The 144,179-nt window shown below is 40.3% G+C and overlaps 2 protein-coding genes across 11 annotated transcripts; one reads left to right on the top strand and one right to left on the bottom strand.

The window, feature by feature from the left end:
- Positions 1-66,482: 66,482 nt before the first annotated feature.
- Positions 66,483-98,369, bottom strand: Ints13 (integrator complex subunit 13). 7 transcript variants are annotated; one of them, XM_048367370.1, is made up of 19 exons: positions 98,219-98,369; positions 97,834-98,012; positions 96,157-96,388; positions 92,978-93,052; positions 90,610-90,812; positions 90,132-90,212; positions 87,183-87,285; positions 86,518-86,646; positions 86,371-86,394; positions 84,284-84,368; positions 77,356-77,445; positions 75,701-75,790; positions 74,769-74,947; positions 72,340-72,510; positions 71,896-72,050; positions 70,505-70,735; positions 69,505-69,644; positions 68,343-68,478; positions 66,483-66,838 (listed from the first exon to the last, which is right to left on the bottom strand). In XM_048367370.1, exons 3-19 carry the CDS (start codon positions 96,379-96,381, stop codon positions 66,799-66,801), a joined length of 2,157 nt encoding a protein of 718 aa, XP_048223327.1. In that variant the 5' UTR covers positions 96,382-96,388; positions 97,834-98,012; positions 98,219-98,369; the 3' UTR covers positions 66,483-66,798. The 7 variants fall into 7 exon arrangements, with proteins under 7 accessions (XP_048223327.1, XP_048223326.1, XP_048223328.1 ...); XM_048367369.1 differs by having other exon boundaries at positions 97,834-98,369; XM_048367371.1 differs by lacking the exon at positions 97,834-98,012.
- Positions 98,370-98,870: 501 nt separating this feature from the next.
- On the top strand, positions 98,871-119,334 carry Fgfr1op2 (FGFR1 oncogene partner 2). Of its 4 annotated transcripts, none has more exons than XM_048367310.1 (7): positions 98,871-99,082; positions 106,137-106,285; positions 108,562-108,679; positions 109,392-109,534; positions 112,649-112,762; positions 115,810-115,923; positions 118,839-119,334. In XM_048367310.1, the coding sequence occupies exons 2-7, from the start codon at positions 106,151-106,153 to the stop codon at positions 118,974-118,976; spliced, it is 762 nt and encodes a 253-aa protein (XP_048223267.1). In that variant the 5' UTR covers positions 98,871-99,082; positions 106,137-106,150; the 3' UTR covers positions 118,977-119,334. The 4 variants fall into 4 exon arrangements, with proteins under 4 accessions (XP_048223267.1, XP_048223258.1, XP_048223285.1 ...); XM_048367301.1 differs by having other exon boundaries at positions 98,871-99,345; XM_048367320.1 differs by lacking the exon at positions 112,649-112,762 and having other exon boundaries at positions 98,872-99,345.
- The last annotated feature ends 24,845 nt before the right edge of the window (positions 119,335-144,179 follow it).

Below are 144,179 nucleotides of genomic sequence, written 5' to 3'. Positions count from 1 at the left end.
ATTGTGTTGCAACATACACATTTGAACAGTAATTAAAACTTCAATAGTGTGACATCCTACAAATGGTGACTACAAAGCTAAGCAAAACGAATACGGAGTGTCAATCTTTCCAAGAGAAACAGACAACTGGTCATTGTTGTTGAAGTCAAAGGCAAAGCTGTGTATCTAGTTTTTGACCCTGCTTTAGCAGTAATAAAAACAGGTAATTTGGAACATCATCACAGCTCATAACATGCTAAATGCAATGACTTTGGATGTTCCATGCATGTGGATAAAATAAATGCTTTTCAGTGGAATTTGGAATAACAAGTAGCTTTTACTAGGTCTCACTGGGACAGAGTCAATGTTATTCTAAAGAGTTGCATAGTGAAGGAAGTTATTACAAAGAAACTGAGGCCCAAAGTGCAACTCTAAAGGAACCCCATGGTTCATTTCTCCCCTAGGGGAGAACAAAAGCCTATGACACTTGAGTATTTTGGTGATTATGCAAAAAAATTGAAAGTTTGTGAAATAGTCTTTATTTATTTATTTATTATTTTTGCCAGTCCTGGGCCTTGGACTCAGGGCCTGAGCACTGTCCCTGGCTTGTTTTTTGCTCAAGGCTAGCACTCTGCCACTTGAGCCACAGCGCCAGAATCGAACCCAGGGCTTCATGTATATGAGGCAAGCGCTCTTGCCACTAGGCTATATCCCCAGCCCCAGTGAAATAGTCTTTAAAAAGCTTGTGCATGGTGCATCGTGGCTGCTGCAGAGTTGTTAACACCAGAAAAAATTGTTTCAGAGTGTTAATTTTTCTCAGAGAACTGTCTCAGATGAGATTATTTACTTAGCAAAAGATGTTGAAAAACATTGAAGTAGAATGCTACTGAAGATTCCCATGTTTCACTTTGGCTTGTGAACAAATGAGACAACAGACAACAAACACTGCCCAACTGGTCATTTTCATTCATGAGATGACTGCATTTGACACACAGGAACTGCTGTCACTGGAAGCCATTCATAACATAGCCTGGCACCAGTGGCTCACACCTGTAATCCTCACTACTCAGGAGACTGAGATCTGAGAATCATGGGTTTGAACCCGGGAAGGAAAGTCTTTGAGATTCTTATCCTCTAATCACCAAAAAACTAGAAGGAAAGCTGTGGCTCAAGTGGGTAGAGTGCTAGCTTTAAGCAAACAACAAAACAAAACAAAACAAAACAAAACCTCAACAACAGTGCCCAGGCCATGAGGTCAAGTTCAAGATCCTCAGTTCTCAGGAACAGCACAAATAGCAACGACAATGATACTGTGCCTCGTGAGCAAAAGAAACTATTTTTGTTTTACCTTCTTCTTTAGTCAAGGTGATGTACAGAGGGGCTATAGTTACATATGTAAGGTGAGTGCATTTCTTATAAAACTTGTTACCCCTCCCTCATTTTTCTCCCGCTTTCTCTTCCCTACACTCCCCTTCCCCCAAATTGTGCAATTGTCGTGTATTACTGTTGCATTGGTTTGCCCCTTGTCCAACCATCTTCTTTAAGAGAAGTTCTCAAAAGAAATTAGTAAATATTATTTCTAATGGTCAAATCCTGCAGATCTTACATTTCCACTGCTTGTTCTGTACATTTTTCACAATAACCATTCTCTTTTATTACCATCTTTAATAGCCAAATAAATCATAAAATATAGAAATCATGCCTGGGTCTAGAGCCTCTCAAGGGTGAAACACCTTTTATACGTTGGTGTTTTCATCTGTTACCTCTTATAAGGTCTCTGGGCAGAACAGTCTGTGATGCAAGGTCAGCACCAGAGGGATTGATCTAAAGATGGGCACAAAGCGCTCTGAATGGCACACTTGTCCTGACTCTAGCCCTGACTCCAACCTTGTCAGTTAAGGATTACAGTAACTTACAGATATTTGTCAGCCCCCAGTACCTTCATTCAGCTTTCCTCACCAAGTCCTGAGTTCCTGCACTCTTGTTTTTGTATTTTTTTTATCAATTGTACAATGAATATATTTTATCATGATATTTCTGTACATGTATACATATTCCACCCTTCTACTCTCCCTTCTTATCCTCATTCCTGTTCCCTTTTCCTTTGCACTCATTTCATAATGTAAGTTAATGGAAAATTTGTGAATTCGGGAGAAAGAAATCAGAACAGTTATCATGAATTGTTGTTTGAGAAAAAGGAACATATTCTAAAAGAAATGGGACAGGCTCACCCCTTCCATTCCATAAAGCGTCTGAGGCAAAACAAACTAGACAGCATTGTTTGACTTGAGGTGCAGAAAAATGCTTATTCTTTCAAAACAGAAAATCAACTCCCTGATATATGCATATAATACAATATCATCCAATCTTAAAAAGAAACAACCATTGATATTTGATATTTAATGGTCATAGAATATGACAACTGGAATGAACATCACACGTTATATAAAATGAAAGAAGCCCAACGTAGGTCACCAATTATAACCTTTTCTATGCTATGTTCAGAATAAGCAAATTCATAGAAACAGGAAGTAGGTTCATGATGATGAATACATTTTGGAGCAAATTAGAAGTGATGGTTGTACAACACTATGAATACACAAAATTCCAATGAGTTGTGCATTTCAAAACAGTTTTGTGTGTGTGTGTGTGTGTGTGTGTGTGTGTGTGTGTGTGTGTGTGTGTGTGTGTGTACCAGTTCAGGGGTTTGAACTCAGGGCCTGGGCATTGTACCTGAGCTTTTATGCTTATAGCTAGAGCTTTGAGACATAGCTCCACTTCTAGCTTTTTGGTAGTTAATTAGAGATAAGTATCATAGAATTTCTTGCGTTGCTGACTTTGAACTGTGATCTTTGGATCTCAGGAGGTAGCTAGAATTACAGTTTGAGTCACCAGCACCTGACATAAAATAGTTAATTTTATGTTATATGAACTTCATCTGTTCTCAGAAAGAAAGAGGAAGAAAAAGGAAAGAGGAGGTGAGGGAAATGGGGAAAAGAAATAAGCCCTCCTTGTTTACTGACTTATACATATAATTTGGTCAAGCATGATCCAAAAATTTAAAAATTTTAAAATCCAAAGAAATTTCAAATAAACACATTTCTGTGCATGCAAACAGCTCAGTTGATGTAGAGAAGCTCTCAGTCCTATGTTATCTTCAGTTGTGTTTATATTATTGTGTGATCTGCTGTTTCCCTGCCCAAGGTTTGTGAAACTCTGCCTCCCAAAAGCAATTGGTATACCAAAAGCAGGGTGCAAGGTAATGTGTTTAAGTGATAAAGTAAAATTTTGACATTTGATTTAAGATCATATCTTCAGCAGAAGTTGGATGGTATTGTGTGTGTGTGTGTGTGTGTGTGTGTGTGTGTGTGTGTGTGTGAAATAAATGAGGTATCTTCAGTAGAGTACTGAGATCATGTTCTGAGCATTCACAGTCCTTCCTCCACAGCATTATCTTTGGAAGCATATCCCAGAAGATACCAAAGGTCGACTCTATCTGCCTGATGACATATTGTAGGGCTATCATTATGGGTTCCCTCCTTACATAGGCTCCCTAAATCAGGCTGAGACACATTGAGTCCACATTTGAGAGTGGAGAGATTTTGCTGAATTGTCACTTCATGCGCATAAGAAGCAGTGACTGCCAGCATCATCCCCAGGCACAATAAAAACCCCAATATTCCTCCCCCCACCCATACACATTTTCTAGTGCAGGCACATTTCACTGGGGCAACCAGAGCCAGAGTGGGAAGTCTGCATACAGAATATCCTCTTTGAAGCTTGTCTCTTCTACACATCTCCTGGTGACTTACAGTGAGTTAATCAATACATGCATGCTTCCATTTCTTTATCTGGAGAGCTGGTAAAATGATAGCACCAAATCCTTAGGGTTGCTTTAAAAATAGTTAATACACTAAGAAGAATGTCTGGCACAGAGTTCATGTTCAATACAGTTTTAACTGACAAATAAGAATTGTAAGTTTTCTTGATAGTGGACATTCTAACTCAGGAGGTAGAACCTCAGTCTTGTTTTGATTTGCATTTCCTTTTTGGTGAGAAATATTGAACATTTCTTCAAGTGTGTATTAGTCATTATACTTCTTCTTCCAAGAAGTCTCTCTATAAGTCATTAGCCCACTTAGAAACTGGGTAGTTGTTTCTTTCAGGGTTTATTTTTTGAGAGTTTAATTGCTTGAGCTGTAAGTATATTTTGGATATTAGGCCCTTGTCTAATATATATATATATAGCTGGTAAAAATCTCCCATTCTGTGGAGAGGGTATGGGGCTAAAGGGAGAAGAGTAGATGAATGAAGGGGAGAAAAGGGGAAAATGGAGTTAAGAATTCATTGTCTATGACACAAAATTAAGAAAAATAAGAAAGGGTGGATTGGAGCAGGATGAAAATGTTGAAGAGATGACACAGATCAAAATGCACTGCATATATAGACTGATTTGTTAAGTAGCAAAAAAAAATCAGTACATATCCTAAAAAAATAGGAAAAGTGAAGGGAGGAGTGGGTGCAAAGAAGTAGGTGAGGATGCTCAAAGAGGTGACATTGATCAAGATACATTGTATGTTTGTTTGTTTTTGTTTTTGTTGCCAGTCCTGGGGCTTGAACTCAGGGCCTGAGCACTGTCCCTGGCTTCTTTTTGCTCAAGGCTAGCACTCTGCCACTTGAGCCACAGCGCCACTTTTTTCTATATATATGTGGTGCTGAGGAATAGAATCCAGGGCTTTGTGTATATGAGGCAAGCATTCTTGCCACTAGGCCATATTCCCAGCCCCTCAAGATACATTGTATTCATTAACTGAACTGCTTTGTTAAATGACAACACCATTGTACAACTCCTGAAAAATAATAAAAATATCCAAAAAAGAATAGTGTGTATTTATAGTATATAATATGTTTTGATATATGTCCCCCCATCATGAAATGACTAAATAAAGCTAACGAATACATCATATACTTAACTTTTTGTGTTGAGAACATTTAAATTCTGCTCTCTGCAATATTTATCAATAAAACACATTGCTATTGCCTGCAGTTGCCATTTTGTACAGTAGATATTCTGAATCTTTTCCTCTTATCTGAAATTTTGTATCCCAGGACCAACATCTTGCTGTTTTAAGTGTGTGTGTGTGTATGTGTGTGTGTGTTTAGGTTTCCTATATAAGTGAGCTCATGAGATACTTGTTTTTTCTGTGTCTGGCTTATTCCAATAGCTTAATGTCCTCCAAGTTCATCTACATTGTTACAAATAGCAGAATTTCCTTCTTCCTAAGCACGGAATGGGGGAAATGCATCATCTTTTTTTTTTCCCATTCACTCATTTCTTTTGTTCAGTTTTATTTTTTTTGCCAGTCCTGGGGCTTGAACTCAGGGCCTGAGCACTGTCCCTGGCTTCTTTTTTTTCCTCAAGGATAGCACTCTACCACTTGAGCCACAACACCACTTCTGGCTTTTTCTATACATGAAGTGCTGAGGAATCAAACCCAGGACTTCATGTATACGAGGCGAGCACTTTACCACTAAGCCATATTCCCAGTCCCAATTCATCCATTTCTGAACACTTAGATCCTACATTTTAGCTATTAAAAGAATGCTGCAATCAACACAGAAATGCAGGCATCTCATCAATAAACAAATTTCATTTTCTTTGTATTTATACAGTAGTTCTATTTTTACTTTTTGAGAAATTGCCACACTGTTTTCAGTAATGTCTGTACTAGCTTACATTCTCACTAAGAATGTTAAAGAATTCCCTTCTTCCATATCTTCATCAGTTCCATTTCTTCTCCGTGTGTGTGTGTGTGTGCGTGCGCATGTAGGTGTGCTAGTCCTAGTGCTTGAACTCTGTGCCTGGGTGCTGTACCTGAGCTTTTGTGCTTAAGGCTCGAGCTCTACCACTTGTGCCACAGCTCCACTTCCAGTGTTTTTGGTGGCTAATTAGAGGTAAGTGTCTCACAGACTTTCTTGCCCAGGCAAGCTTTAAATTGTGGTCCTCAGATTTCAGCCTCCTGAGTAGCTAGGATGACAGGCCTGAGCCACCAGCACCAGATTCTTCTCATTTTTGTAATAGCCATTCTAATGGGACTGCAGTGAGGTTTCATTGTGACTTTCATTTGCATTTGTGTGATGATTAATGATTGTGAGCTTTTCTCATGATTTAATTGGCCACTTGTTTTCTTCTTTTGAGAAATGTCAGTTCTGAAGCTTGTCTCCTTTTGAATTGGATTGTTTTCTTATTTTTGAGAGTCTTCTACATTTTGGATATTAACTCATTACCAGATGTTATATTTGTTACCTTCTTTAACACAAAATATCTGTTTTACTCATTAATATTTTCTCCCATTCTAGTTTTCTTCCAGTCATCTGACTTTCTTTTGATGTACAGAAGCTTTTCAGTTTGGTGCAATCATACCTGTTATTTTGCTTTGTTTTAATTCTTGTGCTTGTCACATCTCTTAAAAAGACATTATTCATTGTGTATGCCACAGAATTGAGAAATATAAGGGAGGGAGGGAGTTGAAGAGGGGTGAAAATGCTGATGTGATAATGCAGATTAAGACTCCTTGTACACACAACCTGCTCTGTTAAAAGGCAAAAAATTAAATACATAACCAAAATGAAGATAACCAAGAGAAGGGGTGGGTTGGGAGTAGTGGGTGAGAATGTTGGACGGGGTGACACTGATCAAGAGGTCTTCATAAATTGCTTTGGTGAATGGCAAGTCTTTTGTATAACTACTTAAGATAATAAAAATAGTCAAGAATAAAAATCTTTACTCAAATCAATGTGGAGAGCTTTTTCCTTATGTTTTCTTCTAGTAGAGTTACAATTTGAGGATATATGTTTAAGTCTTTCATCAGTTTTGAGTTGCTCTTTGTATATGCTTGATAGCATGGGAAAGCCCCCCCAAATCAGTGCAGTACAAAAGAAAACTGGGAACATTCACAAAACATCTGCCTTCCCTCCTTTACTTTCACTACCTATGTTCTACAAGTGGCCTGGGAACTCAAAAAATGACATAAGAAAGGGCCCCCAAGAGCTCTGCCAGGAATATCAAGACCCAATCAAGGGCACAACATTTTTCTCTGTACCCAGGAAAGCAAGATATTCTAATACATCACTCAAGAACTTCTTACCAAGGAAGAGAGGAAAAGAAAGGAAGGTTTTCTATGTGCATATTCAGCAGTGTTTTTTCTAGTGCATACTTTTTTAGGTTGATAATGATGATCTAAGATGATGACTGTTGGGATCCATCTTTCCCCTTGATGGAAGGGGCTTGATGAACCTCCCCCAGCCCTGGGGAATGCGGCCCTGCTACCCCCTTTGGATCGGAATCCAGAGGAACCGGTTGGGCAAACAGCCCCCAACCCAACCCACGCTAGCCAGCCTGGCGCCTACCAACCCCGCCCTGGTTCGGCGCGCTCGAGTGACGTTAGCCCTTGGGGGTCAGGTGATACCTTTCAGCCTATCGACATCCTGGCCAAACCCCTCCCTCAGAATCAGCTCCCCTTGTCCTTGTCTCAATAAAGTTAGTTTGCTCTAAGAAGCCAGCCCCATTGCATATGTACGCCAGACTTCTAGCGTAAGGAGGCGAGCACATATCTGCGGCAGATCACGTGCGCGCCAGGTCGGAGCTATCTCCCCCTTTCCACTCTAGCTTATTTGCAGGTTGAATGACTAGGGGAGAGGGCGTGAAAAGGAGAGTGGAAAGGAAGAAGTAAGAGTCCGAGCCGGGAGGGGCAAAAAACCCCAACAGATGACAATGCCCTTTAGCAAAGTCACATGAGGAATGTAGCAACAGGCAGTCCTAGAAACTGTGTGGTTGCCTGTACTTGTGAAGAGAGGCTTTCCAAATATTTAAAGAGGTTTTTATAGAGTTGTCCATATAAAAAATATTCTTTAAGCCAAACACCAATGACACATGTCTGTAATCCTAGCTATTCAGAAACACAGATGTGAGGGTTGCAGTTCAAAGCCAACCTGGGCAATAAAGTCTGTGAGACTAAGACTCCTATCTCCAAGTAATCATTAAAAAATAACCAACAGAAGTGGAGCTGAGGCTCAAGTGGTAGAGGAACAGCCTTGAGTAAAATGAACTAACGAACAGAGACCATGCCCTGATTTCAAGCTCTAGTAGGAGTGTGTGTGTGTGTGTGTGAACTGTTCTTTGTTCTTGAATTTTTATTTTGTACCATCATGATTTAACTGCTAGATACACACAAGAGAAGTTAGCAGCAGTTGTCCCCATCCTTTCCTCTGTGATACATTTTCTTTGAGTATTAAAAGCCCTGCCAAATAGCTGTTACACAGATAGGAGTCACAAAGACCTTGAAAAAGTATCTTCTATGCACACTTGAGAGAGAAAAACATTAATAAGAAAATATATACAAATATCTCTGACTCTATCCTCATCTACCCCTGGTGGCAAATAATTAGCACTCCACCAACCCAACACTCTCTCATCAGCAAAACCCAAGATATCAAAAAGACATTTGTACTTCCATGTTTATCGCGGTACAATTCACAATAGCCAAAATATGGAAACAACCCAGATGCCCCTCCACAGACGAATGGATCCAAAAAATATGGTACTTATACACAATGAAATACTACATAGCGATTAGGAATGGTGAAATATTGTTATTCGCAGGGAAATGGTCAGAACTCGAACAAATAATGTTGAGTGAGACAAGCCTAGAACACAGAAAACAAAGGGGCATGATCTCCCTGATATATGACTGTTAACAAAGGGAGACGGAGAGACAGTAGAGACCAAGTCTGTGAACACTGTATATGTGCTTGATACATTGTATATTGCATATGGGTCTACCTGACCTAGACAAGGGATGGAAAAACAGGTTGTAAGATATCAAAAGAAATGTACACACTGCCCTACTATGTAACTGCACCCTCTTTGCACAACACCTTGTAAAAAAATTTATGTTCAATTAATAATAAAAAATATATAAAAAAACTGAATATAAAATTAAAACCCAAACCAAACTTGAACCCTAACCTGCAAACGAACCCCACCCCAAGCCTTAATACAAGCCCGAACCAGCTCCCAAACCCAAGCCCAAACCCAAGTCTGAAGCAAACCACCAGCCTCAGCTTGACCCTGAACCCCAACCCGAAAATGAGTATTCAACCTCAAACAGGGAGCCAAATCTGAAATTGAAATGGAAACCAGAATTTGAAACCGAAACTAAACCTGAACCCTTACTGGAACAAAAGTGTGAATACAAGCCTGAACAGGAGCCTGAACCCAAATCCAAACCCGAACCTCAACCTGAGCCCTAAAACAAACCCCAGCCTAAATCCTAGTCAGAACCCAAAACCCAACTGGAAGCTGAAACCAAAACCAAACCCGAAACCAAAACCAAACTCAAAACTGGAAATGGAAACCAAAATCGAAACTCAAACTGAAACCAAAATTGAAACCCAAACCAAACCCAAACCCTTACTCAAACTTGAACAGGAACCCAAGCCCGAAACTGAAACCAAAATCAAACCAACATTGAGACCAAATACAAAATTAAAACCCAAAGATAACACAAACTGTAACCAGGAAATGAGCAGGACCACAGGCCTGAATATAAGCCTAAACTGAAACCCCAACCTAATCCCAAACCAAATCCTGAACCCAGGTCTGAACCAAAAGACGAACCCAAGCCCAAACCTGAACCCCAACTTGAAACTGAATCCAAAATTGAAACTGAAACCAAACCCAAACGCTTACTCAAACTCAAACAGGCACCCAAACCCAAAACTAGAACCAAAAAAAAAAAAAAAAAAAAAAAAAAGTCAAAACTGAAACCAAACCCAAAATCTTACCTGAAGCCCAAACTCTTTAAGTTGTTAAAGGGCATGTCAGGACTGATTAGGGTTATGGTCAGGGTTAAGAATGAAGTAAATAACTGTGAAGTTTTTAAAGGATTTACCTAGGATATTATGTTAAACAACTGAGGAGTTGTTAAAGGAATTGTCTCCAGAACCTTGGTAAACAACTGATAAATTGTTAAAGGGAATATCTGGATACTGGTTAGGGTTAGGATTAGGGTTAAGAATGGAGTAAATAACTGTGAAGTTTTTTTAAAGGATTTGCCTAGGGGATCATGTTAAACAACTGTTAAATATTTTTAGTGATTATCTTCAGGACCTTGGTAAACAACACGATAGTTGTTAAAGGGAATGTCTGGGTAGTGATTTAAACCAATTGTAGGTTGTTAATGGGATTATCTCGCGGAGCTTGGTAAACAACTTTTAAGTTCTTAAAGACAATGTCTGGGTGCTTATTGAGAACAGCTGTCATTTTTTAAAGGGATTGTCTCCGGGCCCTTGATAAACAGCTATTAAGTTGTTAAAGGGAATATGTGAGTGTTGATTAAAAACAGCTATAGGTTGTTAACAGGAAGATCCTTGGGACCATTTGTAAACAGCTCTTAAGTTTTTAAAGTGAACTTCTGGGTACTGATGGAGCACAGGTGTAGATTGTTAAAGGGATTATGTCCGGGACTTTGGTAAACAACTCTTCAGTTGTTAAAGGGAATGTCTGGGTACTGACTGAGGTTAGGATGAGGATTAGGGTTAGAGTTAAGAATGAAGTAAATAGGGGCTGGGGATATAGCCTAGTGTCGAGAGAGCTTGCCTCATATACATGAGGCCCTGGGTTCGATTCCCCAGCACCACATATACAGAAAACGGCCAGAAGTGGCTCTGTGGCTCAAGTGGCAGAGTGCTAGCCTTGAGCAAAAAGGAAGCCAGGGACAGTGCTCAGGCCCTGAATCCAAGGCCCAGGACTGGCCAAAAAAAAAAAAATGAAGTAAATAACTGTTAAGTTTTTAAAGTATTTACCTTGGGGATCCTGTAAAACACGGTTAAGTTGCTAAAGGGATTATCTATGGGATCTTGGTAAACAACTCATAAATTGTTACAGGGCATGTCTGGGTGCTGATTGACAACAGCTGTAAAGTGTTGTCAGAATTATCTCTGGGATCTTTGTACAAAACTCTTGTTAAAGGGAAAGTCTAGATGCTGACTGAGAACAGGTGAAGTTTGTTAAAGGGATTATGTACAGGACCTTGGCAAACAACTCGTAGGTTGTTAAAGGGAAGGTCTGTGTGCTGAATGAGAATAGCTGTAGGCTGTTAATGGGATTATCTCTGGGACCTTGATAAACAACTATTAAATTGTTATAGGGAATGTCTGTGTGCTGATTGAGAACAGGTGTATGTTTTCAAAGGGATTATCTCTGGGACCTTGGTAAACAACTCTTAAATTATTAAAGTGAATATCTAGGTGCTGATTGAGAACATCTGTAGGTTGTTAAAGGGATTATCTCTAGGACTTTGGTAAACAACTTGTAAGTTGTTAAAGGGAATGTCTGGGTGCTTATTGAGAACAGCTGTAAAAAGTTTATGGGATTATCTTCAGGAACTTGGTGAACAACTCAAGAGGTTAAAGGGAATGTTTGGGTACTGATTAGGGCTAGGGTTCGGGTTAAGAATGAAGTAAATACCCATTAAATTTTTAAAGGATTTACCTAGGGGATTGTGTTAAAGTACTGGGATTCTCTCCAGGACCTTGTTAAGCAACTTCTAAATTGTTGAAGGGAATGCCTGAGTGCCAATTGAGAACAGCTGTAAATTGTTAAAGGGATTGATTATCTCTGGGACCTTGGTAAACAACAAGTTGTTAAAGGGACTGTCTGGGTGCTGATTGAGAACAGCTGTAGTTTGTTAAAGGGATTGTCTTCCTGTTCAAGTTTGAGTAAGGATTTGTGCCGGGCTTAGCTCTACCCCCCATCCACGTGGGGGTCCTGGGCTTCTCTGCCTCTTCCGTGTGATGTCCTCTGCCACCTTCTCACATCCCCCTGGCCAGTAGGAAAATAACTGTGGGAGCGGAGTCCACTGGTAGCCTCAGTTGGTGCGTAGTCGCATGACACCCCCCCCCCCATACCCAAGGAAAACACGGGCACGTGGGAGTCCCGGAGAACTCTCAAGGATGTTCTGGTTTATTCAAGGGAGGGGCTAACAGTTTATACCCCCAGAGGCGTGTGCAGGAGAGGGTCTACTGGATTTTAATGATTGGCTAAAGGACTGTCCATCAGGTGATGTCATGGAACTTCCTCTATGGGTGGAGACCACAGCCCCCCAAGGACCGGGTCTCTGCCATTACACACGTGGCCAAGCCAAGAGGCGGGGGCTGCTTTGCTTCTCTTCCGGTTGAAGCTGGAAGGTGGGAGTGACTACCTTCCACAGTGTTCCAGGGCTGCAGGAAGGTCAGCGTCTTGGGAGCTCTCTTCGCCCTTCCCATTTCAAGGCCAAGCCGAATCCCCAACATCTGCCCCTTTTTTTGTTTTTAAATTAGCAGGGGATGCTGTAAACATATGGCATATATAGGCATGAGACAAATGCTGACATAAGACAGATATATATATATAGGGCCTCTTCCACGAAGGGAAGGGGTAGGTAAGGTGGCCATCCATTTTGCTCAGTCCAGATAAGTTGGGGTCCTTAGCCTGTTTCCGCGCCACTCAGGATAAGTGCAGACATCATTCCTCTTTTGGCGGTGAGGTAGAAGCAGGTTTAAGTTCCGGCAACTCTGGTAGTTCATTGTAGCTGACAACTTAACATATAGTTAGTAAAACATTCTTTTTTCATAAGCATTCACTTCACACTTACTTTTTAAAACATTTTTATCATGAAACATTGAGATAAAGTGTCAAAACCGTCAGCTCCTATTTCCCTCTAACGGGACTCCCCTAAGATAAGCAGCAGGGGGAGGGGAGAGGAAGAAACGACAGTGTGCAAAATTTCTTTAGTTTTTTATACAAAACTGTAGGTGACGCTGCCACAGCGAAATATTGCGCCACAAGAAACGCTCAAGAAGAGTTTAGAAAGCAAACAGGGAAGGGAAGCTGGTTGCCTCCTACCGCTACCGCTGTTGTATGCAGGCAGTTTCCCCATATTCCCTTTGGAAGAGCAGAAGTAATCCAGTATGGTCCTTGTTTTCCTAGAGAAAGCAAGAAGAGATATTTCTCCTGAGTGGGTGCTGTGGGTTTAATTTTCCAATCTGGAAAAGCATATACAAGGCTGTTTCCCACTGTTTTGGGAAGATTTAAAATTTCTTAAGATATTTCTTAAGATATTTAATATAAGCATAGCTATCCTTAATTAATCATAGGGGCTGCTCCCTCCTCTCTCTCTTTTTTTTAAATTTAATTTATTTTTTTCTTATGACATAGGTGGGCACCAGGCTGGGAATATGGGCGAAGGTCTTTTCTTCTGGAGCTGTTTCCTGCTGAAAGGAGGCGAGATGGTCAAGGGCCCCTGGTCAGCTTGGGACCGTCCAGTGTGGCTGGCAAAAGTTCCCATCAGGGGCTGGGGATATGGCCTAGTGGCAAGAGTGCTTGCTTCGTATACATGAGGCCCTGAGTTCAATTCCCCAGCACCACATATACAGAAAACGTCCAGAAGTGGTGCTGTGGCTCAAGTGGCAGAGTGCTAGCCTTGAGCAAAAGGAAGCCAGGGACAGTGCTCAGGCCCTGAGTCCAAGGCCCAGGACTGGCCAAAAAAAAAAAAAAAGTTCCCATCATTACCACGAGAATGGAATGGCCATTAGGGCCAATGGGTGTCCTGGTCTCCTCTGGCCACCACGTAGCTTGGCACAGCAGTATGGAAAAGATGATGGCGTTGAACCACAAGTTTCCAGGTGGTGACTTTAGGGAGATGTTATTCTGTAAAAAGAGACTTTTGAAAAGATCAAGCAAAGGGTTGACAGGTTCTCAGAGCTAGTTGGCATGAATGACATAAAATATACCCTGGGCATAAGCCAGAAAAGTAGACTGGTTAAGGACATTTAAATCGCCCAGTATATTCTGGTTGGTTGCTGAGTATTCCCTGGCCTTTGTAGGCACATGCCCTTTTGGCTTAAGCATGGTAATGATTTTAAGAGATTTTCCTAGTTATAAAATCCCAAGATAACTCCGTGGCTTTTAACAGCTATGGTGCCTTTGATCTGGCAAAGTGTTGGCACTCTGGTTGTTTAAATTTCCATTTAGGAATGTACTTTCAGGCCTTTGTCTTAGCCTTGTTTGCATCCAAAAGACTCTGAACTCAATTGGCAATTTTTTTCTTAATGCAGGAATTGCAATTACAAATTTAGAGGCACTTATTCATTTAGCTTTTTAATAAATTAGTGAGAATCATTAGCTTTTTTTGCCCTATTTTGTATACATACAGGGTTAACGAGAAATTACTCTTATCCCCATTAGTTAATTAAACATACTTTAAATGCTTGCCTGATTATATGTAACTTAAGATAGGAGTCTCACATGGAAATTAGTATCCAAACCATTAGACTGATAATCCAAGATAACTGTGATAAAAGTACCTTTAACTGTGTTTACCAGAATTTAAACCCAAGGGATTTTTGGCCTCAGCATTTTGCTTTTTCTAATATTTCCAAATTGCGAGAGTGTCACAGGATCAAATCACATCAGACAAGCAAACTTTTTAACCATCCAGAAAAACTCTTTCAATTTCCGGTATCTCTGAGCTGGTAATTATAGGAAATCCAACCAAATTACTTATTGCTATATCAGAACCATTTGTTTGCCTTTTAAAAATATCTCCAATTACTCCGTTTTTCAGTTGGAAACTGGGGTTTTCTCTTGTTTTTCTCTGCCTGTAAGCTGTAAGTTTGACACAGAGAGAAACGCTGCTGGCAGACCGCAGGCGGGAGGGCGGGGGCGGTTTTCTCACTGCAGCAGCGGGAAAATTTAGAATCTATTTCATCTGTTAAGTAAGTTTAGGATTTAGCCCGCAACCTCAGAGTTAACAAATCTCCAACTAGCGAACATTGACAAAAACCTAGAACCCTTTTGTCTCCTTTAAAGCAGATTAGCCAGCCTTAGATGATAGGTAGGCGAGCCTGGTAAGTTCCCAGGCCTCAGAGGCAGGGGGAGGGAGCCAGCACAAGGCAGTTCCCACTCAAAACCTCCACGCTCCCGCAGACGCCGCCTCGTGTGCTCCAGGAGCTCATGGCCCCAGAAGCGGAAAGAAAAGCAGGGGCTGGTGTAAAGACAAGCCGCTCCAGGCGCCCTGTGAGCTTCTTTGCTTTCACACCCACCATTTCCCAACATTGCCAGGGCCGCGATCTCCTGCGGTACCCGCCGCCGCCTTGGGCCCCGCGTCCCCGGAGGCCAGCATGCAGTGTGCACAGCCGCTTGCAAGTTGGGACTTTTAAAATTCCCCGGTGGGGGTGGGCCCCAGACCAGACTGCTGCCGCCACCCCACCTGGGGCCAGGAGATGCGCAAAGCTGCGCACCGCCCAGGGCTCACATTCACTCCCATCCCCTCGGGCTGCAGAAATCCCTCGGCCCTTGGCTCGAGTGTCCCAAAAATCCGATCCGGTCTCTTGGAAGACAGATCGATTCTGCCCCACCTTCTCTTTCACCCAGTGGGGTACCACATGCTCCAGAGAACTCACTCCCATTTCCTGAGGGCTACCAACAGCTCCGGACTTGTTTCCCCATGGGCATCCTGCCCCACGTCTGGGTCGCCATTTGCGGGGCTTATCTCTACCCCCCATCCACGTGGGGGTCCTGGGCTTCTCTGCCTCTTCCGTGTGTGGTCCTCTGCTGCCTTCTCACATCCCCCTGGCCAGTAGGGAAATAACTGCGGGAGTGGAGTCCACGGGTAGCCTCAGTTGGCGCGTAGTCGCGGGACCCCCCCATACCCAAAGAAGACACAGGCACGTGGGAGTCCCGGAGAACTCTCAAGGATGTTCTGGTTTATTCAAGGGAGAGGCTAACAGTTTATACCCCCAGAGGTGCGCGCAGGAGAGGGTCTACTGGATATTAACGATTGGCTAAAGGACTGTCTATCAGGTGATTTCACGGAACTTCCTCTATGAGCGGAGACCACAGCCCCCCAAGGACCGGGTCTCTGCCATTACACATGTGGCTGAGCCGAGAGGCGGGGGCTGCTTTGCTTCTCTTCCGTTTGAAGCTGGAAGGTGGGAGTGACTACCTTCCACACTGTCCCAGGGCTGGGGGAAGGTCAGCCTCTTGGGAGCTCTCTTTGCCCTTCCCCCTTCAAGGCCAAGCTGAATCCCCAACAGTTTTGTTTTATGTTTCCTGTTCAATTTCCTTTCTGTTTCAATTTTGGTTTCAGTTTCATGTTCACGTTTGGGTTCAGGTTCAGGTTTGGGCTTGGGTTCCCATGCAGACTTGTGCTCTGGCTTGAGTTCAGCTTTGGCTTCAACTAAGGGTTAGGGATTGGTTTCAGTTTTGATTTTTTTTTTGTTCCAGTTTCGGTTTGGGTTCCTGTTCAAATTTGATTAAGGGTTAGGGTATGGTTTTAGTTTTGATTGTGGGCTTGCTTTCAGTTTCGTTTTTGGGTTGAGGTTCGGGTTTGAACAAAACCTGGTTCAGACTTAGATTCAGGTTAAGGATCTGGATCTGGTTTGGGCTTTGGTTCGTGTTTCTGTTCAGGCTTGTATTCAGGCTTGTATTCTGGTTCGTTTGCAGGTTGCGATTCTGGATTGGTTTGGGTTTATTCTGTATTTGGTTTGATTTTGTTTTCAGTTTTGATTTCTGTTTCAAGTTTGGGTTCCTGTTCGAGATTGAGTAAGGATTCAGGTTTGGTCTCGGTTTCAATTTTGGTTTTGGTTTGGCTTTTGGTTTCCATTTCCGCTTTGATGTTTGGTATCAGTCTCAATTTTGGTTTCAGGTTCGGTTTTCAGTTCTGCTTGGGTTTAGGCTTGGGTTCAGTTTAGGGCTCAGGTTTAGGTTAGGGTTCGGGTTTGGGTTCAGGTTCCTGTTCAGGCTTGTGTTAATGCTTATGTTTGGGTTTAGGTTAGGGTTCAGTTTAGTTTTGGCTTCAATTCTGGTTTCTGTTTTGATTTCAGATTTGGCTCCCTGTTCATGTTTGAGTAAGGGTTTGGTTTTGATTTCCCTTACAATTTTCCTATCCGTGTCAGTTTTGGTTTCACTTTCATGTTTGGGTTTGGGTTTGGGCTCAGGTTTGGGCTCCGGTTCGCATTCAGGACTGTGTTACAGCTTGGATTCCGGTTTGGCTTCAGGTAATGGTTTGAATTTGATTTCGGTTTTGATTTTTTTTTCAGTTCCAGTTTCAGTTTGGTTTCCTGTTCAAGTTTGAGTAAGGGTTTGGGTTTGGTTCAGTTCCAATTTTGGGTTCAGTTTCGGGTTGGGGATCATGTTCAGGCTTGGGTTCGGGGTTGGGTTAAGACCTTGGTTTGAGTTAGGGTTTGGGATCTGGTTTGGGCTTGGGTACAAGTTTCAGTTGTATTCAGGGTTGTAGTCCGTTTCCTTTGCAAGTTAGGGTTTGGGTTTTAATTTTGCATTCGGATTGAATGTTGGTTTGATTTTGAGTTTTGGTTTTGGGTTTGGGTTCCTCTTCGAGTTTGAGTAAGGGTTCGGATCTGGTTTTGTTTTCAATTTTGGTTTCCAGTTCTGGTTTCATGTTTTGTTTTGGTTTCAGTTCGGTTTCAGTTTCAGGTTCAGGTTAGGTTTTGGGTTCAGGCTTGGGTTTGGGCTAGGGTTCGCTTTAGGGCTCAGGTTGAGGTTCGGATTCAGGTTTGGGTTCAGGTTACTATTCAAGCTGCGGTCATGCTTCTGGTCGGCTTCAGGTTTAGGTTAGGGTTCAGATTTAGTTTCAGTTTCAATTCTGGTTTTGGTTTTGATTTCAGATTTGGGTTCCTGTTCCAGTTTGAGTAAGGGTTTGGTTTTGCTTTCTGTTTCAATTTTCCTATCCATGTGGATTTGGGTTTCGGTTTCATGCTCAGGTTTGGATTTGGGCTCAGGTTGGGGCTTGGGTTTGGCTTCGGGTTTATGTTCCGGCTTGGGTTCAGGTTTGGTTTCAGGTAAGGGTTCAGGTTGGATTTTTGAAATGCCCAAGATTCGAGATGCCCCCCCCGCCCCCACACAAAGACCACTGAGAAACCAATTCTTATGCAAAAGCAAAGAGTCATTTATTATGAAGCTTGAGCTTGGACCTTCGCCCACATGGACACAGCCAAGATGGATGAAGGCCCCAAGCATAGATTACATTGGGTTTTTATAATACCGAACAGACAAGTCTAGGGGATTTCCAGTTAAAAAGACATGTAGTTGGTTAACCTTTAGTGTGTTATCTATTCCTGATTAGCTGGGGATTTGTGGCTTAACCGCAAAACAGTTAAAGTTTGCAAACGACATCTGGCATCAACTTTCTCCTGTTATCAACCTCGGGACTGTTAGTTGGGGTGTTGCAAGGGACTTTTTGGCAGCAGTCCCCCCTGCTATGTACAGATTAGTTACTTATTGGGGCAGTAATTTTTTCAGAGTCCAGTTATTGATTATCTTAATTGCCTGGTGGAACACCTGGCACTTCAAATATTTATCTGCTGATCTATTGCTTGGGGAGTTTACTGCAAGAGGGGGTTGTTTACGCCTTTCCTGGAATTCAGGTCCTTGACTTGTTTCCTAGAGTGTGCATTTTGAAGCTATAGTCACGTAGCTTCCAGGAATTGGCCCTTACCTAGTAACAGAACTTTGTTAGTAATTAATCACATCTATGAGAAACATATTGCAGTACACAGCACAATTGTCAAACAAGGCAGTGAAGCAGCTTACAAACAATGGCTAAAGCATTCTAACTTTAACTGACCGCTGGTCAAATGATGTCTCTCTGACTACTTTGATTATTTTAGTCTGCATTTTTGTCCAGGCTTCACATTGACATGTTCTGCAGTTATTCCAGGAAGCTTCAGGGCCGGCTCAGGCCCAAGCTACAATATGGAGGTGCAAAAGCTGCTGAGGTTCTTCAGTTTCAGATTCGATTTTGGGTTAGGTTTCGGTGTTGGTATTGGGTTGAAGTTCAGGTTCGGGCTCAGGTTTGTGGTTTGCTTAAGACTGGTTCGGGTTAGGGTTAGGATCTGGTTTGGGCTAGGGTTCCCGTTTTAGTTAGGGCTTGTATTCAGGCTTGGGATCCAGCTCGTACGCAAGTTAGGATTCAAGTTTGGTTTGGGTTTTCATTTTGTATTTGGTTTCAATGTTGGTTTGATTTTGGTTTCAGTTTCAGGTTTGGGTTCCTGTTAGAGTTTGAGTAAGGGTTCGGGTTTGGTTCGGTTTCAATTTGGCTTCGATTTCGGTTTCAATTTTGGTTTCAATTTCCAGTTTTGTGTTGGGTTTCGGTTTCAGGTTCGATTTCGGTTTCAGATTTGGATTCGGTTTCCGTTTCGGGCTTGGGTTTAGGCAGGGGTTCATTTTAGGGCCAGGTTTGGGTTTGGGTTCAGGTTCCTGTTCAAGCTTGTGTTCATGCTTTTGGTCGTGTTTGGGTTTAGTTTAGAGTTCAGGTTTAGTTTTGGTTTCAATTCTGGTTTCAGTTTTGAGTTCAAATTTGGTTTCCCGTTCCAGTTTGAGTAAGGGTTTGGTTTTGGTTTCATGTTTGGGTTTGGTTTCAGGCTCAGGTTTGGGCTTGGGTTTGGATTGGGGCTTATGTTCCGGCTTGGGTTTAGGTTTGGGTCCAGGTAAGCATTTGAGCTTGGTTTCAGTGTTTTTTTTTTTTTTTTTTTTGCCAGTCCTGGGCCTTGGACTCAGGGCCTGAGCACTGTCCCTGGCTTCTTCCCGCTCAAGGCTAGCACTCTGCCACTTGAGCCACAGCGCCGCTTCTGGCCGTTTTCTGTATATGTGGTGCTGGGGAATCGAACCTAGGGCCTCGTGTATCCGAGGCAGGCACTCTTGCTACTAGGCTATATCCCCAGCCCTGAGCTTGGTTTCAGTTTTGATTTTTTTTTTTTGAGCTCCACTTTCAGGTTTGGGTTCCTGTTTGAGTTTGAGTAAGGGTTCAGTTTTGGTTTCAGGGATTATCTGGGAATGAAAGTAAGCGACTGTAAATTTTTAAGGGATTATCTCGAGGATTTTGTAACCATTACATTGTTAAAGGAATCATCTCCCAGAAGATGGTAAACAACTTCTGTTTTTATAGGGATTATCTGGGGATGATGGTAAACATCGGATTATTTTGTTATTTTTTTTTCTTTTGACAGTTCTGGGGCTTGAACTCAGGGCCTGAGAGCACTGTCCCTGGCTTCGTTTTGCTCAAGGCTAGCACTCTTCCACTTGAGCCACAGTGCCACTTCTGGCTTTTGCTGTATATGTGGTGCTGAGGAATTGAACCCAAGGCTTCATGTATACAAGGCAAGCACTTTACCACTGGCCATATTCCCAGCCCGATGGTAAACATCTGTTAAATTGGTAAATTGCAAACCTTTGCATATAATTGTTATGTTTTTAAAGGGTTTATCTAGGGGATTATGGTAAACAACTTTTAAGTAGTTAAAGGGCTTAGCTTTGGGATGAGGTGAACAGCTGTTAAGTTTTTAAAGGGATTATCTCGGGTATTAGCTAAACAACTGTTTCATTTTTAATGGATTTAACTAGGAGATGATTTTAAACAACTCAAGTTTTAAAAGAGATTATCTTGGGGATGAGGTAAACAACCAAGTTTTTAAAGGGTTTACCTTGTCGGGATCTGATCGATTTCTTTCTCCCCGATCTCCCGGGGAGAATGCTTGAACCCTAAAATCTATGAAAGAACACTCGGCCTTGCCTTCCGCCGGCAGAAGGCCAAGGCGTACTCTCATGGACTTGCTCTAAGTTGAGGAAAGGTTGCTGAAGCCTCCCCTCCCCCCAGTCCCCTCACATGTTACCAGGAGCAGGGGCGGAAAGAAGGCATCAGGGACATGCTGCGATGGTGGGATGCATCTCAGCCCCCCGAGGGCAGGCCAGAGAAATTTATTATGATGACAAAGGCGGAAGGGGAAGGACTTTGGGTGACTGACTGATTGGCTGACTGTGCTGCCACTCAAGTGATCCTGGAACTTCCTTTGTGGGCTGGGCAATTCTATCATGGTGGCATGCACGTGTTTGCCTCCCAAGGGGTGGGGGGCTTCTTTTCTGGTTGAGGCTGAAAGGTGTGAGGGGCTCTCTCCCCCATTGTACCAGGGCTGGGGGAAGGGCAGTGTCTCGCTCTTAGCGCCCTTTTTCCACCAAGGCCAAAACAGTCCCCAACATTACCTAAGTAGGGGATGTTGGTAAACAACTGTTAAGAATTTGGGGGATGATTGTAAACAGCTGTTATAATGTTAAAGGGATTACCTCAAGGATGAGGTAAACAACCATTAAGTTTTTAAAGGGATTATCTAGGGGACTATGTTAAACAATGGTCAAGTTTTAAAGGGATTATCTCAGGAACCTTGATAAACAGCTGTTACATTTTAAAGGGATTGTATTGGGATGAGGTAAACAACTGTTAAGTTCTTAGTAGATTTACCTAGGGAATCATGGTAAACAACTGTTATGTTGTTAAAGGGATTATCTGTGGAATGATTATAAACTGCTGTTAAATTGTTAAAGGGATTACCATGGGGAAGAGGTAAATAACTGTTAAATTTTAAAAGGGAATATCTGGGGAAGGATGGTAAACAACTGTTGAGTTATTAAAGGGATTATCTGAGGATGATGAAAACAACTGTTAAATTTTAAAGGGATTATCTTGGGGGCCTTGGTAAACAGCTGGTAAATTGTTAGAGGGATTATCTCAAGGCTGAGGTAAACAACTGTTCAGTTTTTAAAGGGATTATCTATGGGATGACGGTAAACAACTGTTAAGTTTTTGGAAGTACTATCTCAGGGATGAGGTAAACAATTTTTAATTATTTGTGGATTTACATAGGGTATGATGGTAAACAACTGTTAGGTTTTTAAAGGGATTATCTGGGGATTATGGTAAACTCATAAATTGTTAAAGGGATTATCTCAGGGACATTGGTAAACAAATCTTATGTGTTTAGACGGATTATCTAGGGGATGAGGTAAAAAAATGTCAAGTTGTTAAAGGATTTACCTAGGAGATGATGTTAAACAACTGTTAAATTTTAAAGGGATTGTCTTGGGGACCTTGGTAAACAACTGTTTTATTTTTAAATGGTTCTTCTCTGGAATGGGACAATCAACTATCAAGTTTTTACAGAATTTACCTAGGGGATGATGGTAAACAACTGTTAAATTGTTAAAGGGAATATTTGGGTGAATGTAAACAGCTGTAAATTGTTAGAGGGTTTGTCTCAGGGATACGGTAAACTGTTAAAATTTTAAAGGGGTTATCTAGAGTATGATGGTAAACAACTAAGTTTTAAAAGGAATTATCTCAGGGACGAATTAAAGAGCAGTTAAAGTTTTAAAGGATTTACTTAGGGGATGATGGTAAGCAACTATTAAATTGTTAAAGGGATTGTCTAGGGGATGATTGGAAACAGCTGTTAAGTTGTTACAGAAATTTTTCTCAGAGTAGAGGTAAACAACTATTGAATTTTTAAAGGGGTTATCTAGGGGATGATAGTAAACAACTGTTAATTTTAAGGGATTATCTGGGGATTATTGTAGTCAATTGTTATGTTGTTAAAGGTATTATCTTGGGGACCTTGGTAAACAACTCTACAGTTTTAAAGGGGATTATTTCAGGGATTAGGTAAACAACTTTTATGTTTTCAAAGGATTTACCTAGGGATGATGGTAAACAACTGTAAAGTTGTTAAACAGATTATCTAGGGGATGGATATAAACAGCTGTTAAACTGTTAAAGGAGATTATCTCGAGGATGAGGTAAACAACTGTTAAGTTTTTAAAGGAATTACCTAGAGGATGATGGTAAAAAATACTATTAGGTTTTAAAGGGATTATCTCAGGGATCTTGGTAAACAACTGTTAAGTTTTTAAAGGGATCATTTCCGGGATGAGGTAAACACCTGTTAACTTTTTAAGTGATTTACTTAGGGAATTATGGTAAACAATTCATAAATTGTTAAGGGGATTATCTGGGGGGTCATTATAAACTGATCTTAAGTTGTTAAAGGGATTGTCTCGGGGATAAAGTAAATAACTGTTAAGTTTTTAAAGGGATTATCTAGGGGATGATGGAAACAACTGTTAAATTGTTAAAGGGATTGTCCTAGGGATCTTGGTAAACAACTGTTAAGTTTATAAAGGGATTATCTCAGGGATCAGTTAAAAAACTGTTACGCACATGCATATGTGTGTGTAGTCATCAACATATAAAAGCACACTTGATTTACTTAAATACAAACTTCCTGAGCACTTACTTAGTGTCAAAGGATAATCCTGAACACTGGGAAAGCAAAGATGTGCAGGAAGCCAGGTTTCCCTTAGGAGTTAAATGTAGTTGCAAAGTGATGAAGATAGGACCTTGAATGTTAATGTTTAATTCCATGTTTAATGATGATGTCTAATTCTTGTTAGAGATAAAACATAGGTGATTTAATTTGTCTTACAGGGAGATTTTCTTAAAATAAACCTGCAAGAGATTAGGAAAAAAATGTATTCAACATGTAATTCACCCTTGGGTTATTTCAAGGAAGTACCATCAGGAGTAACAACTAACTTAATTGTAAATGCTATTTTTAAAAATCCTAGCCAGAACAATCAGGCATTAAACAGAAACAAGACTGGATTCAAACTCCTTTGAAAAAAATACTTAAAAAAATACTGAAATATAATTATACCCTAAAGTAGTCAAAGCTAAAATGTAAACATATATGAAAAATTATGCAGGGCAATATGCATCTATGGTAGGTCACACTGATTAAATAGAATACACTAAGCCCTCCATACTGGATCTCCTTAGTGTATCTGCCTTGAATAACAGACAGTTTTAACACATAACATGAAACTGTAACCTTTTTTTTTTCTGAATTGTCAAACTGATATACAGAGCGGTTACAGTTTCATACTTTAGGCATTGGATACATTTCTTTTACTGTTTGTTACCCCCTCCCTCATTCCCCTCCCCCACCCTTACCCTCCCCCCCCATGAGTTGTTCAGTAGATTTACAGTAAAGAGTTCTGCAAGTATTGCTTTTGTAATCATTTGTCTTTGTATACCCTGTGTCTTTCGATTTTGGTATTCCTTTTCAGTTTCCTAGTTCTAATACCAGTATACACGGTTTCCAATGTACTCAGATAGGATACAGAGATAGTGCAGGTACGACCACAGGAAGGGGATACAAGAGGATTATCAATAATAGAAGCTATGGTTTCACATCACATGTTGAAAGTAATTACAACAGTGATATAACAATCGTTTCCATAACATGGAGTTCATTTCACTTAGCATCATCTTATGTGTTCATAAGGGTATAGCTATTGGGCTCTTGTGATCCTCTGCTGTGACTAGCCTAAACCTGTGCTAATTATTCCCTATAAGGGAAACCATAGAGTCCATGTTTCTTTGTGTCTGGCTCACTTCACTTAGTATAATTTTTTCCAAGTCCTTCTATTTCCTTACAAATGGGGCAACGTCATTCTTTCTGATATGCCAGGCTAGATTTACCTCCCCTGGTGCGGGGATGCTAAGCTTACTTCCTTATCAGTGCTCCCCTTTTCACCCTCTCCCCTGGGCACCTGACCAGCGGGCAGCCAAGGTGGACCAAAGGGACACGGGCTAGCCTAAGGTGCACGTGGCCGAACGAAATCCCCTTTTCCTCCTCCTTACCCACCAAGGAAGCCAGGCGCAGACGGATCTCAGAGTCGCTTCGGAAAGCAATCCAATTTAATCGGGAGGGGCTCACAGTGATATAGTAGTGATGACGAGGATTGAGCATGAGCTGGCGATAGGCTGGCGAGCTTGTCCTTTCAAGAGCAGCTCCCAAGAACCTCCCTCATGGGCTAACGTCGCTTCCCATAGTACCGCACTCTGGGCAAAGCGCGCGAAAAGGGGAGCACACATGCTCGCTGGCGCAAAGTGGGGGATGGTCTCAAAGCTATTCCTTCTGGTTCTGGACCCAGAAGGAGATAGGTGTGGCTCACTTCCACACTGCCCCAGGGCTGGGGGAAGGGCGGTGTCTCAGGAGCGCTCTCCTTGCCCTTCTCCCCTTAAGGCCAAGATGAATCCCCAACACTGATAGAGGCATAAAATTCCATTGTGTATATGTACCACATTTTCCTGATCCATTCATCTGCTGAGGGGCATCTGGGTTGGTTCCAGACTCTAGCTATGACAAATTGTGCTGTGATGAACATTGTTGTGCTGGCGGCTTTAGTATGTTCTTGTTTGTGGTCTTTGGGTAGATGCCCAAAAGGGGTCTGCTGGGTCATAGGGGAGCTCTATGTTTAGCCTTCTGAGAAATGTCCATATCGCTTGCCAGAGTGGCTGAACCAGTTTACATTCCCATCAACAATGAAGAAGGGTTCCCTTTTGGCCACATCCCCTCCAACATTTGTCATTGTTAGTTTTCTTGATATAGGACATTCTTACTGGGGTGAGATGGAATCTCAATGTTGTTTTGATTTGCATTTCTTTTATGGCCAATGATGTAGAGCACTTTTTCATATGTCTCTTGGCTATTCTCATTTCCTCATCAGAGAAGTCTCTTTGTAAGTCTTTAGCCCACTTGATGAGGGGCTATTGGGTCTTTGCGGTTTTGTTTTGGTAGAAGGTAATTTTTTTAGTTCTGCATATATTTCAGAGATGAGGCTTTTGTCCATTGAAAGGCCGGTAAAGATCTTTTCCCAATCTGTGGGCTTTCTGTTTATCTTGCGAGCTATGTCCTTTGCTCTGCAGAAGCTCTGCAGTTTGATGCAGTCCCATTTGTCCAACCATTCTTTGATTTGTAGCCTTTCTGGGTCTTTGTTAAGGAAGTTCCATCCTGTGCCAAGGAGCCCAAGTGTTTCTCCTACTCCTTCCTTTACTGTTTTCAGGGTATCTGTTTTGATTTTGAAGTCTTTGATCCATTTGGAATTGATTTTGGTGCAGGGTGATATATAAGGATCTAGTTTTAGTTTGTTGCATGTGTTGAACCAGTTTTGCCAGCACCATTTGTTAAAGAGGCTCTCTTACTTCCAGACTATTGTTTTAGCTCCTTTTTCAAAGATTAAGTAGGCGTAGTTCTGTGGGTTCATTTCTGGGTCTTCGATTCTGTGCCATTGGTCTTCAGGCCTGTTCCAGTGCCAATACCAAGCTGTTTTTATTACTATAGCTTTATAATACAGCTTGAAGTTGGGTATTGTAATTCCTTCAGCACTTTTCTTTCTGCTTAGGATTGTTTTTGCTATTCTGGGTCTTTTATTGTTCCATATAAATTTCTGGCTTGCTTTCTCTATTTCATTAAAAAATGGTGTTGGGATATTAATGGGTATTGCATTGAATTTGTAGATAGCCTTTGGCAATATTGCCATTTTGATTGTATTAATCCTCCCAATCCAGGAGCATGGGAGGTTTTTCCATTTCCTTAGTTCATCCCTGGTATGAATCCAGTTTGATAGTGGTGTATGATTTTTTTGATGATCTGTTGAAGTCGATTGGCCAGAATTTTGTTGAGAATTTTTGCATCTATGTTCATCAGGGAAATCGGTCTATTGTTCTCTTTCTGTGATGAGTCCTTGCCTGGTTTTGGGATGAGGGTTATACTGGCTTCAAAGAATGTGTCTGGTAATGAACGTTCTCTTTCAATTTCATTGAAGAGTTTGAGAAATATTGGTGTGAGTTCTGTTTTGAAGGCCTTGTAGAATTCTTCTGTGAATCCATCTGGACCTGGGCTTTTCTTGGATGGGAGATCACTTATTGCCATTTCTATTTCAATGCTGGATATGGGTCAGTTCAGAAGGTTTAAATCTTCATGGTTGAGTTTGGGGATATCAATTTTTTCTAGGAAATCATCCATTTCTTCCAGGTTCTCGAATTTGTTGGCATAAAGGTTTGCAAAATAGTCCCTTATTGTGTTCTGAATTTTGGTTGTTTCTGTGGTGATGTTACCTGTTTCATCTCTGATCTTGTTTATTTGGGTTTGCTGCTTTCGTTTTTTGTTCAGGTTTGCTAGGGGTCTGTCTATCTTGTTAATTTTTTCAAAGAACCAACTCTTTGTTTTGTTGATTCTTTCAATGGTTTTTTTTTGTCTCTAATTCACTTAATTCTGATTTCATTTTAATTATTTGCTTCCATCTATTGACTTGGGGTTTGGCTTGTTGTTCTCTTTTGAGGCGATTAAGGTGCTTCTTAAATTGTTCAGTTGCTGTTTCTCCAGTTTGTTGATGTAGGCACTCAGAGATATAAATTTCCCTCTGCCTTTGCTGTGTCCCAAAGGAACTGGTACTTTGTTTCCTCATCTTGGTTAAATTCCATAAACATTTGAATTTCTATTCTAATTTCTTCAATGACCCACTGATGGTTCAGCAGTGTGTTGTTTAGTCTCCATGTATTGTAGGATTTTGTGTGGTGGCTGTTTGAGTTGAGCTCTAATTTTATTCCATTGTGGTCTGAGAGAATGTAGGGAATGGTTTTGATACTTCTGAATTTGTACAGATTTTTCTTTGTGCCCCAAGATGTGATCTATTTTGGAGAATGTTCTATGTGCTGCCGAAAAGAATGTGTATTCAATTGTTGCTGGATGGAATATTCTGTAGATGTCGGTTAAGTCTAGTTGGTCTATGCAGTTGTTTAGTTTTGTGATTTCTTTATTCAGTTTTTGGCGTGTTGATCTGTCCAGAGTTGATAGTGGACTGTTAAAAGTCCCCAACTATCAATGTGTTTGGTCTATGAGTGTTTTTAGAGTCAGTAGTGTTTGTTTGATGAAATTGGGTTCTCCTGTATTTGGTGTGTAGATATTTAGGATGGTTATATCCTCCCGAAGGAGAGATCCCTTTATTAGAATGTAGTAACCTTCTTTGTCTCTTCTTACCGTTTTTAATTTGAAGTCAATTTTATCTGATACTAGGATTGCAATGCCAGCCTGTTTATGGGTGCCATTTGCTTGATAGATTTTATTCCAGCCTTTCACTTTTAGAATTTGTTTACTTTTGCTGGATAGATGTGTCTCTTGGAGGCAGCAGAAAGATGGATCTTGATTTTTGATCCAACTTATGAGCCTATGTCGTTTGATTGGAGAATTAAGTCCATTAATGTTGAGAGTTAGGATTGAGAGATGATTGTTTGTTCCTTTAATTATATCTATCTTATTAAAAGCTGTGTATTCCCATTTCTTGATCTAGTACTCTGCTTTTCTATTTAGGGTTCATTTCTCTCTCTGTATTGGGATCTTGATTATTTTCCCTGTATCTTTGAGGGTTTTCTGTAAAGTTGGTTTGGTGGAAATATATTGTTTCAGTTTTTCCTTACTGTGGAAGATTTTATTTGACCTTTGGCTCTGAATGAGAATTTAGCTGGGTACAGTATTCTTGGTTGGTAGTTATTTTTATTTAGGGTTTGGTATACCTCATTCCAGGCTCTCCTTGCTTTCATGGTCTCTGCTGAGAAGTCCGGGGTAATTCTGATTGCTTTTCCTTTATATGTGATTGTTTCCTTCTCCCTAACAGCTTTAAGGATTCTTTCCTTGGACTCTATTGATCCTGTTTTGATCACAATGTGTCGGTGGGATGTCCTATTCTGGTCTGGTCGGTTTGGGCTTCTAAATGCTTCTTGTATCTGTATAGGCCTATCCTTCTGGATATTTGGGAAGTTCTCGGCTAATATTCTGTTAACTATTCCACTAACTTCTTTCTCCAGGTTTTCCTCAATACCTATTATCCTTAAATTGGGCTTCCTGATTGTGTCTTGAAGCTCCTTGAGTGATCTGTTTTGTCAATTGGATTGGTTTTGTATTGATTTTTTATCTTTTGCCATAGATTCTGGGGAATCTTCAGCTCCTGAGATTCGATTCTCTGCTTCAGTTAGTCGGTACTGTAGGCTAGCTACTATATTTTGAATCTCTTTTCCTTCTGACTGGACTTTCCTAGTGATTTCCATGTCCTTGCTATACTTATCTGTTAGGTCCTGCATGGAATTCTTACTTCATTAACTTCATTAATTTGGTTTTGAGTGCTATCTCTCAACTCTTTTAGCTGGGTAGCTATCTTTTCATTTGACTCTTGAAGTTCAATTATCTTTCTATTTGTGGAGGCCATGAAATTCTCCATTAATTTTTGCTTTGCCTCCTCACGCTCTAGAATAGTTGACTGAAGAGATTCAAACTTTTCATTTATCATGTTTATCAGTAGACCTTGTAGAGCATTTTGAGGGTTCTCTTCTATGTCTTTGATTGACTGCTCTGCTTCCTGCTTGTTTTGAGTGGGAGATGAGACTCCATTGTTTTCCATGTTTCTTCTGCCCATTTGGATTGGGAATGCCAATCTACAAGCACTTGTGAGCACCATTTAAGACTCAAATCAGACCTTACCAAGCACTGTTGTGTAAATCCTAGAAGTTCACAATTATATATACCTTGTATACCTGTGTATAAAATTAGATTTGGTGTTCCTAAAGAATACAATTTTGATATACCAATCCTGAGCCCTGTATTCAGTAGTTACTTATTTAGTGTTACAACCTATGAGCAATTTTTGTTCTTATATTAAGTTCTTTTTGGACTGGCTGGCTTTGTCTTTGAACCCCTTTGATTCACTCTGATTGAGTAGGGATACCCTCTATCCAATAACCAGGGGTCAATGGAATCTGGAGGTCCTGGAATAAGTCAAGAGGGTAAGTTAGAGGTAGTAAGGAGAATAGAGTAAAATGTATGGGGGGAGGGGTGATGATTTGCTTTAGTTTCAGTGATGTGGAAATGTGGAGAAGAGTAGAATCAGTAGAAAGAACAAGGTTAAAATGATAGACAATGGATTGTTAGCAGAAAAGAGTGGAGGTGCTATTCATAGGAAAATAAATTTTTAAAGAAAGAGAATGTGAAGAGAGAGATACAGAAAAAATAGTGGAAGACAAATGCACAAAACAGAGAAAAGTTATTTAAAAAAAAAACAACAAAAAATGAACAACCAAAAAAAACACAACTTGGTAAAACAAACAGGTAAAAATGTAAAAAAAAAAAAAAGCCAATGATGTTTCAGAAATGAAAAAAAAAACGCTTAAAAATATTTTGAAAAAAAATGGAGTCTTCCTTGTTTGGGTGGGCTTTCTACAGTCTCTGGTTTCCTTGCAATGGTCTGCAGTCTATTTTGCTGCTTGGCTGGCTTGACTTGCTTTCAGTTTGCAGGGGGTGGATCTGCTCTGACCCTCCCCTCCCCTGTTAGTGGAATCCTGGGGCTCTGTGGTTCGCTCAGCTTGCACGTAGGCCTTGGACGTCTACTGTAGATGGGGGACGTGAACAGTCTTGGGAACCATGGCTCTTCCCATTTGCTCTGGGGCTGCTGCCTTTAATGCCTGGCATTGAATAGGCTGTGGACTCAGCAGGGCGGGGCACCTCAGGCCTGGTTTACCTGGCTGAGAGTTGCTTGCCTGGGGGAGGTTCCTTCCTCCTAGGCAGGGCAGCCTCCTGGGCAGAGTTGGCTATGGAGTTCAGCTCCGTTTCAGGATGAGAATTGGGCTTCCTCTGTGACGGGACAGTTTATCTGTCTAGGGAACTGTTTGTTCTCCAGTCTGGTTGTTCCGTGCCACCAGTAGCTGCTCGCTGCTTTCGGATTTAATTTAGAAATTCCGGCAGGCAGGGCGGGGCACCTCTGGCTGAGATCACCTGAGTGTGTGAGCCTGGGCCCTAGACAAGCCTCCCACCTGGGCAGGGGTCATTCTCCTGGGCGGAGCTGGCTCTCACTGGTCGGTCCCTCTTGCTCTTTTTTAAAAATTTCATTTATTTATTAATTGAACACAAATTTTTTGGACAGGGTGTTGTGCAAAAAGGGTACAGTTACATAGTAGGGGAGTGTGTATATTTCTTGTGATATCTTACGCCCTGTTTATCTTTCCCTTCTCTAGGTCAGGTAGACATATATACAATATACAATGTATCAAGAACATATACAGTAGCCACGTGGCCGCGTCCAAGAAAATTTGCCTAGGGCTTTAAATGAAATGTCGATATTAGACAATATGTCGACAGTAGTCTTATATGAACGTACATACATAGATTTTGAGCTATTGTATTCCCCTGAGAGGTCAGTTTTTGACCTTTATTTGTTGAGTAATTGTTTGGTTTTAGTTACATACTGTTGGGTCGCTGCCCCAATCCTGTGGGAAATACCATTTGACAAGCAGTTTTTGGTTTCACAGACTTGGTCTCTACTGTCTCTCCGTCTCCCTTTCTTAACAGTCATATATCAGGGAGATCATGCCCCTTTGTTTTCTGTGTTCTAGGCTTGTCTCGCTCAACATTATTTGTTCGAGTTCTGACCATTTCCCTGCAAATAACAATATTTCACCATTCCTAATCGCTATGTAGTATTCCATTGTGTATAGGTACCATAGTTTTTGGATCCATTCATTTGTGGAGGGGCATCTGGGTTGTTTCCATATTTTGGCTATTGTGAATTGTACCGCGATAAACATGGAAGTACAAATGTCTTTTTGATATCTTGGGGTTTGCTGTTTAGGATAGATGCCTAGGAGTGCTATGGCTGGGTCATAGGGTAGGTCTATATTGAGCTTTTTGAGAAACCTCCATACTGTTCTCCAAAGTGGTTGTACTAATTTGTACTCCCACCAACAAGGGTGGTTTCTCTTTCCCTGCACCCCCTCCAGCATTTGTAGTTGCCTGAGTTCAGAGTATAGGCCATTCTAACTGGGGTGAGGTGGTATCTCAGGGTTGTTTTTATTTGCATTTCCTTTACTACCAGAGATGTTGAACATTTCCTCATATGTTTCTTTGCCATTTTTATTTCTTCTCTTGTGAAGTCTCTCTTTAGATCCTTTGCCCATTTCCTAATTGGTTTATTGGGCTTGGAGGGGCTTAGTTTTTTGAGTTCTCTGTAGATGACAGATATTAGGCCTTTGTCTGTTGCTGTGCTGGTAAATATCCTTTCACATATCATTGGTTGTCTTTCTGTTTTGGTGGCTATGTCCTTAGCTGTGCAGAAACTTTTTAATTTTTAATAGTCCCATTTGTCGAGTCTTTCCCCTATTTGTTGTGCCCCTGGGACTCTATTCAGGAAGTTCCTTCCTGTGCCTATAAGTTCTAGCGTCTTTCCTACTCTGTCCTTCAGTAGTTTCAGGGTTTCAGGTCTGATATTGACCTCCTTGATCCATTTTGAGTTGATCTTGGTGCATGGTGATAGGCTTGGGTCTACTTTGAGTTTTCTGTATATGGCTGCCCAGTTCTCCCAGCACCAGTAGTTGAAGAGGCTATGTTTATTCCATTGTATGTCTTTAGCTCCTTTGTCGAATATCAGCCTACTGCAAGAGTGCAGTTTTATTTCTGGATCTTCAATTCTAATCCATTGGTCTTCTGATCTGTTTTTATACCAATACCAGGCTGTTTTTGTTATGATGGCCCTGTAGTAGAGCTTGAAGTCTGGTATTGTGATACCTCCTGCACTGCTTTTTTTTTTTTTTGCCTAGAATTGCTTTGGCTATTCTAGGTCTTTTGCTGTTCCATATGAATTTATGGATTGGTTTCTCTATTTCAGTGAAGAATGTGGCTGGGATTTCGATAGGTATTGCATTGAATTTGTATAACAATTTGGGCAATATGGCCATTTTCCACTATATTGATTCTGCCTACCCATGAGCATGGGAGGTCTTTCCATCTCCTTGTGTCTTCTTTGATTTCCCTTATTAGATTTTTATAGTTTTCATTAAATAGGTCTGCCACGTCCTTGGTTAAGTTGATCCCTAGGTACTTTATTCTTTTTTTGGCTACTGTAAATGGAATTGTTTCCATAATTTCTTTTTCTGTTTGTACATTGCTGGTGTACAGAAAATCTGCTGACTTTTGTGGATTGATTTTGTATCCTGCTACTTTGCCAAAATGGATAAACCAGGTGTAGGAGTTTGGGTACTGAGTTTTTTGGGTCCTTCAGATATAAGATCATGTCGTCTGCGAATAGGGATAACTTGATTTCTTCCTTGCCGATGTGGATCCCTTTGATGTCCTCCTCTAGCCTTATTGCTATGGCTAGGGATTCCAGCACTATGTTGAAAAGAAGTGGGGAGAGTGGGCATCCTTATCTTGTTCCTGAGTTTAGGGGGAATGATTTAAGTTTCTCTCCATTTAATATGATGTTAGCATTTGGTCTGTTGTATATGGCTTTTATTGTTTTAAGGAATGTTCCATCTATTCCTGTTCTCTTCAAAGCTTTTAATAAGTATGGATGTTGTATTTTGTCAAAGGCTTTTGGGGCGTTGACTGAGATAACAATGTGATTCTTGATTTTAGTTCTGTTGATGTGGTGAATTACGTTGATTGATTTACGGATGTTGAACCATCCTTGTGACTGTGGGATGAAGCCTACTTGGTCATGATGTATAATTTTCTTGATCAGTTTCTGGATCCTGTTAGGTAATATTTTATTGAGGAGCTTTGCGTCTGTGTTCATTAGTGATATTGGTCTGTAGTTCCCTATTTTTGTTGGGTCTTTGCCTGGTTGGGAATGAGTATGATATTAGCTTCGTAGAATGAGTTTGGGATTTCTCCCTCTGTTTCTATTTCACGGAAGAGTTTGAGGAGTATTGGTACTAGCTCCTCACTAAAGGTTTTGTAGAATTTGTTGGTGAATCCATCTGGGCCTGGGCTTTTCTTTGTTGGAAGGCTCTTGATTACCTCCTGTATCTCACTGTAAGTTATTGGTTTATTTAGTTGATTTATTTCTTCTTGGTTCAGTTTGGGCATTTTATACTTCCCTAAGAATTGATCCATTTCTGTAAAATTATAGTTTTTTACTGAGTAGAGGTTCTGGAAACAGCTCCTTATGATTGTTTGAATATCGTGTGTACTTGTTGTAATTTTACGGTGGAGTCCCTGATTTTACGTATATGAGTCTCTTCTCTTTTTTTTGGTAAGTCTTGCGAGGGGTCTGTCAATTTTATTTATTTTCTCAACGAACTAGCTTTTAGTCTTATTTATTTGTTGAATGGTCTTTCTATTTTCAATCAGATTTATCTCTTCTTTAATCTTTGTGATCTCTCTCCTCCTAGTCATTTTATATTCCATCATTTCTTGTTTCTCCGGTTGTTTTAGTTTCATCGTGAGGTTATTCACCTGCTCTGCTTCCATTCTCTTAATGTGAGTGCTGAGGGCAATGACCTTGCCCCTCAGTGTTGCCTTAGCTGTGTCCCATAGGTTTCTTTATGATGTATTTTCATTGTCATTGTGCCTTATGAATTCGTTGATTTCATCTTTAATTTGGTCTGTAGCCCAAGTGTTGGATAACAGTGTGGGGTTTAGCCTCCAAGAATGTGTATAGCCTCTGTGGTAACCATTGTTATTGAGGGTTACCTTTAATCCACTGTGATCAGATATAATACATGGGATGACGTCAATACTTTTGAATTTGCTGAGGTTCTTTGTGTGGGCTATGACATGGTTTATTTTGGAGTATGATCCATAGGCTGCTGAGAAGAAGGTGTATTGGGTCTCTGAAGGGTGGTAGATTCTGTATAGGTCTGTCAGATCCATTTGGGATATGGTGTTACTTAGGTCCTCAGCTCCCTTGCTGATCCTCTGGGTGTTGGATCTGTCTCTTGGAGAGAGTGGGGTATTAAAGTCACCCACTATAATTGTGTTTGCGGGGCTGGGAATATGGCCTAGTGGTAAAGTGTTCGCCTGGTATACATGAAGCCCTGGGTTTGATTTCCCAGCACCACATATACAGAAAACGGCCAGAAGGGGCGCTGTGGCTCAAGTGGTAGAGTGCTAGCCTTGAGCAAAAAGAAGCCAGGGACAGTTCTCAGGCCCTGACTCCAAGCCCAGGACTGGCAAAAAAAAAAAAAAAATTGTGTTTGCGTCTATCTTGTTCTGTAATTCTGTGAGAATTTGCTTGACATATGTAGGGCCTCTTTTGTTCCGTGAGTATACATTTATCACTGTGATGTCTTGATTCTGGATTTTTCCTTGTATTAAAATGTAATGTCCTTCTTTGTTTTTTTTGAGTTGATTTTAATGAAAAGTCCAGCTTATCTGTGATCAGGATGGCTACACCTGCCGTTTTGGTAGGTGCGTTTGCATGGAAGATCTTGCTCCATCCTTTCATTCGGAGCCTGTTTTTGTCCCTTGCTGTAAGATGTGTCTCTTGTAGACAACAGATGTCAACTTTTTGTTTGTGAATCCATTCTGCCATTCTGCTCCTCTTTATCGGAGAGTTTAAACCATTTATATTCAAAGAGATCAAGGATAAGAGTGTTTTTTCTCCTTCCATTTTCTTGTTGGGCTGTTTTTCCTCTTTTTTTTTCCTTGTCTTTAGTGAGCTGTTCTTTCTGTTGGGCTTTGGCTATTGTAGTTTCTTTCTGTTTCTCTCTGTGTCTCTTGTACGATCTCTGTTAGGTGGGTTTCCCCTCTTAGAATTCGCTGTAGGGCTGGTTTTTTATTCACATACTCCTTTAGATCCTCTTTCGTATGGAAAGATCTGGTTTTCCCTTCGAATGTGAACTCCAATTTCGCTGGATATTTGATCCGAGGTTGCATATTGTTAGCCTGTAGTACTTGGATGGTGTTCTTCCACTCACTTCGCGCTTGGTAGGTTTGTGTGGAGAGGTCTGCTGTTATTCGAATCCTCTTCCCATTGTAGAAAATTTCTTTCTTCATTTTGTCTGAATTCAGAATTTGCTCTTTATTCTTGAGATCTGAAGTCTTGAATATTATGTGCCTTGGGGTGGCTTTTCTGGGGTCTGGCCTGCCTGGTGTCCTATAGGCTTCGGTTACCTGGATGGGGTCTGTTGTAAGATTGGGGAAGTTTTCTGCAATAACTTTATTGAAAATATGTTGAAGCCCTCTGCTCTGGTATTCGGCTCCTTCTTCTATTCCAATTATGCGCAGATTATATCTCTTGTCTTTGTCCATTAGTTCCTGGATTAGTCTTCCCTGAACGTTCACCGTTTCTTGGAGTGTGGTAATTTTCTGTTTGTTGTCGGCTGCTTCATCATCCAAGCGAGAGATTCTGGATTCCATATGGTCTATTCTTTGTGCTGTGGGTTCAGTTGCAGAGTTTATGGATGTCAGAGAGCTATTTATGGTTGTCAGATCAGCTCTGATCATGGAAATTTCTTCCTTTAAAGAGTTGTATTTTAAATCTATTTTTTTCATGTGTTTCACTTCTCAGGATGTTAAGGTCTTCTTTAAAGGAGGCTTGCATTGTATCCATTTTTGCTTCCATTTCTTTCTTGGCTTCATGGATGTCCTTCAAGACTTCCCCTCTAAACTCCTGGAATTGTTTTCTGATTTCGATTCTGACAATTTTCCTTATTTGTGTTAACATGGCCTCATTTGCTTTTTTATTCTCCATCTCCTCTTCAGTCGTGCTGCATTTTGGAGCTGGCGAGTTGGCTTGCTCTTTGATGAACTGTGTTATATTTCTTTGTGATTTGCGCATCTGGGGATCTGTGGGTGGCTTCTCTGGTTTGGTTTTGTGTTGTTTCCCACTGGTCCGCCGGTGGGAGCCTTGTCTCCTGGTGTCCTGGCTCTGGGTGTGGGTTTGGCTTTGAACCTTGCTTCCCAATGGGTGAGCGTGACCTTCTCGGTTGTTGCTGAGGTGGTCACTCTCCCTGCTCTTGGGGGCTGGTAGGTTCTGTGTCTTTCTCTGTGGGACAGTGTCCTGGCGCTGTGCTGTGCTGACCCTAGCATGCCCCAGTTGGGGGTTTGCTGGTCACTGATTCAGCGTGGTGTGGAGGCTTATCTCTTCTTTGGTTCTTTTTTCCCACTCTGTATCTTGGTCAGAGGAGTTCACCTCTCAGGCAGTTCACCTTCCTGTGTGGACCGCTCCGGGGCGGGTGTTGTTGATGGGCGGCCCACCCACTTGTGTGGAATGCACCAAACTGAGTGGGCACGGGCCAATGGACAGCTCTGCCCTCCTGTATAGGCGCGCTTACCAGAGTGGGCGCTGTCGCCGGGGGCCCTGCCCACCTGTGCACTGCCGCTGCGGCCCAGTCCACATGAGCGGGGTACACCTACCAGAGCGAGCCCCGGGTTGTTGGGTTGTGCTTTCGCCCTCCCGCAAGTCCGCTGTGGGGGGGCTGTATGTGTGGGGCCCAGTGGGATCAACTATCCATGCGCAGGTTAGTGCCCTCAGACTGCGCCTCCGCTGCGAGGAGGGTGTGTGATCAGGTCCAGGTGTCCCCTGCTGTGCTGGTATTGCCCACCAGCGCCTGTGTCCGCGAGGTCCAGGCGCCTTGGGTGGGGCTTGCATTGCCGGCTGTCCCCTGGCCCCTGTTGGGAATGGAGCAGGGCTGATTCGGCCAGTTCAGGATCTTGGGAAGCCTTGGGGTTGCTCCGCCCTTCCCCTGCTGAACTCCTGTGACTTCCCAGTGCCTGATGGGAGCTTCCTGCCTGATTTGGGGGTTCTTTGTTCCCTCAGGGTGGGGAGGGGGAGGGAGGGAGATCTAGCTTCTTTGTAGGGTTTGGAACTCTGATAGCTGATCTCCCGTTGGGGGAGGGGGTAATGGGGGACTCACTGGTCCTGGATTGTGTGTGTGTCCCGCACCGCTGTTGGTCCTCCGGGTGTGGCGAAAGGTTGTGGTGGTGTCCCTGCCTCTCTCCTTTTGCACCGCTGGGTTCCCCAGCTGCTTACGTCCATCCGTTCCCGGTGTGGGCCCGAACTTCCCATCGCTGCTGTGTCTGTATGTCTTGGTCCGCACTCTCCCTAGTGTCCATGGAGTCCCGCTGTCTGGACTCTGCGCTCCCGGCAGTCGGTCTGCCAATCGCCCGGTCCCCTTTCCCAGCCTGACCCTGTTTGGGCCAGGTTTGGCTGGTGGGGGGAGGGTGCCCCGTAGATTCTCTGGCTCCGTGTAGGTTTTCGGCTCTTCTTTTTTACTCCTTTTTTGTTTTCCTGCATTTCTCCACTGCTTCTGGTTGCTGGTTTTGCTGGATTCTTGATGGGGTGTTGGGTGCTGGAGTTCCCAGCTCGCTATTCAGTTGGAGCGAGCCAGGGTACCTCCCTACTGTGGCGGCGCCATCTTCCTCTCCCTCTCTTGCTCTTTTCAAAGATGGCTCCTTTGTCCTTGCTTTCCCCAGGCCCGCTTTAGTTCCAGTCTGGTCTGACCCAATGCCAGTGTCAAAGATCACACTTTGCTCTCGTGGTGAGAGAAGGGCTACTACCTTCAAGAAGGTGCTCTGTGGGTGCAAGTGAGAATGTCTTTTGTGGGCTACTCATGCTATCTCTGCGATTCCAGCTCGTCTGTGCTCAGCCTGTGATCCGTGTCTGTCTGCCACCATCTGAAGGATTCCTCCCTGGTTGCCGCTGTGTGCTTTAGGTGCATGGAGTGCGGGGCGCTGTGCTGGTGCCGGTAGGGCGGAGCTCAAATCTGTGTTTTCAGGCTAGTGAAATCGATTTTTCCTTTCTGGCCAGAATCCCTGTACTGTTATAACTTACTTGGGCTGTCTTTCTAGGAGTAAAAGTTTCCCTGGAGTGGGAAAACTGTGATGTCGGAGGGAGCTTAGCTGCTCCTCCACCATCTTCCCGGAAGTCACCAGGGTATTGATCTTTTTTTTTTTTTGAGGGGTGTGGTATCTATGAGGAGTTGAGTGGATGAAAAAAGGAGAGGAATCGTGTGAGTCATTATAGCCCTAATTCTCAGGATACATACATGAAAAGGAGAAAGAGATAACTGGGGATGGGATGGATGGGATAGAAAAAGATGGAAAGGCTGACACACTGACCAAGATGTGCTGTATATACAAACTGATTTGTTGGATTGAAACATTATTAAATTAAAGCTAATGAAAATGTGTATTGAGGCAGGCACCAGTGGTTCAGGCTTGTGCCTGCAATTCTGACTAGAAGCCAGTTGTTGCTCAAGTGGTAGCAGGCAACCTTGATCAAAATGCTAAGGGCCATGCTCAGTCCTTGAGTTCATTTGCCAATTATGGCACATGTGTTTTATACCAGATACCCAGGTAGGCCTTGAATCCATGACAATAGTCACCAGCACTCAGTCAATTGGGCTAGGAGGTTTTTTTTGCTGTGCACAGCATCTGCTCGCAACCATGAGATGTGGACAAACAGCGCTGGGGCCAAATAGGGCTGGGCTTTTAAAGGCAAGCATCACATGTACCACTTGCAGGTGCTCTGGAAAGTTAGGTAAAACAAGCAGGGAGACATACAGAAGCAGAATTGCTATTGTAGGAACCCGTTTAAAAACCCAGGTGACTTCATATTGATCCCAACTCAGAATGAACTCAGAGTGACCCTGGCTAATGTAGTTTGCTGGAATTTAGCACAAACCAGAAAATCAGGCATGCGGAACTGCATGAAGAGGGAGTGACAATCATTTCCTGACACCTGGCCTGGTTCCTGGCAGCAGAGTCACACTAGGTGATTTTTAAAAATAATTAACGATCAACTAGGTATCAACAACAGAGTCATGGTGAAATTCCCTAGTATGAGCCCATTATGATCAAAAGGCAGGCATAGCCCTGTGGTTTGTGTTTTTTTCCCCCTGTAAAGTTAGCCTGTAAGACCAAGTCAGCGTGCTCCTGTTCAGGAGTGGCCCTGGCTGGTCAGTTTCTTTCTTGATGCTTGGCACAAAATAAAGCTTTACTTAACTTTGGCATTTTATCAGGCTCGTTCCTTTGTTCACGGACTTAACACTATTAGTGGTTACAATTCCAGTAAACTCCGCAATCAAAGCAATATTCCCCTAAACTGAGTGGTCTTCCTCATTCCTTTCTTTTTTTTTTTTTCCTTTCTATTTATTGTCAAAGTGATGTACAGAGAGGGTACAGTTTCATATGTTTGGACGTGGGTACATTTCTTGTACTGTTACCTCCTCCCTCATTCCCTTCTTCCCCCTCCCCCTTTCCCTCTGCCCCCCATGAGTTGTTCAATTGGCTTACACCAAATGGTTTTGCAAGTATTGCTTTTGAACTCGTTTGTCTTTTTATCCTTTGTCTCCATTTCTTTCTTTTGCCAAGGTCAAGCAGCTCTAGGTCAAGCTGCTTAGGGCTCATGTTATTAGGCTTACGTTTGCCCCTCCCTAGGCCCATTATCTTGTCTAAGCCTGCTGTTTCTAGGGTCCCAAAAAGGGGGGTTCCCCTACGCCTTTCACTTGATTTCCACACATGTATAAACACAAATCAAAAGCACTAACATGAAACTACCATATGTCAACAAAACCACTTTTAGGGTCAACTCGGCTGCTGCTCAGGACCCACTCAGGTGGAGGAAATGGTCCTCTGGCTTGGAGGATTAGGTCTCAGGTCTGCTACCAAGATGGACCCGAGAAGCAAGCCTGCATCCTTCCTGGTGGTGCTCAGTATTTGGGGAACCGTAGTCTTTCCCTGAGTACAGGCCACTGGAAAGCATTTCTGGTTGCTGCTGCACATGCGCCTCCCCGCCCACTCACGGCTTTTCCCGTCCAGATGTCCTGGTACCCGGGTATTGCGGCTCAGCTAGAGGGGCTCTGAGGTGAGGTTCTGTGCGGTGACGTTTCGTGGAGGATGGCAGGACCCGCCTCTCCCTTGCACAGACTAGTGGGCTGAAACGTGAGTCTATGGCGGAACCTGCGTGCCCCTTGCAAAGCGCCGGCTGGGCGCGGGGCTGAGGGTGTGCTTCCTGGGCGCTGGAGCCGGTGTGCGTCCCCAGCCCAGGAGGCCGGCGGACCTCCCGCTACCCAAATGCTGCTGTTCTTGAGTGGCATCGTGCCTGTTGTTAAGTCCGTGAACAAAGGAACGAGACTGATAAAATGCAAAAGTTAAGTAAAGCTTTATTTTGCGCCAAGCATCAAGAAAGAACTGACCAGCCAGGGCCACTCCTGAACAGGAGCGCGCCCACTCGATCTTACAGGCTAATTTGATAGGGAAAAACCACAAACCACAGGGCTATGCCTGCCCTTTGATCACAATTGGCTCATACTAGGAGAATTTCACCATGACTTTGTTGCTGTTACCTAGTTGATTGTTAATTACTTTTAAAATCACTAATTGTGACTCTGCTGCTGGGAGCCAGCCCAGGTGTCGGGAAATGATTGTCGCTCCCTTTTCAGGCAGTTCCACATGCTTGATTTTCTGGTTTGTGCTAAATTCCAGCAAACTACATCAGCCAGGGTCACTCCGAATTCGTTCTAAGTTGGGGTCAAAATGGAGTCACCTGTGCTTTTAGACTGGCTCCTTCACCCGTGGCCAATTCAAGATGCTCAGATAACAACTGTAGTACAACAGAGGTCTTGTGGGCTCCCGTGCTGTTTCTTCTCCTGACATTTCGTTGACTTGAATTCACACAAGCTTGTACACGACCTCGTTTCTAGAAACAGTTGTGTACGCGATATTGGAGTGCTGCGTGTGGTCCTGTGTTCTCTGGAAATAAACATAGCTACGTTTGAGGGAGGCAGCTCTATGAATGGAATGTCTCCTGAAGAAACCCTGCTCCCAGTGTGCTCTAAGTATCCCCATGGAACAGAGGCAGAGAGGCCACCTGAAGGGGAAGGTTTAGTTAGCATCTCTTACCTTTAGCACTTACTGAGTCTGCTTTCCACAGCACAAGAAGCTCTCAACCACTTTGTGCTGTTCTGAGGTTGGGATCAACTTTAAGGAGGAAGAGGTGAGGTGAACTGAGGATAAGCCAGAGCCTAGTTACCTGAAGGACACAACAACACTGAAGGTTGAGATGGAGGATACCTTGCAACAACTGTAAAGATCTATGTACTAGTACCCTAATTCCACTCTCATTCATTCAGTTTCTAAAGTATTTCTAGAATGTGAGCTCATTCAAACCTATCACCAAAATGTGGCATCTAGAGATGTGCAGATACTCTCTCTAACCTGGTGGTTCTTCCTGGCAATTCAAGAGGCCTTCTGCCTAATTAAAAAAAAAAAAAAAGACCCAGAGGAAACAAAATTTAAGGTGATATGTTTTGCTCTATGTATCTTGTATGATTTGCAGTTGTTAAATATCCTAAAGTTTTTGCTGCTCTTCACCATTTGCAACAATGTACTCAAAGAAAGGATTGTACTTAAATTCTTTTTGGGAATTGAAGTCAATGCAGCACAAAGATTGTTTCAAAATACCTTACTTGAAACATACTGATTTTTTTTAATCCTTAGTACTTTCTGTGACATTTGTGACTTTAAAATATTTTCATGGATACTTTTGACTTTGTTTATCTGTATTTGGAAAATTACACATTGTACATTACAATAATACATTACTTGAAATTAGAAAGGCTATATTATACTTCTGTTTCAAATTTTATATAACATTAATGAAATGCAATGCAATGCCCTTTTAAATATAGATTTTATTCCTAATCAGAAAATCAGAGCTGGGTGTTTGGTGGATCATGCCTATAATCCTAGCTACTCAGGTGACTGAGATCTGAGGCTCAAGGTGCAAAGCCAGCCCCAGCAGGAAAGTCCATGAGACTCTCATCTCCAATAAATTATTCAGAAAAAGCCAGAAATGACACTGTGGCTCAAATGGTAGAAGTCTAGTCTTGAGAAAAAGAATCTTAGGGACATTACTCAGGCCCTGAGTTCAAGCCCCAGGACTTGTACCAAAAAGAAAAGAATTTCTGGGGCTGGGAATATGGCCTAGTGATAAAGTGCTCACCTTGTGTACATGAAGCCCTGGGTTGGATTCCTCAGCACCACATATATAGAAAAAGCCAGAAGTGGTGCTGTGGCTCAAGTGTTAGAGTGTTAGCCTTGAGCAAAAAGAAGCCAGGGACAGTGCTCAGGTCCTGAGTTCAAGCCCCAAGACTGGCAAAAACCAAAACAAAACAAGAAAAGAATTTCTGAATTCTGAACCTGTAAATTTTTGGACTAGAGATATGCAGACAGTACAGTCTATGAAAATATTCCAAAATTCAATAAAACAATCCTCCTCCCCCCAGTAAAATTTGTTAACACTTAAAGTCTCAACCAAAATCTAGTAATGCTTGAAGTTTCAACCATTGTTGATAAGGGACACAACACATATAGCAAATATTTTTTATATTGTCTTTTGTTTTTTGTTATTCTTAAGTAGAAACACTTGTGATGTTGAAAAGATTAAATAAGAACATGCGACATTGCTCTTTAATGATTCACATGGTTTTTAGTAGCAGTAGCAACCTCACTTAAAGTCCATATGGTTGATGCTCATGAGGATTTTCATTATTTGTACATGTAGCTGCAAAATTCACTTCACTGTATTTTTTTAAAAATTTTTTTTTGCCAGTCCTGGGCTTTTGACTCAGGGCCTGAGCACTGTCCCTGGCTTCTCTTTGCTCAAGGCTAGCACTCTGCCACTTGAGTCACAGCGCCACCTCTGGCCATTTTCTGTGTATGTGGTGCTGGGGAATCGAACCCAGGGCTTCAAGTATACAAGGCAAGCGCTCTTGCCACTAGGCCATATCTCCAGCCCCGTCACTTCACTGTATTTTAAGTTTCTCTCCTACATCATTTTGTAGAAAAAACACAGGAGTGGAAAATATCAGCATTTCCAATGTAATAAACCCATCAACACTCACTGGCCAAAGCACACAACCATTTTGTTTTATAGAAGTTACATTTTGGGGTGAGCTCTGCTGGGCATTTTGTATTACTGTTCTTTAGATACCCATTGAGATTTTAATCCTGTAATTCCCTGATTGTGGATGATTGAGTTGGGTTTTGGATGGTGGCACTCCTATGACCAATAATTTAGACTAGCTTTTGATTAGCTTCTGTATCTCCAGCAAGACAGCCAAGGTTCTTCACAGAATGACTATGTTCACAAAGGATAATACCTTTCAAACTTGTGTTTATATTATCTTTACTAATGTTCTGTTGGCCAGTTAAATGGTAAGGTCCAGATCATTGTTCAAGGCTACTCTGAGTAGCCTTGGATATAGGATGATGTGCCATTTGGGAACCATTATTGAAATGGCATACCAGATGAAATATATATTGTGTATATATTTTTTCTGTAAGTTTTGGAGTGAAAAAGACTGAGTTGTAACATACATACTTCATGATGTTCATTTATTCAGAAGAAGGACATCCATGCATTAGTAGGAAAATAATTCATACATTCCTAAGTGCATTACTATAATATTAATTTTAGTGAAGATATGTCTTCCTTTGGTTTAAAGTATTAGGTTATTTTTGAAGGAATATTGTTGCTAATTCTGTGGCATAGTAACCCAGAATTGCATCTGTAATGGGAACTCTTTTTTTGTGGGGGGGGGGCCAGTCCTGGGCCTTGGACTCAGGGCCTGAGCACTGTCCCTGGCTTCCTTTTGCTCAAGGCTAGCACTCTGCCACTTGAGCCACAGCGCCACTTCTGGCCATTTTCTGTATATGTGGTGCTGGGGAATCAAACCCAGGGCCTCATGTATACGAGGCAAGCTCTCTTGCCACTAGGCTATATCCCCAGCCCCTGTAATGGGAACTCTTGATGCCTCTATTTGAGACATAAATGGTTCTTTTATAGGAATGCCTTTTGCCTTTCTAGCCTAGTGCTGGAAAGTGTAGTGCTTTGAGCAGGAAAATCTACGACAAAGCCACACTTGTTCTTCTCTGAGGCAACTCTGCCTTTTCTCTCAGCTATGCTTCCAGAATCTTCTGTGCATTGACAATAGCAACAATACAAAAAAAATGAATGGATCTCTGGTAAGTTTAGTTTTATTCCTCATTTTGTTTTCCATTTTATGAACATTACCGGTCTAAGAATTAAAATGGAAAAGTGAAAAGCTAAGATTCAGCCTCAGGGAATTGTTTATAAATAAAATAAAGATGGCTTGTAGTTTTAGCAGATTATAAATTTGAGTCAGTCTAAATTGAGTGCAGAATTGTCTCAAATTTCTGTGTTTTTTCTGATGCTATATGGTTGTAGTGAATATTGCATGATTCAGTAAGACCTAGGAGATGAGCATGCTAATTTCTCATGTAATGTGAAGATTTGAGGGCAACTGATCAGAAATTCCATCCTCATTAGTCACATTAAACTGTCTTAATGAAGTTTTTCTGGAATTGCAGTAATTGTTTGTTATTAACACCGTTGAGTGTTCTAGAAGACTGAGTAAGCCATGTGTACTTAAATTTTTGTCCATACATATCTATTGGCTAATGTGTACTTCCTAGGAAATGTAGTAGATTGACACTGTTGCATTTTCTTCAAAATTCATTACTTACCAAATTATATTCAAATCCCATGATTGCTCTCTGGTCTTTAACTCACCTGAAATTTCTGCTGTATTTGAAGAAATTATCCATGGTCTCCTGAGAAATCCCCCTCTGTTCCTTTACACCTCCCACGATTATTTTTCTCTATTTCCCTGAATTATTCTCTATCCCTATGTTCTCTCTGTCTCTCTTTATTGCCTTTCCTTTCTTTTCTTTCCACTCACCCTCCCTCCTTCCCTTCCATCTTTCCTTCCTTCCTTCCCTCCAAGTGCTCTATTGTGGGCCAGTTCTCCTCTTTAATTTATCTTAGCTATAGTGGCACTTTAAATTGACATCTTCCTAATCCTTCTATGAGAAAATTACTACCTTCTATCCAGTGACGCACAGCAACAAAATGTAATTCTTATTTTATTCTTTCAGATCTAACCTCATTTGATATGGTGCTAGGGTTTTTTTATTGTTTGCTTATCCATTTCACTTTATTTTAATGATTTACATCCATTGGCAGTATAAAAGTTGATGATGCTAACAAACAATTCAGTGGCTTGATTTTTTACATTACAAGTGAAATTCTTGGCAAAATCTGAAGGACAATTGCTCATCAATAAGATTTAATCTCCCAGGAACTCTGCTTTTACCACACTGTGTGTGGCTTCATCTCCTTAGAAATATACATGGGGAAAGCACTCAGGAGTTAGTGGGGCATATTCAAACCGCAATCAATTTAAAATTGCTACAAAGAATAAAACCAGGTTGCACATATATTTTTATCTTTTGTTGGTGGTTTTATTTGTTGGGGTTTTTGTCCATCTAAAAACAGACTTAACATGTTTTCAAGCTCTTATAAATTCACTCTGTTATTTCAGTTACTTAAAATCAGTATGGAGAAATTGATACATCATACATATCTCTGCTAAAATTCACATAATCTAAAATTTGTCATATTTTAAAATACTACATTTTTTTTTTTTGGCCAGTCCTGGGGCTTGAGCTCAGGGCCTGAGCACTGTCCCTGGCTTCTTTTTGCTTTTTGCTCAAGGCTAGCACTCTGCCACTTGAGCCACAGCGCCACTTCTGGCCGTTTTCTGTATATGTGGTGCTGGGGAATTGAAACCAGGGCCTCACGTATACGAGGCAAGCACTCTTGCCACTAGGCCATATCCCCGGCCCTTAAAATACTACTTTTGAAGACAGGACTTACTCTGTAGTCCCAGGTCTTACTCTGTAGTCCGGGCTGCCCTTGAACATGTTCTGTATCCTGGGCTGGATGGTAATCCTGCCTCAGCCTCTCAATTTCTGGAATTATAGGTATGTGCCATCATACTTGGCTGCATTAACTAGTCCTTTTTATGGGTCAGTCGTGGGGCCTGAACTCAGGGCCTAGGTGCTGTTCCAGAGCCTTTTGTTTTATTGTATTTTTTGCCAGTCCCAGGCCTTGAACTCAAGGCCTGAAGCACTGTCCCTGGCTTTTTTTTTTTTCTCAAGGCTAGCACTCTGCCACTTGAACCACAGCGCCACTTCTGGCCATTTTCTATATATGTGGTCCTGAGGAATCGAACCCAGGACTTCATGTATACGAGGCAAGCACTCTTGCCACTAGGCCATATTCCCAGCCCCCGGATTAACCATTCTTAAATGTACTATTCACTGATATTACATAGGTTCATATTGCTATGCAGCCATTCATTCCATCTATCTATAGTATTTTTCATCTTACCCATATGAAGCTATATACTCATATGATATGCAGTTCCTGTTTTGTTTTTTTCTCTCCAGTTTTTGCAATCATCATTCTACTTTTTGTCTCTGAGTTTATTGACTCAGAACCTCAGTAAAGGAAATCATAGCACAGCTGTTCTTTTGGTGCGTTTTATTCTGCCCATTGTATTCAAGGTTCATCCATGATATAGCATTAGAATTTATTTCTTTTTTTTAAAGCACAGTATTATTTGATTGCAAGTATTTACTGTTTCATCTATTTATCTGTTGGTGGGCTGTTGGTTGTGTCTTTGTTTTCATTATTATGAGTAGTTGCTGTGAAAGGATTCTCCAAATAGCCGGTTCTAGTACCTGCTTTTTCTTCCGTTCTATACAAACCTAGAAGTAGAACTTCTGGACCATATTCCTATGTAATTCCTTATTTAGTTCTTATCAGGGTTCTCTGTCCTACCTTCAACCATTTTGCATTCCTACCAGAAGTGCACAAAGGTTCACAATTTTCTACATCCTTCCCAGCACTTGTCATTTGGGGGGGGGGGGGCGTATAAAGAACAATATGTCCATATTAGTGGGTGTAAGTAGGTATTTCATTGTGATTTTGATTTGAATTTTTTTCTTATGACTACTGATATTGAACATAGTTTCATATGCTAATCAGCCATTTCTCAATATTCTCTGTAGGAAAGTCTCTTCAATCTTTTGCCCATTTTTTAGTGGTTCATGGGGCTTAAACTCATGGCCTAGGTGCTGTCCTTGAGCTTTGTCTGCTCAAGGCCAGCACTCTACCACTTTTAGCCACTTTTACCACACTTATGGTTGTTCATTGAAGATAAGAGTCTCATAGACTTTCCTGCCCAGTCTGTCTTTGAATCATAATCCTCAGATCTCAGCCTCCTGAGTAGCTAGGATTACAGTGAGCCACCAGTGCCATCCTTTTTTTTGTTTGTTTGTTTAAACTGAAGTTTTCATTTGGTTTTGCATTGTAGGATTTTTTAAATAATTATTAAGATAAAATTTGGTTATTAACAATAGCCCCCTCAACAAGTGGGCTAAAGACTTAAAAAGAGACTGATGAGGAAATGAGAATAGCCAAGAGACATATGAAGGGGCTGGGGATATAGCCTAGTGGCAAGAGTGCCTGCCTCGGATACACGAGGCCCTAGGTTCGATTCCCCAGCACCACATATACAGAAAATGGCCAGAAGCGGCGCTGTGGCTCAAGTGGTAGAGTGCTAGCCTTGAGCGGGAAAAAGCCAGGGACAGTGCTCAGGCCCTGAGTCCAAGGCCCAGGACTGGCCAAAAAAAAAAAAAGAGACATATGAAAAGGCTCTACATCACTGGCCATAAAAGAAATGCAAATCAAGACAATATTGAGATTCCATCTCATCCCAGTAAGAATGTCCTATATCAAGAAAACTAACAATGACAAATGTTGGAGGGGATGTGGCCAAAAGGGAACCCTACTTCATTGTTGATGGGAATGTAAACTGGTTCAGCCACTCTGGCAAGCGATATGGAGATTCCTCAGAAGGCTAAACATAGAGCTCCCCTATGACCTAACAGCCCCACTTTTGGGCATCTACACAAAAGACCACAAACAAGAACACACTAAAGCCACCAGTACAACAGTGTTCATCGCAGCACAATTTGTCATAGCTAGAATATTGAACCAACTCAGATGCCCCTCAGTAGATGAATGGATCAGGAAAATGTGGTACATATACACAATGGAATTTTATGCCTCTATCAGAAAGAATGACGTTGCCTCATTTGTAAGGAAATGGAAGGACTTGGAAAAAATTATACTAAGTGAAGTGAGCCAGACCCAAAGAAACATGGACTCTATGGTTTCCCTCATAGGGAATAATTAGCACAGGTTTAGGCTAGTCACAGCAGAGGATCACAAGAGCCCAATAGCTATACCCTTATGAACACATAAGATGATACTAAGTGAAATGAACTCCATGTTGTGGAAATGATTGTTATATCACTGTTGTAACTACTTTCAACGTGCTATGTGTAACCATAGCTCCTATTATTGATGATCTTCTTGTATCCCCTTCCTGTGGTGTACCTGCACTATCTCTGTATCTTATCTGAGTACACTGGAAACCGTGTATACTGGTATTAGAACTAGGAAACTGAAAGGGAATTCCAAAATCGAGAGACACAGGGTAAAAAGACAAACGACTACAAAAGCAATACTTGCAAAACTGGTGTAAATGAACTGAACAACTCATGGGGGGGAAGGGAAAGGGGATGGAGAGGGGAATGAGGGAGGAGGTAACAAACAGTAAAAGAAATGTATACAATGCCTAACGTATGAAACTGTAACCTCTCTGTACATCTGTTTGACAAAAAAATTTAAAAAAATTGGTTATTAACCTTTTAAGATATATATGCAAATATTTTCTTGCTTTCAGTGGGATGCCTTTTCTTTGTTGGTAGTGCCCTTGATGCACAGGTTTTGATTTTATGCAGTTAAACTTGTCTGGTTTTGTAACTGATACTTTCATGTCATATCCAAGAAGTAATTGTCAAATTGTCATGAAACGTTCTTTCTTCCTCTGATCCTCCTCCTTCCTCTTAGTTTTTCTTTCTTTCTATAATTGGGTACTTGCTCTGTTGCCCCAGTTGATCTCTAACTCATAAGGTTAAGTGTTACTACCCGAGCTTCCCACATCTTGTCTGACTGTGCCTTTTCTTTTGCCATACTGAGACGAACTCAGAGGCCTCACATTTGGTCAGCTAGCTCACTTACTGCTGCACTATCACTTTAACCATGCTTCTAGCCTATCTATTAGCTGGTTCTTGCAGTTGTCTTACCAGGTTGGCTTCGAGACCTCAGGCTCCTTAGCAGTTAGAGTAACAGGCTTGGGCCACAGGCAATAGGCTCCTATGATTGGTTTTCGTTTTTGTTCTTTTTTTTCTTCCGCTAAATGTTTAAAATTTATAGTTAGTTGGATACTACAATAAGACAAGATGATTATCGCTGGTTTATGTAGAAATTAATATTTAACATATACTCAAATAGTCCAGGTTTTAAATTAAGTGCTGACATTTATCTAACTGTTCTGCTGACTGGGGTAGGTGTTCTTAAGTAAGCAAGTACTAAGGCCAGCCCACTTCCAAGGAGAAATTTGATTTCCTCTCAGAAGTGGATTAAGAAATCTTGTGACCACCTTTAATGTACAATAAATGCCGGTGTCACAATACATTTTGTTCCAGACTCATTTACATTGTTTTATTTCAGTCATAGATTATTAGAAATATTTAATTTCATTTTACTTATAACTTATGGCTTCTTTTTCTTGTTGATTTCTACATCTACTCTGGTAAGAGACTACAGTCTACATTTTGTCCTGTAAGCCATTTTTACTCCTAGACTGTCTGTCATGGTAAATGTAACACACAGTGCTTTATCTATAGCAGTTAGGTCAAGATAATGTTATCCACATATGTATTCATTCTGATTTTTTGTCTATTTTTTCTATCAGTTACTAAGAGACATTAATTCTCCAGTTGTAAATGTGGATTAAAAAATCCTTTTAATTATATAGCTTTTGGTATGTATCTTTGAAGACTGTTTATAAGCATGTAACTTGGCACTCTTGCTAATTATTTTCTATTTGTGCCATCTGATAGTTACTTTCTATTTCCCATCCTTTTTGTTGTTGTTGTTGACTGGATATTTTACTATCATTTCAGAATATCCACAAGGAATGGCTCCAGAAAGCATTACTTATACTTTTTTAAAAGTCTGTACATATTCAGGCTAGAGTTCATATTTAAAAGAAAATATTGTGGATCCACAGTTGGTTGACTCTGTGGGACCCAAAAATATGAAAGAAAACAGGGATTTTAGGTACAGAAGAATGGATAGCCTCAGGCTGAAGTATGGAGCTTCAGGAAAACTTTCAGGCAACGTTTTCTTATGCTTTCACCTCTAGAACTGCAAGAAAAGGAGTTTCTCAACCACTCTGATTCTTTGTTATGGCAGCCATTGGCAACTAATATGCCATTCTTCGTTGTGTTACTACTATTTTCTCTGAGAGTTTACAGTATTCTTAGGGTAGTGTCATACTGCATCATAAAAATAGACACTTTTCAACTGAATAGTACCATTTATAACCTTGATCTTCGGTGCTTTTTTTCTCTTTTTGATGGTATTGGGGATTTCAAAGGCTGGTACTGGTCAGGCAAGTTTTCTCCCGTTTGACCCATATCTCTAGTCCATTTACTTTTGTTGCAATATATGTGTGTATTTATTTATATATTGAGTCTTTATGCAGTATGAATGACCTATATGGTGTTGGGGGTTTTTCTTTGAACCATCATTAAAAAAATTACTTTAAAAATGATTTCTGTAGTCCTTTATGTTTACCATTCCTATCAGCTCGATCCTGTCTGCACATCTAAGTTAGCATTTTAGGTCATTCTTTTGCAGCAGGATAGTTTTGTGTATCAGTCTTGAAGTGCAGGTTTGAAAATGTATGAGTATGTGAAAATGTCTTCAATCTACATTTCTAGAATAGTTCTTCTGGATAGAAGACTGTGAAATAAATAATAATATTATGTATTTGTATGAGGGACAAGGGGGTAATGGGACCTGGGGCTAGAACTCAGTGCCAGGGTGCTGTCTCTGAGCTTTTATATTCAAAGGTAGTATTCTACCACTTGCACCATAGCTCTCATTCTAGTTTCTTGGTGGTTACTTGTAGATAAGAGTTTTAGAGACTTTCTTGCCTGGACTGGCTTCAACCGATTATCCTCAGAACTCATCCTCCTAAGTAGCTTGGATTACTTGGCTGAGCCACTGGCATCTGGTGAATATTATTTTCTTAAACAGTTTGTGGATGTTTTCTTTTTTTTTTTTTTTTTTTTGGCCAGTCGTGGGCCTTGGACTCAGGGCCTGAGCACTGTCCCTGGCTTCTTCCCGCTCAAGGCTAGCACTCTGCCACTTGAGCCACAGCGCCGCTTCTGGCCGTTTTCTGTATATGTGGTGCTGGGGAATCGAACCTAGGGCCTCGTGTATCCGAGGCAGGCACTCTTGCCACTAGGCTATATCCCCAGCCCATGGATGTTTTCTTTTTGTGTAGTGGGGAATCGGCATTCATGTCTGGTATTACCAAGTATGGCTGGGGTGGAAGAATGGTTACCAGTGGGGCTCAAAATCTTTCCTTCTGCCCTTTATAAAACAGATTAATACCAATTTTCATTACAACTTCTTTCATACTCTTTTCCACTTTGTATTACAACTTCCCTGTTCTTTTTTTTTCTTTCCTTTTTTTTTTTTTAGCAACAAAAATCAAGTGAATGCCACAAACCTACTATTTTGGTTACACAGAAATGGGAGCCAAAAATAAATTAGTGTAATACTAGAAAACAGAAATTTAATTAGACAGAAAAATAGGAACTAATTGTGCCTGACCCATGCCATCTGCATGAGTTAATCACAATAGTGCTGATAAATGCCTTGATCTGACAGCAGCAAACCAGGGCATGTAGAACACAATACTTTAATACACATGAATATACAAAGTTGATCAAAATGTAATGCTTAAAGATAAAATCCATCTGTAATAAAGCTACATTCCAATATCTAAAATAAGCCCTATGTGCCAGTTAGAACATAGTTCTGTGTTATGCATGCCCATGAAATTAAGGGTAACTCCTGCTGGAGTAGGGCCCTCATTTAAACCCCCAGGCATCCAGGATGTATTGACAGCCTTTGTGCTGTTATCATGTTCTCTAAATGGTTCCACCCCTCACCCCATACATTCTCTGCTTTATGCTAGGAATGAGGGATGGCAAGTAGGAACATGCTTACATGATATTGTCTTTATATGAAGAAAAATGAGGGGAAGGTAGCTGCTAAATATTTGTTTTGTTTACTGAAGAGGAAAAGGAAATACCAGATAGCTCTAAATTAAAGGGCAAAAAAAATGATGTGAGTACCGACTGAGAAATATAACAAGTCCCCACTCTTCTTGTATCTCACAATCATTTGAATGTCTATTATATTCTCCATATTCATCTCCTTTTTTTCCAAAAATATATTCATGAATACTGAATTTTAACTGACTTTCTATTAAAAGCAATTACTTCAGTTTAATCACTGGGGAAAAGTTCTTTACATATTCCAAAGGGGGAAAATACATTGAAGCTATGACATTATTTAAATATTACGTCTACCAACTTCTATTCGAAACATTTTTGCTTAATAAATTAGCTTCATGAATTGCTGGGAAAAAAGTATTTCCAAAGGTACTTTTAATCATTTTATTTCAACTCCAATATGTTCTAGATCAACCATCATTTTCATAATACTTCCCTGTTCTTTATTCTTGTTTTGTTTTTTCTCTTGCTGTCAGTGGTTATATTTCACAGTGCTTTCTTTTCCTCTTATTATCTTGTAAGCCTTTTCCCATTTTCCTTCTACCCTTTCATGGGGTACTGTGAAATTGCAAACCTAGTCAAAAGATATTTTGCTCTCCATTCACCAATGTTCTGTATTGTAGGAAGTTGGTGATGTTCATAAAAAGTACTTGCCAGCAGTTCTTTAGTATTGGGGAAGGAAGTATAAGGGTGCCTATACTTTAATCTTTAGGGATTCACTAACAACAGTGAACACATGAAATTCTTATTATTGGAACTAAGTCAAATCTCATAAGCCCAATCAGTCCATAATCAGTTTCTTCACTGTGTTACTTCCTTTAATACTCACCTGGATTCTACTTTCTGTAGATCTGCTCATGTATTATGTATTCCTTGTGTATTTTTTTTAGTGGACTCTGGCTGTTCCTTATAACACAGTTACATAGAAGATGTAAATAGGCTTTTTAGTGAAGCACAGTGTGAAAATTCAATAAAAATATTTTGTTTCCTTGTTACTCTAATTTACACTAAACTTGTATCTAAACAAGCTCCGCATATTATTCTAGGCACCTACTTATAGTTAATGTTGTCATGCCAGATCATTAGCTCCTTAAGAGAGAATTTGTGTCTCTATTGCTAGCACCAAAGACATTTACTTATCTTTTTTCATTTTGTTTTGTTTTTTTGCCAGTCCTGGGGCTTGAACTCAGGGCTTGAGCACTGTCCCTGGCTTCTTTTTGCTCGAGGTTAGCACTCTACCACTTGAGCCACAGTGCCACTTCTGGCTTTTTCTTTTTCTATACATGTGGTGGTGCTGAGGAATCGAACCCAGGACTTCATGTATATGAGGCAAGCACTTTACCACTAGGCCATATTCCCAGTCCCACTTATCTTTTTTTTTTTTTTTAACCAGTCCCGGGGCTTAGACTCAGTGCCTGAGCACTGTCCCTGTCTTCTTTTTGCTCAAGGCTAGTACTCTACCACTTGAGTCACTGTGCCACTTCTGGCTTTTTCTGTTTATGTGGTGCTAAGGAATCAAACCTAGGGCTTCATGCATGCTAGGCAAGCACTCTACCACTAAGCCACATTCCCAGCCCCAACATTTACTTACCTATAAGACAAACTTTGTTTTAGTAATTAACAAGTTAGCATAGAGCCAGATATTTCCACTTAGATTCTTTTTTCCTACTGCATAAAAAACCAAGAAAGCTCCAACCACCAGATATTTCCACTTAGATTCTTTTCTCCTACTCCATAGAAAACCAAGAAAGCTCCAATCATCTTATGTAGGACACAAGTATACATGTAGAAGAATGAATGTCCAGACTTTGTATTCTCATGATTGTGGCCAAATGACTTGTTTAAAATGTACCATCCCAGGGGTTGATGTCATTTGAAGAAGTGGCTGTGGATTTCAACTGGGAGGAGTGGCAGGATCTGGACAGTGCTCAGCGGACCCTGTATAAGGATGTAATGATGGAGACCTACAACAACCTAGTGTTCCTGGGTAAGCAGAAATGACTAACTCACAGAAGCAAATGCTTTGTTCTTAGTAGATAGATAAGTACTTATCAGACTCAATGCTATTTAGGTCTTCCATTCCATGAAGATTGTCACCTTTCTCTAAGAAATAAGAAAAACTTTGAATTGGTTGTACAACTCCTATTGTCATTCTTCAAGGAGCTGAGGCAGTAGTTTGGAACAAGTTTCATATTATTCTCATAGGCCGAGCACTGTGTTCCCACACTTAAGGTGGTTATTAAGCTGAGGCACAGAGCAGAGGCTTGGACAGGAGAAGAACCCTGGGACCAGAGCTTTGTGGGAGAGTTGGTACCCTCTGGGTATGGAGCTTGGGAACGTCAGAGCCAGTGTGGCTGTGTTGAGCTGGCCTCAGCTGTGTCCCTAGCTTTCACACCTGTGGGCAGCTGCTCTCATGCACTGCATATTTGCATTGTACAGTCTCCATGATGGCTCTGTTGTAAATGCACCTCCCCATTTTTGTTTTTAAGACTTTCTAAGACTCCAGTCACTATCACTCTATTATATTTTCTTCATTAGTTTTTCTGTATTTTTAACTCTGTTTTCTTTCCATTCTTCTTCTTCTTTTTTTTTTTTTTTTGCCAGTCTTGGGCCTTGGACTCAGGGCCTGAGTCCCTGGCTTCTTCCCGCTCAAGTCTAGCACTCTGCCACCTGAGCCACAGCGCCCCTTCTGGCCGTTTTCCATATATGTGGCGCTGGGGAATCGAACCGGGAGCTTCATGTGTAGGAGGCAAGCACTCTTGCCACTAGGCCATATTCCCAGCCTTTCTTTCCATTCTTAAGAACCCCTTACCCCATGCCATTTACTAATACTTCACTTATTCTTTCAGTGCCTTTTAGTTGTATACTTCAGAGGTGTTGATGTTTTTGTAGCTCTGTAGGTATACCATAAATCAAACAAATGTATTTCCCTTTAAATAACTTACGTTACTTTGAGAACTGAGATCAAATATGTTTAATTGTGAGATATGATCTACAAAGAATGTTTTGGTGAATGACAGAGAAAAATGAGGCATTAACACATCTGGAGGTTTAAGGGGAGGCATTATAAAGCGATTATGATTTACTAAAAGATAGCTTAATTTTATGGTGATGCTATTCCAAATTTGACATATAATATACAGGTGGATATGCAGTCTAGAAAGGGCTGTACATCAATGTTGGAGATATGACTAGTGTTTAGAGAGAAAGTCGCTGTGGGAGCTGATTAGAAATGAGAACATAGGTTCTGGAGCATCTCTTTATACCAGACTGAGAAATCATTACTCCAAGGAGAACCTAGCATAAGCAAAAGTTCAACACTATTTTCCATTGTCAGGACACTGTGTTTCTAAGCCTGAAGTGATTGTCAACCTGGAGCAAGGTACAGAGCCATGGATGGGAGGAGCCTCAGACAAGAATTTCTCAGGTGAGTTAGAACATCCTGGACAGGGATGTTGGAAAGAGCTGTACTGAACTCTTTTAAGCAATGTCCCCATCTCTCTCCAGTTCCAGGTGTTTCAGAGAACGTGGACACTTTTGATCTGAAGCCATGTGAACAAGAGTTCATGTGGAGGCATTCTGAATTCTGTATGGTAGCAGAATTAGTTAGAATTTCCCTTTCCTCTCTATGGAAATTATTCTAAACCAAAGAGAAAAATAAAGTTATAGCAGCCCTTCCTTCCTGTAAAATTAGGAGCATGCATGTACCAGGAACTGAGGAGGACACCTAGGCCACAGTAGCTTCACATGAGACAGAAAAAAGACTTCTCCAAGGTAGAGGGCACAGCCTGGGATTCAGAACTAAATTTTATTCAAGAGAAATTGGTGACTTAGGGTAGTGGGCTGGTATATACTTGGTCTGCTTTAGTTCTGAGAGGCAGGATATCAGAATAGGAATTTGGAAGACACTAAGATGGAGAAGGAACATGAAAATCCCCACAGGTGCATATAGTAATTCTCAGGGAGAAATGAGAACTGAACAAATGTGGATATAAATGCTCAATCTCAGAAACCATTCTTACTTAGGTGACAGGCAAGTGGCCTTATTGCACACCTATATGATCTTGGGAAATATTTGTCTTCCAAGCTAATGTTTGATAAGTAAAGTGGCACAAAATATTCATTATTGTAAGAAAAAACTTCCCCACAAAGCAGGACAAAATTAAATGTAACAACCTAAGGAAAATAAATGGTAGACAGTATATAGTCAGCTTAAAATTACAGGCAGTCAATAGTTAACTATTAAGACTACATATTTCCTCTGATATTAAAACAGAAAAAAAGCAGAGAAAAACATTTTACATGATAAAATATCAGTATTTGTTAATTCATTAGGCAAAATAGCATATAGTTCTTATGAATCAAATCTGTTTACTGATATTTAAAATCATTAGCAAGTAAGAAGGGAGGAAATGTCTTTTACATGACTATTATTTTAAAATCCTTAGATGTCATTGATATTTCTTGTTCTTTTTTGTTGTTAATTTAGATGCTCCACAAGTGGATCACCTGATTGAGATGTGCCAGAAAAGTTCAGATAGATGTCTGTGTCGAGTTGTAATCACCAATAGGAACACAGTGGAGGGACGAGTTAGATTAGGAAGTACTTTCCATTTGAGCTCAAACCATATGTCAGAATTGGTTATGAATAATGGGAACTCCCTAGGGATGAAAACTGAGGAGTATATTGTGCATCAGAACATGATTCTCCATAGTGATTCTGGTGAGAATCATGCTGGAGAGAAGCTTGCTGTCACTCATGTAGTTGAACAAGCCTTGCTGAGTGTTTTGGTCAGCATCATCAGAGTCCAGCTGGCCAGCAGGATTGTGAATATGGTGGAGAAGGGAATGTATTAAACTCAGAGACCACATTTTTTACTCATAAGGCTCATGTGGAAGAGCCCTCCTGTAAGTATAAAGAATATAGGGAAGCCTATAATACGCCTGCTCTCATTGTCCAAGAAATAACTCAGGTAAAGAGAACAACATTGGAATGTACTATATGTGGGAAAACAACATAAATCCTATACTTGCTAAATATCAGAAAATGCACACAGGACATAATACATATGTATGTATTGAATGTGAGAAGTCCTTCATTAAGAAAGTAAATCTTAAGACTCATCAGAGAAAATATCTCAAGGAAAATCCCTATGGATATAACAAATGTACAAAATTTTTCTGTCAGAAGTCAGACCACAGTTTCGAACTTAAAACGCACATAGAAAAAAGAAAGGCATGGATATAACCAACGTAGCAATTCTTTTTACTGCACATCAGAGGTCACTATACATTGGAAAAATCACACAGGAGAGAAACCCTATGAGTGTAATGAGTGTATGAAATCTTTCTATCTGAAGTCAGATCTCAGCAAGCATCAGAGAACTCACACTGGAGAAAAACCTTACAAATGTAAGAAATGTGGGAAATCTTACAAGTAGAGTTCACACCTCTGTGCATCAGATACACACACACACACACACACACACACACACACGAGAAAAACCTTATGAATGTAGCAAATGTGGAAAGTCTTTTAAAAGGTTGTCAAATCTCAATTTGCATCAGAGAACACACAGGAAAAAAACCTTATGACTGTAAGAAATGTGGAAAATCCTTCAACTAGAAGTCAAGTCTCAACATGCATCAGAGAATTCACACAAGAGAGAAACCTTATGAATGTAACATGTAGAAAGTCTTTCAATCACGTCATACCTCAGTGTGCATCAGACACAGTGTGCAACACACACAGTAGAAAAACCTTATGAATGTAACAAATGTGAAAAGTCTTTCAACCAGCTATCAAGTCTTAACTTGCATCAGCGAACACACAGAGAAACGTTATGAATGTAACAAATGTGCAAAGTCAAGCAGAATTCACACCTCAGTGTGCATCAGAGAACACACAGGAGAGATGCCATATGAAAGTAACAAGCAGGAAAACCTTTAGCCAGAAGTCACACCTCAACAAGCATCAGAGAACTGGATATAAGTTAGAAACCCTGTAAATATCAAAGAATATAGGAAGTCTTCAGGCAGAAGTCGAACTTCAGTAAGCATCAGAGGACTCACCCAGGAAATAAAGCCTGTGTAGGAAAACTTACTGTCTTGAATCACATCTCACAAAACTTCAGAATTTATATAGGAAAATTCTTCATGGTGGTGATTAGCTATGTGTTTTCTAAAACCATTCTTTTCTCTCAGACACACACCGAGCCCACATTTCTCAGCATTTCATTCTAAAAGGGACAGGGAACCTGAATACTGTCCAAAGGATTTCAACATAAGTGATGGCCAGTACTTCCAGGGTTGACAACAAATGATTGACTATCAGATGCTCTAGAGAGTGAAGTTGAGGACTTCTGTCATTTACAGTTGTCAGCTGTCAAGTTGATTTTGCAGTGTTTTCTCAGAAATAATAAGTTCTGTCCTTTGGAAATGGAGTCAGATGATCCCCAAGGTTTTTTTTTTTTTAAGAAAGGGTGTGGGGGGAAGTATACATGGCAGAAGACTCATGTTTGAGTCAAAGAAATGAGAACATAGATTTCTTTACTGCTAGCCCAAATCTCCCTTTGTACTTTATATTATTGAGAAATAAATACTTGTGTTAAGCCATTGTATGTGTGATCTGTGTATTTGAATATGGAGGATCTGAGGGAAGTTATCACTGTTATTAAATGTACATAGTACAGGTGCTGGTCACTCATACCTGTAATCCTGCTTATTCAGGAGGCTGAGATCTGAGGATTGAGGTTCAAAACCAGTCCAGGAAGAAAAGTCCCTGTGAGACTTTTATCTCCAATTAACCACTCAAAAATTGGAAGTGAAGATGTGATTCAAAGTGGTAGGGCACTAGCCTTGAGCAAAAGAGTTCAGGGACAGCACCCAGGCCCTGAATTCAAACCCCACAACCAACAAAAAAGAAAGAAATGTACACAGGAGTGAACCCTTTGTTACAACCTTTTGTCCTCAGGTCAGTTTCATGGAACAGAGACCACAGAGAGAAGCACATTTGGGATGCTTTTTATCAGGTAAGAGGGTTCATTAAGCCCTGAGAATGAAGTAAAAAAAAAAAAAATTTTTTTTTTTTTTGCCAGTCCTGGGCCTTGGACTCAGGGTCTGAGCACTGTCCCTGGCTTCTTTTTGCTCAAAGCTAGCACTCTGCCACTTGAGCCACAGCGCCACTTCTGGCCGTTTTCTGTATATGTGGTGCTGGGGAATCGAACCCAGGGCCTCATGTATACGAGGCAAGCACTCTTGCCACTAGGCCATATCCCCAGCCACAAGTAAAATTTTATAGATATAATTGTCAGTTTTGATATAAAGTACAAAATATTTAGTGTACCAGTCCTGGTGCAAAACAAAAACAAAGTTCAGAGCTGTTGTTGCAGGCATACATCATCATGCTTGGATTACATATATTTTTGCTTGGACTTCTAAGTGGCAGACTTGTCTCAGGAAAGTATGTAGATTGTATGGGTGGTTCTCTGTGTTAATGTTTTTTGCTTAGTGAAATCTATAACTTGATTATATTGAACCTTTAACCTAAATATAATAGCAATTAGGATTTTCCACATTCCTTGCTGCCCTTGCTTCATTATAGCTTGTTAAATGTATGAGAACTTACTTCGTGGGTAGTTACTGAATCCTAGATTATTCCAGGAATACATATGGATGTAAGTAATTTGGAAAAGCATTTGCTCAATCCATTGCTCTGGAAAGGCATGAAAAACAGTTGGTATACAGAGTAACTGCACTAAAGCAGTGAGGGAAAACCTTCAGTCATTGGCTTCTTTTGTCAATATGAAATAATTTGTAGCACAAGTAACTTTAAATATGTAATATGGAAATATTTGAATAGCAAAAGCTTAGCCCTCATAAAAATTTACTCTGGGCATAGAAATGCTTATTTTTATGCTTGTAATAAGCTTGACTATAGATATGACATGAGGTGATGTATAGAGAATTCATGACTGGAAGGGATATGTGGAAGTTTCACTTGGCTTACAATTGTTAGTGCAGAAGAGGTCAAAACCTGCCATTGGGCTGTGGCTTAGTGGTAGAGGGCTCACCTTGCATGCATGATGCCCTAGGTTCGATTCCTCAGCACCACATAAACAGAAAAAGCTGGAAGTGGTACTATGGCTCAAGTGGTAGAGTGCTAACCTTGAGCAAAAAGCTTAAGAACAGTTCCCAGGCCCTGAGTTCAAGTCCCAGGACTGGCAAAAACAAAACCTGCCATTGCACCTAATGCAGCAGAACGCACATCAAACTACATAGGAACACATCAAACTATATAGGACCCTCAGTGACCTAGATGCTCATAGGCAAAAGTAACTCTGTCCTAAGATTTATGAGGGAAGTAGTGCTGGGGCAAAGCTCATTGTGGAGATCCTGCTTGTGCATGTGATGCCTAACTACCAAGTAACAAAAATGCAAAATCTTTATATTTCTGTCACATTTTTACTCTTGAAAATTAAGTTCATTGTCATGTTTGTTTCTGTATATTTACATCTTTATGTGAAGCTGATACAGGACAATAACTTCAAGTTAGAAACCAGCCAGACTGTATGAAAGACAGTTCAATTAAAATTTAATTGATTAAAATTAATTAATAAACAGCTATGTGGTGTTTTCTCATGCCTAGAATCCTAGCTATACAATAGGCAGAAATATTCATCCAAACTATACATTTTGTTGCTAGAACATAAACTAGCATAATTGAGAACATCCCATGTACAGAATCTGCCATACTCTGACACCACTGGGTCATTAATTGAAAACAACTTCATCTAACAAAATAAAGACCCTCTGATCAGAAATATCCCTCAGGCTGTGTTGGTTAAGTGTTAAAATGTTTGGGGCAGCATATGTAGGTTACCATGTGTGTGCACGCACGTGCATGTGCGTGCCAGTACTAGGTCATGAACTTAAGGCGTAGGCACTCTCCCTGAATTTTTTCACCCAAGGCTGGAACTCTACCACTTGAACGATATCTCTACTTCTATCTTCTTGCTGGTTATATGGAGATATGGGTCTCAGATTTTCTTGCCCAAGCTGGCTTCAAACCTCAGTCATCAGATCTTAGTCTTCTGAGTACTAAGATTATGAACGTGAACAATTGGTGCCCATCAGATTACTACTTCTGTAAAAAGTCTGAGTTTTGTCTTGTTCCTCAGTTCTTGGTCTTCAAGGAGAACCTAAAAAGCAGTAACACCATAAATAGGTGTGCTGAAGCACCAAAGACACCATGCTGGTGTGTGAAGTTCTGCTTTTAGTTATGCAGATGGGTACCACTGTCTTTTCTTAACATCAACCTTAGTGAAAATAAAATCCCAGACTCAGAAATGAGAAGGGCTACCAACAAACTTCTAAAACCACCAATCTGGTTCTACAGATCCCATTAGCTAGGAGAAATCTAAGTATTGTTATAAGAAATGTGAATGAACCAACATCTGTTTGAGAAACAGGCTTATAAATCAGATAAAATAATCACTGAATCTAATTGTTGAAGTTGATATAATAATTTGTCCTGTGTATTAATTGTGAATTATTTACTCTATGAAGCCCAAGTAGTTGATTATATAAACTCATCTACCTTGGTCACCAACATCAACGAATTGTGTAACACTTCATTCTGTAATTATAGTGTAATTCCCAGGTTGGCAATAATATTCCAAATACTGCCTAGTGCTGGTGGCTCATGCCTGTAATCCTACTCAGGAAGCTGAGATCTGAGGATTTTTTTTTTTTTTTTTCCAGTCCTGGGCTTGGACTCAGGGCCTGAGCACTGTCCCTGGCTTCTTTTTGCTTAAGGTTAGCACTCTTACCACTTGAGCCACAGAGCCACTTCTGGCTTTTTCCGTGTATGTGGTGCTGAGGAATCAAACCCAGGGCTTCATGTATACGAGGCAAGTACTCTACCACTAGGCCATATTCCCAGCCCCAAGTCCAGACTCTTATCTCCAATTGACTACTAAAAAATCCAGAAATGAAGCTGTGGCTCAAGTGGTAGAGCACTTACTTAAGGACAGCACTCAGTTTGAGTCCCAGGACCAGCATGCACACATGTACCACACACATACACACACACCCTTTCCTCTATCAAGCTACACACAGCAGACCAGGGCTTTTTTGTTGTTGTTGTTGTTATACTTCTGACACAGTAAACAAAATGTACTATTTTCTTTTCTTTTGCCATTTCCAGGGTTTGAACTTGGCCTTAAGTTTTCACTTGTTTATCTTGCTCAAAGCTGGGTACTCTTATCACTCAAACCATGGTTCTAGCCTGGCTTTATTGCTAGTTAATTGGCTGTGTCTTGATCTATCTGTGAAGGCTTTCTTTGGACCATGATCCCCAAATTTCAGCCTCCTGATAGGATTTCAGATGTGAGCTACTGCTATCCCATTCACTACCACTTTTTTTTTGGTCCAGTCATGGGGCTTGAAATCTGGGCCTGGGCATTGTCCCTGGGCTCTTTTACTCAAGGCTAGTGCTCTACCACTTTGAGACACAGTGTCACTCCCAGTTTTCTAGTGGTTAATTGGAGAGAAAGAATCTCATGGACTTTTCCTTCCTGGCTATGAACCTGCAATCACCTATTTTTAACTTCATTCAAGTACCCTCATTTAAATTGCAGGGGGGAAAAAGGCTATTTGGAAGGGACTGCGGTATGTTTGTTGGCATACCCAAACACACAGTCTTAAACCCCAGTCATCAGAAGACCTGCATGGCTTCAGGGGTGCTTCCTTATTTTTACCTCCCAGACCTTCATTTTCTCTATTCAATTCAACACATGCTCTTTGAATTGGTTACATTTAGATAAATGGGTCCACAGTCACTGATTGGAACCCATGATCTTCCAATCCCTGCAGATGCCCAAACTCATGAATCCTACAGTGTCTTCCAGACGTGATGCAGTATTCAAACACAAAATACATCCATCCTATGAGCCATTTTACATCATCCCTGGATTACTAAATATCATACAATGTAAATGCTATGTAAACTTATTTAAGGAATTATAACCAAAAAGTATAGGTAAAACCAAATTAGTACTTACTCAGTATAGACACAACTTTTTCCCAAAGTTTTGATCCATGGTTAGTTGAATCCAAAGACAGAAAAGCTGAATACATACACACACACACACCACTTACACATTATACAAGGTTTTATTTTGGGCTTGCACACACTGCCTTGTATTTGCTAGGCAAGAAATTTACCACTTGAGGCACACTCCCAATCTTTTTTTTTTTTTGCCAGTCCTGGGCCTTAGACTCAGGGCCACATTCCCTGGCTTCTTTTTGCTCAAGACTGGCCCTCTACCACTTGAGCCACCAGTGCTACTTCTGGCTTTTTCTATATATGTGGTGCTGAGGAATCGAACCCAGCACTTGATGTATGCAAGGCAAGCACTCTACCACTAGGCCACATTCCCAGCCCCTCAGTCTTTTCTGTGCTATTTTTGAAATAAGGTTCTCATGGGCATGTCTAGGCCAGCCTGGACCTTAAGCTTCCTATTTATGTTTTTGGGAGTCTTTTAGCTGGGGGTGACCTCAAATCATAACCTTCCCAACCACTACTTGTTTTTTGTGCTACTACCAGAGCTTGAATTCAGGACCTGGGCACTGTCTCTTAATTTTTCTGCTCAGGGCTAATGCTTTACCACTTGAGTCACACCTCTACTTCCAGCTTTTTTCTGGCTAATTGAAGATAAGAGTCACATAGACTTTTTGGCTTCAAACCTGAGAATCTCAGTCTCCTGAGTAGCTGGTGTAACAGGTGTGAGCCACTGGTACCTGGCCTCTAACCTCCATATTTGTGTACCTAGGATCTCAGATATGTGCTACTCTTGGCCTCTAATTATATTTTAAAATAGGACAAAATGGGGAGGGGGAATGATAGAAGGGATGACACTAATCAAGATGCATTATACTCATGACAGGTTGAATTGAAATCCATTTGATTGTTATTTACATAAAAAATAAAAGGTTGAAAATAAAATTTATAGCCAGATACTAAATTAAGTTTGTACCTCTTAGAAGACTTTGTCTCAAGCTGCAAAAATTTAGTTTTTATAGCCTGTTCATATAGAATATAAAGATAAAGATATAGATTCAACCATAAAAAATGCCAATACTCAATATTTTGCATATAAAATGGTAGCTAAGTATGTTCAATTAAATATGCTCATTTTAAATAAATTCACAAACTATAATTTCCTAAATTAAGTCCAGTGTTTCAAAGCCTCATGATAATGTGGAAAATCCCATATTCTCTCACCATGGCAACAATTCCATAACAAACTACCAGCCAGACGCGTCTTTCCTACATGTGCATTTTTACAGAGCTGCTGTGAACTTCAGGGGCTGACAAGACTACTAGTTTAGTACCTCAGCAAGCAATCTTAAATGATTTCAGACAGTGGGTGATGACTGCTCAGGCTGATTCTTCTATGAACCCCCAGTGTCAATTAATGACAGAACATGTACAGATGGTGATTTTGAATAATGTTCTACTTCAGAAACTTTCTGCAGTAAAATCTCCCATGTAATATCCCATGTTTTCTCTTATATATGAAAGCTAGATTTAGCTTATAAACTTATAAGTAAATATGTTGGGTGGTATGCAAGTATATACAAATGTATTAACTGAAATATGGTAGATTCAAGGAAGAACACAAATAGTGTAATTCCTTAGAAAGGAAAAATCAGGGCTGGGAATATGGCCTAGTGGGAAGAATGCTTGCCTCATATATATGAAGCCCTGAGTTCGATTCCCCAGTACCACAAATGTAGAAAATGGCCAGAAGTGGCACTGTGCTAGCCTTGAGCAAAAAGAAGCCAGGGACAGTGCTCAGGCCCTGAGTCCAAGGCCCAGGACTGGCAAAAAAAAAAAAGGAAAAATCAAAGTTCAACAAAATAAACACCAGGAAGCAGGTACTTGAAAGGGGTGGAATGGGATCAAGGGGAAAAGGGTAGATGAATGGAGAAGAAGGGAAGAATGTAGTCAAGAATTCAATGCATAGTCTACAAAACTAAGAAAAGTGAGGGAAGGGGTGGGTGGAGAAAGTATGGGTGAGAATATTGAAAGGGGTAACACATTGATCAAGATGCATTGCATTCATAAACTTCTTTGTTAAATGAAGACTCCTTTGTACAACTAAAGAATTGTCTTAATCTATTGTTAAAAATATAACTGAACTTTGAGTCAGTATAATCTCTTTAGCAGAATTGAAAGCACAGCCTTTTTCTTTGATACCTATAATAATTAAATCTGGACTTAAGATTCCAGAACAAATAAATGAAACAAAGGACATTTGGAGAGAAACCCAGAAATAGTATTTAATGTGTTTCTCATACCGTATTATAAACTTCAAGCTGAAGCAGTATGAAAGTAATTCTAATGAATCACAGAACATAAACCAGGACACTTTTTTTAGGTATGAAAAAATAAATGAGACGATCCAGGGATCTTCTAAGTCTATAAAGTAATCTCATTTATGCTTGTCTTTCAATATGAAGAGTTAGTAGGAAGTACACTTTTTTTACTAAAAAAATAACTTCTAGCACTAGTAAACAAATTTCTATCAACTACCTGGAAATTCTGGCTTTAAATGTAGTTTTAAATACATACATACACACACACACAAATACAAAGGCAAAAATAAATAGACAATGTTCTTTCTTGGAAAAGCACTAGGATGTATATGATGTAGACTAAAATAAAATTTTATATTACATATTGCAAATCTCACCTAAACCTCAAATTTTCCAAATTTTGTTAGTCATTAAATGAATAAAATAGTTATCTTTTCCAAAGTGACACTATTAATATTTTGCACTTCAGGTGTTTAATAGTTTTATTTGGCTAAGAGAAGCCTAAGAATCTTTACAAAAACATTTCCAAAGGGAATGAATACATTTTAGTATAAAATAAACCTATTTGTTTGGAGAAGACAGATCTCAAATGTGTATTTTTGACTTTGCCAATTTTATAGGTAGTACAAAAAAGATAGTTTGCTGAAATATTTTAAAAATGTAAAAACCAGTCTACCTAACATAAGCTGTACAACCTTGCTGTAAAAAGTACTTATATCAAACTCTGCTCAAAATATTTTTGTACTTAATACTCATAAATTCAGTTCCTTAAATCATTCTTCACTGCCGACTAGCTTTTCCATTTTCTGTTGTCTCCAGGCTGAAAAAAAAGGTAAAAACGGGTTGGTAAATTAAAGCGTACATTAACTTATACCCATATTTCATTGACTCCATATATGGAAATGAAAATCTAATATATTCAAAGAACAAAAAAAACAAGAGGAATAAAGTTAGGGGCCCTCTAGTTAACAAACTTGCTCACTTTGACCCTGGAGAGATTAAAGGCTTTCCCAAAGTTACAATTCAAAAGCTATCAGAGTGTGTGTGTGTGTGTGTGTGTGTGTGTGTGTGTGTGTGTGTGTGTGTGTGTGTATGTGTAGGCTACCACTTTCCTTTCTCTGAACAAACTAAGGAAAACATCTCTGCTACTTAATAAAAGTTTTTTTTTCTTTTCTATTACAGGAATTCCTTTACCAAAACGTTTTACAAGAATTTCTTCTAAATCATTAATCAAGATTAAAATCTAAGGCTTATTATAAATAATGCTTTACCTGTCATAAAATACTGCATTATTTTCCATTCCTTTTTTTCTTTTTGGTTAGTCAGGGGGCTTCAACTCAGGGCCTGGGCGCTATCCCTGAGCTCTTTTGCTCAAGGTTAGTACTCTTACCACTTTGAGCCACAGCACCACTTCTGGTTTTCTGGTGGTTAACTGGAGATAAGAGTCTCACAGACTTTCTGACCATGCTGGCTTTGAACTGTGATGATCCTTGGGTGTCAGCCTTATGAGTAGCTGGGATGACAGACATGGTCCACCTTGCCAGGCTCCTCTGTGTTATCTTACATAGCTCTGTGCTCTCTGAGATTTTCTTTTTTTTTTTTGCCAGTCCTGGGCCTTGAACTCAGGGCCTGAGCACTGTCCCTGGCTTCTTCCCGCTCAAGGCTAGCACTCTGCCACTTGAGCCACAGCGCCGCTTCTGGCCGTTTTCTGTATATGTGGTGCTGGGGAATCGAACCTAGGGCCTCGTGTATCCGAGGCAGGCACTCTTGCCACTAGGCTATATCCCCAGCCCTCTCTGAGATTTTCTATGATTCCTACTAACCCACTGAAAGCATTTCTGGTATAAGCACACTATAACTCAATAAATTCAGATCTATACACACACCAGGAGTCAAGAGTTTATTTTGTATGTGTGTTTATTATGTATATTATTATAATATAATATAATATAACAATAAAGAGTTTTTGTTTATTTTTTGTTTTGGTAGTGAAGCTTGAAAGCAGGGCCTTGAATTCTCATGTGGCTTTTCTACTCAGATCGTTGTTCTACCACTTGAGCCTACTTACACTTCTGGCTCTTTACTGGTTAATGAAAATAAAGTTTCATGGACCTTCCTGCCTTGGCCAACTTTGAACTGAGATCCTTAGATTTCAGCCTTTGAGTAGCTACATTATAGGCATGTGCCACCACTAGCACCTGGCTAAGATACTGTGTACTTCCAACACTACCACTCAGAACAGTAGCGAAAACCTACCGACTCCAACCAACAAGCAATGCTTATCAAAGCACCATACGATTAATAAAATAATTTTCAACACAAACCCATTTTCTTCTTTAAGATGTTGATATAACTCAGCTCTGTTGTTAACTGAGTTTAAACGTCCAGCAAACTCCTGATGTTTTCTAGTGTTGGCAGTATGGATTCTATTACTCCACAAGGACAATAAGGACACAGGCCCTGGTGATGCGTAACAAAGAAAAGAACAAAGAGAAAAATAGTATTATCACAAAATTTACAAGTGTAACAGATTTATCTTTAATTTTATTGCTCATGTTACAAAACTAGCCCTGGGACTGGCTATTACAACAAAAAAAGCAAACAAGTAAACTACAAAAATGGGAACCTGGACAGCTCTGAGAACTATTACCTCAAAAGAGGTACAGTCATCAGTCTGAGGGTGTCATACCATTTCTCATGTATCTTAAAGGACTACAGTTAATTTACCTTCAATTTAAGGACATGAGGTCATTGATCTTAGGAGCTTTCAATCACAAATTAAAAGTAGAATTCCTTCAAGAGGAAATTAACCCATCCTATCAGTGCCTTTATTTAAGTTCATTCAAAGAAGTGTAATTTATCAATGAATGAATATTATCGATAAACTGAGTTTAAGAACCTAGTACTTGACATATACCAGCAGATTCAAGTTCTTATATTTACAATTTCTTAAAGCACAGACTTCAAAGTAAAAGTACTTATTTGCCAAAGGTTTCCCTAATGTAAATATATATATATGTTTTTGTTTTTATTTATGTGCTTTGGCCAATACTGGGGCTTGAACTCAGGACCTCTCCTTCTCCCTTAGCTTTCTGGCCCAAGGCTGAGACCTAACACTGCAGCCACAGCTCCACTTCTGGCTTTTTGCTGGTTAATTGGAAATGAGAGTCTCATCTACTTTCCTGCCTGGACTGGCTTAGAACCCTGATCATCAGATCTCAACCTCCCAAGTAGCTTAGGATTACAGAGATGAGCCACTGGTGCCTAGCTACTGTTACTTTATGGTGCCTAGTTACTTTTGAATAGTGACAAGCATTGTTTCTGCTTTATCTTCCAAGGTTGTAAACAGATATTCTCCTAAATGATACTCAGAGGCAGTTAGGAGCTCTTTCCCAAAGACACAATATTAAATGATACTGTAAAAAAAAAAGCCAAGCTTAATTAGAAAAATCTTCATCAGCACAGTTAACCATGATTATACCTTACCTTTTGATTTTTCTACATGTGGAGTTTCATCCATTTCAATAAGGGGCTTTTTGTTTGGAGGTTCTGGAGAATCCGGAGAATCTTTTATAATCTCAGCTTCAGCTAACTCTTCTTTTCCACGTTCCAAAATTCCTTTCAATCTTTTAGAGGGACAAATAATAAAATGTAAAGTTAAACTTTTAGAAATCTATAAATGGTTCCAATAATCACACTATTATAAACATTAGTTTTTATAAAACAGAGTTGATCTCACAAAATAAAACTAAGAAACAGAAACTTCTATAAAAAATCAGATATGAGAAGTTAATGAATTAAACTCAAATTTCTCTTTGCCTTACAATAATGAAACTCAGGAGTTAGTTCAAGAATAAGCTGTAAAATGTGAAAAACTAAGAAATTTGAAGAAGCTAAAATTTGAAAGGTGAGAATGTGCTATCTCAAAGATATTGAACAATTTTAAAGATATGGAGGAAAAATTCCAAATAACAAATAAGATTAAGATGTTTACTATTATTGGTTTTCTATGTAATGTGGACGCGTATTTAGGTTCCACAAGTTAGGAACTTAACTCTAAGCTTTCATCAGGGAACACAATCATTTTCAAAATATACAGAGGTACTTCATTTGAAGGTCAATGAACACTGAACGAGTTCTTTTTTCCTATTCTAAAAGTGAGCCAATTTTATGTCAGATGCTAAGCAGCCCTAAAGAAAAACTATACTTCCAAAGTTTAAGAGAATAAAAGTGCTCTACCTATCTACAAAATTGTATAATTTCCAGAATTAGTGTCAAAATAGTATTGTGGAGGCTGTGGCGGGGGTGGATATGAGTGACAGATACATATTCATCTTGAAAGATAATGCCAGGAAGGACACTTGTCAGCAGTTTAGAAAAAGAAAAAAGTAGTCTTATACAACAAAAAGCAACAAACATGTTGTTAATGAAGTTTAACTATGCTTGGCAAAAAGCCCTTCATGCTATGTTAATGCTAAGGAGTCACCTTTCAGAATCCTGCCAGGGTTTTTCCTGTTCATAATCTTTTGCTGCTTTTTCTGACTTATCCTCTTTGTCCTCCCTCTTTCTTCCCCTTTTCTTTCTCTCCTCTTCTTCTGGGGGTTTACTCCTGCATGCCATCAGACATTCCAAGACCCTCTGGTGCTTCTCTGAGTTGCTGATGTGGGCTCTGACAAGTGTCTCTAATTCATTCCACATGATGCGGTACTGTTCATCTCTGCAGTGAAAAGTTAAAATCATATTCTCACAGTGCCCTTGAATAATACTTAAACAGAAAAGAATACTGAAGTATCAGTTCTTAGATGTTCACATTAAAAAAAAAGGAAAAAGTAGTGTTATAGTTCTGTTAGTGAAGCTTTAAGAAAACACTTTTACTGTAATTTCTGTATTTATGAATTATGAATATAGCCAGGTGCAGGTGGCTGCCTCCTCTAATCTTAACTGCTTAGTAAGCTGAGATTTGAGACTCATGGTTCGAATCTACAAAAGTCTAAGATACTCATATTTATAATTAAGCAGCAAAAAGCTTAAAGCAGTAGAGTGCAAAACTTGAGTTAAAAAGCCAAACAAGGGGCTGGGGATATGGCCTAGTGGCAAGAGTGCCTGCCTCATATACATGAGGCCCTGGGTTCGATTCCCCAGCACCACATATACAGAAAATAGCCAGAAGTGGCGCTGTGGCTCAAGCGGCAGAGTGCTAGCCTTGAGCAAAAAGAAGCCAGGGACAGTGCTCAGGCCCTGAGTCCAAGCCCCAGGACTGGCAAAAAAAAAAAAAAAAAAAAGCCAAACAAAAGCAAGAGGCTCTGAGTTCAAGCCCTAGTACCAAGACCAAAAAAAAACCCCTAATAAATTGTAAATACAGAAATTTAAATCTATTTATGATCCTTATGCCACATACCAAGGAAAAGGAAATATATCTTCTTTTTTCTTACTGGACATTATTAATGGATTCTAAGTCACATTGTATTAATTTTAACTATACCATATTGCACACATGTGTATATATACTTACATTCAATTCTTTTTTTCCCCCATGCCAGTACTGGGGCTTGAACTCACGGCCTCATGCTCTTGCTCAGAATTTTCTATCAAAGCTGGTGCTCTTGCACTTGAGCCATACCTCCACTTCTATATTTCTTGTTGGTTAATTGGAAATAAACAGACTCATACTTTTCTGCCCGTGCTGGCTTTGAATTATAATCTTCAGATCTCAGCTTTCTGAGAAGCTAGGATTATAGAAGTGAGCCCCCAGCACCAGCTCATATTTCACATTTTTAATCTCATGTTCAAATTACTTACATGTGAAGAAAGTTAGCTTTAAAATAACAATACAATTCAAATAAATGTGAAAAATAAAGGGAAAAAAACCCCCACTACCTTTTAGGACCCTTTCCTCTGGTACCAACTGTGGAAATAGGTAGAGGATCGTTTTTTCTTTCCATATCAACTAAGTTGTATATTGTTTTTTGACAGTTTAACACATCTTCTTCTGTCAAACATTCTTTCACAATAACACTGGCCAATGGAACTACCTGTTAGGGGTTTTTTTTTAATGAAAAGAGAAAATCTGTCTTGAAAATCAAATTTATCAAAGCATGGAGGCACAATCTGACTTTAAATATCACCATAGTAAAGGAATCTATAACTATTAACTTCACTACTCAAGTACTAATCCTTTCATTATAACGAACTCATAAATTTCTTTTTGTTTTGTTTTGTTTTCTTTGCTTGAGAAATGACACTAGTTGCAAATGGTTTGCTTCTACAAAGAAGATACAAAAGATCTAGAAAAAAGGAAAATTATCTACAATTAACACTTACCGCTTGCATGTTGAAAATGGTGGTTTGTGAAATAATCATGGGCCAGTATCGGGTGTGTTTTTCTAACTGATCTTTTGCTCGTTCCAAAGGGATCTCAAGACTTCCATCGATTTTATATCTGGGGTCTAGAAAAGGAGTTAATCTGTTTTCCCTCATAAATTCACCAAAATCCTAATGATAACCAAATAAGATAAAATTAGAAACTATGTCTGATGTTTCAGTATGGGTTACATGTAATAATCTCTTCTCTGATGTCTAGTCCTGTGATTTACATCAAACACTTTTTCTAGCACTACTTTGCTCTCTCCTTTTGAACTTTGTCTATCTTGGATAGAAATGAAGAATGTTCCAAACAAACATGCACTCATGGCACTATTCCCCTTTTAAATTCCCAGAAACATTCATTTTATTGCATCTCTATAATTTAATCCTTTTCTTTGTTTTACTTTGTTTTTTGCCAGTGTTGGGGCTTAGGACTCAGGGCCTGAGCACTGTCCCTGGCTTCTTTTTGCTCAAGGCTAGCACTCTACCTCTTGAGCCACAGTGCCACTTTCAGCTTTTTCGTTTATGTAGTACTGAGGAATCGAACCAAGGGCTTCATGCATGCTACACAAGCACTCTACCACTAAGCCACATTCCCAGCCCTAACCCTTTTCTATTATATGAAAGAATGAGCTAATGCATCAGAAGATCAATTCACTTACTTCAAAAACTACCTGGGGGGGGCTGGGGATATGGCCTAGTGGCAAGAGTGCCTGCCTCGGATAGACGAGGCCCTAGGTTCGATTCCCCAGCACCACATATGCAGAAAACGGCCAGAAGCGGCGCTGTGGCTCAAGTGGCAGAGTGCTAGCCTTGAGCCGGAAGAAGCCAGGGACAGTGCTCAGGCCCTGAGTCCAAGGCCCAGGACTGGCCAAAAAAAAAAAAAAAAAACTACCTGGGGTAAATCAGCAAAATGTTAACAGTGGTTATCTTTGAATGAAGGATTACAAATCATTTACAATTTTTTTGCTTTTGTTTTTCAGATATGTCCTACAAATGAATACTGACTAGGCTTCCTCTACAAAAATAATGTTTTCTTTAAAAAGAGAAAAGCCCAGCTGAAAATAGTTACTTAAAATATATCCCAGGACGGTGGCTCATGACTATTATTCTAGCTACTCAGGAGGCTGAGATCTAAGGATCATGGCTCAAAGCCAGTCTAGGCAGGAAAGTCCATGAGACTCTTATCTCTAACTAGAAAACCAGAAGTAGCACTGTGGCTCAAAGTGGTAGAACCCTACCCTTGAGCTGAAGAGCTCAGGGACAGTACCCAGGACAGAGTTCAAGTCCCATGACTGACCAAAAAAAAAAGTATATATGTATATATACACACAAAATAAACACACACACATAAATATACACAAAATAAATATACATGTATATATAATACAAACACATAATACATTATATATATTTATATATATTAAGCCAAGTGATGGTGGCTCATGCCTGTAATCCTTGCTGAAGAGGGTGAGAGCTGAGGATTGTGGTTTGAAGCCAGCCTAAGCAAGAAAGTCTGAGAGACTCAGTCTTCTCCAATTAAATACCAAAAAGCCCAGAAGTGGAGGTGTGGCTCAAGTTACAGATCATTAGTGAAAAGGCTCAGGTACCCAGGCCCTAAGTTCAAGGCCTACTACCAATACACATACACACACACACACACACACACACACACGCGCGCGCGCGCCAATAATTACATAATATATGTGGCATAAAACACTTTGTGGGTTATAAAGCATATTAGTATATATAAATAACATTTAATTTCCATAATCATCTCTAAAGGCAGACATCCATAAAGTGTGCGTACGAAAAGGGAGATAAAATTAAAAACCAAAACAATGGAATTTCTACCAAAAATATACATCATTTCCTTGTATTATCATCCTTACAATAGTATATCCTAAAACTAATATACAAGTTAAAGTTACTTTAATGCAGCAGCAATGTAAACATTCAAATGTTTCTGCATACAATTTATATTCTTAGAAATTTATTTCCATAAATCTTAGTTCAAATCAATTTTCCACCTCTATAGTTCTAATGTTCCAGTACATTCCAGCTACTTCTCAGTATGCAATGAATACACACCATGAAAATCTCCATCATGACAAATAGATCTGAGTGAGTACTTTAAGAAATTTAATGACTTAAAAGTAATCATGTTATTCCAAATCCCTTTTTACAAATCTTAGCAATATGAACTTATGAACTTAATAACAATATGAACTTAATAACTGTTTACTGACAGACTCTAAACATAATAACAAATAATCAAGTTACTCCAAATTATCCTTTCCACAGATCTTAGCATGTAATACAAATTCAGTAACTATTTGCTATTTGACAGACTCCAAATATTACATGTAGAGATATAAAAGTCTTACTGTAATCCGGTAGTCTGTCACCCTTCCTCCACATCCTTCGCTTATTGAAGGTGGATCCTCCAGGATAGAACGTGAACTGCTAAGGACATGTAAAAAGATCTCTCCTCCGTGACTACTCAGCATATGACTAATGACTTTAGAGCCTGACTTTCGGGGTTGTTCCAATAGGACAGAACGACCTGTGAAAACCAAGAAGATACGCTCAGCCATGTCATTTAGACAGGCTCCACATTAATATTTATGTGGAGACATTTCATTTCACTTACTGATGCCTACATTCTAACAATATCTTAATTTCAATTCTTAAAAAAACATCTAATTTCAGATTACTCTCAAGATACTTAAATAGAAATTTGGAGACTTTCCTAAGACAAGTATACTGGTCACTGATATGTTTAGTTGTATGTGATATTTGATTTCAAATTCACATCAAGTTTTGTTCCAGGGCATTTATGAAGAAAAGTAAGATAATTCCTAGATAAACCTCAGATTATTAATGCTACAAAACATTTAAGAAGGCATTATCTCAATTCATCTCTACGATAATTCCTCATCAGCACTGTTGCTTTCTATTTCACAAGTCTAAACATTCTTAAACCTGAATTTTATTTTTATAGTTAAATCCAGCATAACCTATCAAGGAAATTAACCTTATAATAAAGGCTTTTTTATTTTTAGACCAACAGTCCTCAAACACCAGATCATTAGAATTAGCAGAAAGCTTTGAAAATTGAAATTTAGAAGGTGAAATCAGACATCAAGTCATCTTAATCTTAAAACTTCACCAGAACTGTATATTTAATTATGTATTGTTAAAAACAGTACATCTACTGTTAGACTATATTGACACAAATAATCTTCCAAAGTTCATATTCTTACTAGTGATTCACTTATAATAATCTCTTTTAAAACCATGAAATGTTGAAAGTTACCATTGAGAAGAAAATTAGTAAGGCAGGAAGAAGGTCTACTATTTACATCTACAGGTGATATTCGATAAGCTCCAGTACAATAGTGTAATTCTGAAAGAGAAGAAAACACTGATTTGAAAGAATATAAGGAGGGGCTGGGAATGTGGCTTAGGGGTAGAGTGCTTGCTTAGCATGCATGAAGTTCTGGGTTTAACTCTTCAGTACCACATAAACACAAAAAGCAAGTGGTACTCTGGTTCAAGTGGTAGAGTGCTAGCCTTGAACAAAAGAAGCTTAGGGACAGTGCTCACACACCCTGAAGCCCCAAGACTGGCAAAAAACAAAAACAAAAAAACTTCAATATCTCCTGATGTAAGATTATAAATAACACACACTGGGCACCAGTAGATCACGCCTGTAATCCTACCTATTCATGGGGCTGAGATCTGAAGATCATGGTTGGAAGCCAGCACAGGCAAACTCTTACCTCCAATTAACTACCAAAAAGCCAGTAGTAGAGGTGTGACTCAAGTGGCAGAATGTCAGCCATGAGCAATAAAGCCAAGCAAGAGAGTCAAGGAAGTACAAGAAACTGAGTTAAAAAAAAAAAAAAATCAGGGACTGAAGGAAAAAAAAAAGAATATAAAGAAATATTCTCAGGGCTGGGAATGTGGTTTAGTGGTAGGGTGCTTGCCTAGCATGCACAAAGCCCTGGGTTCAATTCCTTAGCACCACATAAACAGAAAAAGCCGGAAGTGGTGCTGTGGCTCAAGTGGTAGAGTGCTAGCCTTAAGCAAAACGAAGCCAGGGAAAATAAAGTCATGTACAAGTTGTTGCCTGCAATAACAATTCCAAGTAACCTATTAAAAATTCAAAAAAAAAAAAAAAGGGGGGGGCTGGGGATATGGCCTAGTGGCAAAAGTGCTTGCCTCGTATACATGAGGCCCTGGGTTCAATTCCCCAGCACCACATATACAGAAAATGGCCAGAAGTGGCACTGTGGCTCAAGTGGCAGAGTGCTAGCCTTGAGCAAAAAGAAGCCAGGGACAGTGCTCAGACCCTGAGTCCAAGCCCCAGGACTGACAAAAAAAAAAAAAAAAAAAAAAAAAGAAGCCAGGGACAGTGTTCAGGCCCCAAGTCCAAGTCCCGGGACTGGCAAAAAAAAAAAAAAAAATATTCTCACAAACAAAAATAAAAATAAAAACAACTTGGTTATTAATCCCTAAAAAATGGAAAACAAATTTCTTTTCTAAAAAGAGAGAGAGTAGGGCTGGGAATATGGCCTAGTGGTTAAGTGCTCGCCTAGTTATACATGAAGCCCTGGGTTCAATTCCTCAGCACCACATATATAGAAAAAGCTGGAAGTGGCACTGTGGCTCAAGTGGTAGAGTGCTAGCCTTGAGCAAAAAAAGAAGCCAGGGACAGTGCTGAGGCCCTGAGTTCAAGCCCCAGGACTGGCAAAAAAAAACAAAACAAAATAAAAAGAGAGAATGTAGAGCTATGACTCAAGTGGTAGAGTGCTGGCCTTGAGCAAAAAAGCTCAGGGACAGCACCAAGGCCCAATGACAGACATAAAAAAAAGTACATAAAAAAATTTTTTTTAAAGGTTGGCTGATTCCCCACATCAGTACTTTAGGAACATTCTGTTGTAGTCTTTTTAGTCTTCAAATACCCACCAATGTTATTGGTCCTTGGAGTGCACCACTTTAATGTTATTGTGTCTTTAAATGAGCCTTCTCTACTGCTGCCACCAACATGGGTGTCACCTTCAAAAATATTTTAGAAAAACATTAACATTGCTAAAGAGGTCACAATTTCAAATTATTTACATGCTTTTATAACTAGCTTAAGCTCTCTAAGAGAAAATATTGATTAGAGATCATAACTATGTTCCTAAACCTCCAAACACTTGGCACAGGCTTATGGCTCAGAGTGTAAACCATGACTAGGAAAGGAAGCAGTACATGGAATCAAGATGAAATCCAGAAATACTGAATTTCACATTTATAAAGGAAAATACTCAAGTCAGCCTGGACTGTGGAGCAAAACCATAGGGGAAATGGAGAACCCCTACCAACAGGACAATCCAACAAGACAAAACCCAATAAGGACAAGCCACTGAAAAACCCAAGGATTTAAAATCATCAAAACACCCCCACAGAGCCTGGGGTGAATGTAGGACAGAGTCTGAATGGCAACCCCGAAGTGCTAAGGCAGAAAAATGTAAGGCCACGGCAACTGAGAGCAACTAGAGTCAACAGATTAGATCAACTTAAATTGCACAGTCTTGACTCATGTCCAGGGAGACTGGTGTACAGCAATCACTGCTCAGGAATTAGTTTCCTAAGATAAACCAACAGAGACATCCAACCTGGCAGTATTCTGAGCTCATCCACCAGCAGTGATGCTGAGGATAGGAACTGTGTATCCTCATCAACAGCATGCTTACAAGAAGCAGTATCCTGCCTGAATCCAACCCAGCCAGGACACAAGGCTAGGGAAACCTTAACAAGCCAAGTCAGAGCACAGCCCTTTACAGACTCCACCATCCTAACATCTTACAGATTCAAAGAGAATCAGCAAACAAAGCTACCTTTTCAAGAAGGAACCTCAAAGAGAAACCTTGGGGTAGAAATCTACCCTCTTTCCCTCTGCAAGGAAGTACTGACTGGCATATATTTGATTTTATTTTTCTAGTGGCATCTGTCATTGGATTGTTGTAGCTTTTTGCCTTTTTTTTTTTTTTTGCTGTTTTGCCCTTTTTCCCCCCTTTTGCTCATTTTGCCTTCTGCTGTACTCATTTAACCTTGCTTTTTCTCTCCTCATCATTCTAGTTTTGCCTATATCTTCACTCTATTTTTTTCTTCTCCTAATTTGCTGCTTCTCTACTTTTCCCTTCTCCATCTTTATTAGTACTTAATTATCAGTACCTTTGGATCTAATAATTTTTAAAAAATTTCAGCATGTCCTTTCTCTTCTTCTTTTTTTTTTTTTTTTTGTATTTTTGTCAGTCATGGGGCTTAAACTCAGGGCCTAGGTGCAGTCCCTGAGCTTTTTTACTCAAGGCTAGGATTCTACCACTTTAAGACACAGCTCCACTTCTGGTTTTCTGGTGGTTAGAGATGAGCATCTCATGGAATCTCCTAGCCAGACTGGAACTGCAATCCTCAGATCTCAGCATCTTCGGCACCTGAGAGCCACCTGGTGTGAGCCACCAGGACCTGGCATGTCCTTTCCTTTCTAACCTTACTGAGCGTAGTTACTGTTTCTAATTGTTCTATACTACATTTAAATATTGGATGTGCTTCTAATTGTTGTGGTTTTTAGTCTTGCCTGCTTTCTCTCCTCTGAGTGAGAGGACTCTCTATTAAGGAGAAAAAATGTGTGTGTGTCGGGGGGGAAAGCAGGGAAAAACTGGGAAAGGGGAAGGGTGACAATCCAAAAAGAAATGTACTCATCACTTTACTCATGTACGTGTAATCTCTTTGTTCACCACCTTTATAATAATAATAAAAAAGAAAAGCAATAAACAATAAGCTAACAAAATTAAAACAAAGAACCAGTGGATATTTTTTCAGTGATAGTAAAATTTCAAGAGACAAACCAAGGCAATATAGATATCATACCTCAAAACTACACCATTTCCCAATAGCTGAATCAATAGCTACTAATGTATGAAATGTAAAATGTCAAGTAATTAAAAAAAACAAGTAATTTTTAAAAATGAGCAATGACTTCAAAGATGATTCAAGCAAAATGAAGACAATGCAGTTAACTTAAGACCTAGATAAATAACAGCATAATAAATGAAAAATTAAGCAAGAATATTAAGATTCTAAAAAAATAAACAATAACATTAGAAATGGAAGTTGCCGGGCTGGCGGGCCCGATGAGATCCAGAGGGGGTAGAAGGGCCGCATTCCCCAGGGCTGGGGGAGGTGCATCAAGCCCCTTCCATCAAGGGGAAAATGGATCCCAACAGAAGTCAAGAAACCTAGCCCTGGATTCGATTCCTCAGCACCACATAAACAGAAAAAGCTGGAAGTGGCACTGTGGTTCAAGTGGCAAAGTGCTAGTTTTGAGCAAAAAGGAAGCCAGGGACAGTGGTCAGGCCCTGAGTCTAAGCCCTAGGGTTGGCAAAAAAATAAAATAAAACAAAATTCTACATGTCAGGTCATATTTAAAACATGGAGTCTCAATACCAAAGAAAGGCCTTCTAAGATAAACACAACTAAAAGTATTTGTGATCATTAAGCCAACATTACAGCTCACTGGGTTTGAAGTTCTGAGCTATGGGAACCTAACAGCACTTCATGGGCTTCAAGTCTTCCTAGGAAGAATTCAGTTTCTCTGACCCACTATGCGGATGGAAGGTATTCTTCATGGAACTTCCACCAGAAGTTGAAACCATAAATCAAGCTTTAGTAAATACAAGAAAATGGAAACAATTTTTTGTACCTTTAATACATACAAAAATGGATCACAATGGAATAAAATTAGACACTGATAGCAAGAAAAAGGACCAAAAATACACAAACATGGGGCAGGGAATATGGTCTAGTGGTAGTGTGTTTGCCCTGGGTTTGGTTTCTCAGCACCACATATATAGAAAAAGCCAGAAGGGGTACTGTCATTCAAGTGGTAGAGTGCTAGCCTTGAGAAAAAGAAGCCAGGGGCAGTGCTCAGGCCCTGAGCCTCAAGCCCCAGCACTGGGAATAAAAAACAAAACAAACACATAGAGATTGAGCTGTGTGTGTATGCGTATAAGTTATACATATTATTTATATATTATTATATATATTTCTTTTTTGGCCAGTACTGGGGCTTGGACTCAGGGCCTAAGCACTGTCACTGGCTTCCCCCCCCCCCCCCCCCCAGGGCTAGCACTCTACCTCTTGAGCCATAGAGCTACTTCTGGCCTTTTCTGTTTATGTGGTGCTAAGGAACCGAACCAAGGGCTTCATGAATGCTAGGCAAGCACTCTATCACTAAGCCACATTCCCAGCCACTGAGCTGTATATTTTTTTAAATGATCAATGACTTATTGAAAAAAATCAAGGAGGATTCCCTGAATTAAGTAAAAGTTAAAATGCAAAATACTGCCAGGTACTGATACATTAAGCAAAATGTCATCAATTTAAATGGGGGACTATGAGGAGGGCATAAGGATAAAGGAGGGAGGACAAGGGCTGGGGATGAGAGCTAAATAAGATCAAAGTAAATATCTGCATGTCTGGAATGCCATAAGGAAACCCATTATTTCATGTAATAAATATATAATTTTTTAATAAGAGAAAACACATATAGAACCTCCTTTTTGTTCATTTTTTGTTTTGTCAGTTGTGGGGCTTGAACTTTGGGCCTGGGCGCTGTCCCTGAGCTCTTCAGCGCAAGGGTACCGCTCTACCACTTTGAGCCACAACACCATTGCCATTTTTCTAGTGGGTAATTAGAGATAAGAGTCTCATGGACTTTCCTGCCCAGGCTGGCTTTGAACTATGACCCTCAGATCTTCGTCTCTTGAGTAGCTAGGATTATAGGCATGAGCCACCAGCGTCTGGCTAGAATCCCCCCTCCCCCCCCCCTTTTTTTTTATAAAGTACCGTAGAGAAAAATGCCAAACAACATAGATATTAACTCTGACTAAAGTTTATATAAAATTCCCCTTCAACTTTTTCATTAATATGATCATTAACATCACCATGATGACAGTCAATAGCCATTTTTTAAAAATTTCAAGCACTGAAATAATTTCTTCCTGACCACAACATTAAAATAATGAAACAATATGGCTCAATACTCAGAACAGACTTAAATTTAAAATGTACAACTAATTATACCGAGTCCTAGCCTATTTAGAAGGAACACTAACTAAAGAGTCCCAGAAATAAACATACACACACACACACAATTTTTTTTTCTTTTTTCTGTGCCTGGGGCTTGAACTCAGGGCCTGGGCTCTGTCCCTGAGCCTGTCTGTGATCAAGGCTAGCATTCTACCACTTGAGGCACAGCACCACTTGTGGCTTTTTCTCTTTATGTGGTACTGGGAATCGAACCCAGGACCTCAGGCATGCTAGGCAAGTACTATACTACTAAGCCACATTTCCAGCCCACTGGAGGGTTTTAAAAGCTAAAGGACACATGGTCAGGATTAGAGTTCTGAATGTACATCTGTCCAAGAGGGAGAAGACTGGATATAAAAGGTACAATTAGGAAGCTACATGGTATGCTAGGTAAAAAAAGGATTCATTAGGGAGATGAAATGCGTATGTATTTTTGGAGAGATACAGAGTGGAAAAAGTCAAGAAAATGTGATGACATGTCTCAAAGATGATTCTGGGGCTTCTGCCCTATAGAACTATATAAGGGAAGGGCATCACTTGCTCAAAGGGCCATTTCATGACCAATTCCAGGAAGAGAACTCACGTTATTCTGTAAGTGCTGAGTTTTAGATGCCTAAGACATACTAAATAAAATTAGGCAGTAATATACACAAATCTAGAGCTCTGGGGAAACAAATGGCTGAGATATAAGCCTTCTACTCACTGAGGCTTCCCTAACTCTAAATAGGCAAATAATCACTTGCAGCCTCCTCTGCCTGTTCCTGGAGCTGCAGAATGTTACAGTGTCAGCTATAGTATATGCAACTACATTCAAACAAACCATGTTTTTAGAGAAATGTGTATATATAGAGAAATATGTATATATACACACGTATATGTATATATACATATATACACATCATATATATACAATATGTATATACATATGTTTATATATGTACGCACATATATTATATACATATATACTAATAGGTGCATATATAGGTATACACACACATTTCTCTTTTGGGGGACCAGTCCTGGGGCTTGAACTCAGGGCCTGGGCACTTTCTGTGAACCTCTTTGTGCTCAATATTAGAGCACTCTACTACTTGAACAGCAGCACTACTTACAAAAAAATTACTTATTTATTGTCAAAGTGATGTACAGAGTGGTTACAGTTTCATATGTGAGGCCATGGGTACATTTCTTGTACTATTTGTTACCTCCTCTCTCATCCCCCCTCCCCCTCCCTCTTTCCTTCTCCCCCCAAGAGTTGTTCAGTTGGTTTACACCAAATGGTTTTGCAAGTATTGCTTTTGGAGTCACTTGTCTTTTTATCCTTTGTCTCTCGATTTTGATATTCCCTTTCACTTCCCTAGTTCTAATACCAGTATATACAGTATCCAGGGTACTCAGATGAGATACAGTGATAGTGTGGGAACAATCATAGGAAGGGGATACAAGAAGATCATCAAGAAAAGAAGCTATAGTTTCACATGCAGCACCACTTCCATTTTTTTCTAAATAGTTTACTGGAGAAGAGTCTCAAGGACTTTCCTGCCCAGGCTGGCTTCAAAGCATGATCCTCAGATCTCAGCCTCCTGAGCTCCAGAGTAGTTAGGATTAAAGGCGTGAGCCACCAGTGCCTTGCTCTCACTCTCTTTTTTCTTTTCTTTTCTTTTTTTGCCAGTCCTGGGCCTTGAACTGTCCCTTGCTCAAAGCTAGCACTCTTCCACTTTGAGGCATAGAGAAACAATTTTTTTTTTTTTTTTTTTGGCCAGTCCTGGGCCTTGGACTCAGGGCCTGAGCACTGTCCCTGGCTTCCTTTTGCTCAAGGCTAGCACTCTGCCACTTGAGCCACAGCGCCACTTCTGGCCGTTTTCTGTATATGTGGTGCTGGGGAATCGAACCCAGGGCCTCATGTATACGAGGCAGGCTCTCTAGCCACTAGGCCATATCCCCAGCCCCGAGAAACAATTTTTATTTCCAAGGATATGGTTCCAAAATTGATTAAACCACCTCACAGGTACTTACCAATTTCCATAAATTACATTTTCAAAGTTTCCCAAGTTTTTTTTTTATTAAAACATGATATATATGTACATATATGTACATACATATCATAATAATTTTTGCTTCTGTTAGAAACTAGTAGGTGAACGTCAAGATTTCTGAGATATGTCACAAGCTTATCTACAGTCCATCACTATCTCACTTCAGAACAAACACATACCACATGACCAAAGTCAATCATTTACTTCTCTGACAGCACCTATCCACATAAAAAGCATTGTAAAGAATTAGCCAAATGTCAAGGCTTAAAGATTTTGAAAATGACCTTCAAATCTTAAAATTGCCTTGAATATTAGGATTGGATGAGTACCCATCTAATTTAGCTAATTTATAAACATTGAGTATGAACTCAAAACACACAGATTTGCCAGCCTACAGTTTAACACAATACCAAGCAGCTGGAACTGGTGGTATAAAGGGGAGTGAGATCAAGAGGATGGGGATTAGACAAAAAGAGGAAGAAGAGTTGGGAAAATATTCAACGCATATGTGAAAATGGAACGAGGAAAATGGAGGGGCTGGGTAGGGTTGAATAAGATGAGGGAGAATGATAAAAGGGGTGATATTGATCAAGATGCATTGTACTCATAAACTGACATGTTGAATTGTAACCCCTCTTACAGCTACTTAAAGATAATATTTTAAAACCTAAAGACAAAATAAAACAAATAGAAATTCAAAACAGCTCTTTCCCACGACTCACCACTCTTCAGGAAATCTACATGTGCATCTTTGTGATGAAGCAGTTCCACATCATAATTGGCAGATGTGTTAGCATGTTGTTCTTCCTTCAAGCAAAATTTAAAACATTCACAATAACTTGGTTTTGATTGCAAAACAAAGAATTAACTACTCATTTTTTTTAAACTGAAGTCAAAAACATTTAACTGCAGCAAGCTAAAATAATGGGACAATTTGTTCAGTAATTAGTCTACTTAAAGATACAATAAGATGAACTAAGAATTTTCTTATGTAACAATGAATATAGAAATTTTGGAGATTCTTTTCACTCATTAATATATTTCTACACAAACTAAAAAAATGAAAATAATTTATATAAACTGAAAGTGAGATCACAGTTAAGAGAAAAAGCATCTTTAAATACCTACAATGAATAAACACCAGTTATTTACAAGTCTTCTAACTTGTTTTCACATAATAAATAAGATTTTTTTTTTTTTTTTTTTGCCAGTAATGGGGCTTCAGACTGAAGGCCTGAGCACTGTCCCTGGCTTTGTTTTGCTCAAGGCTAGCACTCTACCTCGTGAGCCACAGCACCACTTCCAGCCTTTTCTGTGTATGTGGTGCTGAGGAATTAAACCCAGGGCTTTATGAATGCTAATCAAGCACTCTACTGCTAAGCCATACTCCCAGCCCAATAAATAAGAATTTGAACACAGATATCTATTTACCTTAATGGACAAAGACCAAAAATATCACACCAGAACCAAACAAATGTCAGCTATAATAAGCAAGTAATCATTATATTCATAGTATTTTCCTTATGAAACCATTTATTAGGGCTGGGAATATGGCCTAGTGGTAGAGTGCTTGCCTCTCATACATGAAGCCCTGGGTCCAAGTCCCCAGCACCACATACATAGAAAAAGCCAGAAGTGGTGCTGTGGCTCAAGTGGCAGAGTGCTAGCCTTAAGCAAAAAAGAAGCCAGGGACAGTGCTCAGGCCCCGAGTCCAAGCCCTAGGATTGGAAAAACAAACAAACAAAAAAAACCAACAACCCAAAACAAACAAAACTATATATTAAAGTACACTTACATTATTTGACTTGTCAATTGCTTCTATATTAGGAGGTCTCACAGTGTGAGCCTAAGATTTTTTTTTTTCCTGTCGGTGTGGGTCTTGAACTCAAGGCCTGGGAGCTATCCATTAGCTCTTTCCCTCAAGGCTAGCACTCTAACACTTTGAGCCACAGTGCTACGTCCAGTTTTTTTCTGGTTAACTAAAGATAAGAGTCTCAGGGACTTTCCTGCCTGGGCTGGCTTTGAACTGTGATCCTTATATCTCAGCCCCTTGAGTAGCTGGGATTACAGGAATGAGCCACCAGAGCCTGGCAAGCCTAAGATTTGTACTAAGAAAACCAGCCTATGGAATTAGAAGAAAACTAATAATGAAAGAATTCTTTTTCCCATGAACTTGAGTGTTGACACATAATAGCATAATGCTATAATCTCAGTCCTCAGAAAGCTGAAATGGGAAGATCATTAGTTTAGTTTAGGGGCAGACTGGACTACACAGAAACATCTTGTCTACCTTCCCTAAACTGAAATTGTAGTATAACAAAGTCTATGTGAATGCTTAGATATATATAATGGTTACTCTATATTTTAGGTATAATCAATACAGTTAAATTCAATTTCACTCAATCACAACTCTAACAGCTTCCAACGGGCCAAGTACTGTGCTAGTAATAGACAACTTAATATAATGCAAATGAAAAGGAAGCAATAGGTTCCTAAGAAAATCCATTAGTTAAATCATATGACTCACATCTCTAGTTTCTCAGCCAAAAAATAAACCAATTGGAAGCTATGACTTCTTCCCTAGTTATAAACAAAAGTATCAGAAAGATTCACTAGAATATAGCAAGTACGTAAAATCTAATGCCTCAGAAAAAGAATCACAGAAAAACAATTTAAAATACAGGTTATGTTTTACTGAAAATAACAAGAACACAACTGTTCTTTATCTTATTTTACATGTTCGTAACAGAAATAAAGTACAGCATTTTGTTCTGTGATCCTTTCTTGTGGATTTTCAGTACTTACTGACCTGGTCACAGACACTGAATGTGGGCTAGCAAAACAAAAAATATAATATAGGGAGAAAAAGTAAAGATTAAATTGAGTATGACCGGTCAAACAAATATTTTAAGAGCAAAGCAAAGCTTTCATAATAGCAGTAAACAGAACCACTTACCTTCATGGGAATATTTGTGATTGTAGTTGAAGCCAAGTCGAAATGTTGCTGTACTAAAATATTCAATTTAGTAGCAAGATGTCGTCCTGCTCGAACACTATGAACTTCACTGGTTAAAACAGGGGACAACTACAGACAAGTACATAAGAAAGGTAATTCATCAAACATGAGAAGGTGATGGATAGGCAATTAACAATCAACACAATCATCTTTCCCTTTAAAACTGATTATTAAACAAGTAAATAGTAAATGTTGGAATTATCTCTTCTCTATCCATCAATCCTAAATGTGTAAAATTAGTTTCTTTGTTAACAAAGTATATTTTTGTTAGAGTATATTCCTTTTCTAATGAGGAAAAAAAATTTTCATATAATAAAAGTAGTTATTAAAGTAAAGTTTACTAAATACTTAGAAAGACTACAAACTGTGCATAGGTTTGCAGCACCTTTCATTAAACTAAGTATTAGGGCAACAGAGTAGAGAACATTTGAAAAAAAGTCTAAAATACAAGTTTTATGTGCCAACAGAAATAGGTGCCATAAAGGTTTGCTTTGAAAAATTTGCAGAAAATATTGACAATATGATTGTTTTAATGATAAGTTTTCCCTACATTCATTAATAACAATTCACAATGATCTTCTCATCCAACACTTATCTATACTTACTTCTTTTTTAGGACGATCCGATACGAGGCTGTCCTCACCAACTGGGTAGGTATGAATCAAGACCAACTCACACTTTTGAATCTGCATGAGACTTAAAAGGCAACTTTTGACTTAAGATAGAAGAATATACACTCTCTAAAGAACTGAGGCAGGTAAACTATTAAAATCTGACTGAACTAAAAATGTATGGCTAACATCAAATAGTACAATTGTATCAATACTGAGTAGAAAATAATTACACAAATTGAAATAAAGTGAAAAATGATTTTCTGTGCATTTAAAGGGTAAAAATGTAAAATTATTATAATTCAGTATATTTCAATAAAAACAGGGGAAATAAACATATTGTATAAGTTTTTTGTACTAATAAATTTTTTAAAAGAAAATCAGTCTCTATTAACCATCACCTATAATTATTTCCAACAACACTGAGTTGGTAGCACTAAAATTGTCCCGAACATATTTTGAAATTTCCAGACCAATAGAAAAGTTGAAATATAATTATAATAACCAATAAACACTAGTACATCCTACACTATATGGTAAATAAATTCAATATTAGTTATATTTGCTTTCTGTACATATACTAAGTAAATTTACAACTCTTTGCTCTTAGTAAGTCATTTGCAACTATACTGCAAAGGACACTCCTAAATACTTGAGCTCCTACTTCTAGGAAGAATAATTTGACTACAACAATACTATAATTTCATCTAAAAATTAATAATCACTCAATCTAAGCCATATTGTACATTATAATTTTCCTAAATATATCCATAATATCTGTGATATAATAGGAAATAGTTTCCTAAATGTATCTTTAACATCTGTAATATAACAGGAAATATGTATTTGGTCTCTACCCCTGGATTCCTTGCACAAAGCTCCTAAAAGCCTCAATAAATTCCTAAGAAATAGGGGTGGTCAGCATTGTGCATGCTAGGCAAGCATTCTATTGGTAAGCCATATTCCCAGCCCCTCTTCAGGTTGTTAAAAATAAAATGTAAAATTAGAAATAGGCTGATTTGATTTACCTGGAAATATAATGGAAATAGCAGGAACGTGCAATATTTTTAGGGATTTGAATTCTGTATAATCTAGTAAAAAGTCATAGATTTAGTATTTATAAGTTTTGCTGCATCTTTTTTATTATTGATCTCAGCATTGCCTTGTGAAAATAAAATGTATTCTAAAAAAAAAAAAAAAAGAAAGAAGGGTGGTAACAGCATTATCTGCTCTCATATCTGAACTCTGATGTCAGTTTTTGGGATTTCCTGAGTTGACAGGAATGTCTTTTGTACTAATGGTACAACTCCTCCAGAGTGCCTAGACCAGGAAGCTATCACCAGAAAGACCAAACTACTACCCTGCTAGAGAAGAAAAAAGGACCAGAGTATAAGTAAACACTCATGCCTGTGTAGAGCTTCCAAAAAATCCCAGAGGTACAGGGCTCACAGAGCTTCTAGACTGAACACAGCCCTGTGTTTACAGAGTACAACACTGAACTCCCCAAGGATAAAAGCTTCCACAATAGGGGCCCTTCCAGACCTCTTACCTTGTACCTCTTCATTTAGCAGTTCATCTACACCCTTTATCATATCTTTTATAATAAGATAGTAAACTTAAAAGTGCTCCCTGTTCTATGAGCCATCATAGCAAACTATCAAACATGAGGAGGGGATGACTGTAGTAACTCATATTTAGCCAAGTGACCTGGGGACTATTGAGTATGGTGGCTGAGGATGGAGGGAAATCTATGGGACTGAGCTCCTGGTGTATAGGGACTGTAATGACACCAAGAAGTTTATAGTGTTATAACTGAATTGCAGAAAGCCGAGCCAAAAATGTAAAGTTGGACAACTGATTGGTATAGAAAAAAGATGTTTTCGTTTGCAGTAGCTTTTTAAAAACCCACAGTCCAAGCCAGGCATCATTGGCTCAAGTCTGTCTGTAATCTTGGGCACTTGGAAGGCCAAGAATGAGAGCACTGCAATTAAAGGCCAATGCCAACAAAAAAGTTCACACGATTCCTTCTCAACCCATAACAGAACACAGTGGCATATACCTGTCACCCCAAGCTCCATGAGAGGCTCAGACTGAGAGATTGTAGGACTTGGACAACAAGTCCCTAAGGTCCTGTGTCTCCACAGAAGGGCGGCTGGACCTAGTGACAAGTACCTGTGACCCAGTTAGCACAGAAACCTAAGAGTAGGCAGATCACAGCTCAAGTGCTATGGGACAGGAAACAAAATGCTATCCTAAAACAAACCAGGGATGGAGACATGGCTTAGTGGTATTGCACAAGCCTAGCAAGAGCAAGGCCCTGAGCTCAAATCCCAGTTTAGCAAATGCAATGAAGTATTGTTTTGGTTTGTTGAATATGGAATAATGCCACCAACAATCTGCATATTTTCTAAATTTGTAACACAAACTGGGGGAATGACCATCAAAACAAATACATATTAGAAATTTATGTATTATTTTGCCCTTCTAATCACTTTTCCTGGGTGAGAAAAGTAATACTGGAATAATGTAAGTGCAAGGAAAATTGGAAACAAACTTTCTAATCAAAGTTAGAGTTTCAGACTAATTTACTGAGTCAAGTAACAGAATTCAAGGGAGTATAATAATTATATTACAATTTTTTCAGCATGGCACCAGTGGCTCACACCTATAATCCTAGCAACTCATGATGCTGAAATCTGAGGATCTCAGTCGGAAGCCAGCCAGGGAAGAGGATGTCATGAGATTAACTCCAATTAACTAACAAAAAGCCAGAAGTGGAGGGATGGTAGAATGCCAGTTTGGAGCAAAAAAGCTAAGGAACAACACCTAGGTCCTGAGTCCACCCCCTACCGCCCCCCCAAAAAAAAAACCCTGCAAATAATCACACTGAAATACATAAAATATGAAGTTAAAGACAATATTTTATTTATGAATTATACTCACTGATCTGAATTTGCAGCTAACTTGTTATGTTCATGAATTGTTTCCTGGACACAGTCTTCAAGCATTCGTACATGACTGTCACTATGGAATGAAAAAGGTAAAGCAAATGTAGAGCAATAACCAGAAAAAAAACCTAAAACAATTATCCAGCTGTTTGTTGGTATGAGTATACAAAAATCATTTCAGTAAGGATGTAATATTTTTCTCATTCACAATAACAAACTAGTTAAAAAAAAACTACCAAGAAAAAAATAGCCAAATCAATTTTCATGACAATAATCTAAACCAGTTTTCACCTAGATGGGTCTTTTTTTACTTGGAATTGAACAGACTCAATACAAGAGGAAAAAAAAAATCACACTGGCAACTTTCAATATGCTTAAATAATTTCATGCTGACCCTGATTTTTGTATAGAATCCACAATAGAAATTAGAATTCCCTCACTGAAAGCCGGGCTGCAATTCATATATATCCCACCTTTTTGCATTAGTAATGCAGATTATTCGTCCTCTATTCCCAACACGTTCTGCATTCTCCATGAGTAAAGTACGAGCCTCATGTTGGTACTCAGTAATTTTACAAAGAGTCTCCACTGCAGCCACAAGACCATGCAGAATACTGCAGCACTCAGGGTCTGCACGAGGGTTAGGAGGCCCAACAGCTGCTAATGACGCCATAAGCTACAAACAAAAAGAAATGATGGTGACAAAGGAGACAAAAACACCAGAAGAAAACTACAAACCCATGTTTCTGAAAAATGAGGACACAAATATCCTTAACAAAATAGCAGTAAAACTCAGCCACACACACAAAAAAAGAATTATACAGCATCATCAAGGTCATTTACCTGAGGAATTGAATATAAGGATGATTTGATATCACCCCCAAATCAATTTATGTAAGAAGATACCATATTAATAGAATAAAAAATGAAAATCATATAACCACTTCCTAATCACAGAAACAGGCACTTAACAAAATCCAAGTTAAAACACACACAGACACACACAGTAGGGCTGAGAATGTGGCTTACTGGTGAAGTGTTTGCCTAGCATGCACGAAACCCTGGGTTTGATTCCTCAGCACCACATAAACAGAAAAGGCCAGAAGCGATGCTGTGGCTCAAGAGGTAGAGTGTTAGCCTTGAGCAAAAGAAGCTCAGGAACAGTGCTCAGGCCCTGATTTCAAGCCTCAAGACTGGCAAAAAAAAAAAAAAAAAAGAACGAAAGGTTTTAAAGATGTTTAAAGATTGTAAGGCAAAACATAATTTTTTTTTTGGCCAGTCCTAGGGCTTGAACTCAGGGCCTGAGCACTGTCCATGGCTTCTTTTTGCTCAAGGATAGCACTCTACCACTTGAGCCACAGCGACATTTCTGGGCTTTTTCTCTATATTTGGTGTTAAGGAATCGAACCCAGGGCTTCATATATGTGTGGCAAGCACTCTACCACTAGGCCATATTTCCAGCCCTTAAATATAAATTTAAACCTGATTATAAACTTAGTTACAAACCAATTCAAGTGCTGATAATGATCTTGAAAGAGATGATATGCAATGGAAAGAATGCCAGCAATAATACCAGTAACAATAAACTTAGGGTCCAGATTAGCAAGTAGACACTAGTCCATATTCCCAGCTGAATCATAAACATTTTAAGGTCAAATCTTATGAAAAACAGATTTTTTTCTTTTCCTTTTTTTTGGCCAGTCCTGGGCCTTGGACTCAGGGCCTGAGCACTGTCCCTGGCTTCTACCTGCTCAAGGCTAGCACTCTGCCACCTGAGCCACAGCGCCCCTTCTGGCTGTTTTCCATATATGTGGTGCTGGGGAATCGAACTGAGAGCTTCATGTGTAGGAGGCAAGCCCTCTTGCCATTAGGCCATATTCCCAGCCCAAAAACAGATTTTTTTCAAAGTAATCCATTGATTCCATTTAACAGGGTCTAGGAATGTAGCTTCGTGGTAGAGTGCTTGCCTAGCATGCACAAAGCCCTGGGTTCAATTCCTCAGAACCACATAAACAGAAAAGGCCAGAAGTGGAGCTGTGGCTCAAGTGGCAAAAGCTCAGATAATGGTGCCTAGGCCCTGAGTCCAAGCCCCAGGACTGGCAAAACAAAAAAGGCCAGAAAAAAATTTAACAGGAAATTACTCAATGTATCCATATTTTTAGCACAGGCCAGTAACCCTCTCATTCAACTTTGAAGTTTGCTTCTCTCTTTCTTTTCTCTGAAATAATCATACTGCACCACATCTGCCTTTTTAGTATTCACTTAATATCATATTTTGGTTTCCTTCTCTAGCCATTCCCTGTCTCTACCTTCCTTCTATCCTTAAGAACAAGAACTGGTTTTTACTCATACCTGTTATAACAATTTATCTTTTTGGAGGAGCCAGGCTTTAAACTTAGGGCCTCCAAATGCTCTAGCACTTAAGCCACACCTCCAGCCCTTTTTACGTTAGTTTTATTTTTCAGGTAGGGTCTTAATTTGGCCTGGGATATCTCCACAGAGCTGAATTATAGGCATGTACTCCATGCGCACACCCCTCCCAGCGGTGATATAACAATTTTGAGGAAACAAGGAAAAAGCATCATGAGTAAGGGAAAACATGACAAAAAAAATCCTAAGAAATATGAATAATAAATAAGGCTTAAATTGATAATTCCATAAAGAGGAGTAAAACATAGTTTAGAATTATATTTAATATGGAAGTAACTACATTTTTAATGCAATTTGGGATTATAAAACTATGTGCAAATAAATCATGAATAAAAAAAATCAATCCTCTTTAAAAGGTACCACTACTTTAGATAATTCTTAAAAATAGCTATAGACCAAGGTGTAGCATACCTCTTGTAAATTTTGGTCTTCTTGAGTCCAAGAATTTAAAACATGTGCTCCAGAATCACTCACAATGAAATTCACCTAATAGATGTCAAAGAAACAGTGTCAATTCTAATTACATTCAAGCACCATCATGTTTTACAATAACATGCACTACTTGGTTCATTCATTTGCATGCCATGTGCTATTCTGGTGCTGGGATTACAGGAACAGTGTGATAAATAAAATGGCTCAGTCACAATGAAGGGGGAGGGGGAATCTGGAGAGGAAAATAAAGTGAAAAAAAAAGAACACACTGCAGGAGTAAAAACAAATAGCTAGGCTGGGAATGTGGTTTAGTGGTAGAGTGCTTGCCTAGCATGCATGAAGCCCTGAATTCCTCAGTACCACATAAACAGAAAAATCCAGAAGTGGCACTGTTGCTCAAGAGGTAGAGTGCTAGAACAAAAGAAGCTCAAGGACTGTGCCCAAGCCCTGAGTTCAAGCCCCAGGACTGGGGTGGGGGGGGGGGAGGGGGGGGAAAGCTGGGCACTGATGGCTCACACATATAATTCGACCTACTTAGGAGGCTGAGATCTGAGGGCAACAGTTCCAAACCAGCCCAGGCAGGAAAGACAATAAGACTCATCTTTAATTAACCAGTAAAAAATTGGAAATGGGGCTGTGGCTTAAGTGGCAGAGTGCCAGCCTTCAGTGGAAAAAGCTAAGGGATAGTGCCCAAGCTCTGAGTTCAAGCCACATATTGGCACATACACATACAAAATTCCAAGTACAGCAAAAACAAATGTAAAAGTCTCTACATGTACTCTCCAAAGGACAAAAATCAAAGCAGGCAGAGAAGCAGGAAAAAGTTTAAAGAAATAGGTAGTAAACATTGCTACAAAGCACAGAAAGTCAAATAGACTTCTGATTGTTATAGTAAAATGCAAATTTTAAAAATGCTATCAGTGATAGAAATAGAGCTCAATGATAATAGCACTTAGATCTTGGGTATTATCTTCAGCATAGAAAGAAAAGAGAAGAGAAGAAAAGAAAAGAAAAGAAAAACCTGATTAGCCAGGTGCTGGTGCCTCATGCCTGTAATCCTATCTACTCAGGAGGCTGACATCTGAGGATCACAGTTCCAAGCTTCTATGAGACTGTATTTATTAGATGTCTCAATTAAATCTAGTAACAAGGAAGTAGGTTTTAGGCTTACATGAGTGGAAAAATGAGAATCGGAGAGCTGAAGAAATAGAATCCAGGTCACACTGCTGAGCTAAAAATGCCAGGATTCAACCCCAAACCCATGCCTTCAAACCACTATGTTATTCATGTCCCCCCTCTCTTCCTCTTCTCTCATTTCTCCCCCCCTCCTTTATCTCCTCCCCCCAACTGTCTACCTACACACTCTCTCTCTCTCTCTCTCTCTCTCTCTCTTTCTCTCTCTCTCCCTCTCTGTCTCTCTCTCACACACACACACATTTTTTTTTTTTCTTTTTCCTGTGCCTGGGGCTTGAACTCAGGGCCTGGGCTCTGTCCCTGAGCCTCTCTGTGCTCAAGGCTAGCTAGCATTCTACCACTTGAGCCACAGCACCACTTCTCGCTTTTCTGTTTATGTGGTACTGAGGAACTGAACTTCAGGGCTTCATGCATGCTAGGCAAGCACTCTACCACTAAGCCACATTCCCAGCCTCTACTTGTATTTTAACTTGGAATATAATCTGAATATATAATACTGAACTATATGTTCACCATTGCTTTTCCTGCCCTATATATGACACTCTAGAACTGTCTAGGTCAAAGCCTAGGCTACTGAAAATAAGACAAAAAGCCTGGCTTTAATAAAATAACTTTCTCCAATCAAAACATTTGGTATATTTAAAATCTAAAGATAAAATTCATGCTTGGAATTTCTAGCAGACATAATAAGACTTGTTCTTATTGATCCAAAAAGAAACAAACAAACCCTCCTTCTTAGCATCTATCCTCAGGGAGGAGGGATGGTTCTGAAGACTGAACCCAAGCCACCTACAATGACTGACACCTACCCTCACTTAGCATCTTAAGCTCATTTCTTTTTTTTTTTTTCATGTTCTGGGTAAGTTTAATAAACAGATAAGCAATGATATAATAGGCAAATACAAACATTATGAGGATTTTAGATTTTTAAGAGTAAATTCTTATTCATTAAGAATAAAACGGTTATTTTCCTGAAATATAGAACTGGATTTCAACAAAACTTAATAAAGTATGGTACAATGTTTAATAAGGCAAAATTTACATAGTTAATACATGATTACAATGTTTTGATGTCTTGGAGCAGGTAGTTAAGCTCATTTCTAACACTGCAAAATCCTACCGTAGTTTAGTATTTATACTCACTAAAATTAGAAGCAGCATGCCTACTTAGGTTCAGACTTGGCTCTGCTTATAATTATACAACTCAAAACAAGTTACTTCTCTTCACTTCAATCTGTATCAACAATATGACAGGAAAAAACAAGACTAACATTTAGCTGGCACATGTCAGCACAACCCATCAAACTGCTTATAGCCAACATTTGTTCCTTCTGCATGGGTAATAATGGTCAAAACCTGACTCATTATTTCATACATACTTTGACTATCTCCCTAACTTCCTATAATGCCCCAACATAGCCTTAATTCAAACAGTTCTATGAGACTGTTAGAAGAGCTCATAAATACAAAAATGTTTTAAATATAAACATATTTGGTAGATGAAAATAAGTGCTCAATGATTACTGGCTGTCATAATTACTGGCCCCAATTATACATACCTATAATAAATTAATCCCAAAGGACAGTTCTTTAATTCTTAGACTAAATTGTATGTGTGTGGATGCGTACTAAGGCTTAAGTTCAGGGCTTGGGCAATGTTCCTTTTCTTTTTTGTTCAAGGCTAGCACTCTACCACTTGAGCAACAGTTTCACTTCCAGCTTTATGCTAGAAATTAAAGAGAGGGCTGCTAAGGACTGTCCTTCCTAGGCTGGCTTTGAACTCCAATCTACAGATCTCAGGCTCCTAAGTAAGCTAGGATTATAGATACAGGCCATCAGCACACAGCGTTCTTAGGTGTTTTTAAATAAAATTTTAAATGAACTCTATAGCAAATTCAGGTAAATTTACATAGTTAAGTACATTCTCCCCCAATATCATAATTTTGTTTGTAGTTCATACTCACCAGCTTTTTGAAAGGAAATATATCATACATTATTCTGCAATATTCCATGGAAGATTCTACTGAGCAAGTCCACAGTGATTTAGAGATAGGGGCCAAAGGTATGATCCCTTGTGTTCTATTCTTCACCAGCATGTCAAATTCAACATGCTGTCTGCATGATTCTGCCATGTAAGGACAGTGATCCACAACGAAGACAGTTTTATGAGACTCTGAAAAAATCTTCATTTTTAATCTGTATGAGAGAAAACATACTAGTCGATGTACAATATTTAATGTCTTAAGTTATTCTAATCAATGTCTTTTCTTAAACAAGAGCTGATGACGGAGAACATGAATAATATGTTGTAAGAAGTTGACCATCGGGGCTGGGGTTATAGCCTAGTGGCAAGAGTGCCTGCCTCGGATACACGAGGCCCTAGGTTCGATTCCCCAGCACCACATATACAGAAAACGGCCAGAAGCAGCGCTGTGGCTCAAGTGGCAGAGTGCTAGCCTTGAGTGGGAAGAAGCCAGGGACAGTGCTCAGGCCCTGAGTCCAAGGCCCAGGACTGGCCAAAAAAAAAAAAAAAAAAAAGAAGTTGACCATCAGTAGATTTTCATTTTGTTTCATTTTGTACTAGGGGTTGAACTCAGGGCCTTGCACTCCTGCTTGGCTTTTCCCCTCAAGGGTGGTACTCTACCACTTAAGCCACACCTTCACTTCTGGCTTTTTGCTTGTTAAAGGAAGTAAGAGTCTCATGGAATTTCCTACTTGGGCTGGCTTTAAACCAGGATCCTCATTTATCAACCTACTGACTAGTGAGGATTAAATGAGTAAGCCACCAGTACCAGGCAGTATAAAGTTTAAATGGTGTCATAATCACAATGCAAATGTCTCAATTCAGAGGATGAAATATACCACATTAAGATGTCACTTTATCAGGCACAAGCAAAATTTGTTCATACATTTTCTTTTTGAAAAAAATTAAATTATCAAAAATATTTTACACATGATTGTATCTGGTGGCCTTATGTCTATAATGACAAATATTTTTCAAATGCACTTTCACTGATCCTTGCTAATTGTCAATTAAAACCCCAATCCCCCATTTTTATATTTCCCTCTAAAATAATGAAAAATTTTAAAGAAGGTTTCAAGACTAACAGTAAGAAGACAGCAAAAGAACCACTCAAAACACAATAAACATTTCCTTAAGTAACTAAATAATACCAGGGATTCACATTAGGATAAGGACCCAAAGTCAAATTCTCCACAGTTAATTTTTGATTTACCACAATAACTTACATGCAGAACAGGAGAGAACTTAAGTAGGTACAAGCACACTAGTAAAGAAAAGAAACTTTCAAAACTTTTTCTTACAAAAGCAAAGCGTGTGGGACTGGGAATGTGGCTTAATGACAGAGTGCTTGCCTCGTATGCATGAAACCCTGGGTTTGATTCCTCGGTACCACATTAACAGATAAGGCCAGAAATGGCACTGTGGCTCAAGTGGTAGAGGGCCAGCCTTGAGCAGAAAAGCTCAGGGACAGTGCCCAGGCACTGAATTCAAGCTCCAGAAACCAGCCAACAAAAAAAAAAAAAAAAAAAAAAAAAAAAAAGCAGAGTGTGGCACTTTCTTGCTACTTTTTTTTGTCTTAGTATTGAGGCTTGAACTGGGCCCTCACAGTCTCTTTTACCTTTTTCACTAGCGCTGGAGCTCTACCACCTGAGTCACACCTCCACTCCCGGCTGCTTGCTGGTTAACTGGACATTAAGAGTCTCTTCGACTTGTCTCAGAGCCCAGAGTTGGCTTCAAACCGCAATCCTCAGATTCAGCCTTCGCTTAGGGTTACAGGCGTAAACCACCAGCGCCTATCTTAAATTGAGAATAAATCCACATTCGAAAATACATACTAAGCACAACAAAAGTGTTCTCAAAGCCTATGTACTTAATAATCCCGTTATGTTCTATAGCTTATAAAAGCTTCGGTCCCCCTTCTTTCCGTACACTTTCGGAAGGGTGTCGGGGGAGGGCGGGCGCAAAGTGCAAGGTGAGGAAGCCCTCAGGGGAGGTTAGCTTACTTTCGTGCCAGGTCCTGCAACAACGAACAGAGGCTGTGGAGCACCGCCTCTCCGGAAGAGGCTGCAGCCGGGGGTGGGTGGGCAGCGAATCAGCATACAACCTGTGTCTGGTACAGAAGGCTGCGCTTTCCCGTTCACCCAGCACACCGCGGTTCCCCAGGCTGCGAGAATGCTCAAACGGGCGCAAGCGCGCACCGTCACGCACACCGGGACGCGCGCGTGCGCAAAGCGCTCGTCAATAGTCGGGTCAAGTGTCCCTCCCCCTCGCAAGACTTACGCACTAAACTAGCGCCGGGCTAACTGGAAGAGGGTGGGGCGTACTCAATACGCTCCAGCCCTTTGAGGTTTTCTACTCGCTAGTTGTCCCAGTCACTCTCTAGAAAGAATAGTCATGACTCCTAGAGCCTTTCTACAAAGAGAAAAGTACCAGCTGAAGCGCTGGCTAAACGGACCACGAAGCGCTAAGCGTACAGCCCAAACTCCATCTTGGCAGCCTGTCCACAAAGGCCTGCTTCCTTTAGGAAGGCGCGCGAGACTTTGCAAGAGCAAAAGGGTCCCGCCCCTACCTGTCAGATATCCGTGGCTAGTGGCTCGCTCTGACTCCGAGGTGACGCCAGAATGGAACTCTCGCGAGACCCGGCGCTTCGGTCCCGCACCCTTGTCGTAGCTGCGGTGTGTGGAGCTCGTGGGTCGGTAGTGGGCCAGGTTCCCGTCTTGTCCTGCTCGTCCCCGGTCCGTTCCCCGTCCTCGTTCGGTGTCTGTTCGCCGGAAAGGCGGGACTAGGTCACCGAGCGTCCTGGCTGGGACGTACTGGCAAGTGTGTTGGGTTCGTGTTGCCGCCGCCGCTGACGGCCCGAGAGCAGAGTAAGTGCGCACAGCCCCGGGCCGCGGGAGGCCGTGAAGCGCGGGGAAGTTACCTTAGCGGGGCACTGCTCTAGAATCTTCCTTCCAGAAAACTGCCCCCCCTGAGTTATTCCGTGGGAAAAGATGATCTCCCTTAGAGGCGTGCTTGTATCGAGACTTGAACTCGGGGCCTGCGCGCGGTCCCTCAGCCTTTTCCACTCAAGGCTGGCGCTCTACCACTTCAGCCACAACTCCACTGCTGGCTTTTTGGTCGTTAATCGATGGCCAGAGGCTCTAGGACTTTCCTGTCCGGGCTGGCTTCACTGTCCTCAGATCTCAGTCCCCCAGTAGCTAGAATTACAGGCGTGAACCACAACACCCGGCTGTGGCATTTCCCCCCCCACTAATAAGTGCATCCGATTTCACATCTCTATTGAAACAGGGTGTGCGGTAAAGCCAATCATTTCATAATTTAAGACGATATGAGTTGTTTGGACATACTTGTTTTCCCCCTCTTCTTCCCCCCCAAAGCTGAAATTCTTATCGAAAATGACATATAAGCTTTGGCTGTGTATTTCATATGCTGTAAATAAAGGGAAATTTATATCTGTTTTGCACATAGATATACAGGATTATGTTGAGGCTTTATTTAAAACGGAAAAAAAAAATCCACACACCAGAAGCATAGTATTTCATGCGAATAAAATTTGTAGTGGTATTATGTTCACAGAATCATCAGGATTACTACCACATCACATTTAAGATTTTCTTAATGCATCTGGGCAATACATATTCAAAACTATGCTATTTAAAGAAGAGAAAAGGAGGAAGAGGAAAGAAGAAAGAAAACTTTGCCACCTCTTAGCTCCTGGCAGCTGGATTTCTTTTCTTCTGATCTCAGCCTTGAGGTCCTTTTGAGAAAGCCTTAGTCCTAACATCCTGTGGATGCACCTTTCAAATTAATTTTTGCTTTACCCCCCTGACCTTCATAATGTTCTTTGCCTTTTCATTTGGCTATTTCCGTGGATCAGTTAGTACTGTCTACTAATTAATATTGGCACCAGAGAGTACATATTTTAAGCCGAACTAGATCACTAACATCTACAGACACATTTGTGTTGTATTAGAAGTCATGCTTTTGTGTAGATGCCAGCAAGAGGACATGGAATTGTGGACAAAAGAAAATTTCACAAGAATCTAAAAGTAAACAACTGGAACACTTGCTAACACGAGTGGGTGGTGGCTTTTCGTTTATAAGCAGCAGAATGTTCCATCTGCCTGGAGTCTTGACTGCAGATGTCTGCATGGCAGAATGGGCGACAATGAGGCTAAGAGGGTGTTACAGGGAGCAGGCAGAATGCTTGGTTGGTTTGTTTTGTTTTTTAATTGCTGTAATTTGGACCTATCTGTAGTATACAATGTAACCATATTGTGACAAGTTGCAAGCACAATTATGAAAATGAGCAGATAAATTGAAAATATTTTATTACTATATTTTTTTAAATTTGAACATGTTAAGACTTTGTAAGATGATTATACTTTAAGCTACCTTTTATTTATAATTCCTTTCCCTGGATAAGCTTTTACAATTACAAAGTAAAATTTTAAGTGTAGTTCATTTTAAGAATAGTAATCGAGGATTCTAAAAGTATATCTTTGTGAGTTTTTTTAAATTTAGTTGTACAAAGAAGCACAATTCCATATTTTAAGTAGATCTTAATTGTAATTTTTAAAGCCTATCTGTAAGCATTCATTGCTTAATTGTAATGTCTTGACAAAATGATTGAAAGCTTTTTATTAGATGGAAAAGTATTTCTTAAAAATTTTTATTGCTCTTCATATAGATTTCCATGAGGGCTTGAAATTAATTTTTTTAGTGTCTTGGAAATTCCATTTATTGGGTAGGATGAGGGAATTTTGTTTTTCTTCACTTTTGCATTTTGTAGTTATCGCCATAGAGATCCTGCCTATACTTTGTTCATTTATGCCCAAGAGTTTTATTTTGACTATTGCAAATGAGTGGTTTTTTTTAAGTATCGATTATACTTGTTCATTGCTCGTTTATAGAAACAAAATTGGTTATTGTCCTTGTGTCTGTGTAACTGCTAAAATCATGTATTCTGGAATTTCTGTCCCTTTGGATTTTTATTTTTCCAGTTTCAAGGATTGGACGGAGAACCTCACATATGCTAAGGCAAGTGTTCTCCCACGTGAGTCACTTCACTTGTGTTCTCCCACTTAAATCAATGTCCTTTTGGTTTATATCTTATTGTTGAGATAGGCTCTCACTAACTTTGCCCAGGCTAGCCTCAAGCTCTCCCTCTTCCTTCCTCTACAGCCCTAGTAGCTTGGATTACAGGAAATAGCCTCCAACCCCAGTTTCCTTTGGGGATTTTTCTAATGTAACAATTTGTATTGTCAAATGTTTTCTTTGATAAACTGCAGTGATAGTAGGCATACAGCCTTGAGTTCTGGATGAGCCTTACCTTGGTCATGGTGTTTTGTTTTGTTTTTTTAATGGATGGTCATCAGATTTGAGTTGCTCATATTTTCTTGAGGATTTTTGCTTTTATATTCATGAGGGATATGTTGGAGTGGTTTTGATATCAGTGTTAAACTGTATTATGACTTTGAATTCATTCTTTTCTTGAAGAGATTATGTAATACTTTTTTTTTCCCATCTATGCTTACATCCTGGTATATGTAACTACAGAGTTGGCATGAACCAGGCCCAGAATGCCAAACACCTATTAGCTGCTTTTCTCCTAGCAGTGTAACACACGCCTAGGTACAATGTCCAACCTAGGCAGCTGCCTACAACTGGGGCAATACTACTTTTTTAAATGTGTATTAGAATTTGCCATTGAAATTATATCTGTTATAGAGAATTTTTTGAAGGATCTCCAAATTAATTTCTGAAATACTTATGGGAATTATTATAGGATGCATATATAGTTATATAACTCAAATAGTTGTATTTCTTGCAAAAGTCTTCATAGCCATCCCTTTCTTGTTGTGGCTTTAGGTAATTTGTGGGTTTTGTGGAATTACTTATTTCCATTATTCAATTCATGTGAGGAAGATTTGTTATTGTATTCACTTAAACTTAGAATGAAATAGGAGCCTGCAATGATTCTTTAGTTTTTTGCCAGTCCTAGGGCTTGAACTCAGGGCTTGAGCACTGTCCCTGGCTTCTTTTTGCTCAAGGCTAGCACTCTGCCACTTGAGCTACATTGCCACTTCTGGCCTTTTTCTGTATGTGTGGTGCTGAGGAATCGAACCCAGGGCTTCATGTATACGAGGCAAGCGCTCTTGCCACTAGGCCATATTCCGAGCCCCTGTGATGATTCTTTTATTCTTGTGTTTTGCTTTATTTTGTGACATGTCTTCTGTGTAGCCCAGGCTTGACTGGAACTCAAAATCCTGTCGCTGAGCCCTAAGTGCTGAGATCATAGGTGTCTACCATTGTGCCTGTTTCTTCTTCTGTTCACATTGTTTTCTTCCTCCACTCACTTCTCTTCGGGTGTGTGTGGGGGTGTGCGTGTGTGCTCTCACGCTTCCCCCCTCCCCCCATACCACAAGCTGCTCCTAGGGCTTGAGATCAGGTCCTGGGTGCTATCCCTGAGCTTTTATGCTCAAGGCAGACACTCTACCACTTGAGCCACAGCTTCACTTCTAGCTTTTTTGGTGTTTAATTGGAGATAAGAGTCTCACAAACTTTCTTGTCCAGGCTGGCTGGCTTCAAACCACATTTCTCAGATCTAGCTTCCTGAGTAGCTAAGATTGCAGGAGTGAGCCACCAGTGCCTGGTGGTTTGTTGTTGTTGTCATGTTTGTTGGTTGCAAAGCTTGAACTCAGGGCCTGGTTTCTGACCCTGAGCTCTTTTGCTCAAGGCTAGTGCTCTACTACTTTGAGCCACAGCACCACTTCCAATTTTTTAGTGGTTAATTCGTGATAAGAATCTCGGGAACTTTTCTGCCCAGGCTGGCTTCAGACTTTGATCTCAGAACTCAGCCTCCTGAGCAGCTAGGATTACAGGCATGTTCAACAGATGCCAGGCATTATTAATCTGTTCAAAGAACTTTTTTTTTAACCATAGTTTTTCTGTGTTCTCTTCCTATTTTTATTATTCACTGGCTTAATCTTGCTGCTTTATGCCACTTCTGTTTATTTCGTTTTGTTTTTCCTTTTCTACTTTGTAAAGGTTGAAATTTAAGTAACTGACTTAATTTTATCATGATCAGAAAATAAACTTCACATAATTGCAATTCTTTCCCATTTATTAAGGTTTGTTTTGTGACCTGTCCTAGTGAATATCTCGAGTACACTTCAAAATAATGTATATACTAGTCCCCCTTACCTATGAGGGATATATTTTAAGACCTCTAATGAACTCAGAAAAACACAATTATCTATCTATCTATCGGCAATGTTTTCCTTGTGCATACATGTCTAGAATAGTAAAATAAACAATTATAACTGTAATGAAAGTTGTGTGAATATAATACAACCATACATTCTACTGGGCATCTTCTTCTCAGAAGAGCTTGGTGTCTGTTAAGTTAGCAGCTTGCTTAGATGATAGCCTTTCTCCTTAACTAGCCTTTCAGCCCTACTGGAAATGTGACCACAGCTTCTTTATCATCCTATACAAGCTCTCTGGGAATTTCAGGCCAAACCTATTCCTGGTTCTGTGTAATCATCCCTTACTAGCAATAAATGGCTTGAGGTCATGTATTTCAGGGGATCTCTTACTGAACTCTTCCTATAGGTTCTTTGCCTTCTGGCACACAACGTTGCTATCCATGAGAACATATTTTTCTTCTACCCACAGATTCATCCACTTATATATCTGTCACTGTCTTCATTTGTTAGGTTTGTTTTGTTTGGTGCTGAGGATTAAAAAACAAGTCTTGGCCGGGTGCCAGTGGCTCACACCTGTAATCCTAGCTACTCAGGAGGCTGATATCTGAAGATTGCAGTTCAAAGCCAGCCCTTGCAGGAAAGGCCATGAGATTTGTACCTCCAATTAACCACCAGAAAACCAGAAGTGGTGCTGTGGCTTGAGCTGAAAAGCTCAGAGACAGTGCCTAGGCCCAGAGTTCAAGCCCATGACCAGCAACAACAACAAAGAAAAGCAAGTCTTTGATTAATTCTTTTATTTTTTGGTGGTATTGACATTGAAATGCAGACACATGCAGAGCATACTGTGTACCACGGAGAAGTACCACCAGGGATTTTTTTTTCCTTTTAATTTGTTTATTTTGGGTGCTGGTATGAGACTGGTACTAGTACTAGTACTTAGAGCCTGAGTGCTTTCCCTTAGCATTTTTTTGCTCAGGACTGGCACTCTACCACTTGAGCCACACCTCCCCTTCCAGCTTTTGAGTAGTTAATTGGAGATAACAATCTCATGGACTTGGTCCTGCAGATTATGGCTTTGAACCTGTGTCCTCAAGACTCAGCTTCCAGAGTAGCTAGGATTGTAGGTCTCAGTCACCTGTGTCTAATTGCTTACTTCTGGCACTTACCACTTGGTTCTTTGGACTACAGTTGATCATGAGTAACTGAAATGATACAAAGTAAAACCATAGGTTCCTTATTCTGCTGGTTGTAACATTTGATAAGCATCAATGCAGCCACTCAGTAGGTGGTTTCCTCCCTATCCTTGTTGATCTTATGTGAAGGAGTTAATTACTGACATGATCAAGTATGTGGATGTGTATATTTATTATTCTAGTTCTTTAAACTTCTTTTTTATGTGTGTGTATGTATATATACCGAGGGCCCAGGTGCTGTCCTTTAGCTTTTTTTTGCTCAAGACTGGCACTGTGCCACTTGAGCCACAGCACCAACTCTGATTTTCTGGTGGTTTATTGGAAATTAAGAGTCTTAGAGACATTCCTATCCAGGCTGGCTTTGAACTATGATCCTCAGATCTCAACCTCCAGAGTAGTAGGATTATAGGTATCAGCTACCTGTGTCTAGCTAGATTTATTTACCACCCCCCCCATCTGGTTTTGGTACTTTTATTTTTTTTTTAATTGAAAAATGCCAGTATAGTATTTCTGCACAACATGCATTTTCAAGGAACACTTTTCCATACCCTATCCCATCCACAAAACCTTCCCAGTCTTTTTGTATTGTTATTCTAGTCCTGGGCTTGAACTTAGTGCCTGGGCACTGTCCCTGAGCTTTTCTGCTCAAGGCTAGCTTCTACCACTTTGAACCACAAGGCCACTTCTGCTTTTCTGGTGGTTAATTGGCAATGAAGAGTCTTGTGGACTTTTCTGCCAGAGCTGGATTTGAACTGTGATCCTCACTTTACAGAAAATCCTTTGTTTTAATCCATTTTACTACCAGTGGTAGAATTTTACTCTTTATGATTGAGTAATATTTGTGTGTGTATTTGTTTTGGTTTCTGAATCCAGCTCTGTCTGGTTAAATTGGTAGCAGAGTGTCACAGACTTTTCTGCTCAAGCTGGTGAATAGCTAGGATAATGGACATGAGCCACACAGCACCAAGCTGTAATGTTTGTGTGTTTCTTTGGTACCAGTCCTGGCATAAGTGCTGACTGGGTTTTTTCTTGCACAAGCTTGATGCTCTGCCTCTTGAGTCACAGCTCCACTTTCAGCTTTTTAGTGATTAATTAGAAATAAGTCTCTTAGATTTGTCTGCTTGGGCTGGCTCCAGACCATCATCCCCAGACCTCAGCCTTCTGAGTAGCTAGGATTATAGACCCAGCCTATAATGCATTGTTATATAAGAAGTTTCTGCAAGCAGAGATTGTGACTTAGATATATAGAATGATAAAGGCACTTTGGCTGATCAGTAGTATGCATTCTCAAGAAGCCTCTCAGATCACTTGACAGCTGAGGCTGGGGAGAGTTCATCCTGTCAGATTTAGCTTAATGTTTGTCTTCACCCAACAAGCAAGCCTGCAGGGTATTCTTGTGTCTCCCCCACAGTGAACAACCTTATAATAAATGAAACTTAACAGACATATCTTGATTGACATGGAACTAAAATAAAGTGATAGTCTGGTTTTATTTTGAATTTTAATTTTAACTGTAGGTACTTCTTTGGAGATGAGTTGCACAATTGAGAAGGCACTTGCTGATGCTAAAGCCCTGGTGGAAAGGTTGAGAGACCATGATGATGCAGCAGAGTCTCTGATCGAACAGACCACAGCTCTCAACAAGCGAGTAGAAGCAATGAAGCAGGTTTGGCTTGTCCATCTGTATGTCCTTCCTCCCGCCCTCCCTCCCTCCTCTTTTCCCTTCCTCAGGTACTAGCACTCACTCAGCTTTTTCCCTCATGGCTAGTACTCTTACCACTTGAGCCACACCTCCACTTCTAGCTTTTTGGTAATTAATTGGAGATAAGAGTTGTACAAGGGCTGGGAATGTGGCTTAGCAGTAGCGTGCTTGCGTAGCATTCCTCATCACCACATAAACAGAAAAAGCTGGCTCAGGATGTAGAGTACTAGCCTTGAGCAAAATGAAGCCAGGGACAGTGTTCAAGCTCTGAGTCCAAGCTCTAGGACTGGCAAAAAAAAAAAAAAAAAAGTCTTACAGACTTCTGCTTGGCTGGCTTGGCACACCTCTGATTTGTCTTTCTTGTAGGTTCCTAAATAAAAACTAGTGTTAGAATTTTTCAACGTTCTCTGAACGTTTAAAGTAGTCTGACTTGTAAGGTTTACTTCAGAATATCATTTTGTCATGTTTAGAGTGACATATGTACATATATAGGTACTGAAACCTATAGATTTGATCACCTTTCTAACAGATGCACACTGAAGTTTAGAAAATAAGTTAATTTGTTAGGTCTAGATACATTTGATAAAGATAATATGGTTTTTTTTTAAATGTTAACATGAATTTTGCTGTATCTTCTTGCTTGTTTTTTGGTTGTGGAGCTTGGGCCTGGGTACCATCCCTGAGCTTTTTGTGCTCAAGGCTAGTATTAGCACTAGCACTCTACCACTTTGAGCCACAGCTCCACTTCTGGTTTTCTGATGACTAATTAGAGATAAGAGTCTCACAGTCTTTCCTGCCTGAGCTGCTTTCGAACCAAGATGGCTCAGATCTCAGCTTCCTGAGTAGGATTACAGGTGTGAGCCACCAGTGCCCAGCCATGCTATATCTTCTACAATGTAGAAATGTTTAATTTTTGTTTTTCTTTTAATAGAAGTACCTAGATGGTGCTATTTAACAAGTAGTTTTTGAAAATATGTGGTAATTGCATTCTTATTTTCTAGCTTATTTTTCATGTAATGCTCCCAATTAAGAAAAAAATGAGAAGGTACTTGGCTTCTTGCTGTGTTTGTTGTATGTAATGCCTTCTAGTGGACCATGGAGTACAGCTACCATTTTAAGCTGTCCTCTGATAAAAACTTTCAACTCAAAAGAACTTATCCAAAAGAAAATGTGTTTTCCAACTTTCTTAGAGCTCGTCAATTTTGTGAAAGGAAGCAAGCATGGAATCCCACTCTTGACAAAGCTACTGAAAATAGCAAAGCAAGTTCATTCTGTTTCACAGCTGTGTTACCTCATTCCGCAACTGTCCAGACTGACTCAAGTGCTTCCCTAAACTTATGCCTTGACTCATTTAAAAAAAAAAAAAAAAGGTAGGGCTGGGAATGTGCTCTAGTGGTAGAATACTTGTCTAGTATGCACAAAGCCCTGGGTTTGATTCCTCAGCACCACATAAACAGAAAACGCTGGAAGTAGTGCTGTGGCTTAAATGGTAGAGTGTTAGCCTTGAGCAAAAAGAAGCCAGGGGCAGTGCTCAGGCCCTGAGTCCGAGCCCCAGGACTGGCAAAAAAAAAAAAAAAAAGTGAGACATTTGAAGTTAAGAACCAAGAGTATTGGAATAACTTCATTCCTTTGTTTCATAAGGATGCCTTGAAGTAAATGAGGATAATTGTAAAGTTAGAATCTCACCTTTAAAAATAAAATCTTTTGGCATTTCTTTTGCATAAGCTTTATATCACTTATCATTATTATCATTGTAATATCAATCATATACACTAAAAAGTCACGAACTCCTAAAGTTTGGAAGCAGATCATTGATTCTATTATATTGGTAGGCTGTACACCATAACCATTTCCTAGTTTCATGTACTTCCATCACCCCAAACCTCTGTTACTAGTTACTAGTTGCTAGTTCTAGCTACCATTCCCCAACTCTACTCATCTTTCTCTGTGAGTTTGGCTATTCTGGATATTTTATATAAATGAACTGATACAATACGTGGCTTTTAGTAATTACTGCTTAACATAATGCTTTCAAGATCTATTTATGCTGTAGTGTGTATTACTCCTTTATTCCTATTTGTTGCCCAGTGATATTTGCTATGAATATCTGTGAACAAATTTTGGGGCAGAAATATGTTTTTACTTCTCATTTATGTTTAACCTTGGGAGGGGCTGTTTCTGTTTGTTTAATTTTGCAAATATTTCCTCCCTACGTTGTTATTTTTCAATCTTCTCATTAGTATCAGGAAGAAATACAAGAACTTAATGAAGTTGCAAGGCATCGACCTCGGTCCACGTTAGTTATGGGAATCCAGCAAGAAAACAGACAAATCAGAGAACTTCAGCAAGAGAACAAAGGCAAGACAGATGACTACTATGTGTACCATATAGCTCCAGAGACTTTAATTGCTAGTTGTGGTATTGGAGGGAATAGTTTGTTTTTTCTCCCCCCCCCAAAAAAATAGGAAAATAGCCAACTTAAGAGTTTTTAAAAGTGTGTTTATTAATATCTATTTAAGCTATATGCCTGAATCATATTTATTGCTATTTATTCTGTCTTGTATGTGAACTTATGACTTGGTTGGCATCATTTCAAATTCTTGCTACTTTCTCTTTTTTTCTGCCTATGAATTACACAAATTTCATTGCCTGCTGGGGTGCTAACTCAGTGTTTATCCTGTATGTGTTCTCACTAGACTCTAAATTCTGTGACTTTTTTTTTTTTTTCTTGGTAATGGTACTGGGGATTGAACTCAAGGCCTGGGCGCTGTCTCTTAGCTTTTTCTGTCAAGGCTAATGTTCTATCATTTGAGTCACAGCTTCATTTCTAGCCCTTTGGTGGTTAACTGGAGATAAGAATCTCATGACTTTTCTCTCTAGGCTGGCTTTAGGTAGAGACCCTCCTATCTTATCTTCTGAGTAGTTGGGTTATAGGCGTGACCCACCAGCACCTATCTATGAGTAGACATGTATCTTTTTTCAGTTGTCAGTCAGTTGGTATTTGGATAAATGTAGAAGATTTTATATATGCATAACTCAAGTTTGAATGCAATAAACTTATTCCTGATAGAATTACGTACATCCTTGGAAGAGCATCAGTCTGCCTTGGAACTTATAATGAGCAAGTACCGAGAACAGATGTTTAGACTGCTAATGGCTAGCAAAAGAGATGATCCTGGGATAATAATGAAGTTAAAAGAACAGCATTCCAAGGTAATTCATTTCACAGTCCGGCTTCAGATGGAAAAGAGGGACAAGTTTGGAGTTTCGAATTTTTAAAAATAACAGATTTCTAGTAATGTCATTTTAATAATAGTAAATACTTCATCTTTTTAATTGACATTTTCTGTTTTCCTTTTTCTCATTTTTCATTATATATCATTTTCTATTGGATTTGTTCTAACGATGGAAGCATTGTTTCATAGTAACTTTAAATTATATATGTATGTATGTATATAAGTAGGTATATATTTTAAAAATAAACTTTTGGAAATAAAGGTAAGTCTCTTCAATTAAAGTTTTGTAAGATTCTCTGTTTTTAAGAAATATTTCTTCAAGATGGGCATTGGTGGCTCACGCCTGTAATCCTAGCTACTCAGGAGGCTGAGATCTGAGAATCACAGTTCAAAGCCAGCCTGGAAGGAAAGTCCATGAGACACTTACCTCCAATTAGTCACCAGAAAACCAGAAGTGGCGCTGTGGCTCAAAGTGGTAGAACCCTCGTCTTGAGCTGAAGAGCTCAGGGACAGTCCCCAGACCCAGAGTTCAAGTCTCATGATCAACAAAAAAAAAAAAAAAAAAAAAGAAAGAAAGAAATATTTCTTCTACATTTGGGTTATATATAAATCTTGCAAAAACAAGATTCACAATAGTGAAAAACTTTTTTAAAGTCTGAAAGCAGCTAACCTTAGCTTTGCTTGTCTTACAACTATATTCTGAATGATGCTAATTCACCCAGATTATGAATAATCCCAACCTATTAAAATGTGGCTCCTCTTCAATATTGCATCCAAGTTAAAGCTGAAGTTGTGAGACATGAGTATCTTCTGCTGCTCATCTTTTTTGTCATGTTTGTGCCTTTTCTCTTTGCTATGACCCCTAGATTTGCTGGACATTTATATTTTTTGTGTTTGTGTGCCAGTCTTAGTCTTGAACTCAGGGCCTGGGCACTGTCACTGAGTGTTTTTGCTCAAGGCTAGCACTCTTACCTCTGAGCTACAGCTACACTATCAGCTTTTTTGGGTGCTTAATTGAAGATAAGAGTCTTACAGACTTTTCTACCTGGGCTAGCTTTGATCTACAATCCTCAGATCTCAGCCTCCTGAGTAGCTAAGATTGCTGGTGTGAAATTGAAAAGTTAGGTTGTGATAACGAGACTATTATCTGTATTGGATCATGGTGAAGTACTATTAGTTACTACTAACATTGTAAGATACATATTCTCAATTATTAAAACATAAAGAAATTGGGTTTAACAATCTTAATTACAGTGTCACCTATTAAAATGGAAGTCATTGGACATTTAGGGATAGTTTTCCATGTAAAAATAGCATTTATGAGAACATTATAAAGGTATAAAGAAGAATTGACCTAAAATTTTGGGTAAGATAAATGTAATGTGGAAAAATTCCAAAGGCCCTTAGATTTTTAAATCTTAAAAAATAAAATTTTGTGCCAGTACTAGGACCTCATGCCCTTGCTTGGCTAGTTCACTGGGATGGTGCTTTATCACTTGAGCCACACCTCCACTGAAAAATAAAAATTTTGAAGATCTAAAGGAAAGGAATTCCATAATACACAAAAAAAAGTGTTTAGAATAAGTTCTGTCTGACTGAAATTATGTCTGAACAAATGTTTCCTAAAACATATTAGTGGTGTAGCTAACTGGTAGATGTGTTTAGTGTACCTGAAGCCCTGAGTTCAGTCCTCTCAGTACCAAAATAAACAAATAAATAAATGCTTTATTTTACCATTCACCATAACTTTGTTAATTAGCAAAGTTAAAGCATAAAACACTTCATAAGATAGCTATAGTCTATTTTCATTATATAGATTAAATCCAAGTGCTGATTTTGCCTTCTGTCAAATTTAGTTATTAATTTCAACTAATACACATTATTGTTTGTGATTTTGACTTTTCCCAAAAAGGAGAAACTAAAAATTCAACTAAATAAACTATTAACATTTGCACTAATACGACCTTCCCATATAATGGAGAGATTAGAGACACTAGCATAACTATATAATACAAGATAAGGTATCAGAGACATATGATCAATTATTGCAGTTTTAAAGGGAACAATATTCTTATGAGGAGAATCTTGGATGATGTCAGGAAAAAAAATTATCTGTATCCAGCCTTGAATGAATTATAGTATAGTTCCATTAGCAGAAATGGGTAAGCAAATAAATAGGGAAAGGTCACAGTAAGAATGAGATTCTGGGGCTGGGAATATGGCCTAGTGGCAATAGTGCTTGCCTCATACACATGAAGCCCTGGGTTTGATTCCTGAGCACCACATATATAGAAAAGGCCAGAAGTGGTGCTGTGGCTCAAGTGGCAGAGTGCTAGCCTTGAGCAAAAAGAAGCCAGGGACAGTGCTCAGGCCCTGAGTTCAAGCCACCCCAGGACTGGCAGAGAGAGAGAGAGAGAGAGAGAGAGAGAGAGATTCTAAGCCGTATGCAGGTGGCTCACACCTGTAATCATAGCTACTGAGGAGGCTGAGGTCTGAGGAGTACGGTTCAAAGCCAGCCCAGGCAGGAACGTCTTATACCCAATAAACTACTCAGTAAAAGCCAGAAGTGGTGCTGTGGCTCTAGTGGTAGAGCTCTAGCCTTGAGTAAAAAGAAGTTCAGGGTCAGTGCCAGGGACCTGGGTTCAAGCCCTAGGACCAGAAGGAAAAAAAAAAGAAACAGATTCTAGAATGAGTTTAGGTACTTAGTGCTCCGATATGCCTAAACACACACACACACACACACACACACACACACACACACACACACAACACAAAAAAAAACAGAACACTAGGGGTAACAAATAGAACTGCACATACACAGCAGTTTGGAATTAGAGACCTCTTGAAACTATTATAGAATTGGTACTCACACTGGCATTTTTGAGGGCACATTTAGAATACCAGTATTAAGTTTGAGAACTCATTTTCATGCAAATACTTATTTTTCCATTATTTTTGAACAGATACCTTTTTGGAAATCTTAAAAGAGCAAACATTCAAACCATTGGCTAACATACATGAACTAACACTCATTCATTCTTGAAATTACGGATAATGTCCGTATTAACATTACAATGACTCTGTACTACAGATTGACATGGTCCACCGTAACAGCTCCGAGGGATTTTTCCATGATGCATCTCGACCCGTCCCTGAAGCACCTCATCATGGCCTGGAGAGGAGGCACTTGGAAGCAAATCATAATGTACACTAAACAAAACAGCTTACTGGGTGTGGTGGGGCGGGGGGTTGGTTTAAAAATTTCTTTTACTTTGAATTTTTTTCCCAGATTATACAAGACAGTAAGTGAAATCAACAAATGATGTGGTTTTGATAGGCAGGCTGGCCAAAGTTAAAAGCTTGAATTTGTCCTCTTTTCTATGTAGCATGTGCAATCTGTTACAAGACTGCAGATTTGAAACGGTGGTCAGCCCACCTTTGCATCTGTTTGTTCCTGCTGTTACTACCTTTTTTGTTGCCTAGAAAACACTATTTCTGGACATCAAAGATAGGTTCATAGCACTAATTTCATAAAAATGTCAGTTCATTGGATTGTCAAATGAAATTTTCCTTTAGTTTGAATTCACAAAACAAAGTTACTTTTCATGTAGATATTATAATTAATATAGTAGTTCTTCTCTGTTGTGTCTTCACTTTTCAAAATCAATTTTGCCAGATCATTATTGAGCAAAACGGAGCTAAATATAGACAAGAATGAAAGTTCACAGCAGTTCAGAGTATGCTACTCTTTGTGGCTTCAGAACAGTTCTAAAGTCATCTTGCTTTTTCTGGCAATTAAAACCTGTTTTTCTTTTTTTTGTTTTCCATTGGTTGTGGGTCTTGAACTCAGGCCATAGGTACTTGACCCTGAGCTTTGCCTGCTCAAGGCTAGCTAGCATCCTACCACTTTTGAGTCACAGCTCTACTTGTGGTTTTCTGGTGTCCAATGGTAGATATGAGTCTCTTGGACTTTGTTGCTCGGAACCATGATCCTCAGATCTTAGCCTCCTATGTAGCTAGGATTATAGGGGTGGGCCACCAACACCTGGCTCTGTTTTTCTTAAAGATTTTTACATTTGATAAGTAGACCATTAACCGTTAGGATATATAAAAATTTTGCTCTATTTGAAGTATGGGGTGGAGTGTTTCTTCTAATGATCTTATTAGAACAGGGTCTGTCCTGAAAAAATACCTGTTAGCTTCCATTTTTATGGCAAAGAATTATTTGTGTTTTTAATCTAGGTCAGCACTACAAACTGACAAAACATAAATTGAGAAAATTATTAATAATCAATTTTTTTATTATATTTACTGAATTGAGTACTGCATTTGTCAGTACGTTTCTTGATTTTAAACACTATATTCACTTTACAGTAGAGGCAGGGTTTTAGGAATTTTTTTTTTTAAGTATTACAGAACATGGAAAATATATGATCATTTTGCTACCATAATGTAATTGCTTAAGCCCGTCCAGCAAAACATTGTGAAATGACGGAAATATTCTTTATCTTGATGTGTGTGGAGGCTACTTAATACTTAACTACATGTGACTTCTGAGCACGTAAAAGTACCACTAATACAACTGAGGCAGAACTCATTTTTTTAGTGGATTTATTTTCATTTTAATAGCAATATATTGGGTGCAGAGATGAGTCTTTTATTGTGCCTTCTTCCCAAGTCCTCACAACTCACATTATGTAGGGTTCTTAAAGTAATATAAGCAATGCTGGGTGTTTAGCTTAGATAGATCACATGCATAGCTTGTGTAAGGCCCTGGGTTTGATCCCAAGCACTAAAACAACATACTGTGTAAACTAAGATCTTGCATTTTTGTTTTAAAGTCCACGTCAGTTTTGCCTAGCATGTTGGAGAAAGACCAATACCACCCGTGTGTGTGTGTGTGTGTGTGTGTGTCCCAGTTTAATAGTTTTATAGTTTTTTTTAAGGCATATTTTATTTTTATTTATTTATTTTTGCCAGTCTTGGGGCTTGGACTCAGGGACTGAGCACTGTCCCTGGCTTCTTTTTCCTCAAGGGTAGCACTCTGCCTCTTGAGCCACAGCGCCACTTCTGGCCGCTTTCTGTATATGGTGGTGCTGGGGAATTAAACCCAGGGCTTCATGTATACAAGGCAAGCACTCTTGCCACTAGGTCATGTTCCCAGCCCCAGTTTTATAGGTTTTTTTGTTTGTTTGTTTGTTTTGTTTTTTTGCCAGTCCTGGGCCTTAGCACTGTCCATGGCTTCTTTTGGCTCAAGGCTAGCACTCTGCCACTTGAGCCACAGTGCCACTTCTGGCCGTTTTCGGTATATGTGGTGCTGGGGAATCGAACCCAGGTCTTCATGTATACGAGGCAAGCACTCTTGCCACTAGGCTATATCCCTAGTCCCTGTTTTATAGGTTTTTAAGGTCTTGTTCAGATTATTTTTACAGAGGATAATATACTTTTAAGAAATTTCATGTCTGTGCAGGGAGTTTTATATTTTTAGGCTAGCCTTAATATGACAAAGTAACCTCTGCTGCCAATGATGATTCACAAGTTTCTGCTCATTTAAAATGTTCTCATCTGTATTCTTGACTAGACTTTAAGCTCTTTCAGGTCAGGGAATATATCCTAACAGGCTTTGTATTCTTTCTTACCTAATACTTCACAGGTATGCTAAATCAAAAAAAGAAATGAGATTGGAAGGGAGAATTTATATACCTGCCAAATGAGAGTATTATGCTGAAATTATATTTTTAGCAATTAGCCAAGAAGTCTATTTACCATTTTAAAACTGAAAGGCATAATTTTGTTCATCTTATTCAGTATTTATTATATATCAAACACTATGGACAGGTACAAACAGGAAACAGTTCCTGCTCTGAAGGAATAGGATGTTCTAGAGATTGTTCCAGACTGGCTTGGGTTTTTTTAAGTTGTGAAGACTTCAGGGAAGAAAAGAGATTGAATGTGTCAAGTTTGTCTTGCTTGGGCCAATAATAATAGTGTAATAAAGAAAATGCTGCTCATCATTGTGATGAGAAATGTGAAGTGAGTCAATTTCTTACTACTTGGTTTAGTTTTATTATGCTGTTATCCTTTATTCTAACCAATTTAATTTCCAAGACACTATGGTCATCCAGCTCTGTTGTGATTTAACTGTACCATTCATGTTTACTGGTAGTGCAGATTTTGTTATAAGGAAGGGGACCCAGAAACCAGGAAAGTAAAATACTTAACTGATTCCCAACTCCCACCCCTTGCTTTCAGGAGTTACAAGCGCATGTTGATCAGATAACCGAAATGGCAGCGGTAATGAGGAAAGCCATTGAAATTGACGAGAAGCAAGGTTGCAAGGAACAAGAACGGATATTCCAACTCGAAGTAAGTTTGTTCTTTTGGGGGGTGGGGGTGTCGTGGGGCTTGAACTGTAGGCCTGGTCACTGTCCCTTAGCTCTTCAGATCAAGGTTAGCGCTCTACCAATTGAGTCACAGTGCTACTTCCAGTTTTCTGGTGGTTAATTGGGAATAAGAGTCTCACAGACCTTTTTAAGAAGCCTGAACTGGTCTTGAACTATAATCCTCAGATCTCAGCCTCCTGAGTAGCTAGGATTACAGTGTGAGCCACTGGCACCTGCCTTGAAGTAAGTTTTTAATTCCAAATGTAGGTGAAAACTGTCCACACAGAGACATGCCAGAAAACAAATCTCATCTTATAAGGTACATTCTTCAGGAGTGTGGGGTAATCTTTTTCTTAATTGGAGATTATATACGTGTGCTTAGTGTTAGACCATTTCATAGCAATGCAAGAGTCTAGGATCATTGGTAACTTAAACCACTCCACAGGAGATTCTGAAGTACATTTATGTAGTTCAGAGGCATGGAATCCTTAGTTTATAACCTTCCCAGACTCCCCCTTCCCTGCATGTCCCATCTGGAAATGATAATAAAGACATGTCACTTTGGAAAGAATATTTATTTATTTATTTTTATTTATTTTTTTGTATATTGCTTTTCTTAGTAGGTAAATGTACAGTTTCTATTTATAAATTTGTGTTTTGCTGGGTGAGTGTAGTTGTATGTGTCAGTCCTGGGGCTTGAACTCAGTGCCTGGGTGCTGTCTCTATACCTTTTTGCTCATAGCTAAAGTTCTACCACTTGAGCCATTGCTTCATTTTTGATTGTTTGATGGTTTATTGGAGATAAAAGTTGCATGGACCTTCCTGCCTGAACTGGCTTCAAATCATTATCCTCAAACCTCAGCTTCCTTAGTAGCTAGTATTTATAGGTATGAGATACTGGTACCCAGCACAATTTGTAATTTTTTAATCTGTTAAATCATGGTGATACAAAGGTATGATTTTTTTAATCAAAATTTTTAATGAATATGCTTTGTTACACTTATTTTTCTGACTTTACAAACCCTTGGTCCTAGGGGCTGGGGATATGGCCTAGTGGCAAGAGTGCTTGCCTCGTATACATGAGGCCCTAGGTTCGATTCCCCAGCACCACATATACAGAAAATGGCCAGAAGTGGCGCTGTGGCTCAAGTGGTAGAGTGCTAGCCTTGAGCAAGAAGAAGCCAGGGACAGTGCTCAGGCCCTGAGTCCAAGCCCCAGGACTGGCCGAAAAAAACAAAAAAACAAAAAACAAAAAAACCCTTGGTCCTACCTATGTGCCAGTCACTGTTAGTGACTCAGTATGGAATTTCATTAAGAGTTTCATTTTAAACCTGGTGGACCACAGCTATAATCCTAGTACTGAGGAGGCAGAGAATTGTAGTTCAAAGCCAGCCCAAGCAGGAAAGTCTGAGAGGCTTATCATTTCTTGTCTAGCAGCAAAAAGCTGGAAGTAGAGGTGTGTGGCTCAACTAGTAGAGCTCCATACTTGAGTAGAAAAGCTAAAGGACAGTGCCAGGACCTGAGTTCGAGCCCCAATTCTGGTACAGAAAGGGAGAAAAAAGTTTCATTTTGAAATCATGGTCAGGAAATTGGTTTTAGAGAACCAAAAGTGATTTCTCTCTCTGAGCATACACAGTATTCTCATGTGCATAACAAGAATTGGCATTGTTTTAGTTAAAGGACAAAAAGAAAATATTTTAAACTTTGCAAATTAGAGTGTTTACACCTCACTTCCCTCTGCCACTGTGATTTGAAAGCAAAATCAAATAGGTTTCACTGTGTTTCAGTAAAAATTAAATTAGAGACAGTCCTCAGGCATTGTGGCTTGCTAATATTAATTAATCTTGAGGGGGGGTGGGGAAGTACCAAAGTTGTTTGTAATGCCTGATGTAGTCATTTACTTTGGTTCTTGAAAAATATCACCTATTAAGCCAGTTCTGTTGCTGTCAAAATTCTAGTGAGGGGCTGGGGATATAGCCTAGTGGCAAGAGTGCCTGCCTTGGATTCGATTCCCCAGCACCACATATACAGAAAACGGCCAGAAGCAGCGCTGTGGCTCAAGTGGCAGAGTGCTAGCCTTGAGCGGGAAGAAGCCAGGGACAGTGCTCAGGCCCTGAGTCCAAGGCCCAGGACTGGCCAAAAAAAAATTCTAGTGAGGGAAACACACATTCAGTGCTATCATGAAAAGTAATGATATTTCTAATATATGGAGAGATTGGAGTCTCAGGATATCATTGCCTGTCATTATGAGTTTATGTAAATATAAGTGTTACCCCACTTGAGCCACAGTGCCACTTGCAGCTTTTGCTGTTTATGTGGTACCAAGGAATCGGACCCAGGGCTTCATGCATGCTAGCCAAACACTCTATCTCTAAGCCACATTCCCAGCCCTATATGGTCTTCTTTGATGTATTTGTACATTCAAATACTACAATTTGTGTTTCATCTCAGTTACATCTATATATATATAAGAAGAGTTTGAGGTGGGCATCAGTGGCTCTGAACTGTAATCCTGGTTAATTTGAAAGGCTAAGATCTGAGAATCACACTTCAAAGATAGCTTGGGCAGGAAAGTCCATGAGACTTTATCTTTAGTTAATCAGCAAAAAGCTGGAAGTAGAGGTGTGGTTCAAGTAGTAAAGTACCAGCCTTGAGTAAAAGGGATAGTACTCAGGTCCTGAGTTCAAACCTTAGTACCAGCACACACACAAGTACAATAAAAAGATGTTTTTCAAAATATGTTTACTGCATGTATTGCCAATTTATACCAGTTACAGAACTTGCTTTTTATTTGTTTTACCTGTTTATGTTCAGCTTCTTAAAATAGTTGTTTGTCTAACTCTTGTGGCTGCCTGGCTAGGTGGTGACCATCTTTGTTTTCCCCTCACCTCCTTATAGCAAGAAAACAAAGGCTTGAGAGAGATTCTTCAGATCACTCGAGAATCGTTTCTGAACTTGAGGAAGGAGGATGTATCTGACAGCACGTCCTTGTCAGCCTTGGTCACCAATAGTGACCTGAGCCTGAGGAAGAGCTGAAGGGAGCCCGGTCTGCAGCCTCAGGCTCAGTGTTGCTGCTTACCAGAACTGGCCTGTGAATGTGAATGTGAATGAATGAATGACAGAAAACTCACATTTCAATCAACCCTTTTTCCCTGTGTATAGTAAGTACAAGCCAGGCGCATGTGACTTTCTCTTGTAATCCTAGTTCCTAAGGAAGTTGGGATCTGAGGGCTGTGGTTTGAAGCAAGGCTAGGCAGCAAAATCTGTTAGGACTCTTTATCTCCAATTAACCAGCAAAAAATGCAGTTGTGATTAAAGAGGTAGAGCTTCAGTCTTGAATGAAAAAGCTAAGGGACAACATCCAGACTCCAGTAGTGGACAACACACACATAACAAAAATCAATAGCAACAACAAAAAAGTATAGCGAATCATAACTTATTCCAAAATATAATTGAGAAGCAGAAATTGATTGAATGTGAAACATGTTCACAATGACTGCTGAACATAGCAAGGCAGTTCTCAAAAGTAACACTGTTACTTTTCTAAATGACTTGCAGATAAACTGAAATATTTCCCATGAATGTTTGGAATTTTGTAGAATTATCCCAGTTTTAAAATACAAGCTTTTGTCATGATTCTTTTTTTAATGGAAGATCCTCAGATAACAGTTTATCCCTGTTTGGTATCAAGATAACAAATATGTACCATGAGTCTTTGTAATTTACTTAGAGCTAATATTTACTTAGAGCTAGTATCACTAATATTTAGCTAATAGTTGCCCATGACTTGACTACATGAAATATAATTTCAGGAATAAAAGAGAAGGAATATTACTTTCTAAGAAAGGTCTTACAATAGACATATTTAGTAGGTTCAACTACTCCTTCAAAAAAAATTTGGTTCTCAGTTAATGAAAACACAATTTTTTGCTCAGGCCCTGAGTTCAAGCCCTACAGCTGACAAAAAAGAAAACATGATTTTTTTCTCTTCTGGTTATTTAAGTATATTAGTTCATTTAGCCAATAGAGTTGAAATGTTTGATAAAGCAAGGTAAGTGTGATCATTTCAAAGTAAACTCAGTACTCCAGAGTTCCTGCAACTTCTCTCCACCCCCATTTTTAAAAAGTAATTACTCTTGAGATAGAGAAAAAGGAGATTTTTTTTTTTAAGTTTCTGGGCCGATTTTTAAGTTCCATTTGGTCCTACAACCTGTAAGATTTTTCTTAAAATCTTCAGTGTGGGAGCCAGACGATGGTGGCTCACACCTGTAATCCTGGTTCAAAGCCAGCCCATGCAGGAAAATCCATGAGCCTCTTATCTCCAGTAAACTGCTAAAAAAAAAAAAGCTGGAAGTGGTAAGAGTGCTAGCCTTGAACACAAAGAGGCTCAGGGACAACACTCAGGAACTGAGTTCAGGGCCCAAGACCCCACCCCCCAAAAAAAGAAGGAAAAAATTTTTTTCATGTGGGAAGAGTGAAGATCTGGATTTGCAAGTATTTGTCTCTTGTTTTTAAAAACATGTATACAGCCAATTGATATAAATATGCTTTAATGCCATTTGAAACCTAACTTTATAAGTTAGTAGTCATTAAAATAAAAGAACTAATATCAAATGATTAAATATATTATACATATTAAAGTTACCCCAGATGAAAGATTCTACTTTTGAGCATAGAATTTGTTAAACTAAATACTTTTTCACATGGTTGTTTTGGTGTATAATTTCATATATTGGTAAAATTGAAACTTCTCACGAAATTTTCTCAGATTTGGAGTTAATGAAGTAAATTTGGGCAGGATGAGCAGAAAAGGGCTAATGGACCAAATCATTAAATAAGTTCATTCAGAGGCCTTAATATTTTATAAGTAAATGATTTCTTTATTTTTAAACTTATCTGTTGGTGTTTAGGAAAGTATTTAATTTAATGGCACATTCATTCAAATAGCTTTTATTCCAAATGAGTATTAAAGGAAATAAGCTAGATGTTGTGATCAAGTCTGAGAGTTTGTTTTGGCACCTCTCTTATTATTTGATAAGTAATTTTTTTATAAACAAGTTAATTTATTCTTGGTCCTCTTGCTTGTATATAATCTGAAGGTCTTGTGTTAAGACACTTGCTTTGTTACTTAGCACATTTTCCATCCCATTTTTGTTTTAAATAGTCTTAAATTTATGTGTGAGTATGTATATAACTGCATATAACTGTGTACAATCCTATTTTACCAATAAAGATGAATAATTAAAATTGGCATGGTCTCCAATTTAGTTTGAAAATTGCTTACATTCTTTCATGCAGTTTATTTTTCAAGTGTATTTTCTCTAGAACACTAGTACTTAGTAACAACTTTTATTTTGTATTTTTTCTTTTTTAGAAAGAGGGAGGGTTCTTCTAAAACCTTGACTTTTGCTCCTTGGCTTTTGCTCTACCATCTGAGCCAAACCTCCAATCCCTCCTAATTTTATTTCTTAGCAGTTGTCCATCAAAATGTTGCTCATCCTGCAACTTTTATCATCTATTGTGGGTTAATTAACCCTCCCCCCACCAAGTAGTAAGACCATATCCTAACTCACTATATCTGGAAATGTGACCGTATTTGAAAGTATGCTTTTTTCAGATACAATTAATGAGCTCAAGATGAGATTATTCTGAATTTCAGGGGAGACTAAATCCTGTGACTGGTATCCTCATAGTAAAGAGAAGAATATTGGAAGCAAAACCATATGAAGGGGTCGGGAAAATGGCCTAGTGGTAGAGTTCTTGCCTCATATACATGAAGTTCTGGGTTCAGTTCCTCAATACCACATATACAGAAAAGGCCAGAAGTGATGCTGTGGCTCAAGTGGTAGAGTGCTAGCCTTGAGCAAAAAGAAGCCAGGGACAGTGCTCAGGCCCTGAGTTCAAGTCCCAGGACTGGCAAAAAAAAAAAAATGAAGACAGAGCTAGATATTTATATAGGCCAAGGAATTCTAAAGACTGGTCACTAGAAACTACAAGAAGAACATGGAATATACCTTTCTCAAAGCTTCTAGAACTAACTAGCTCTGCTTAATATCAGAACTGTGAAAAAAAATTGTTTTAAGCCACTCACCCTGGTAGTAACTTTTATAATAGCCTAAGAAACTAATACATTATGCATTTATCATCTTTGATGCAGGGATAATAGTTCTAAAAAAAACCTGTTATACACAAACTCATGGATAATGTGCTTTCTGTTCAAATGAATAGTGTTCTTTTACTCTAATTCTGGGGCTTGAATTCTGAGCCTTGTTTTTTCACTTGGCATTTTTGTTCAAGGCTGCCACTCTGGCACTTGAGCCACACATCCACTTCTGGTTGAAGAGTCTAAGATTTGTCTCCTTGGGCTGGCTGTGAACCTCCAGTCTCAGATCTCAGCCTCCTAAGAGGCTAGGATTATATTCCTTTATTACCAATGCCCCTTTTGATATCAGAATGAATTCCAAAATTTTATATTTGTAGACGTCTTCAATGAAAAAAGATCTACTCTTAGTAGATCTTTATTACTAAAATTCTTAGGTGTATTTTTTATGATTATAAGTAAAGAGTTTGTTTTCTGTAATCCTGGCTACTCAGGAGGCCAAGATCTGAGAATCAAGATTCAAAGCCATCTGTTATGCCAAGTCGCGAAACGACCACCAAGAAGGCCACCGAGACTCAGACGTTCCGAAATGCAAAAGCAAGGCAAGACTTTATTCAGGCAAGCTGCAACTCGGGCCTCATCCTACCCAACGACACAGCGGAGGTTAGGAGGAAGCCCCAAGCTGCAATTGCACAGAGCTTGTAAAGGCAGAAAAACAAGTTACAGCCATCAGGTGTTCAAGTAAGCAAGATTAGGACACGGGTACAAATCTGATTGGCTCAGGGCTCGAGGCACAAGGCTTGAGGCATTTTGGGGGCAGTTAGAGTTAAGCATTCCCAGCGGTTAGAGTTCTTGACCGGCTGGGCCCTAATAAGCTTGTCCTGGGTTTGCTCACAGGGCCTGCTTATGTCAGGTTCACGTGGTAAAGTGGGGTCTGACTTCAAAAGTCAGGCTCTTCACCATCCAAGCAGGTAAATCTGAGAAACTTAACCACCAAAAAGCTTGATGAGGAGGAGTAGCCATTAGTCTGAAATCAAATAACTCATCACCATCCTTGAGTGAAAAAGCAGTGTCCTGGGGCATGAACTCATGGCTTTGGGTGCTGCAAGGTTAGCATCTGACTCTGCTTTTCCTTATACCTTGCATAGAATTCATCAACAAATCCTTATAACTCAGATATTTGTCAGAAACCTACTAGTTTTCACCATCTGCACTGCTACCCCTAGTCCACAGCACATAGAGGGTGCTGTCAAGTTCTTTACAGAATGCAGGAAGCCGATACCAATGGCTTGCGTTTGTCATTCTAGCTAGTGAGGTGGCTGAAATCTGACAACGGAGTTGTTTTTTTTTTTTGCCAGTCCTGGGGCTTGGACTTAGGACCTGAGCACTGCCCCTGGCTTCTTTTTGCTCAAGGCCAACACTCTACTACTTGAGCCACAGTGCTACTTCTGGCTTTTTCTGTATATATTGTGCTGAGGAATCAAACCCAGAGCTTCATGCATGCAAGGCAAGCACTCTACTGCTAAGCCATATCCTCAGGCCTGACAATGGAGTTTTAATGCCAGCCAAGACAGAAAAATCCATGCGACACATCCCTAAATAACTGTAAAAAGGCCAGAAATAGAAGTCCAGTAGAGTGTCAACCTTGGGAGAAAAAGCCAAATGAAAGTATGAGACCCTGAGTTCAAACCCCCATACCAGCACACACATACAACAGTGTTTGATGTGATAGTTTGTTCTGAGGCCTCTGGGCATTTGCAGATGCTGATCACATGGGATTTTCTCAGAACACAGATCCTAATGTAGATATCCTAATATACTTAAAGGGACTGCTCAACTTGATTTGGGCCCATGCTAATGGTCTTTTAATTCAGTCACCTCTACTAAAGGCATTATCTCAAAATACAGTAACAGTCTAAGATACAAGGGGTCATATTTTCAACATGTACATAATGGAACAAGGAACAATTTAGTTCATAATATAAAGGAAAACATGAGTTAACTGCTTTCAACAATGGTTGAAGCATCGTGCAAAACCAGAAAGTAAGAGCCATGAATTTTGGCTGTTAGGGAATACTCCAGGAATTAAGGTCAGTGAATTTTTAAGTGTAAGTGCTATTGTGGCTTAGCATTGGTGGCTCACGCCTGTAATCCTCACTACTTGGGAGGATGTGATCTGAGGACAGAAGCCAACTGGGACAGGAAAGTCTGTGAGACTCTTATCTTCAATTAATTACCAAAAAGCCAGGAATAAAGCTGTAGCTCAAGTGGTAGAGCACTACCCTTGAGCACAAAAAGCTCAGGGAAAGCACCAAGGCCCTAATTCAAGCCCCAGATCCAGCATACACAAACACACAAGCACTGTTTTTATGAATATTGTGAATTTTAAATATTAGATATCATTTATTTGAAATAGGAAATAGCCATAACATCAGGAAATTAAGAAAACATGTCTGTGCAAAACCATTTCCAAAAGAAAAGATCACCATAAATATTAACATTAGGGACATTGTTTTAAAATGGAAGGTTAAAAATAATTAGTGTCTGGTATGGTGGCTGACACCTATCATCCTAACTACTCATGAGGTTGAGATCTGAGGTTCACAGTTCAAATCTAGCATGGGCAGAAAAGGACATGAGATTCTTACCTCCAATTAATGAGCAAAAAGGCAGAAATGGAGAAGTGGCTCAAGTAGAGCACCATCCTTGATCAAAGAGACTAAGCAAGAATGTGAGGCCCTGAGTTCAAACCCCAGTACACACACACACACACACACACACACGCACTTACATCTTAATCAGGCTGAAACAGTAAAGTATATTTGGATAAGGAATCAGGTAAATCCAGCTTTGGTCTGGTCACTGCTGAGAATTTGCTTGGGTATGGAAGGGACAGAAACATGATCTTGGTCCTTTCTAGAACTAATCATCTAGCAATTTGTTAGAACCCGTTTTTTGTCCCACCTTCCACTAAACAAAATTCAACTGGTCTAAATCTTAGTTCTTGTTATTAGCCTGGTACCTAACCTGTCAGCTGTAAGAAAACATTTCTTAACTTTTTTGGCCAGTCCTGGGGCTTGAACAGAGGGCCTGGATACTGTCCCCGAGCTTCTTTTGCTCAAGGCTAGCATTCTACCATTTGAGCCACAGCACCACTTCTGGCTTTTTCTGTTTATGTGGTACTGAGGAATTGAATCCAGGGCTTCATGAATGCTAGGCAAGCAAGCACTCTACCACTAAGCCACATTCCCAGCCCATAAAATATTTAAAAGATTAATGTAAGTAAAGTGCTGGTGGCTCACACCTGTAATCCTACCTACTCAGGAGGCTGATTTCTGAGGATGACAGTTCAAAGACAACCAGGGCAGAAAAGTCCAGTAGATGCATATCTCCAGTAAACTACTCAGAAAAAGAAGTCATGCTCTGGCTCAGGAGGTAGAGTGCTAGCCTTGAGCACAAAGAGGCTCAGGGACAGTGCTCAGGTCCTGAGTTCAAGCCCTAGGACTGGCAAGAAAAAAATTTTTTTTGTGACATTGGAAGTGCTATTGACACTAATATAAATTTATTAGAAATCAGCTTCCACTGGCACTGGTATCTCACACCTGAAATCCTAGCTACTCAGGAGGCTGAGGTCTGAGAGTCACAGTTTAAATGGCTAGGGTAAGAAGGTATATGAGATTCTTATCTCCAGTTAACTAACAACAAGCCAGAAGTAGAGCTGTGGCTCAAGTGGAAAACTGCTAGCCAAAAGAGCACGAAAACCAGAGACTGCACTGTTGGAGAATTAAAGTCTCCAACCAGTGGAAAAATTTAGCCCCGGCACGGTTACTCCGATGCCTCATTAGCACACTAATAGGCCCTTGGGAACTCATTCCCAGTAAGGAATTTCTGGTGTTTGTGGGCCAAAGGAAGCCACCAGTTGTTGTGAGAATCTCCTTTTTCCCCCTACTTAGCAAGTCTCCCTGAGGAGACTTGCTTGACCAGCTGCCTTTAATGTTAGATTCTCACTATAAACAGAAAAGTCTCCTCACTGTTATTTTCACAAGTACTTGGAGAAGTCAAGATTGAGATAGTAGCTAGTATTATAGTTCTACCTAGGTTGTATACAGTTCCTTGCTTTGACATCAACAATCTTTGTAGTCACTACCTCCTGTAATTAGAAAGGCATTTGTATCAAGTTCCTGCCCTCACAGTAGGAAATTTCCTCCACTTCTGTATTTGAGACAAATGTCATGCTGTATTGATCTTTTACCCTGTAATTGTAAAATTGGTTTCTAACCCTATATAAACCCTGGCCCTCTTGGAATAAAGTATGCATTGGTTCACTCGCCTTGCATCCCCCGTGTCCTGATTTCGACTGCAGTTACCCAGGTTCAACATCTGGCGTCCGGACCCAGGGACCTGACAATTGATCCACAGGAGATTGCGGAACTGCCGAGCTCTCGAGTGAGGTGAGAGATATTTTTAATTCACAGGAGACAAGGGATCTGTGTGTAATTCACAGGAGACAAGGGATCTGTGTGGTGAGCTCCTATTCTTAAAAAATTACGGGGTTATGGGACAAGCTAAACCAACTCCATTTTCTAATTTTATCCACCATGTATTGAAACGGGACGGAGCTATGGTCTCGTGTTCACAAAGAGATGAGTGTGTACAGGTAGTGGAGTATAATCTATGGTTCCCAGAGGGAGATACTTTAGATTTAAAAGTCTGGGAACGAGTAGAGAATAATATAAAAAATGAATATCGGTGTGGAGACAAGGTTCCAGTTACATTTTGGTCTGTTTGGGCATTAATACATACAGCCGTGAGCATGATGTCTCCTGATGCTATCATAACATCAGCTGCTGAGCCAGAGGCTGATGTGGAAAAAGCTATGAAGGCTTATAATTTGTCCGGGGAGGTAAAAACTCAAATTGGGCAGGAGCTAAAAGACATGGCAACACCTGAACTATCTCCTGTCAGTTTTGTTAAAGAAAAATTAACATCAAATAAGCCTTCAGCCTCTACCTATGCTCCTTCAGAGAATGATGCTAATTTAGGCAGCTCAGCAGTGCAGTCAAAGTGCTACAGATGCTCTTTCGATCTGCCAGGGGCAGTCAGGAAGGTAAAAGTAAAGAACAAATAATTGCGGCCGCGGAGCCCACTTTTACTTTAATTAATCTAAGTCCTATGGTTCTGCTTCTCTCTCTTGCTATCAAACTTTTCCTGTCATTGAACCCCCTCCAACCAGAGGTGTGGCACAGCCCCGTCATTATCAAGATATTGACCAGATTCACTCAATTTAGGACAGCTGTAATACAGGGCCGTCTCATGGCTCCCTTCCAGTGAAGGAGGCTTCCCCATCATCTTTTCTTTACAACCAGGCACTAGCAGGGGAGCTGACACTCCCTGTTTTAGTCCATCAGCCTGGAATTGGGGAAGGACTAGTGATTTTTCTTTTACTTCTCAAGAGAATTTTTACTGCAATTGCACTTTTAATTTGCACCTGCGCTACATGTTTCATGTGTCTTTGTCCTTGTTTGATTAGTTGTGTTTCGTGTGGAGTGCTAAATTGGGAAAAAAGTCCTCTGGTGGGCGGCCTCGGCAGGTTGATTGCCAAGGGATGGAAATCTCCACTGGGGAGGATCCCCCTGAGAATTTTCAGGGCCCTATGGACTTTCCATCACTCTGGCTGGCAGCTTGTGGACGCTGGACATGCCATCCAAGGCGTAAAAGCCTCTGTTTCTATGTTCTGTTTTGTCTTGACTAGTTTTGTCTTTGAGATTGGTACCAGTTTTAAACATAAACTTTTGTTTCCCTTATTTCTGTTGTCCATTTACATGTCTATGGGCAAAACATTTACTAGGTACTGTGTCTCCTTCTGCAAGAAGGCAGAAATAGTGCAGGCTGCTAAGAGCTGAGTTCAAACAGCCGGCTAGGCTAATCTTAGCCTGAGAGTAAATACTAAGAGTCAAGTGCTAGGTGGACTCAGTAATACTCCAGGGGACCCCAACCCAGTTATCTTCAGCTAAAAATTAAATAGTATGCTAAGATACTTTGCTAAAACTAATAGGCCCTAGTGAATAAGACTAAACAATGTTAAAATCATTCATTAAAGGTTTTGGTTTAAGTTTTGGTCATTAGAAGAGTAAGATTGGAAAATACATCTTTTGCCACTAAAAAATGTACGGCTGATAGTTGTTTGGACTGCTTTTAAGTTCTTTTTACATTAATACCTACATATGTGAATGTATGTATGTGTGTGTGCGCGCGCACGAATGTATGTGGGTGTGAATGTGTTCAAGATTAAAAATGTATGATGTAAAAATAGGTTAGTTTAACTTTAAACTTCAAAAGATCATCGAGTTTGGGCTTTACCAAAAGCTTTAAAGGATTATTACTTTATTTTAAAAGGAACTATAGTTAAAAAATTCTTTAATTCATGGTTAAAAATAAATAAATAAATAAATAAGAACTTAGCATGGGCCCTTGAACCTATCCTCAGTAGTGAGGGGTAAACTGACAAAAGTGCAGTTTAGCCAATCCACGTGATGGGACAGCCGTAGTGTGGCGTCCATTCATAGTGGGAGAGGGCAAGCTGGCCCCAAGGCAGTTCATCAAGCTCTAAGGAGTAGGATGGAGATAGGCCCATTCTATAGGACAGGCCAATGGAGGCCTTTCTTTTATTTCTTTTGTTTTCAGGTATAAACATTGGAAACCTCAGGGTAAAATGTATGATTTGACTGATACTTCTAAAACTGCCCCTTAGGATGGATTAAAATTGGAATATCTTAAAGGAGAGTTAAAAGTTTATTTACCTGATATAACTTGATTTCTGTACAGGTTTGCAATTTGGATGTATTAAAAAGGCAAATATGCTAACTCTGAAATCTCATGGTTATAATTCTGGGGCACACTGCTAAGCGTACTCTTGTTACAATTGTTTTGGGTATCACTTTAATGAATCAGGTACTAAATTTTTTAAGTGTAAACTGTACTGTAACAGTAAGATTAACTATCTTAAGTCACATATAATCAGGTAAATATTTTAAAGTATATAAACTAATGGGGGATAGAAGTACACAACTTTCATTAACTCTCTGTGTATAGGAAAATGGCTCTTTTAAAGCAGACAACCAGGAGGCAATGTGCCCCCTGGGCTTCAGTTTTTCTATGCAAATACAGGCTGAGGTAAAGGTGTGAAAGCCTCTACTTTAAAAGGTTTTAGAATGCCTTTCTAGATAAGAAATTTGGAAGTGAAAAACAAGCAGCATGAAGCAATGGGTGATACCTAGGCTCCAGATTTCTTTTAGTACAACCAGGCTTGGTAAAAGACTTGATCAAAAATGTATTCTGAGATATGAAATTTAAAATGTTTTAGGTTGGATATAGGTAAACGATGGCTATCAAGATGATTGTTTAATTACTACTCCAGTTTGTTTTACAGGTTTTCAATAAAATGATTTATTATTTGCTGCACCTAATAAAAATATTGTATCAAAATTGTTACAAATTTTGCCTTTAGACTTTCAACAGTATAATTTAATAATTGCCCCTGATAAAATTCATTTAAACAGAAGAACCATTTAAGTATCTGGGACATTTAGTTAGAAGACAAGTAATTACCCCCCAATTAATAAAAATTCGTACTGAAGAGTTTAAAACTCTTAATAATTTTCAAAAGTTACTAGGGACAGCAATTGGCTTTGCCCTTCCTTAGGATTTCCCAGAATTCCTAACCTATTTTCCATTCTTCAAGGAGATTCGGATTTATGTAGCCCTCAAAAATTAATTGACACGTCAGGAACTGCTCCTAATAAAATTTGGCAAATGGATGTAACACACATCCCTGAATTTGGCCGCTTACAATATGTGCATGTATCCATTGATACACATTCTTCTTTTATTTGGGCAACACCTCTACCAGGGGAAAAAGGGACTCATGTCATTCAACATTTACTAGAAACATTCGCAGTCATGGGGATTCCTTCTCAAATAAAAACTGACAATGCACCAGCTTATTCCAGTAAACAAGTACGAAAATTTTTAGAATTTCATAACATTTTTCATGTTACAGGAATTGAATACAATCCTCAAGGTCAAGGTATAGTAGAAAGAGCTCATTATACATTAAAAACACAAATTAAAAAACTAAAGAGGGGGAGTATGGATAGTACTGAGGGATATGCAACTTCTATGAAAAGTATTTATAAAACAGCCCGAGCTGTCATTGCAGAAGCATTATTTGTCCTTAACTTTTTAAATTTGCCTCAAGGAGATGTTTTAGCAAGAGCTGAGCGACACTTCCTAGCTCCGCCTATGCAAAACAAACCGCAGCCGGTTTGGATTAGATTGGGAGTTGGGCTAGATTGGGTCCCCCGGGAGTTGTTAACCCAGGGGCGAGGGTATGCTTATGTTTCTACAGAAGACAGCCCATCTTTCTAGCACCTGCTCCAGTGGATCCAGCAACAAACACCCCTCTGTCCATCAAGGGGGTGAGACATTCTCATTCAAGTGATAAGGCCATTCAAATGGACAGGTGTGCACTGGTAACCTGTAGGGGCTACATCAGAGGTAATGTATTGGGCCTATATTTTCTAACCCTCCTTTATTACGTCCATATTTATGGACAAAAGCCCCTGTCTCTGTTTTTACATCTATTCCTAATTTACTCTCTCCCCCTATGGGTCTGGCATTCCAGTCTTTCCTATGGAAGAGGAAAGATCATTTAACTTCTCTTATTCTCAGTTCTCTAAAGCTATCTGTCAAGGCCGTTCCCCATGTTACCCTTATAGATATCAATATTGGATTCAGCATGGAGGTTCATATAACTCCAGTAGAACTCGGCTGATTAGACTGTCTTCCTGGTCTGTGGGATCTCATACCTATAAATTAGAGAATTATCCTAGCCCTGCTGGCCTGCCTAAATGTGACAATTTTACTTATCTGAACCTGAACTTTACTGAAAGACATTGGGAAAGTTGTCGAGGAATTTTTCCAACTATTTGGAATACATCCCAGCATACTTGGTATGATTGGGGACCTTCTGGTGTGTGGTTGAAAAACTGCACTGAATATAACTCATCTTGTGACCCTACTTTATGAACATGTCCAATGCCATGTCTGCTAAACAGCTTTTAGGGTGGTTTGGAGCAGGCTTTAGTGACCCCCGGCCTGCTCTCGTCCACGTAAGCAGGCTATTTCCTCCACAACATCATCTCTAGAAATTAGCAGCTTCTCAGGCTCCTGTATTGCTGGCCAATGGAACTTACTCAGGAACTAAAGGATCCTTGGCCTCCTACAACTTCACAGTTGTAAAGACCTATAATATCTCTGCTTGTGTTCATTTTCCACAAGTACTGATGGTCGGCCCCATAAACATAACTAAGAATGCCATTACCTGTATAAATTGTAAATTGTATACTTGCTTGAATAACAATGTCACCTTTAATTTTAGTCAAGATAGGATCATGATTGTAACCCAGCGCAACTCCCTTTGGGTTCCTGTTCGTATGCATGGTCCCTGGGCTGGAGGACCTGTACAAGGATTAGTAATGCAGTTTTTCAAGCAGCTTCTGAGGAGTCGTCGTGCCATTGGACTGATTATTACAGGACTTGTTGGACTGATTGCCATTGCTACAACTGCAGCAGTATCCGTAGCCGCATTGCGACAATCTGTACAAACTCATGACTTTATGGTGCAGTGGCACCAGGACTCCCACAATCTGTGACAACATCAGCTGGAAATAAATGCCCACCTTCAAGATGAGATAGAAGCTGTTAAAGGAGTGTTTTGGCTTGGACAGAAATATCTGGCTTTACAGCAACGATTGTTTTTGACTTGCGATTGGAATTCTAGTCATGTCTGTGTAACACCTTATAAATATAATGCCTCTGAATGTAAATGGAATGATATACAAATGCTTATAGATGGAGCCCTACTAAATGGTACGTTAAGTGAACAAAGTTTGTACAGGGAGGTTTTTGAAGCTTTTCAAAAGGAATTGCCAGATGCCTCTTCTATTGATGATATAGCCCAAGGACTAGCTCAGACCTTAGAAGGACTAGACCCTAGGGGGTGGTGGCAAAGTATTACCCATAGTGTTGGAAGTGCCTCTATTGCCTTAATACTTATGATATGTGTCTTTTTCTTAGGATATTGTTCTATCATAGCTATAACAAAGCGTTACACTAGGAATAATTCCTCTGATGTTTTACTAACTGCCCTTAAACTTTCTAGAGAAGCGGCTGTGGAAAATTAATAAAATTAATAAAAAAGGGGGAATTGTTGGAGAATTAAAGTCTCCAACCAGTGGAAAAATTTAGCCCCGGCACGGTTACTCCGATGCCTCATTAGCACACTAATAGGCCCTTGGGAACTCATTCCCAGTAAGGAATTTCTGGTGTTTGTGGGCCAAAGGAAGCCACCAGTTGTTGTGAGAATCTCCTTTTTCCCCCTACTTAGCAAGTCTCCCTGAGGAGACTTGCTTGACCAGCTGCCTTTAATGTTAGATTCTCACTATAAACAGAAAAGTCTCCTCACTGTTATTTTCACAAGTACTTGGAGAAGTCAAGATTGAGATAGTAGCTAGTATTATAGTTCTACCTAGGTTGTATACAGTTCCTTGCTTTGACATCAACAATCTTTGTAGTCACTACCTCCTGTAATTAGAAAGGCATTTGTATCAAGTTCCTGCCCTCACAGTAGGAAATTTCCTCCACTTCTGTATTTGAGACAAATGTCATGCTGTATTGATCTTTTACCCTGTAATTGTAAAATTGGTTTCTAACCCTATATAAACCCTGGCCCTCTTGGAATAAAGTATGCATTGGTTCACTCGCCTTGCATCCCCCGTGTCCTGATTTCGACTGCAGTTACCCAGGTTCAACACTGCACCTAGGCTCTAAGTTCAAGCCCAGACCCAGCACCAAGAAAGTAGAAAAAAATCAGCTTCCTAACAAAATTGCCTATACTGGGGCTTGAACTCACGGCCTGGGAGCTGTCCCTTTGCAGTTTCCTTCAAGGCTCTATCAATTGAGCTACAGCTCCAATTTCCAGCTTTTTGCTGGTTAATTGAAGATAAAACTGTCAGACTTATTTTGCCAGGTGTGACTAGGAACCATGACCACCAGATTTCAGTTTCCTGACTAGCTAGGATTATAGGCACAAGCCACCGGCACTCAGCACAAAATAAAAGAGACTAAAGGGGGATAGTCATAGGAGCAGATAACCAAGGCTCAATAGCTATGTGCATTTGATTGTATAAAATACAAGGGGCTGGGAATGTGGCTTAGTGGTAGAGTGCTTTCCTAGCATGCATGAAACCCTGGGTTTGAGTCCCCAGTGCCACATAAAAAAAACTGGAAATGGCACTGTGGCTCAAGTGGTAGAGTGCTAGCCTTGAGCAATGAGGCTCAGGGACAGTGCCCAGGCCTGAGTTCAAGCCCCAGGACTGGCAATTTAAAAAAAAAATACAAAATGAGCACTGTCCCGACCCGCAGAACATCAACAGGGGAGACCTACGAGAGAGAATGAAGGGAAAGGGAGATGCAAAGAGGACAGCAAGACAAATGGGAGTCTGTTCAAGCTGCCCATTTATTTTGATTTTTCACACACTTATATACTCTTAAACCAGGAGGGGGCAGTTCTTCAGCACCTGAAGGAAGTTGGCTTGGGGTAGCAAGACGTTGGCAGGGTAAAAAGGTTACTGGTCATGCTATAGGGAAGGGTTGCTTAGTGACCTGACCACAGAATATTCCTATAACTCTGGGTGCAGCCGGGGTTGCTAAGAGATTTGACTGTAGGACGTTCTGGTAGGTTTATTCTCAAGAATTACCTATTATTATTGCTCTATGAACTGGGCCATCTAGTGCAACCGGGGTGGTGCTGGCTCAATGGTTGGTTTCTTAGCATGTTTTCTATGGTGGCTTCTAGCCAGAGGCTCAAGTCAGGGTCTCGGTCCCTGACATCTCCTCCCTTTACTTTTATTTAGGACCAGTCAAGAGCTGAGGAGACTTAGAGGGGCGACAGGGGCTCCATCCCACAAGGACATTTTCCTGGAGGCGGCATCAGGAACCGTGGGCGTCCCCTCGGCCCCTGAGCTTACTGGAAAGGCGCAGTTTTTGAGTGGGGGCGGAAAGGGATTTCTGCGCAACCGCCATGCAATGGAGTATGCCGCCGGGGTACTCAGGCTTTATCGGAGGACTCCACCGAGTCCTTACCTCACACAGTCCTGGCTGTGCCCTCTTTGTTCCTCAACACTTGAGCCCATGTCCCAAGCACATTAGCATCCCCGCCTGAGATTTGGGGAATGTGCAGGGGGGCTGGGGGCGATGCCCCTGTCCTCTAGGTCTAGCCGGTGATAATGGACCTGAATGCGCTTCTCCGAGCTTTCTCTGAGCTGTGTTTGAACAAACTGCTTTAGTCGCGAGAAGGCCCATGGTCCAAAGGTTAAGATGATAATTAGGCCGACCAGTGGTCCGAGGAGGGAGGGAAGCAAGGTGGTGAGCCATGGAGAGGTGGAAAACCATGTTTGAAACCAACCAAGCCCCTTTTCTCTTTCTCGCTTACGCTTTTCTAATCCTTCTCTTACTTTGGCCATGCTATCTCTAGCGACCCCGGTGTGGTCAGTATAAAAACAACATTCTTCCTTGAGGGCCACACACAGGCCTCCTTGTTGGAGGAACAGCAAGTCCAACCCTCGGCGGTTTTGTAGGACAACCTCAGAAAGGGACGTGAGAGATGTTTCCAGGGCGGAAATGCCTTTCTCTAATTGTTCTATATCCTCATCTATGGAGGCCCTAAGTTCAGAATAATGTTTGTTGGTTAGAACCGTGGTGATGGCTGAGAAAGGCTCTCGTTTTTGCCTAGGGAGGGACATCTCTTGGGTTAGTATACCTTCCCATAGGGCAGAAAACTGTTCCTGGGAGTAATATGTTAGGCGAGGAATAACTTGAACTAGAATACAGAACAGCGGGGAAGCAGCCGCGTTAAGCTCTAGGGAAATGCAAGGAGTTAGGCCATCGGTGCAGGCCCACCAGGTGTCGTTGGTGGGAAGGATGTATCCGGAGGTATCTGTGCTGTTGAGAAAGTCAGTGGTGTTACAGAGAGGCTGCAGGTAGGATGAGGGTTTGGCTCCAGCAGTGATCAGGCATCTGCCCTGTCCCGTAATCTGGGAGAGTGTTAATCGGGACTCAGGTGCTTGTTGCCACCTGCAGTCTGCAGGGTTGGAGGTCTGGGAGTAGGGCAAATCGACTGCCACTCCTTCATAGAAGGGAGGGGTGGAATGATAACATAGCCAGCAGGGTCCTAGATCTGATCGGGTGGCGTTGAGGACCTCATAGGTCTTAGTAATGAGGTTGGTAATAGTATCCCGGGTGGAGAGGGGTGGAGGGGGAAAAGTAGGAAACATAGGTAAAGGTAAAAGAGTCATGGATGAATTGTTGGGAGGGTTGGCAGGTAGGGCAGGAAGAGAGGGCTTTTGAACAAGCACATTGGGGCCAACAGCCACAGGGGCATGAGCGTTAACAAGCTCCTTTTGGAGTTTGATGGAAAAAAGGAATCCGGTATCATAGCCTGATTGATACAGGCGCAGGCCCCAAGAGTATCCGGCGCTCCAGCCAGTGGCCTTTTTACCCGCCTCAGTAAAGGAAATTTTGAGTGGGGTGCACCACCCTTTTGTGGTGGAGCTGGCCTTGCAATTGTCAATAGTAGAAAGCCAATCACCCCCATATGTATAATTACTTTTAACAACAATATAGTCCCATGAGGAGCTGGGCTCCCAATATGCAGAGCCTGATGTTTCACATCCCCATGCCTTGCAATAGAAATCATCACGGCCACCACAGCTATAAGTGGTTTTGCGGGGGCGATGAAAACCTGGGCAAGTATAAAAGGAGTGTCGAGCAAGGAGGGACCTTCTAACATAATTAGTACAGCCAGGCGTGGAGGAACGTGAAGCAGAAATTAGGAGGCTGGTGGCGCCCGCCTGTCCCCCAAAATGGGAAGAGGGCAAGTCTTTCTCTGGAGCAACATCTAAAGAGGGGGGGTAGGCTTCAAGTCCCCATGAAGGTGTTGTGCCAAGGACCATTTTGCAGAGGTCAGGATAGAGATCCGGCCACCATGGCGTGGTGGTGACTTTAGAAGTACTCCAGGCCGCTTCACCTCTTTCCGTCATAACCATCCAGGTATGGTTAAGGGGCTGGTGTCGGGAGGGCGCAGCATTTTTTATCGTCGGGGGCATCAGCAGGAGAAGGAGTAGCAGCATCTATGAAAGGAGCAGAGTCATCCTCAGGGGACTCTTCCGAGACCCTGGGCGGGTTAACATGTTTTAATAGTCTACCAGGAAGCCATCTAGGGGCATTATGTTTTGAATCAAGAATGCAGGCCGAGCCGTGACCCCAGATTAGGACTGCATCTGGTCCGTTCCAAACATTAGTCAGTGGATCCTTCCACATGGCCAGGGGGCGGCTGGCATTGGCGGAAGGGTGCCAATGACGTTCAGCCGCGGATTTGCCTTCTTTGTCAAGGGTTAAAAAATTTAGAACGAGGGGCTGGGGATATAGCCTAGTGGCAAGAGTGCCTGCCTCGGATACACGAGGCCCTAGGTTCGATTCCCCAGCACCACATATACAGAAAACGGCCAGAAGTGGCGCTGTGGCTCAAGTGGCAGAGTGCTAGCCTTGAGCGGGAAGAAGCCAGGGACAGTGCTCAGGCCCAGAGTCCAAGCCCCAGGACTGGCCAAAAAAAAAAAAAAAAATTTAGAACGAAAAGAGCATGATTTAGGCGCTCTCGGGGGGTGGCGTATGTGAGATTAGAGGATTTAAGCCTAACCAACCAGGCTTTGAGGGTTTGGTGGGCACGTTCAACAATGCCTTGCCCTTGGGGATTATAAGGAATACCTGTAGTGTGGGTGATGCCAAATTGTTGGAAAAACCTTTTTAGGCTTGCGCTGGTGTAAGCAGGGCCATTGTCTGTTTTTACATGTTGTGGCTCGCCAAGCACCGAAAAACAGGCGAGAAAGTGGGATATTACATCCTTAACTGCTTCACCAGTATGGGGAGAGGCAAAGAGAAACCCACTGAAAGTATCAATGGTTACATGTAAATATTTTTGGCGTCCAAATTCCGGGACATGAGTAACATCTGTCTGCCATACTTTGTTGGGTAGCAGTCCCCTAGGGTTGACTCCCATATGGGGGGTCGGATGAGAAATTACACAAGATGGGCACTGTTTAACTATTTCCCTTGCCTGTTGTCGAGTAATTTTAAATTTGAGCCTAAGGGTATGTGCATTTAGGTGGTGAAGGGAGTGAGCATGAAAAGCATCCTGTAGGGGGTCCTGTAATACTGAAAAGACGCTACGTGTAGCCGCATCTGCCAAGGCATTTCCTTCAGTTAGTGGACCGGGGAGCTCACCATGTGCCCTAATGTGTCCAATAAAAATAGAGTGAGGGCGCTGTCTTAGGTTTTGTTGGATTTTGGCAAACAGGGGTGTTGCATTAGAGGAGGGTTTAATAAATGGGGCAGTGTCTAACAGGGGAACAGATTTTGCAATGTACACGCTGTCAGTGTAAATGTTCAGGGGGCTTGAGGAGAATTCCTCCAATACCTTGAGAACAGCAAATAGCTCCACCAACTGCGCGGAGGCATATTGTGTAGGGAAGGAGAAACTCTGTCCTTGAAAGGCATATGCCGCCACACCATTGGCTGAACCGTCCGTAAACACAGTGGGCGCATCAGGTATGGGAGAAGGGGAGACTGCCTTTGGGAACTGAAAGGGATGAAGGGAAGCAAAGTGGAGCACGGGGTCATCAGGCATATGATTATCGAGTAATCCCATGAATCCTGAGAGGGCGACGCCCCAACAATCCAATGTTTGAAACAAAAACTGTGTCTGGTCTCGAGTATAGGGTGTCAATATAATATCAGGATCTTTACCAAATACTTGACGGGACGTTTGCCGTCCACGCATAACAATGGAAGACACAAGCTGGGGATAAGTAGGAAGGACCTTAACATGATTAGCAGGCATATGAATCCAAATGAGGGAGTGTCCCTTTTGCCGGCTAGAGTGAGTGTCAGGAACAGGCTGCCAAAAGACTCCGGTAGGTGCATGTGGGGTGGGGAGAATTATAAAGCTTAGCGGGTGAGCATAATTAATCTGAGAAGAAGCTTGGGAGGCAATGGCCTTACTCACCAACAGAAGAGCCTTAGAGGCTTTGGGGGTAAGGTGTCGCGGGGAAGTTGGATCACTGTTTCCCTTTAAAATTTCATATAGGGGGAGCAAATCGGAAGTGGGAAGCTTGAGATAAGGTCGCAGCCATTGGATATCTCCCAAGAGCTTTTGGAAGTCATTTAGTGTGGCAAGGTGGTCAGTGCGCAGTTCAAGGCGCGGAGCAAGGATCTGATTGGCATGGAGCTCTAAGCCAAGGTAGTGAAAAGGGGGCGTTCTTTGAATCTTATCAGGGGCTAGCTGGAGGCCAGCAGTGCTGAGGGCCTGAGACAGATCCTGAAAGGAAGCATCCAACATCAGGGTATCTGGGGCAGCCAGGAGGAGATCGTCCATATAATGGAGAAAAACTGAAGGCCACCTTTTTCTTACAGGGTCAACGGCTTGAGCCACAAATTTTTGGCAAAGGGTTGGGCTATTAGCCATGCCCTGAGGCAGGACTCGCCACTGATATCTTAGCATGGGTCCTTGGAAGTTGATACGGGGAAGACTGAATGCAAAATAAGTTTTATCCTCAGGGTGGAGAGGAATTGTAAAGAAGCAATCCTTAAGATCAATAACCATCTTGTGGTATTCCTCAGGAATGGCAATAGGAGAAGGCATTCCAGGTTGGAGGGCGCCCATGGGCTGCATTACTTTGTTAATGGCTCTAAGATCCTGCAGGAGGCGCCATTTTCCTGACTTTTTTCTTAATAACAAAAATAGGAGTGTTCCAGGGTGAATTAGAGGGCTCAATGTGACCCGCATCGAGCTGCTCCTGTACCAGCAGCTCAGCGGCCTATAATTTTTCCTGAGTGAGAGGCCACTGGTCGACCCAGACGGGTTCCTGGGTGAGCCAGGTAATTTTGTCCGCATGGGGTACAGGGGGAGCAGCGACCTCAATTAAAAATTCTTATAACCTATTCCTGTTTATCATGCTTTTCTTTGGGGGTAATGGGGTCTCTGCGACCTTGGAGGTTTTTCCCCAATCCCTTCCCTGGAGTGTACCCCATCCGTAGCATTTGCTGGGTGACTGTCTCATTAGGGCTGTATAGGACAGCCTGCATCTGGGAGAGGATGTCTCCCACGGACAACAATCATCTAAGCGATTAAAGAAAACTTTTAAATCTTTTTTACGAACCCTCACTCCTCGCGTCTTGAGTGCCTCCTTGATGCCCCTGACAAACTGGTCATGGGCTGAAATGCCCTGTCCCATGGTTCGGCAATCTGCCTAAGCCGAACTGCGTCCCTGTCACCGTTTCTCACCTTAATAGGCTTCTCTTGTGGTTGGGCCGGGTGCTCCCAAAGAGAATGATGACCTCCAAGTGCTTGGATCTTCCGACAGGGACGTTCTCGTCTCGTGAGGGAAGGTCGTGCCCCACGTTGGGCGCCAATTGTCCCGACCCGCAGGACATCAACAGGGGAGACCACCTACGAGAGAGAATGAAGGGAAAGGGAGATGCAAAGAGGACAGCAAGACAAATGGGAGTCTGTTCAAGCTGCCCATTTATTTTGATTTTTCACACACTTATATACTCTTAAACCAGGAGGGGGCAGTTCTTCAGCACCTGAAGGAAGTTGGCTTGGGGTAGCAAGACGTTGGCAGGGTAAAAAGGTTACTGGTCATGCTATAGGGGAGGGTTGCTTAGTGACCTGACCACAGAATATTCCTATAACTCTGGGTGCAGCCGGGGTTGCTAAGAGACTTGACTGTAGGACGTTCCGGTAGGTTTATTCTCAAGAATTACCTATTATTATTGCTCTATGAACTGGGCCATCTAGTGCAACCGGGGTGGTGCTGGCTCAATGGTTGGTTTCTTAGCATGTTTTCTATGGTGGCTTCTAGCCAGAGGCTCAAGTTAGGGTCTCGGTCCCTGACAGAGCACCAAGAAAAGGAAACGAGATTTAGTTGTTGTCTTTTCCTTTTATCTTGTTTATTCATTTGTCTTTGGTAGAGCAAGTGAGGGACATAGAAAAGGTGGTATAAATGGTAAACAAATGCAGCAGTGGTATTCAATGGACACTGTGGAAAATGAACTACATCCTGTGGGCAGGGACGGGAGGGAAGGGATGACATTGTCCAAAAAGAAATGTACTCTACCAAATTTACATAACTATAACCCTCTGTACATCACTTCTACAATAACAAATATTTTGAAAGTTTTAACTTTTTCTTACCCTTAAATTGATTTAAGAAACAACTAAAGTTTTCAGATTGCATAATTTTATTCCTTTAGCTATGAAGCTCTTCTATCATGTCTTTATTGCTGTGATGCAAATATAAAAACATCTATAAAGATCAGAAAATAATGAGACCTTATAGTACCTTTTAAAATAGGAATTTATGGTTAAAATACACTGAATTTTATTACAAATTATTACAAAATGGTTAATGTATCTTCTTCCACTAAAGTATATTCTTTTACAGTCTCAATTAGCAATACATTCAAATAGTACAGAAAACCATCCAGAAACTCAGAAAGCACAAAATACAGTAAAATTAGGAAGCTGAAACATGTTTTGTTGGGACTGGAAGGGCAATTGGAGGGGAGCAAATGAATGGAGAGAGGAAGAGCAGACAAATACAGATGTAATATTCCATATACATACATGAAAATGGAAAAGGTAAGGGATGGATAGGCTGGGGTGGGGAAAATGATGCAGTTACAAATTGACATGTTGAATTGAAACCACTTTAAACAACTACTTAAAGATAATTTTTGAAAAATAAAGGACAAGATGGTAGAAGCCAGAGTTTCTATAGTAAACTTATTTTTAATAAATAATAACCTTCTGTCATTACAGACAATACCAAAATAAGTTGTAAATAAATAGCATAGAATGCCTCAAAGAAAAAATGATTAGCTAATTCATTCATTATTCTTCACATTTTTTTTTTTTTTTTTTTTTTTTTGCTTTTTGCCAGTCCTGGGGCTTGAACTCAATGCTGCCCCTGAGCCTCTTTGTACTCAAGGTTAGCACTCTACCACTTGAGCCACAGTACCACTTCCAACTTTTTCTGAGTTTATTGGAGATATGAGTCTGGCAGACTTTGCTGCTCAGGCTGGCTTCATATCACAATCCTCAGATCTCAGCCTCCTGAGTAGCTAGGCCTCAGGCATGAGCCACCTGCACCTAGCTTTCCCAAGCTGCCTTCAATACAAAAGTTGAAGATTTTTCTTTCCTTTTCTTGCCAGTCCTGGGGCTTAAACTCAGGGCCTGAGAGCACTATCCCTGGCTTCTTTTTTGCTCAAGGCTAGCCCTCTGCCACTTGAACCACTGCCACTTCTGGCCATTTTCTATATATGTGGTGCTGAGAAATGGAACCCAGGGCTTCATGTATACGAGGCAAGCACTATTGCCACTAGGCCATATCCCCAGCCCTGAAGATTTTTCTTTTACTTTTTTTTTTTGGGGGGGGGGGAGTCCTGGGGCCTGAACTCAGGGCCTGGGCACTGTGCCTGAGCTGCTTTTGCTCAAGGCTAGCACTCTACCGCCTGAGCTACAGTGCCACTTCTGGCTTTTTCTGCGTGTATGGTACTGAGGAATGGAACCCAGGGCTTCATACATGCTAGGCAAGCACTCTACCACTAAGCCACATTCCTTCCAAGCCTGAAGATTTTTCTAGTTACCTGAAACTTCAAGAATCTAACATACTTTGAAGAGACTAAAATACACACCAGTTAAGTAGTTACCTTACAAAGTGCATACTATGGTCACAATTGGACCTCAGCATCAGTCAGGCATGTCAGAAATGAGCTCACAACCCAGTGGTCACACAGGTGAGGAAAAGGGCCCAGGTGTGTCCACAGCATCCACCAAAACTTAAGAATCCACCAGGAACCATGGCTCATGATTATAATCTAACTAATCAGGAGCCTGCGATCAGAGGATAGAGGTTCTAAGCTAGCCCAAGAGACTCTTATCTATTAACCAGCAAAAAAGCCAAAGAGTGGAGCTGTAGCTCAACTGGTAGAGTGCTAGCCTTGAGCACAATAACTCAGGGACAATGCCCAAACCCTATGTTCAAGCCCCAGGACCAGAACAAAACCAAAAAAGTTAGAGAATCCTAGAGAAAAACCCAAAGTGTTCGATTTAGAGCAGGTTCACTACACACTTTAGTAGTCACCACTGACTGCTCCCTCATCCCTTCAAACATAGATGGCAAAAAAGCTTTAATACACAAAAGCAATTATTAAGAAACCAGCTGGGGGCTGGGAATGTGGCTTAGTGGTAGAGTGCCTGCCTAGCATGAATGAAGCCCTGGGTTTGATTCCCCAGTACCACACAAATAAATCCATTTAAAAAAAAGAAAGAAAGAAAGAAACCGGCCAGGCATGAGAGAGGGAGAGAGGAGGAGAGGGAGGAGAGGGGGGAGAGAGAGGAGAGGGTAGAGAGGGGGAGAGTGGAGAGAGAGGGGGGAGATGGAGAGGGAGAGAGGGACAGGGAGAGGAGAGGGAGAGGGAGAGAGGGACAGGGAGAGGAGAGGGAGAGGAGAGGGAGAGAGTGGGAGAAGAGAGGGAGAGGAGAGGGAGAGGGAGAGAGAGGGAGAGGGAGAGGGAAAGGAGAGGGAGAGGGAGAGGGAGAGAGAGGGAGAGGGAGAGGGAGGGAGGGAGAGAGGGAGAGGGAGAGGGAGGGAGGGAGGGAGAGAGAGAGAGAAACATACCCAGCCAGACACCTATGACTCATGCCTATAAGGATCTGAGGATCTCAGTTCAAAGCAGTCCAGGCCAGAGAAAGTTGACTTTAAACAACAAATAACTTAGCTATTTAAACTTCCATTTTACATGAAGGATCAGAGGATGAACAACTGCAGCAATGATACTCACTAGAGACTACTAAAAATGAACTATACAACTTATGGATGGGGATAGGAGGGAAAAACGAAGAGTAAGGGAAGGGGTGACATGGTCCAAAAAGAAATGTACCTTTACCTGATTTATGTAACTGCAACCATTGTGCACATCACCTTTATAATAACAAAAAATTTTATTTTATTTATTATTATTTTTTTGGCCAGTCCTGGGCCTTGGACTCAGGGCCTGAGCACTGTCCCTGGCCTCTTCTTGCTCAAGGCTAGCACTCTGCCACTTGAGCCACAGCGCCCCCTCTGGCCGTTTTCCATATATGTGGTGCTGGGGAATCGAACTGAGAGCTTCATGCGTAGGAGGAAAGCACTCTTGCCACTAGGCCATACTCCCAGCCCCATAACAATAAATTTTAAAAGAAACTAAACTTCTATTTTAAGCAATAAGCAACAAAAAAACAAAGAAAACCTAAAGAATTAGACACTTAAAACTCAATTCTGTACATCTTGCCATAATTAAAAACATTTTTAAACATTGAAAAAGTGGTACTGATTTGAAAAGAAGTAATCAGACTGCTTTTAGTAAGAAAATGAGTTACTTTTCTATAATCTGATGTTCAAGATTCCAAAATTTCCAAACAGAGGCAAGGAAGAAGGCAGGCAGTGTAATACTTAAATAACTCCCCATCCTCACGTTTACAGATACTCCAGATACAACTATTTAAGAATTTTTTTTTAAAGGGGAGGGGGTTCTGGGAAGGTGGCTTAGTGGAAGAATGCTTGCTTAGCATGCATGAAACCCTGGGTTCAATTCCTCAGCACCACATAAACAGAAAAATCAGGAAGTGGCTATGGCTCAAGTGGTAGAGTGCTAACCTTGAGCTGATGAGCTCAGGGACAGTGCCCAGGCCCAGAGTTCAAGCCCCATGAGTGGCAAAAAGGAAAAAAAAAATTAAAAAAAAAATTCAGGTGTTGGTGGTGCTCATCTATTTGGAGCCAGCCCAGGCAGAAAAGTCCATGAGCCTCTTATCTCCAAATAACCAGCAAAAACAAATGGGAGGTGTAGCTAAAGTGGTAGAATGCCAGCCAGCCTTGAGCAAAAAAGCCAAGCCAGAATGAGAGGTCCTGAGTCCCTGTACC

Source organism: Perognathus longimembris, chromosome 1, assembly GCF_023159225.1.
Source record: "Perognathus longimembris pacificus isolate PPM17 chromosome 1, ASM2315922v1, whole genome shotgun sequence".
NCBI classification, from domain to species: domain Eukaryota; kingdom Metazoa; phylum Chordata; class Mammalia; order Rodentia; family Heteromyidae; genus Perognathus; species Perognathus longimembris.
The sequence above is the reverse complement of the archived record's forward strand: the minus strand, read 5'-3'. Positions and strand labels throughout refer to the sequence as shown.

What these genes read in the sequence shown, in the direction of transcription:
- Ints13 (XM_048367369.1), bottom strand. Translation starts at nt 96,381, where the DNA reads ATGAAGATTTTTTCAGAGTCTCATAAAACTGTCTTCGTTGTGGATCAC. An exon ending in TGCATTACTAATGCAAAAAG is followed by an intron (nt 90,213 to 90,609) that starts GTGGGATATATA and finishes TTCATTCCATAG; the next exon opens with TGACAGTCATGTACGAATGC. An exon ending in TCACAAATATTCCCATGAAG is followed by an intron (nt 86,395 to 86,517) that starts GTAAGTGGTTCT and finishes TTGTTTTGCTAG; the next exon opens with CCCACATTCAGTGTCTGTGA.
- Fgfr1op2 (XM_048367310.1), top strand. Translation starts at nt 106,151, where the DNA reads ATGAGTTGCACAATTGAGAAGGCACTTGCTGATGCTAAAGCCCTGGTG. An exon ending in ACTTCAGCAAGAGAACAAAG is followed by an intron (nt 108,680 to 109,391) that starts GCAAGACAGATG and finishes TATTCCTGATAG; the next exon opens with AATTACGTACATCCTTGGAA. An exon ending in ACTTGGAAGCAAATCATAAT is followed by an intron (nt 112,763 to 115,809) that starts GTACACTAAACA and finishes CCTTGCTTTCAG; the next exon opens with GAGTTACAAGCGCATGTTGA.